At 43.8% G+C, this 144,179-nt stretch overlaps 1 protein-coding gene across 1 annotated transcript; it reads left to right on the top strand.

Moving 5' to 3' along the window:
• The first annotated feature begins 25,238 nt into the window (after positions 1-25,238).
• Positions 25,239-121,261, top strand: LOC147684827 (uncharacterized). Its single transcript, XM_086939733.1, has 6 exons — positions 25,239-25,695; positions 25,991-26,749; positions 117,158-117,318; positions 120,756-120,872; positions 121,019-121,134; positions 121,249-121,261. The coding sequence occupies exons 1-6, from the start codon at positions 25,239-25,241 to the stop codon at positions 121,259-121,261; spliced, it is 1,623 nt and encodes a 540-aa protein (XP_086795859.1).
• The last annotated feature ends 22,918 nt before the right edge of the window (positions 121,262-144,179 follow it).

Genomic DNA, 144,179 nt, shown 5'->3' with positions numbered 1-144,179 from the left:
GGTGGTGCAGATGCACCAGCTGCTGATGCTTCTGTAGCCATTATAAAGATCAAAAAGGTACAGAGAGGTACAAACAGGTCTTCCTAAGTCAATGGACAAAGTCAGAATAAGAAAAAAAGGTGGGGTCTTTCATCCTTTTGAAAAAAAAATGTATTGAACCAATGAAAAGTGTTATTTTCAGTTCACATGACCAGGGACTTCATCATTATGAAACCAAAACTGTTATGAACCAATGAAAAGTGTTACTTTCAGGTCACATGACCCGACGCGCTTACGCTACGTGCCCCGGGGCACGTCGCGTAAGCGCGTCGGACGCCTACGTTGCGCAATCGTATTCGCTCGAGTGCTTCCGGGTGCGTTAACGCCGTGCGTATCACGCAGTCGCGGCTACGCGATACGTCACGATCATGTTTTCGTTCGTGATATTGGCGCTTACGGGACGCTCCCCGGTGCGCGCCCAGGGGCGCTTCATAAAACTACGCTTTCCGGGGCGCCAACCGGGGCGCGCACCGGGAGCGCTCCAAGGAAAAAAAAAAAAAAAAACAATATAAAAAAAAAATTGCCAAAATTGTAGGGACTGGTAGCATCTTTGCTGTGTCTCAAGATATATGCTCAAGTGGTTTTTACGAAAATTAACTTTGAAAAAATATATATTGGGCTATATATATGTTAGAGCCCAAATGTAGCCCAATGTAGCCCAAAGATGGCCACCAAAGACAAAAAAAACAAATGTAGCCCAAATATCAGCCAGATGTAGCCCAAATATAGCCCAATGACAGAATGTCCCAGAGTGTTCTAATGAACTAGAGCGCTAACAGTCTTACTTATAAACTGAGACTTATAGTTAGGAATTAGCATTTAAAAAAACCTTTGAAATTCACTGAAAAAACCATAGGTTTCACACCAGTTATAGTTAGGAATTAGCATTTAAAAAACCTATTAAATTCACTGAAAAACCATAGGTTTCACACCAGTTATAGTTAGCTGGAAATTTTACTGACATAAAACCATTGAAATTCCCACGTTATAGTTAGTTGGACTCACTATAACTTGCCCGTGCAATGCACTGCTGATGACGTCACATATTACATCACTCATGACATGGTCAGTGACATCACTCATGACATCACTGATGACACCATCCTTGTGACAGAGTGACAGACCACCTTTCACTGTAATGTAACCCTTGAAACACATATTCAAAAATAGAAACTAACATTTATAAAAAAATGGAGATAACCATATCAGTTTCAACAACCAATTCAGTAATTCCACCATCTATATACACATCTACTCATTCACAAACAGTTCAATATACTCACTCATACATATACTCACTCATCATATGTAGTGATACACCTCTACATCCTGTTTCACACTGACAGTCATCCAAAAGTTACTCACACACATACTCACACATGCAAATTAACAATTGAACATACGTTGATTTGCATATAGAGCTATACACACACTACCACCTTACTTCTATTGAAATTTAAACATAATTATTCTCTTAAACAATCCCTTATAGAAACACATACTTATTTAAACAGGAACTCTTACTCTCACATATACTCACTTATATACATCAATATTCACATATTCTAGATTAAAACATATGTAGTTACTGATAAAGACACTAGTGAGACAGTCATTCACTCAGTAACACACACATATACACACTCATTCACTCATACAGCCCTGCACATATGCTGTCTTCAAAACACATACAAACAGAGAGTCAGTCAATCATGCATCTATGTGCTAAGTAATACCCCCACCATACCATGTAGACACTCATACTGATACTAAGAAAAACATCTAATATCCCATGTACATACACATGTAGCTACTCACCAACCCATGCAGCCACTTATACACAAAGTGAAACACTAATAATACATATATTTAAAAATTAAACATTACTCACTAATATTTATTTTTCAGAAAGACACACATTCACTGGATGGTGTCATCAGTGATGTCATGAGTGATGTCACTGACCATGTCATGAGTAATGTAATATGTGACGTTATCAGCAGTGCATTGCACGCGCAAGTTATAGTGAGTCCAACTAACTATAACGTGGGAATTTCAATGGTTTTATGTCAGTAAAATTTCCAGCTAACTATAACTGGTGTGAAACCTATGGTTTTTTCAGTGAATTTATTAGGTTTTTTAAATGCTAATTCCTAACTATAACTGGTGTGAAACCTATGGTTTTTTCAGTGAATATATATATATATATATATATTTATGTATAATATATATATATATATATATATATATATATATATATATATATATATATATATATATATATATATATATATATATATATATATAGTCTGTCTCCTGTCTTCTAGTATAGAGAGCATTAGTCACTGAGCAGTATTTTCAGACAGTCTTTCAAAAGAGATAGTTTCCCAAAAAAAACAGAAAGGACTGGGTAATACAAGTAGTAAACAAAAAGGGGTTCCTTTCTGTGTTCCTAAAATAAACTATGTTCAAGACCTTCTCAGACAGTTAGACTATGTTCAAGACCTAATCAGACAAAAAATTATGTATTATCTTACTTTTATTTTTCTTAAAAACAGGCTCATTTAGGGAATGAGCCTGTTTTTAAGAAAAATAAAAGTAAGATAATACATAAATTTCTATGCGTTACTTCTGAAATTATATGTGTAGTTTCTTAATAGAATTGTCATACAAGGTATTTTCAGACTATATATATATATATATATATATATATATATATATATCCAAATTCAATTCCCCTCGATAAAATCAGGAATGTCCAGGCCAGCTTAAAGTAATCCAAGAGCTTTTATTTAGCTTCTACTCAACGCGTTTCGAGGTACAACCTCTTGATCACGAGCGTGAGTGTGAGTGATTCTCATGTTTAAATATGGTCACATGACCTTCCAAAACAACATAGTAAACAGACTTATGGTATAGTCACTAGGCATTATATCGGTGTTAATGCTGGCAAATGCAAATTAAATAAAATACAATACACAGCATATAATATTTAAATGCTATGTTAAAAAGAAAAAAGTAATTCAAAGTAATTCAAATGTATGGAAAGACAGTATTTTCTTTTGACCAAAACATTATTTCATCATGTAAAGTCATTACGATTGGAATTATATAAATACATGGGTGCAATAAAAAGGATTCAAAGGCATACCAGGTCATTGAATTATAGAGACTTCCAAGCTCATATTGCTGCCCATACTGGTATGCCTTTGATGATCGGTGTTGCATGCCCACTGGGGCGGACTGATACTTTGAAATAGGCACTTTTGAATGAATGCCCACTTGGGCCTGAGATGCTCCTCTTATTTTCATTTTCTTTGTCATTTAAAAAATCCTGGCTACGTTTGATAATTAGACAGATAGGATGTCTAGTTTGCCAGGGTTCATATATAACCAAAACATGACTGTGCAGTGTATTACTATACATTAGACACCCAGCACAAAGACTGATCATCCCCAAGACAATGTGTAACCTTCCACAAAATATCTGAATTAACAGGCTGCCTTTTTATTGCACCCATGTATTTATATAATTCCAATCGTAATGACTTTACATGATGAAATAATGTTTTGGTCAAAAGAAAATACTGTCTTTCCATACATTTGAATTACTTTGAATTACTTTTTTCTTTTTAACATAGCATTTAAATATTATATGCTGTGTATTGTATTTTATTTAATTTGCATTTGCCAGCATTAACACCGATATAATGCCTAGTGACTATACCATAAGTCTGTTTACTATGTTGTTTTGGAAGGTCATGTGACCATATTTAAACATGAGAATCACTCACACTCACGCTCGTGATCAAGAGGTTGTACCTCGAAACGCGTTGAGTAGAAGCTAAATAAAAGCTCTTGGATTACTTTAAGCTGGCCTGGACATTCCTGATTTTATCGAGGGGAATTGAATTTGGATACCTGGGGAGTGGCTGCCCCGTCCAGGCCCTCCGCTGCAAGCGGCAGGGGTTCAGAGCCCGAAATTGCTTTTGGATATATATATATATATATATATATATATATATATATTCTATTCACTTCGCTCGACGCTGCTGCCGCATCCCAGTCCTACTCCTTCGACTGGATTCCCTGAATGAACAAGTCAGACCCAACTTCTTGTGCAAAACAGTGTTTTATTCCATCAGTATAACAGAATAACACCAAAGCAGTTCCGCATGACGCGTTTCGCCTCTAGCCAGAGGCTTGATCACGTGATACGTTACTAAAAATAGATGAGGGTACTTATAGAGCTCGTGAAATACAAAGGGGTGGCACAGAATATCGTTGGCCCGCCCCAATTAACTCTTTGATGTACAATTGTTCACATTAGCGTATGGTGTCTATTTTTGTTAAATAAATGGCGCAGTGCCCAATTAACTTCACAACATGTTCAGCTTTTGACTGTGCAATGAAAGTGCTGTGCAAATATGTGCAATAATAAGTTAACATCCTATATACAATAAAATTTACAGCATATAAGAATTAAACTCAAATTTTTAGGGGGAATGCATATAGAAAATTATATACTTATTTTGTTATAAATTTCATAAAATATACATTATTTACAATAAAAGACAAAGTGTCTACTATACAAATAAATAACCCTCTTTGGGTGTTAGCAGCAAATATATTGTGCAAACTACAGCAATTTAAATATGATTTCTTTCTAGAACAAACTTCATATGAAATTTATAATCCAATCTTATGAGAACAGTCATTCAAAGGAACTGTTGGTATGTATCTAATAAACACCATTCCTTACGAAAAGAGAACAACAGGATTGTATAAAACAATTTTAACCATCTTAATTCATCCAAGTTCTGAGTACCAAACCTCATCATGAACCCCAAAACATAAGTGCATAAAGTGCAAAATTTAACTTAATCATTCAAACAATCATATGTTTTTAAAAATTATTATTATTTTTTTTTTACGTTTTTCAATCTTTCATGGGAGTGGAAGATAATTGTTGATCATTTTTTATCATATTTAATTTAATTTAATTTAGCAGATTAACACTCCAACTTAGATGTAAAAGGTTGCTGATCACACATTGTTAGACATTATAATAGATATCAAAAACCAAGGATGAAATGTTGTTTAAAACGTATTGTCTAAAATCACTAATTCTATATCACATCAGGTATACTCATCAGCTCAAGAACTATAACATTTATATAAATCTTCACTTGCATTAAGGCATCGTGGGGCCTTACTGTCAAGTTCGATTATATATCTTGTTTCCAACAGTCGGAGCTTTGCATCTCTATCCCCCCTCTCTTTAGTGGCATTACACAGTCAATAGCAAAATACTGTAGGCCTGATGGATCACTTTTGTGCACACTCTCGAAGTGACGGGCCACAGGATAAGACTGGTCTTTACCCACAATTGCTCTGATGTGCTGCAGTACCCGCTTATGTACCGGCAAGCGAGTGCTGCCCACATATCGTAACTCGCACGGGCACTGCAGTACATAGACTGCAAAATCAGTCCTACATGACATGCGTTTCTTAATCAATGCGGGTTTGCTGTTGAAAGGCACCGTGTATTGGGTTTTATTACACCCATTTTTACAGGCTTTACATACAGCGCATTTTTTAAAACCACCTCCGAGGGCGCCCCAAGTGTCCGAAATAGGTTTTTCAAGAAAATTACTGACTAGTCTATCAGACATGGATATAGACTTTCTGAATGTGATATTGGGTTTGTTCACCACAAATTCACCAATAACAGGATCCCCTGTTATTAAGTTCCAATTTCTGTAGAAGATTCGCTGAATCTCCTTGTGTTGTTTACTGAAAGTTGTAATGACTCTAGGCTTAATGGTTGTCTCTTTGATTAACAAAACACTGGGTTTGTCTTTCACTGCTAGTGCCTCTTCTCTTGAAATTGCTAATGATCTGTTAATTGCTCGCTGTACAGTTTTAGCCACGGGACAAAAAACGAGCCTTACTTTCCCCCTGTATTTTGTGACACTCAATCTCAGAGCTACATATCCACCTAATTCGCAGCATTTCCCCAAAGGGGATACTGCTAATTAGGTGATGGGGAGGCTGACTAGAGGCATGCAGTACTGTATTCCCAGCTGTGGGTTTTCTATGCATTTTAGTGGCTAATCCAGTATCTGTAATGTAAACCTCACTATCGAGAAACACCACTGACTTATTATCTATATGTGAAGTGAACTGCAGATTTAAGTTGTTTTTGTTCAGTTCCCCAACAAAAGCTTGAGCTTCCATCATAGACCCTCGCCATATCATGAACAGATTGTCTATGTACCTTAAATATAATGGTACATGTTCCTGCATCTTTTCCAACAATGAGCCACCCAGGACCTGCTCCTCCTAGAGTCCCATGTGGAGACATGCTAGACTCGGGGAGAAGCACGACCCCATCGCGACCCCTCTAACCTGCTGGTACATTTGGTTATTGAATAAGAAAAAGTTCTGTTCAAGGCAAATTTGGATCATGGACAGAAGCATTCTGTTGTGTGCAGAAAAATTCATGGGTAGCTTATTTAAATAAAATTCTACAGCTCGCATCCCGTCAGAGTGTTTGATCGAGGTATACAAAGATGTTACATCGAGTGTTATCTCTATATATATATATATGCGAAACAGGAAGGGTCCTTCCGAGATCCTTACTCCCTTTGTCAGGTGGCGCGTCATTTCGGCGGACCTTACAGCCGAAAATTTAAATAAATCCACAAGTTGCTCGTAAGCAGGACGCACACTCAGGAATTTGCAGCAAACTTTATTTTATTCCTAGTTCACGCTACGCGTTTCGACACAAACTGTGCCTTGATCACACGTTTTTATATATATATATATATATATATATACAGCACGTGACTCCTCTGGATCTCTCGGTGTTTCAGCAATCACGCAGCACACCAGCAAACAGGAAGGAGACGGACCACCTCACATCAGCAGAGTTGTTTTTTATTGAACAACAGAAAGCAGCTACGCGTTTCTGGCAAGGTATGCCCTTGTTCACGCTGCAACAAGTACATCAAACTCAATGCTTTTATAAATGCTAATTACACAATGTGACCATCCCCTCACAGTGACATAGTGAGTCATGTGACTTCATAGAAATAAACAACATACTACCACAGTTCAATGTCAGTATACCTAATGGTGATTTACCAAAAGGACAGAAAAACATCACTGGTTAAATCCAGATATTGGTATACATAAATCATAGATTCTCACCGGTTAAATCCACCTATGACATTCATGTATCTAAACACAGCCTGTCCAGTAATTGTTAGAGATAGTATCCCATACTTAAAGAGCAGTTATGCATCTACTCCACAATAGTGAATAACCAGAAAGTTCTCATATCTACAATTCAGGCCTAAGAGTTTTTCCGTTTATGTATCAGTGGTCATATGATAAAGTGCTAAGTGAATAAGGTAAAGTGCAAAGTTTGTAAAAAGTGCATGAGAAGAGAAAGCTAAACCAGCAAAAGTGCAATACCAATCATTATATCTAGTACGATAAGCAAATATCTATTCACAGATGAATTAATAGTGGGTTTTGATTACCCTATCCTATCATGTGTATATTTCACGTACTTTAATAATAATAAATAGTATAAATAGTTAAAAGAGGATCCTAGAACAATAGAATACACCCGGGTTAGTGATAATCAATTATCGATGTATATAACCACCTTTCAATTTCATAGGCATATATATACAATTCTATATTTCATATTTACAACCCACACCAATTTACATATGCTTATTTACAAAGTTCATGTTCATTGTCTTATCAACTAGTCATATATGTACAAGAGTAGAAAAATAGAAAAATAGAAAAACAGTAGCAAAACAGTATCAAAAATCTCTCTAGAACTGGAAAAGTAGAAAATTACAAAAGTACAAAACACTTCATATATACACATATGTATAAATGTATGTACAATGAATCCATATATACACACATATATATACATATATAGACACAACTCATCAAAGGATTCTATATGTTTTCAGATTTTGTTGACCAATAGAAAAAGATATGCAACTATATTTACAAAATTGGCGACCAACATGTACAGACCCATGCTCGACCTCAAAATAGGGAACCTAACTAAGAGGGAGACAAATAGTGGAGTTGGGTCTGTGTATATCAGCAGGGAATATATAAGGACAGGAAATCAATCTGATTATAAGAAGTGGTGTAACTCATCTATGTTGTTCAACCCATATATATATATACACCAACCAATTCGTTCACAGTCCACAAGAACGACGTCCAGGCCACAAGTAGTATTCAAATCTGGATTTATTTCACAGCCCTACTCGACACGTTTCGGGAATATATATATATATAGTCTGTCTGATCTGATATGGGGTGGGGCCAGCTGAACTCCCACCAATGGGAGTGTTGCAGGTTATACAAAGGAGGGTGGGGTTGTATTCCCGATGTCAGCGGCATCTGAAGAAGGCACACTTCGCCGAAATGCATTATGCCAGAGCTGTCATGAAAGCGGACTTCCTGAAGCCCCCTCTGTGTCCTCTGATTACTTGAAATGAAGTGGTCTTTGTGCTATATATATATATATATATATAAAAATCCCAGACAGGGAAAGCATTTTATTGGCTATTATAATTGGGTACCACTGAAACATTCATGGACATCATGCAGTCATATTACAAAAGTGGAAGTGCGGATAGCCAACTTCCATTTCAGGGCACGTGCATCTGTTTCAAGGTCTTATCTAAACCTTCTCAAGGCCCAAAAGGGGGTAATATTTTCTATTTTTCCCTTTCTATGGACTTCATTTCCTCACAATAATGTGCCACTCGACGTGTCGCACATTTGGCAACAGAATGTCACTCACAGTCACGATGAAAGCGTAGAAATGTCACTCATACGCCATCTGAAAACCTGGCAGTGGCATCCATGGCATTTTTGACTGGTTGTGCGCTGCACCTCGTCTCTGCTGTGCGGGTGTCCCTTGTGTTGGTCTGGGAATGCTTAAAGGGGCGTTGTGCATATTTTAAGCAAATTGGAAAAGGTAAGTGTACAGAAAGAGAGAATATTTTTCATTAGCCTGCACCTTGGTTCGAAATTTTATGTCTGAAAGACGTGCTTCAAGAGCACGAATCTCTCGTGTAAGTTGGTGTTGTGCTTCAAACGCATTTTAAAAATGTCTCTTGAGGCCCTCATACCCAGGAATCGAGGACGCAGATACCATTGGTGCGACAGGTGCAGTGGCACCGGGGCCCAGTGCCGTCATTGACGCATTGAATCCAGACAATTGTTGTATTTTACCGCCCCTGCAGCACTGAAACGGGCTTTTCATCATTCTTACACAAGGACTCGCTACGGCCATGCATTGAACGTTAGTTCTACAAAGCACTTGTTCCTGTTGTGAACGTCCCTTTAATTTGGCCAGGGTGTCGGTGGGCGAAGACAAACGCCCATCCACTCACAAAGCAGCAAGAGGAAGTACAGGCGCCCCGGACCAGAAATCCTTGAACAAGAGGATAACAACTCCTTCAGGGCGTCTTTCTCACTTCTTGCAGCGAGAGCTGCTGTTTCACAGCCCTGGTTCACAGAGCTTTACCGCAGTTTCCTCTCGCCCCCTTCCTTTCCCGTCACCAAGCACAGTTTCTGTTCCGTGCAAGCACGCGCTGTAATCACAGCCAGCAAAGTCATGATTGGATTCAAAGCACCTGTTGTTCCACTTCCGCAGTCGTCTACTTGATGCATATAACAAGGGCAGCTACAAAGGATTCTGGGACCTGTGGTTTTTCTGCGCATTTGCAGAATGTGCGGCCACGGAAATGCGGGACTCCTCTGAGTAAAGTATCGTCTACTTTGGATGCTAGACTGTGAATTGAGAAGAATTACATAAGCAGTAGGTCTGTGAGGATTATTTGTTCCGATATTTTGTGGCCAAAACAATTCAAATTGTCAAAGCTGCAAACTGGAGGAGTTTTGAACCATGGTTAGATATTTGAGCCACTGGTTCATTTATTTTACGAAGCAAATCAAGGTACTTTTGTCACAATTACATTAATATTTCGGTGCAAAATTAGATATTGTAAATGTCAGCGTCTTTTTCGATTGCGGGTCGGAATTACGAGTTTGAAGGTGTTTAACTCATCTGATAATGATCGCATTTATTAAATACCTCAATTTTCATTACATTTCAGCAGGTCAAACCTGTAAAAATTTACAATGGGAAAAGCATATGTTATTTACAGTAACATACTGATTTTGGTGCATTAAACACCACAATCCGTAGTACCTCTATCGTTACGCCACCCCCCACAACACCCCACAGCATTCATACAATAACTACAGACACAGTGTTATTTGGAAAAAGTAGCTGCAGGTTTATTTGTTACACAAATAAAAGGTGGGTTATCTTACAGGCGATCCCATCCGCCCCGCAACCCCTCGTTGCAGGGCACCTGAAGTTTAGCCAAAGAGCCACCAGCGGCCATAGCCCGGTGTTATACCTGGGAGGACCTACTCCTCCCACCGGTGAACCTATCGTCCACCATAACTCCGCCCACTGAACAAGGGAGAGTGACTCACACCTTCCCCAGCCGGGCGGAGCGCTATATGGCAAGACCCCGTTTGCTCAGGTTTACAACCACCCTAAGGACTAACGGGGCGCCGTCGTACTCCAAGTTCCCAAGAAGGGCTCCTTGGAGCATGTATGACTTCTGCACGCGTGTGCTTTGCGCGATAGAGCTTCACCCATACCTTGCGCACGACGTTCCGACGATATCCCGGGAATTCGGTAAGGGGGTTAGGATCTAGGGGTCCTGAAGTGAGGAGGGGGAGCTACCTAAAGGCTGAGGTGGATAGAAGAGGCCTGGGAGCAGCCAGGAGCGCGACCCGGCAGGTGGGGAGTAGCAGCAAAAGAGGGCGCGGGGGAGGAGGGGCCACACCTATATACCTAGTGCCCGGCCCTCCCCAGTAGCTCGTTCACGCCGCCCCCAGGGTTGTGCTGCCTGGCTGCCCTCAGAGGCACTACGGGGGCTGCCCTCCCATGGGGTCCCTTGCAGGGACCACGGGCATCCTGCAAATGTTATTCACCATGACTCATAAAAGTTGTTATTTATCGCACCTGATAAATACCGTACCTCGTGGTATTGTTATTTATCAAGGGTGATAAATAAAGCCTTAGCTCGTAATCAGGCCTATAGTAGGGTAAAGAGGGTCACTCAAAGTCTTGTATCCTGGTGCCACTGCACTTGCTGCACCAGTGATATCCAAGCCTATGTTTAAGACAAAAAAATGCTTCAGTTATTCAGATGAAATATATGTTTGGTTAAACATAGTTCTATATTTCTACTTGGTGAAAATGCACAGTCATGCCAGCTGGTGGGTTTTCAAACTAGGGCTGTCCATAAATGACTGCTTCTCAGTTAGTCACACTGGCATCTGGAGTTTCACAGATGGGTGACACCTGAATGGTGAATGTGCACCCCAACTTCAAAAGCAGGACTTATGTCCGAGAACCCCCAAATGACACCCTCTATTTCTCGTCAAGTGTGCTGAGGGGTGTGACATGCAGGGAAAGCGTTGAATCTGCTCCACTACTTCTTCAGGGATGTCCCCTACAATGCATGTGTTTACCAATACCCCATTGACATCACTAAAGACAAAGTGAAAACAAACATTGGCAAAGCTAATAAGTCTCACCTTTGCAATAACTATTGTTTTATTTTACAGCACTGTGGTTGTATAGTATATGCAAAGTTGTATTCTAAATTGCTATGAAACAGCCAATATTCTTTCGTTATTTAGTGATGCGTGAGGGATGGTATGGCCTTGAATTAAAATGTGAAATGGAAGAGAAATAACAACACAAACAACGTCTGTCATAAACAAGTATTATTACATAGGGAGCGCTGCACTCTTTTATGAGGGTCAGCGGTGCTTAATCTAGAGAATGGGATGGGAAGTGGTAAGTAATAAGTAAGGTGGATAGTGTGATAATAAATATGCATCGTGTTTAGTGGAAAGGAATGTTTACTTTTAATATATGAAATTATTTATTTCAAACTAGCTTACCCATCATACGTTGCTGCGATCTCAGAAGAAAGGAAATTTAGGGAAACCTGTTATGATAACATTCAATTTACATTGTGTAATTTTTATTGAAACTTATTCATTTTAATATGGAAAACATTTTAAAGTGTTGTTTTAATTCTGTTTATTTATTCGAGTGCTTGTGGAAAAACAGTATTTTTTGTTTTTCCATCTGGTGCGTACACGAATAAATCAGAAGATTTTCCGACGCGTGAGCTGGCCACATACAGTTGTCCATGTGAGAAGCATGGATTCTCCAAAAATAGTCCACACACTTGCAGCGATTGTCCTTGTGCTTTGTTGATGGTCATTGCAAAAGAGAGTGGCACCGTAAACTGTAAACGTTCAGTATTGGAAAGATTATGATGGCCCTGGGGGGCCGGGGTTCCTATATTTAACAAATTAGTATTTTTCTTTTTGCCAGAAACCTTCGCGGGAGTGTACTCAACAACTTTTAACAATTTTTTTTTTTTTGCCAGAAACCTTCGCAGGAGTGTACTCAACAGCTTCCGAAAGTTTCATGGCGAACGGATAAATGGTGTAGTAATGCATAAAGGACAAACAGACATACTTTCGTTTTTATATATATAGATAGATTGATTGAAATAGTGCAAATAAGTTACTATACACTTGTAAAAAGATTAATGGAATTTCCACTATATCATTGCAAGTGAGGAGAGGTGGGAAGCACATTTTCTTATCTCAAAGGAAAGGGAATGCAACAGAGTGTGTGCATAACAAGTAAGCAAGCGGTTCCCCAACTGTGATAAGATGTGTCCTTGAGTTAAGAATGAATGCTATTTTTTTAAAAGCATGGAAAAAGTGGGTCCTCGAAGCTAGTTTTTTGGCACTGTAAAGTTTATAATAAAACTCAGGTTGTGGGTGAGGTGCAGTCGCAAATAATGTCTAAAGCTGTCTAACTTTACAAATGAAAGGAAGCATTGTCCAAGGCGGAATAAAGGTAAAGGTAAAGCTGAATTTGAAAGTGCCCTCTTGGTCGCTTTTTGGAAACCCATAAGCTAAAATAAGTGAAGGGTAACATTTTCTTGTGTTCCTCGCACACATCCTTTGTTTTTGCAGTCACAACTTTTGTTTAAAGCTTTCTAACAAAAGAATTGAAAGGTAGCATTGTTTAAGGGAAAGACAACTTAGTTTGGGGTTAAGGTGCACTCACAAATATTTTTCAAAGCTGTCTAACATAACAGCATTGTCTGAGAGGAAATAAAGACAAATAAAGAATCCCTCACATGCATGGTCCCTTTCGGTTTAGATAAGAAAATGTGCTTCCCATACTTCCTGCACTTGCAATGTTAAGGGGGGAGGGTGCAACTGGATTATTCTATTTTTTCCATGTCCGCCTAAGATCATTTGCACAACAATCACTGACAGTGGTGGGATTTAAATGGGGGTTCCCCAGCTTCAAAGGCCACAGCTCTGCACATAACAAAACATTCAGCAATACGGGGTCTCATTATCTGAAGATCAGTGGCCTTTGAAGCTGGAGAACCTGTAAAAGTCCTGTAAAAAAGACGAATGAGAAATTTACATGTAACATTGCAAGTGAAGAGAGCATTGGAAGCATATTTTCTTATCTCAAAGGAAATTAAATGTGACAGAGTGTGTGTATAAGAGGCAAGCAGCCCACTGTGATAACATGTGGGCTTGAGCTAAGAATAAGCAAACACCCATGTGTAAGGTCCCCCCACAGTCACACCGTAAACACATAAAGTCAGGGAAATTAAAATTGTTAAAAAAATCACAGGGTGGGAGTGGGCAGGCAAGGGTGGGGGTGTGGCCAGTCGAGGGTGGGGGCGTGGCCAGGCAAGATGGCCAGGTAGACATGAACCACAGCGGCTCGGGAGCCCCATAGCTGTCGCGATTAACTGCAGAACAACAAAATGGCCGGCCACCGACCGGGATAGTGAGCAGGGTAGTGTGATCCCACCGAGAGCCCGGGAAACCAACTCCAACACACACACACAACGCAGAAATTTGAGTGATCCTGAGGAGTAGTAGAACAAAGTGAGCACTCAAGGTGGTGCCGCCGGACCTGCCCGCCTTGGGGGTGCGACATGGGTGAATCTTGGCTACAGCGCACCCACACGGAACACTCTTAATAATTCCTTGCTGAGCACTCCAAATTCCACAGTTAATATACAATATCAATCCAAGTCACAAGTAAATGTCCAGGTAATCCAAATCAAGCAAATTGTATCTAAATCATGTCCATTTAGACAAAGAGTCACTCCAACTGAGACACCAAGAATCGTCGTTGATCACAGCGTAGATCCGATTTTATTATCCACTTCTCCCAATCAATAAAGGGTTGCAGCAGCCAACACGTGTTTCGTCAGGCATTCATATCATGCCATACCGACTTCTTCAGGGCAAAATAAGTTATCTTCTTGAAAAAAGGAATATAGTCTTCAGTAGGAAAAACAGGATTGAGACTCCACTAGCTCAGGGAAATTGTAATATGTATCCACTGTCATAATCCAAAAAAGTATAGGCTCCAAGTATGCGACAAACTCAGTTGCCGTTTTTGATGCCAGAGTGAGCCTACACGCTGACAGAGACAGCAGACAGACGTGTACCCGTGTTCGTCTGATTAACACTTTTGAATATGTTTATAACTGACTAGAAGACTTGGAATACAATATTGATACGTTTGACTGCTGATGTGGAGGAGATATACGATGTCTGTATTGTGATCGGGGCATACTTTGGAGCCTATACTTTTTTGGATTATGACAGTTGATACATATTACGATTTCCCAGAGCTAGTGGAGTCTCGATCCTGTTTTTCCTACTGAAGAATATATTCCTTTTTTCAAGAAGATAACTTATTTTGCCCTGAAGAAGTCAGTATGGCATGATATGAATGCCTGACGAAACACGTGTTGGCTGCTGCAACCCTTTATTGATTGGGAGAAGTGTATAATAAAATTGGATCTACACTGTGATCAACGACGATTCTTGGTGTCTCAGTTGGAGAGACTCTTTGTCTAAATGGACATGATTTAGATACAATTTGCTTGATTTAGATTATCTGGACATTTACTTGTGACTTGGATTGATATTGTATATTAACTGTGGAATTTGGAGTGCTCAGCAAGGAATTATTAAGAGTGTTGCACCTGGAACTTTTGGTTTTGTAGGGAAGAGGGGTGACCTTCCCTTCCTTGCTTTGAGAACCCTTTTTTATTGTATGCACCTTACTTTCTGCCATACCTATGCTGTGCACCTAAAATCATACCTGGTTACCCACACAGAATAGTCGGCCCTCAGGTGAGTATTGGCAGTTGAGGGGGCCACGCGATTGATCTACTGGGGAGAGAGGCCCCAGCACGGAGCAGGAGAGACACAGGCCCCAGAGGGTGCTCGCCAGATACGGCGGTGACTCACCTGGTAAGCTGGGAAGGTGAGTGGGGGCAGAGCCAAGGCAGGTGGGGGGCTTGCTGCTCGATCCAGGCGGTGGGGGGCCCCTGAAGACAACCACACAGAACTTTTGCACAGCGGAGACGGTGGAGCAGCGAAGCCCGAGGGACATGCCAGACTTTAAAATGGCGCCGTGTCGGAGGTGCGCTGGGCGATCAAAAAATTTGCCTGGATTGCTAATGCATCAGCCCTAGATGGGGAAAGATGCGAACTAGAACCAGCAGGAACATCTGTACAAGTATGGGAAGCTGAATAAGGCGCCAACGCCCCCGATACACACTAAGGGTCCATTACCATGTCGGGCGGATCGCCACCGCCATGGTGGTGGTGGCGATCCGCCCGACAGAAATGCCTACCCGCCACCCTTTTCCCCCGCCACATTAGAATGGCGGTGGGGACCGCAGCGGAGGCAAACACCGCCTGCCACTTTTCCGCCCCGGTCGCCTTGCGGCCGGGGCGGAAAAGGGTTCATATGTCTGATAGACACCGCCAGCCATATTTGGATGCGTGCAAATAGGTGCGATGCCGCCACGGAAAGGCAGGCGGTCTTTGCTTTGGGGTGCCCCTGCGGGCCCCCTGGCGAAGGCCGAGGTGGGGGTGCACAGGGGGGGTCCCTTCATTTGCATGTACAAAGCAGCAGGCACCGCGCGGTGCCTGCCGCTTTGTATATGCAAATGCAAAAATGCATTTTTAGCATTGTAGCGGACGGTGCAGAGTGCACCGCCCGCCACAATGTTAAAAATGAAGGATGTGCCCGCCACTGTGGCGAGCACATCCTAATTCCCCCAACGGGACCCCCGCCCTTGTGGCGGGCAGTCCAGAATACGGATAGGGTGGCGGGCGGACAAATTCCGCCCGTCATCCTAATGAGGCCCTCAGTGTCTGACTCTAAGATGGCTGCCGATTGTTAACCTGGGTTAGTCTTTGCTGGAGGTGAAGCACGCTGACAGGAAGACTCAGACAGGTTGACTACTACAGGCGGACTGAGACTCGGGAGGTCTGCTCCCTCTTGAAGAGAAGGTTTACAACTCTACACCTATACCACTGAAAAAGGCAGCAAATGAAGTCTCAAATTTGTTTATGCCCACAGAAAAGAGGCAAGCCCATGACGAAGGGGGACAAGCATCCACAATGTCACTCACACGGGCGTATCATGTGGCCTCGCTCAAGGAATTTAAATCTGAACTCCGCACGGAAATCAAACAGGACATACGGGCCTTTATGGGTCAGCTGAAAGCAGACCTCACAGAACGTATGACAGTGCTCCAGCAAGACGTGGCTTCCATAGGCACTAGGGTTCTAGAGTTCGAAGGCCAGACACAAGAGATGGACAAACGCACATTGTCCTCCCACAAAAGAGAATAGTATCTCCATACACAAATACAGCAGGTGCTCCTAATGGCAGAATATTAGGAAAATAGGTCCAGGAGAGAGAACATCAGAATACGGGACCTAGAAGAAGGAGCGGAGGGGTCGGACCTGGAAGCCTGTTTTGAGGGGCTCTTTGCAGAGAGTCTGGGGCCACGCCAGAAGATCAAAATCGACAGTACGCAATGCGTGGGAACCAACAGTCGGGCGAACAGCACTGTGCAATCTTACAAGCAGCAAAAAAAGAAGCAAGAGACTTCTTTCCAAGGTTTCAAGTGTCTGCAGTTCCAAGACCTGGCCTTCTGCACATTAGTCCACAGACAACAACTCAGTCCAATAACGTCCAAGGTTCGAGTGGACATTAGAGATACAGATGCACATTTGCCTTTGGGCTGACCTTCGAATTTAATAATAAAACACACCACATTTCTGATCTGGAGGAGAGCATGTGAATCCTGGGTCTTCCGAGCCCCTGTCGTTGAGGGCAGCCAGGAGACATCGAGAAGGATGGAAGTGACAAGGGGCAAGACTTCCCTATGGCATATGACTTCCAGAGGAAAACCCACCCAAAAATGAACAAAAAGCGACGATGTGGATTGTGAAGCCCCTCCGTAAGGAGCGTAATTATATTGGGCCGGTAGAATTAGGAGTGGAAAGATAGCGGAGCCCTGACAACGCCACCCGTAGACTGCGACTTACACTGGACCATAGACTAAAATCAACTCTTTTATGGCTATCTATACACAATGCGACCGACAGCCAGGGCTGCAGGCAATTACCAACACGATCTTAGCCTGCAAAACTGGGTCCGCTGGGGCACGGGGAGGTGCCCAACACAAGTTTGTTTTGGTTACTTGTTACCTATATTTAAGGAAGGGGTTGGATGGGGAGGGTGGTGGACAAATGGGAAAAGCAGACAAGCAGTACACGCTAGTGCTACAGGAAGACAGCCAGTTGCAGGCTTTGACTTACCTCTGTTGAAACGTGAGAGAGGAGGGGAAAGATTACTAGCTTTGAAAGATAAGCCTAAGAGGTGGAGGATAGGTATGATCACAGGATGATATTATAGCCTCCTGGAATGAGAAGGGTCTGACTCGCCCCTCAAATGACAGAAAATATGGAAATACTTGACAAACCCACCAGTTTGAGGTGGTAGCGCTTCAGGAAATGCACCTGAAATAAAATGGAGGACTTGCGACTCCACCATAAAAGCTACCCCCTAGTCTATAGGTCATCGGCAAACTCTAAGCAGAAAGGAGTTGTGCTGCTGTTTCACAGCTCAACAAATTTCCAGCCAGAAGCCATAAAAGCAGATAGAGAGGGTAGAGTGATCATGGTGAAGGGTAAAAATTGAGGGGTAGATAATGCACATTCATCTTGGCATATGCACCCAACAAGGGCAAACTGGCGTTCATGGACTCCTTATTAGAGTTTATAGGCGGGTTCGCAGAGGGCCCAAAGGTCCTTATGGGAGATTCTAACTTAACCTCATCAGCTGAAATAGATAGCACCCACCCCCACAGGTCGGCCACAGGTAGCTTTGCCAAAGGGATTAAACAGAAAATACAGGCATTAGGTCTTAAAGACGCTTGGCGAACGGTATATCCAACTACCAAAGACTATACTTTTTTCTCTCACGTACATCGGTCACATTCTCTGTTGGACCACGTATTTATAAGTCAATCCCTACTGGGCTCACTCCAAGCAGCAAAGATACTCCCAATTACTATCTCAGACCATAGCTTAGTTATAATCATCTTGCCTTGGGGATGCACAACGTCGGGCACACATAGATGGTACTTCCTGATCTCGATTACCAGGAACATGGTACTTAAGGATGAAATGAGATCATACATAAATAAATATTTCAAGCTCAACCAACCCCACACCGCTTCACCCTAAAACAACTGAGACGCTTACAAAGCAATTCTTGGGGTAAATGTATTGAACTAAACTCTATACTGAATAAGCGGAGGGCCAGGAAGCGAGTTGAGCTGGAGGCTGAACTAGAGCTGGTAGATAGAGAACGTAAGAAGATGCCCATACAGACTCTACAGCGCCAGCTCAGCGTGCTGAAAGGGAAAATCAAGGCGCTATATACTAATAGGGCAGAATACACTTTGCTATGGCTCCGTCAGATCTCTTAGGCTCAGGAAGGCAAGGTGGGAATGCATTCAGCTAGACAACTACGCGAAAAGAGGGAAAGAGAATCCATAGGGGGCATCTGCGATGGGGCAGGTAAAAACACACATAGATGATGAAAAGGCACACTTATTTGGAATGTTGCATAGAGAGTGTTATACTGGCTCACCACTGGACAAGGAAACGTAACACCAATATTACACTTGCTGGACCTGCCACAAGTTCCGATGTCGGAAAATTACCAATTAAATGCCCCGATCACCACTGAGGAAGTAGGAAAGGCAATTACAAAACTCAAACCACACAAATCTCCAGGGCTGAATGGACTGATGGCACACTTTTATAAAATATATGTGTCAGAGCTTATGCCACACCTCACCTCTTTATTTAAAGCAATAGAGGATGGAAACATGGTGTCGGATTCTATGGCAGAGGCAGTGATCACTGTAAACCCCAATGTCACCACCGTTTGCATTGAGTAGGGGAACCAGATAGGGCTGCCCACTTTCGCCTTTAAGGTTTGCCTTGAGTATCAAACCACTGGCGATGCAGATTAGGGCCACCACGAAACTCTGACACAATATCGACGGACATAATATCGACCTACAAAACATCGACGCTGGAATATCGAAGGCAAGCTTATCGACACCCTATCTACAACATGGTAAGTGCAAAAAAATCGAAACCTAAATATCGATGTTAAAAATATCATAATTAAAAATATCGTATAAGTAAAATAAAGTAAATAATACTTATAAATAAAATAAACATATTTAAACATAGTTATTAATGTTTAAAAGTAATAAAAAATACATATTTAATAATAAAACTTTAATTAAAAATAAACATAAAATATATAATATATACTTACTTAATAATAATTTGTATTAATTATTTCAATTACTTATAAATTATTAAAAAATACCATAAATTACAAATACATCTACACACATACAATAATAACATAAATAAAAATAAATAATTATATTTAATAAATGAAAAAAATTAAATATATTTTCAATGTTTTTAAAGTTAATTAAATACAACATTATCTAAAATATTACAAAAAATATTAAATACATAAATAAATAAAACTACTATTTAAAGTCCAAAAAAACTACAGTAATAAAAACATTGGCTAGCGTAGAACATAAAATTACTATTCCCACTCCAGAAAATTTAACAGTAGGGAAAGCGTTAAATAGCGTAGGGGTAAAAATTACTATTCCGACTCCAGAGAGTGCAACAGTAGGAAAAACGTTGGATAGCGTAGGGCTAAAAATTACTATTCCCACTCCAGAGAGTGCAACAGTAGGGAAAGCGTTGGATAGCGGGTGGGTAAAAATTACTATTCGAACTCCATAAAGTGAAACAGTAGGGAAAACGTTGGATAGCGTAGGGGTAAAAATTACTATTCCCACTCCAGAGAGTGCAACAGTAGGGAAAGCGTTGGATAGCGTAGGGGTAAAAATTACTATTTCCACTCCAGAGAGTGCAACAGTAGGGAAAACGTTGGATAGCGGGTGGGTAAAAATGACTATTCCCACTCCAGTGAGTGCAACAGTAGGGAAAGCTTTGGATAGCGTAGGGGTAAAAATTACTATTCCCACTCCAGTGAGTGCAACAGTAGGTAAAGCATTGGATAGCGTAGGGGTAAAAATTACTATTCCCACACCAGTGAGTGCAACAGTAGGGAAAGCGTTGGATAGCGGGTGGGTAAAAATTACTATTCCAAACCCAGAGAGTGAAACAGAAGGGAAAGCGTGGGATAGCTTAGGGGTAAAAATTACTATTCCCACTCCAGAGAGTGCAACAGTAGGAAAAACGTTGGATAGCGTAGGGCTAAAAATTACTATTCCCACTCCAGAGAGTGCAACAGTAGGGAAAGCGTTGGATAGCGGGTGGGTAAAAATTACTATTCGAACTCCATAAAGTGAAACAGTAGGGAAAACGTTGGATAGCGTAGGGGTAAAAATTACTATTCCCACTCCAGAGAGTGCAACAGTAGGGAAAGCGTTGGATAGCGTAGGGGTAAAAATTACTATTTCCACTCCAGAGAGTGCAACAGTAGGGAAAACGTTGGATAGCGGGTGGGTAAAAATGACTATTCCCACTCCAGTGAGTGCAACAGTAGGGAAAGCTTTGGATAGCGTAGGGGTAAAAATTACTATTCCCACTCCAGTGAGTGCAACAGTAGGTAAAGCATTGGATAGCGTAGGGGTAAAAATTACTATTCCCACACCAGTGAGTGCAACAGTAGGGAAAGCGTTGGATAGCGGGTGGGTAAAAATTACTATTCCAAACCCAGAGAGTGAAACAGAAGGGAAAGCGTGGGATAGCTTAGGGTTAAAAATTACTATTCCCACTCCAGAGAGTGCAACAGTAGGGAAAGCGTTGGATAGCGTAGGGGTAAAAAATTACTATTCCCACTCTAGAGAGTGCAACAGTAGGGAAAACATTGGGTAGTGGGTGGATAAAAATTACTAATCCCACTCCTGTGAGTGAAACAGTAGGGAAAACGTTGGATCGCGTAGGGATAAAAATTACTATTCCCACTCCAGAGAGTGCAACAGTAGGGAAAGCGTTGGATAGCGTAGGGGTAAAAATTACTATTCCCACTCCAGTGACTGCAACAGGAGGGAAAGCATTGGATAGCGTAGGGGTAAAAATTACAATTCCAACTCCAGAGGGTGCAACAGTAGGGAAAGCGTTGGATAGCGTAGAATTTAAATATAACATACTTATAAATAATTTTTATATTTAAAATAATATATAATTACATTTTTTAATAAATCTGCATCATTTACAAACAATTAGTAATTATTAAAAGAATTACGTTTGAATAAATAATTAACAATAAATTAACAGTAAATACCAATAAATATTAATTAATAAATATTACTCAATTAAACAATATTAAACAATACAATATTTTTCATGACAAAAAATATTATTTAAAATTAATGCACAATTAAAAATTATTAAACAATAAAATTATTTTATACCAAATAATACTTTTTATAAAACATTGATTACCAATTATTACAAATATTTTCCAATTAATAAGAAATAATTATCAATTAAAAAGAATAATTGCCAATTAACAAAATTATTTACCAATTAACAAATTAATTACCAATTTAAAAAATTATTTCCCAATTACAAACATGAATTACCAATTAAAAAAATTAGTTAACAATTAAAAACATGAATTACCAATTAAAAAAAGAAATTATTAATTAAAATAATTGATTGCCAATTAATAATTAATTATAAATAAAATAATTATTCATAACAAATAAATGTATAAATCATTAATTAATTGCAATTAAATTACTTCCAACCCAATTCCCCTATAAACCCACAATCCGCTACAGAAAAACAAATAAAAATTAATTAAAATTAATTTATAATTCTTAAAAATTAATAATTAATTTAGTATATTTAAATTACTTCCCACCCTATTCCCCTATAAACCCACAATCCGCTCCGGTACTAAAACATCAAATTTACTTAAAAATAACATTATTAATATATAAAAATAGTACACTTATAATTAAAAAAAATAAAAATACTTAACAAAAACATTTTACACAAACATAATAAAATGTATAAAAATAATACAAATATCGATATTAGTAACATTCAAATTAGTTACATCGATATATATGCTATTGATATTACTAACTTCGATATTACTTACATTGATATAAATAAATTCGATATTACTTACCTTAGGGTCGATTTTCTGTCCGATATTCTTGACATCGAAATTCTGTACCTTCGATATTTCCAACTCGATATTTGTGTAGGTCGACAATTAGGAATCAATATTTACACTGTGCACCGGCCACCACGGAGATTAGGGGGAATACAATTTGGTGGAGTGGAACATTATTCATGAACAATATCATTCTGGCACTCTCAGATCTGGACCCTCATTACAGGCGCTACAGGCGAAACTTCGAACAGGTAGCCGGCTTTAAAGTCAATCTGTCAAAGTCCTCCATTTTACATTTTACGGTCGCAGGTGTAGAGGCACAGCTGCTCTGGGGGCAGACCCCAATATTTGGGAATTTAGCTCACCAACGGATAGAGGACCTCTATAAGGCAAACTCAACTATCTCCACTTAATCTCCAGACCTCAGGCGTTGGAAACCTCTGTACATTTCTTGGCTCGGACGAATAAAGGCCAAAAAAAATTAGAGTGTTGCTGCTCTATTTGTTCCAAGCATGCCCAATCGACCTGGACTGAGATCTCCTTCCCAAAATCCGCTCTCTCATCACTAAGTTTATATGGCCGAATGGGAGAGCACGCCTCCTGTACATACTCTATGACACACAAATAGAGAAAAGGGGGGTTGCATTACCAGACTTTGGCCTATACTACAAGGCAGCCCAATTGAGGATAGTTGTGGAATGGTCCATGAGGGAGTCTGACATACATTGGCTTAACATGGACAGGGCGATAGTGGGAAGATCAATATAGGATGTGATTTGGAAACATAAGAAAGATAGACCAGCTAACGCATACATCAGTACCCCAACACGAACCACCCTCAAGGTATGAGACAATGTTACGAGGGAGGGGAGATGGACATCCTTCCCTTCACTCTACACTCCAATCCACTTTAATCCAGACTTCCCCCAGCACTGCAAGAGGGCCCTTTCAACGCGTGGAGGGCAGGGGGATGCTTGATGCTCTCAGACTTATTTAATAAATTCGACGTACTCACTTTTGAGAATTGCCAAAGGGATTTCAAGGTTCCACCCAGCGGACACTTCCATTACCTTCAGCTGAAACTCTGATTATCCCAGCCACAGATCAGGGAAGCAGCCACTAGAGAACAAACTCAGATAGTGAAGTTTGTACAAAGGGGGGGCACCATGAAAGGGGCGATCTCCTTCCTCTACGGTCTTTTACTTTCGACATTACACTCACCACAGGCACGCTATATGGGTTTTTGGGAACAAGTGGTCTGGAGAGACATCTCAGAAGAGGAATGGAAATATTTATGGTCTGATATCGCTGAGAGCAATCACTCCCTGGACTTAAGAGAAGCACATTATAAAACCCTCTTTGATTGGTACTTATATCCCACTAAATTAAAAAAGATATTCTTGGAGTCCTCTGATCTCTGCTGGTGGGGATGCTGCCTCCTCAGGGACTTCCACAACAACTGGTGGGATTTCCCTACGATTAGAACCTTCTGGGAGGACATCTTAATACACATTAAAGACATACTGGGATATCCTATTCCGACATCCATAGAGGGGGTACTTTTGGGCATTTGAGACCCAGGCTTAGAACATCAAATGAAAGCAGATAAGGCAATAATGTGGGCTTGCCTACGGGCGGCTAAAACGGCAATAGCGACAGCATGGAAAAAGAAAAACACGCCTGCCTTGTCGTTGGGCACTCACGTCTGTGGAGAATACTCACCATTTAAAGACTAGCAGACATATTTAGAGATGAATATAAACACTTTGAATATAAGTGGGGCCCTCTGGTCTCATTCCTCACTCAGGGTCTCCCTCTAGCTGTGTGCTCACCCTCGTTAAGAGCCGTGCACTTATTTCAGCTTTAGCATAGTTAGAGTCCAGGTCCGATCATGCCACTACATGCAAGAGATATATTTGTGAGAAATAGAGAACAGACGGGCCGCATAGGAGCATCTTCCTACCAGCTTGCAAGTTTCTGATGGACCAGCTTACAAACTATAAAACCACCACCACTACCAGTGAAGTGATGGGAGGGGGAGGGATGGGACAGTTGGGGTTAGTTTGCAAAGGTTACACGTTTCAAAAAGACTAAGGGCCATATGTATCAATGTATCCATTTGCGATTCTGAATTTGCGATATTTTGCAAATCGCAGATTCAGAATCGCAAATTGGTATGTATGTAACAAATCACAATTAAATAGCGATTCGGTAAAAATCGCTATTTAATTGCGAGATTCACAAATGCGATTCCTTAATCTTAAGAAATCGCAATTTTGCGATTTCTTAGCGTGAAGAATCACAATTTTGCTAATTTTGCAAATCAGACATCTTGGAAACTCAGGTGCAGCTTGATGACATCACAACCAGGAAGTGACTGTCTACCCATGCTGCACCTGAGTTGCTGAGTCAGAATCAGAGTGAAGGAGTGCTGGAGAGTGAACTGTGCTTTTCCATCAACATGGCTGAAACTGGAGACATGCCCAGCCAGGAAACCCAGCAGCAGCAGCAAGAGGGAGAATGTGCAAGGAAGAGGAAACAGAAATTCTCTGAGGCTGAACTGGAGGCCTTAATACAGGAAATGGTGCCAAATCATGAGCTACTGTTTGGCAAGAAATCTTTGAAGGTGCCAGAGACCCGCAAAAGGCGCATTTGGGCTGACATACAGCAGAAAGTGAACGCAGTGGGGGTGACACACCGGAGTGTAGATGAACTACGAAAACGCTGGTATGACCTGCGCCAGCGCTCCAAAGAGAAGTTAGCTGCCAGGCTGGAGCAGTCAAGGCACACTGGTGGAGGGACCTCAACAGTGTCGGACTCAACACCTCTGGAGGAACTGGTGGAGGGGTTCCTGCAACCAGAAAGCGTAATGGGCGTGGCTGATCTAGACAGCTCCAATCAACCAGCATCTGTATCAGGTAAGAATCATGCCATCACACCCCTAACATCACCCAAACACCCCCCAGCAGCGACCTAGGGGCAGGAAAAATGTTTTGTAGTCCAGAACAGGTACACAGGCAGACACAGCAATGAATTATGGGAGATGTGGTCACATGAAATTCAAAGTTGTGCATTTTCAGCCAGCCAGTCCCAAATAGCATGTGCAGGTCAGGAAAGGGAAATAATTAAGAAATGTAATCCCAAACGGTGAAATTTATTATTTTCAAAGTGCAAGTGAGTACAGTTAATAAATGTGTGCTATTCTGTCCACAGCACCATCTATAACACAGCCTACAGGAAGTGGATCATTGATTGATCATCCAAACTTAGGAGACGCAGGGCATGAGGAGCACACAGATGGGGAGGACAGCCCTGTCATCACTCAAAAGAAACAAAGGAGACACATAGTCAGACCACTACCATCAATGGAGGGCGAGGCAGAGGACAGCGATGAAAATGTGTCCTCCGAAACCACACGGCCACAGCAAGAAGTACATGCACGAGACCACCAAGTCCCACAAGCCACAGCCAGGCGCAGACGTCGCACAACCAGCAATAATGAAGATCGGGGTGAGGGTTCAGTGTTTGCCGGCATGGAACGGAATATGTTGCAGGCACAGCGTCTGCAAGCAAAAAACATTAAATCATTACAAAGAGAGGTGAGGGCAGGCTTCAGGGGAATAACGGGTGAACTGAGGGGTGCCATGCAGGCGCTTTGTGAAGAACTACGCACAGACTGTGCTGCTAGGCGCCGAGAGCTGCAGCGCCTGGATCGATATACAGCCATTAACCACCTGGCCTCTGCCACAAACATCCTGTCCAGGCGCAGCGTACACATGCAGCGGGATTTGGCACATGGTAGCCAGGATATAGCTAGTGCACTTGTGCAGGCAACATCTGCTGTAGACGAGCTGCAGGCAGTTCGTACTACAGGGCCTGGAGTACTTACTCCCAGTGAAGAGGACGCACGAACAGGGCGGAGCAGCAACACCCCACCACCCATCATGGAGAGGCGCCGTAGTGGCAGAAACAGTAGGCCTACAATGTCCAATGAGGATAACGCTGTGCAACAACCAACAGGGGCCTCAGCTAGGCTGCGCCGCATATGAGGTGTTTAGTCTGATACCACTGGGAGAGGGGAGCTACAGACTTGACTTTACACTCACTCCTGTATTCTATATTGCACTGTGAGGAAAACATGTGCATGACAAATGGAGTGTGACTAATTGGCATTAAGGATGTGTGGCATTATTTCTCCTGCATTTAAGGAATAAAAACACAGTCACACACATAAGATATGGCATTGTGTAATTTTTTCTTACCTAGAAATAGTTGCGCGTGATCTCATCACGCCTCTGGCGCCCAACTGCTGCACCCGCTAACCAGCTGCCATACGTCCTGGTCCAGGCCCCTCCTCGTCAGAGGATTCTGATTGACTCAGCTCCACTGGTGTGCCTTTCCTGGTGGCGATGTTGGGCAGCCTGGCACATGCTACCACTATCTTGCAACATGTTTTGGGCTGTATTGTAGTGCACCTGCACTTTTATGGAGGCAGCGGAATCTGCTCTGAAGTATCCCGAATCTGCGTTCAATGGTGCCTCTGGTTGCTATGTGTGCTCTGTTGTATCGCCGCTCCCCAGCATTGGCAGGATTCAGGTAGTGCGTCAAAATGAAATCCCGGACTGCATATGCACTGTCACCTGTGGGTTGAAATGTTAATGGTTAGTCACTGAACTGCACATGGTAGTAAGTACAAATGTGCCATATGTTTAAATGCATTTACCTACTAGATATCCCTCGCCAAACTCCCCTTTGGAGAGTCTACGGTATATCCCACTGTGACGGAAGATGAAAGCGTCATGTGTGCTGCCTGGATATTTTGCTACTATGTCAGTGATGATGTGTTTGGCATCACACACCACCTGTATGTTTAGTGAATGGTAGCATTTGCGGTTCCTGAACACGTACTCATTGGTTTAGGGGGGGGAGATTGCAACATGTGTCCCATCTATGCATCCTAGCACGTGGGGGAATTGGGCAATTTGGTAAAAGTCCTGCTTGGTCTGGTCTAGTGCATGTGGGGTGCTTGGGAAGTAAATGTGGTGTTTTATTCTCTGTACCATGGCATCAAGGAAGACATGGAAAAAGCACAAAAGTGCACTTTGTGACACCCCTCCTGCTGTGGCTATCACCCCCTGAAAACGACCTGAGGTCAACAGGTGTAGTGAACACAGGACCTGGATGTGAGTGGGGATAGCATGTGTCCTGCATGTGGGGTGTTCAAAGAAGGGTCTGAGTTCTTCAATTAAATCATGAATACTGTCTTCATCCAGTCTCTAGTGGTTGTAGATGTCCTCCTCAGTGCGCTGGTAGGTGGTAAAGCGCGCACGGAATATCCTCTCCTGGCGTCTCCTGCTCTGTGCAGCAGCTCTGAGTCGCATCCTCCTGGCTATCAAGTAAAGCCCCGCCATTGTGGAAAAAAGTCTGTTGCATTCTGGTACTCCTTAAATAGGTTGCACCTGGTTACCACCTGCTCCTACTTGGTGGTAATTGCGATTGCAACTTGTAGTTGGTGGTAAATATCGAAAACCCTACAAAAAGCAATTTTTTGTAAATTAAAACAGTGCCATGTGGCAGACATACATGCCCTTAGGGCATGTATGTGTGCCACATGTGCACCCATGCAGTATTCAGGGGTGCAACAGGGTGTCAAAGTGACACCCTGCCTCCCTTGAATGTGTTCCCCATTTTACTGAATCAGTATTTACTGATTCGGTAATTCCTATTCATTCCTATGGGCCTGGAGGCCCATAGGGATGAATGAGAAATACTGAATCTTACCGATTTGGTAAAAAATACCGAATGAATACCTACATCCCATTTATCGATTCTAAAATACAGAATCGGTAAAATTCGCAATTTTAGAATCGATAAATCTGGATTACCTACATGTATGTAAATGTAAATGTATAGGCATTTATATAGCGCACTACTTACCCGTAGGGTCCTAAGGCGCTTCGACCGCTGCGAAACCCTTCCTGGCTTCCCTGAGAGATGGTCCCTTAATGGGTATCTCCAGGGTGAGACCAGGCATCCCCGGCGGTCTGGTGGGGCCGTTAGTGAAGATGAGGCAAGCTAATGCCCAGAGTTGCAGAGTGTGATCGCTGATCAGAGTGGGCACCGAGGCGAGAGAATTATCGAGTCCGCTGACCCTGGTCCAGAAACCTGCCGCGCCGGGAATCGAACCCTGGTCCCGGGCCGTCCTCTGCTCTCGGGTCTGCCGCCTCTAACCAGTGAGCCACACTACTTCACTTCTGGCCCTGGGTATTAAAGCCGGTATATATCACATGTGGGGAGGGAGAATTTAGGACTTCCTGAAGTGAGAAGCTGCATTTTCACTAGACTGTATTGATTGCACGAGGTCCGTTCTACCTGTATGTTGTAATGCCACCTGTTTGTCATTTTTGATGAAAAGATCTTTCACAAAAACACAGTAAGGATGTGGCCAAGATGCAGTTGCAAACAGTGGTGAAAGCTACTTAAACAAGAGTGGGAGCACAGTAATGGGAGGGAGGGGGAAAAAGCCAACAGAAACAGACATCCGGATGGAGCAGATGACAGAGCCAGCTAGCATAGATGCTGTCTGATTGGCTCAACAAAAAGTAGAAAAATAGGTACCAAATGTTCAGGCCGTGGAAGGACACAAGTACTAGGCCCATTCTCTAGGAGAAGGTCACATGCAAGAAGAGGGAAGTACCGGCTGCAGAACTGACTAGCAGGAAGCAAGCAATTAAGAATGGCTTTCTGCTGCTAGTGGCTGAATGCATTGACAGAAACCAGAATGTGTGCACCTGCTCATGTGCGCAGGTGAGAGAGAACTATGACTGGGACCATGTAGGTCTGCTTCCAGCCAGGGGCTGGCTTTAGCAATTTTTTAACTCGATTGAGACAGTGGTAGGAGGTTATGGTGTCAAGGTGGGGCCCACCGGCTTTGTGCTGGTATTTGCTCTTAAGTGCCGCTCTCCAGTGCAGAAAGAGTTCCATGGTCCCAATATATATGGTGGCAAAAAAATGCAGTGGTATAAAAACTCATATTATGCAGTACATTTTAGGAAGTGCTAGAATTTAGTTTTGTAAAATCTGCAGATTATGCAAATTATGTGGCAAATGCTGTAAACCCATAATCATGCATGCACACTGTAGTCACAGAGTTCCATAATGCCATGGTCCATTTATCAACACTTTATCTGTGAAAACCAAAAACCTGTCAAATCTGTCAAAAACCAAACATTCTAATTACAGTCAGTGCGCTCTTTTTTGCTCTTTTTAAGAAAACAGAATTTTTAAGCGAACTACTAAAAAATAAACATTATATTAAAATACATAACTGGTAACATGTATAATATGTTCCTATATTGCAACAAACTAAGAGATTCAGAGAGAGAGGTTACCCACAATGTAACAAAGTCAGCAAAATCACTAGAGGCCAGATACTATTTGACCCCATCATCAGTAAGGGTGATGACAGTGAAGAGGGGACTAGGATTATCCTGACATACAACAACAATTCCAAAGACATCTAAAGAATTTTTGTCAAGAGCTGGGACATACTCACGAGTAAGCATGGGCGAATTTTGCGAATCTGGCGTTCGCGAATTTGCGTATTTGCGAACTTGCAATCCGCAAAATCCGCGAATTCTCGCGAATTTGCAGATTTTTTTGCTTTTATAGTGTTCGCAAGGGTTTCTGCCAGTTCGCGAGGATTTTGTACCAGTTCGCAATTGCGATCGTACTTGTCGGCACGCAACGGTCGCGACTATGTTGTTTTTACGTCTGGTTTATCATCACAGGTTCACAGCACCCTCTGTTTCAACACTGCCACCCTCTGTTTCACCCATGCCACCCTCTGGTACATCAATGCCACCCTCTGGTTCATCATAATCACTGTAGATTATGGGGGGAAAAAGCAAGCACACCTGCCCTGCTTCAACTGACATGAATGAATTTGGGGTTGATTTATTAATGTGTCACTGTTTTAAAATTCCAGCCTGGCACCTGCTTCCTTATCTGTAATTTGCTTTCTGTTGCAGTGCAATTTTTTTTCCAGGATTTTTGTGGCCTACTTGTAGCTATTCTATGATCCAGCTGTGAGGGTCAGAGCAGGGTCATACAATTGTTGCAACTAGCAACTGAACTCTGGAGGGGCCCCAGTCAGGAAGCACTACAGGGAATGGTTACTAATGATGAATTTGAACTTTTGCACCTGCTGAGTGCTTTCAGTTTAGCAAAACTCGTTTTTCTGCAGAACAGCAAATGTAATGCCCCAAACAAACTTACTTGTGAAAGTTGATTTCTAATCCAAAAGTGATCCAAAGAAAGTCAAAAGGCCTCAAATCCAAAAAAGGGCAGGCAAATGTCAACCTGAGGAGTTATTCTGATAAAAATCATCATTTTCAGAAGGTATATGCTGCTTGCTAGTGGATTTCTTGTGCAGAATTGCAAATTTTGTAATTTCGCGAGTGCGAGATTGTTTCTGCCCGCCGCACCTACATGTTCACAATTGTGAATTTACGCCGCATGCCACAAAATTGTATCACCAAGAAAAAAAAATCTGCTGCGTGCGAATTTGCGGTAAATTCGTGAGCGTTCGCGGATCGCGAATTTACCGAAAATCCGCAAAATCCGCGAGCGGAACGGATTTTACACCCATGCTTACTCACGAGTTATCCCACCATAGGTTACACAATACAGAATAGGCCTAGAATCACCTACAGGAGGGGACGCAGCCTTAGAGACACACTTGTCCACAGTGACATCACTATGCTGAGACCGCGGAAGGAACATAATCTCCAAAGTTTCTTCCTGTATGGTCACTGTAACGACTGTAGGAACAACTAAATGCATAAAATGTTCATGACAGACAGTCACAACACCACCAGGACAATTTCCCAATTCCTTCCTCGCAACTTTTCCCTTCAGGGCTAGGTTTGGGTTTTGGGGTACAGGGGTATTTTTAGGTTTCAGGGCTAGGTTTGGGTTTTGGAGTACAGGGGTATTTTAGGGTTCAGGGGTAGGTTTGGGTTTTGGGGTACAGGGTTATTTTTAGGGTTCAGGGCTAGGTTTGGGTTTTGAGGTACAGGGGTATTTATAGGGTTCAGGGCTAAGTTTGGGTTTTGGGGTACAGGGGTATTTTTAGGGTTTAGATGGGTTAGTGTTTAAGGGTGTTGGGGTATTTAAGGAGTAAGGGTGGGTTATGATTATGGGGTGCAGGGGTATTTAACCCCTTTACTGCTAAGGCAGTATTATTAATCTCATATAATTTCCATTGAAATCAATGGAAAGTCCATGACGAGTTACCCTTGTCATTAGCAGCCAAGAGGTTAAAGGGAGCAGGGTGGGATTAGCACACAATATGAGACATGGCATGAAGAGCAGACCGTGCCACATGCCCCCAGCATTTGTCACACCCCCAGCACACGCCCACAGCACAATGCAGACACGCCCACAAGGTACTACTTTGCTGGCACGGTTCTTTTACCTTTTAAATGTATATGGTGGGCGTCTGCATAGCCTATGTCCTTCTACTGCAACTGCCCTTTCCAACGCTGTATTGGGTGTTGTGATTGGTGCTGTGGTTCCTGGGATTACCAGCCTCAAAGGTTTGGGCTCACTCTTTAATATATATATATATATATATATATATATATATATATATATATATATAAAAACAATCTCAGCTTTCTCTCGCCTGGAGCCCAATCACGGATACCAACGGCGCAGAAGAAGAGAGGAGACCCAAGTGCAGGTGAGCAGTGGTTTATTCAGTCGTGATGAAGGCGCACCTCAGCATAACGTTTCGGCCTTCACAGAGGCCTTGGTCACACATATATATATAGGTCCGATTTTTTAAAACTGACATCTTTACCTAACTATAACGTGACTTTAACTTTTGTTTTTTCAGCGAATTTCTACTTTTTTTTAAAATGTAAAGTTAGATATTATTACCATACGGTATTACCCTTTGTTTTTTTCAATGAATATCTAGGATTTGTTTAACGTAAAGTAATATTTTATTGCCATACATAACTATGCACATCCCCAATGTGCAGAGCCAGTGGCTGTGGGTGGCGTGGGTTGGCTACAGGCAGCCCCTTCAAGACAGGCATTGCCTTCGACTGTACACAGCGTAGACTAACTACAGGGCCAACAGCCCGTTCGCGGCCAATCCATCACAGACACTCACACCCCATTTATTTTAATGGTTTTCTGATCCCCGTGATGTAGTGCCAAAAGATTCATAGTTAAGCTAGTTAGTTTAAAGAGCCACTTTCAGATCAATGCTGATAGACCAAGAATCCCTGAGTAAGAGCGTTCCAAGGATGTGCATAGCACGAACACAAGCATAGCATATGAAGACAAAAGTGCACATGCTAAGGTGAAGCAAAGCAAAACTTGACTAAAACAATTATATTACATTATTTATAAACAAAGCAGTAGCTTTGCTTTAAAAAATATTAATGTATTTTTTTTTAGTTACAATGTTGCCAACACGTCTGTTTGTTGGCATTTCATGTATCGCGTGCATTCTAAATATCGAAATCAGAATATTGAGGGCACTAAATATCAAGCACAAAATATTGACCAGTAAGTAAGTCTAGATTTTCTATACCTAGCTCCAAATATATGTGCCCACGCCGTACATATATCTTCAAGGTACGTATATGTGAAGTTAGAAATAGTAAATTCATACTTACCCACCTGCATTTACCTTTCCTTCGTCATCTGCAAATACCAATGTGCTTACTATTAACCCGTTAAGCGCGCCGCAAATTCCGCCCCAGTGCAGACGTTCGATTGCGCTAACGGGATCCGGACGTCCAACGGTCGGGCGCAGCACTAGCGAGGTAGTGCACGCGACGACCGTTGGACGTTCGCAGCACTGAACGGGTTAAAACCCAATTAACTGAGCATTTAATACCCCAAACAAAGCTTTAAAAATAATTAAAGAACTATCTAGCACAGATTACGGCGGCTATTCCAGGCTCAGTGTCCTTTTGTGGAGAAAAAGGGCATCATTTCTTCTGAAAAAGTGGTAACATTAGAGCTTCCTTCAACAGTGATAATGTCAATCATAATGTTTGAACCACTGCAGGAGTTCCTCCTTTAATGAACCCTCTTTCCTGCTTTCAGCCGGTATCTGAGGAGTGTTTTCTGAGCAAAATTTGATACCTATGATCCATCTGTCACCTGGATCCTTGCAATATGAAAATTATTAAATGAACCTGTGCATAATTAGGAAATGCAGCTACTCAAATTGGTAACAGCTCCATAGCTTCTGCTAGCATGTCTGACAAATAGAAAAAGTAATGATTTCGTCTTTCTTTAAAAAATAATGCTGGTACATCCAATTTAGTCAATGCTAGGCCGATTTAGCTTTTGGAAACTCTAAAATGTCAGAAACAGGAGCTAATATGAACATGATATTTTTTTATAGAATTCTTCCAGATGTTAGATTTTACTGAGGCACATTTCTGCCAACTGGACAGAACAGAATGAGTCTTCAATACCTCTTTAGATCATCTCCATATCTATCCTAGGACAGAAGGCTCAGCTAAATTAGTTCATCTGGATTTATCTGATTGATTTCTTAATCCTTGATTATGGGAGGCAGGTACCCAGGGTCCAAAACTGCCCGTATTGCGGACTGGATGAATATTAATCTACTCCCTATACAACACTGATCAGACAGAGGTAATTATCTTTGCTGGTAAAATTTCTAACTTGTCTCATATTTGGTGGCCTCATTGTCTGACGCCTTCACCCCTTGGTATGCCAGAAATATCGGGGGAGGGGGATAATGGCAAGAACTTTTGAGATTATTTTTTATTTGATCTTTCTTTCTTGTAAACCACACTTTTGTAGGCTTTCGTCTGCATGCTTCTAAGTGTTTAAGGGGCCGATGTATCTACTGGATTTTTAGTCGCAAACGCTGTGATTCGCAAAAAAACCAGCGTTTGCAACTAAAAATCAGGACAACAGGATTTATAAAGGAAATAGCATTGCAAAATGAAGGAATTGCAAAATTTCGATTCCTTAACTTTGCGCAAGCATTGAAGGAATCGCAAAAAGCGATTTCTTAAATGCTATGTAAGAAACATTTAAGTTTAGCGAATTCACCTTAAGAAATCGCAAATTACCACCAACTTCAAGTTGGTGTTAATTTGCGATTTCTTTCACAAATTCACTTTTTGGCATTTATGAAGGTGCCATGTGGCACTCAAACATGCCCTTAGGGCATGTATCTGCGGCATATGCGCACACATGTAAAATTCAGGGGTGCAGCAGGGTGTCCTCAAGACACCCTTGCACTCTTGAAATTATTCTCAATTTGCGATTCTCAAATTGCGAATCGCAAATTGAGAATAACTTCCCAATAATTCCTATGGGCCTCCTGGTCCATAGAAATGAATGGGAAATTATTCCTTAATTGCGATTTTGCAATTTGCAATTCGCAATTTAGGAATATTAAGAAATCGCAAAAAAATTGCTATTTTCTACATACATCCCAAATTGCAATTCTCAAATAGCGATTTCTAAAAAATAGGAAGTGGGGCTATTTATACTTAATGTTTTCAGTAAAAATAACGGCAAGAAATTCAAAGTGCGAATAATAGTCAATGGCAATGGTAGAAAAGGACACAGAGGAAATTTAACTCTGACCATGAGGGAGTGCAAGTCAGATGCATCACCCAGGTTTGTCCTGGTCAAAGATTTTACCTTTTGACTTTAATCCTTTAAGTCTCAATACACCACAGGAGTATACTCTTAAAGCCCCCTAGGCCCTTAGAGAAAGCAATTAAAGACTCACATTGTGGCAGGTAGAGCCCACAGCAGGGTTCAGTCTTTATCAACTGGGCAGATGCTGTAAAAAACCTCTTGTAGCTTGGTGTGTCCCTGTAGCTTTAACATGAGATCAGCCAACTAATCCTTGGAGATACGTTTGGGGTCATTGGGTTTACAGTAAGCAGGTCAAGTCGTCGGACAGCATGAATTTGTTCATCTGAATCTTCTCAGATCCAGGAGTGTTCTGATTTCAGATTCTGAGGGTGCCACTTTTATACCCAGTGCCAGCCTGTGGGTGGGGGACAATCCTTTGTCTACCCCCAAAACTAGTTCGGGTCAGTTCTCTCCTCCTCCCTGGGTGTCACTTCTGCCTGGCTAGGGAAACAAAAGGCAGAGTCAGGCCTGCTGTCCTTTCTATAGGCAGGTTCATTTGAGGTCTAATCAGGGCAGAGCACAACTCCTCCAAAGCCATCCTGTTAGGAAGACCCACTCACTCTACACCCAGGCCATTTGCCAACTGTCTGGCTTCAATACACATTTCCCAATCGAGGAGTCATAAAAAAGGCCATGGGTAGCGGGCCACTCACAGAAAGGCCCCAGAACCTTTAGGTAGGAAAATAGCAACCTTTTAAAGTGAATTTCCCCAAAAATAGTTTAAAACCCAACTTTACCATTAAAAAGGATTTTAAATTACATTAAAATGAGCGGGAAAAGTATTTCTCTAGCTGCTCCCAAACTGAATGTATCACTAATTAAATGTAATAGGGTGAACGAGTGTTAATCCATGGGAGGTTAGCCTTGCCACAGCGAAAAACCACTTTAGAGTGTTTTCACTACCAAGACATGCCAAACCTAAAAAATACATGTAACATCTTTTAAATACCATGCCCCCTGACCTATGAGCATTTAGGGCCTACATTAGGGGGGACTTGTAGGTATCAAAAAAGGAAGATTTAGGCTTAGCAAGAGGTTTATTTGCCAGGTCGAAATTGCAATTTAAAAATGCACCACAGGCTGCAATTGCAGGCCAGAGACTAATTTTACAGTGTTGCTTTCATGGGTGGCACAATGAGTGCTGCAGCCCACTAGTAGCATTTAATGTACAGTCCCTGGGTACTTTAGTTCCACTTACTAGGGAAACATGAGTAAATTACTTTAGCTGATTGGGTGTGCACCAATATTACCATGTTTGATGGAAATAGGACAACCACTTTACCACTGGTTAGCAGCAGCAAAGTGCATAGTCGAGAAACCAACAAACGCGATTGCAACAAAAATATTGGAGTGACATCACAAAGTCTGGGGGAACACACATCAAGAATGTCAGGTCTGATACAAGTACTTTCAGTTTTTCTGATGAAGCAGCGTAGCTTACGTTCCAGCATTTTAAATGCAAGTTCTCTTCCTTTTAGCATCCCCATGAGTACATTTTACACTCTTTCTGTTTTATAGCAAAAGTCAGTATCTTTTTCTTTATTCAACAGTCACCAAAAGCCACCAAAACAGTCCTGGGCCTGAACTGATTGGGTTTGGCAGGAAAACAGTACTCAATGTGCTCTGCTAATTTTATTGCAAGACTGGAGGCTCCTATTATGCCTCTCTGATATTGCTTAATTACTACAGCAGCAGTCAAGAACTACTTAAAAAAACATGAATCCCATGAAACCTGGGGACAACCAGCCAATGGGAACCTAACCCACAGTACAACCAGTGCGACAGTGGCCAATAGTATTACAGTATCATGTATAATACTTAGCTTGACTGCGAACAGTCCTCTTTCCTTGCTGCTCTCATTCAAGATAAGTATTATACTTTTACCTTTCACATTTGTTGTCATATGGTTATCATATTGCTTATTTTATTGTATTTGGGCATATATTGCAAATTTCATACTGGTTTTTCTAATTCCCCTATTGGCACGTTGTCGCATTGCTCCCGAGTGCTCCTTTTCTCGTGCTCTGTTCCTCACGCTCTAGCATATCTTGGACCACGGTCGCCATTTTGTTGCAGTCCAAAAACGTGCATTATTCTCCTCAGGCTTCTTTCTGGCTCCGCAGTTTTTTGGCCTTCTTTTACGAGCCCTTGCCTCCAAGCTTCACTCCTGTTGATGTTCTCCGACTCAGACGTTTGCCCCTCACAGAGGCCCAGCCTGAGCTCCCGCCCCTTGGCCTTCCTCTATCTCCTCTGGTTTCTTTCCCTTCAGTGTTGACACACCCTGAAGGAGTTCTTTGTCTTTTCCTTCCCTCAGTTTTAACTCCTTGCTTGCCTTTTTCTGCAAATAATACATTAATGAAGATAGGTAGCTCTCCTTTACTGTATGAATAAGATGATGGGAAGAATTCTCTTAAAGACAATCTGAATGATTTTATTCAAGCATCAGTAGAGCAGGCTGTCGCAGCCTCCATGGACAAAGTAACAGAGAATATTGAAAATTCTATGAGAAACCTTTTGCCTAAGACAATTTTGGCCGATATTGCGGGTGGAAGTAGAAAGCACAAGGCTACCGGTTTTCCTATAGCAGCTAATATTAAAGCTATATCTAAATCTAATGTTGCGCTACTGATTGATGAGATTTCCTCATGCAAGGCAGAAGGCACAGTTCCTCCAAAGCCTCCTTCCAAGGAGGGGAATAACACTTTGCTGTCTGTAAAGTGTAGGGCAAAGTCTAAACACAGCAATATTAAATTGTCTCCTATTTTAATTGCACATATTCCTCATACGATGATGATATGGTGATGATCTGGATTTAGGCAATGATAAAGATGGAGTTGCTGCCCCCCAAGAAAGCCAAGTTGTCTTCTCTCTCTCACAATCGTTTTGCACTCAAAATTGTGTTGGACTCTGATGGGGTTTCGATGTTTGATCCTAATTTGATTAATCATTCCAGTTTCAATGAGTAGTTCCCGACTGAAAACGTTGGAGAATACATTATCTCTTACCTACACTTACCTCTAGACAAGCAAACTAGAGCTAAATTAAAGTCAGAATGTCCTTCTTTACCTTTCAAAATTACCGTCACTTCTACTATCGACCCCTCTAAGCTCACCTTCTTCTCCGCAGAAGGTTGGACAAAGCTTGTTCCACCTGTCAATATTACCTTAACTGAAGTTACTTAACTTCAGACAATGCCCTTCCCTGAACTGTAATGTTGTTGTGTGTTTCCTGCAGGGCCCAGTGCTGTTTTCCCTGTGTTAGCCTAACTGTGCATGTTGTAGGCCTCGTATTCAATTGCACATGTTACTATATAAACACATTTTGGCTTTGTGCCACATTGTACAGTCACATGGAACTTGCATATATTTTTTTTCATTCTGTTCTTTTCCTGGGATTTAGTCTGAACCCCATAGACAAGGTCAAACAACAATGTGTCTTGTTATTCTTTCTGGGCAAGTACTAGCAACGAGACATAAAACAAGAATGTAGTTGTTGTTTATGTGCACACGTCTTATCATATAGATGAGTACATCAGTCACAGACATACATGGAACGACAGTTCTGACACAAGAGCACTGCGTCCGCCGAGAAATAGAGCATCCATCTGTGTATGCTAAGGTATGGAGGTCTGCCGGTAATCAAAGAGATCTTTCATATAATCATTTTGCTTTAGTAGCAGGGAAGGGGGTTTATGCCACTCTGTTCTATTCTATAAAATGACAGCACTTGCCATGGTATAGGGACTAATAATCATGCTAACAGTCTTTTTTATTATGCATCTATTTTCTAATTGTGGCACGTATACTGTATTTCAGAGCACGGTAGTTTGAATAAATATTCTAAACTTTCTTTGTATCTCCTGATTATCTCATTGTGGACAAGAACGAGTGAGAGAGCGAAAGGGTGTGTCCTGTTACAGATTTTCATAAGAGGGTTAAGAGTGTTGTGTTCTGGGGTGCCAATTCACTTGTTTCTCTGGTAAGGTTAGGAGGGGAAGTGAGGCACTAATGCTAGTTGGACCTGGACTCAGACTCATGGACACTGAGGTGGTATGGTGACTCACTTCCTGCATACTGATATTCTATGGTTCCAAGCATAGTTCTGTTCCAGAGCAGAATCCCTACAACAATGTGATACTGTAAAATAGAAGCCAAAGGGTTTGTGATGTAGGGGGTTGGACCTACTTGTCTCAAGGACAAAATACACTTGAAAACTTGTTGCCCTTGACCCCAAACAATATGTCCCGGGGGTCGGACTATAGGAATTCTACAACACTGTGCAAGGTTATGCTCCCGAAATTTCCAATGTCCTTTCTCTGAAGATACAGTGTCTTTTGCAAAAGCAGGCTATTCAAATGACCTTTGCTAATCCCTCAGGTTTCTTCAGCTCTATTTTTCTCATCCAAATAAAAAAGAAGTTGAGACCAGTCTTCAATATCTGACAGTTCAACCAGTTTCTTCAATAAACAAATGGGAGAGCTAGGACTGATTGTGTGCCGTCCTTGTCGCTTGGTAAATGGTAGAAAAATAACTAGAACGGACCTGTCTAGCAGATTGTCTGACACAGCAGTGTCCAGCACCGCAAGGGTTTGTTAGAAGACAAACCCTTGCGGTGCTGGGCACTGCAGTGTCGGACAATCTGCTAGACAGGTCCGTCCTAGTTGTTTTTCTATAGTTCAACTAGTTTTTTATTTATCGACATTCCAATATGGAGACTATTATCCATCTCAGAGACTCATTACTCCAGCAAATCTGTATGGTTCGTTTGTACCTTCAAGATGCTTATATAACAGTATAAATTCTTTCAGACCACAGGAAATTCCTCCAATTTCAGTGGCAAGATCAAACCTATCACTTTCCCTCTCTTCCATTTGGACTTTCCTCAGGACCATGGGGTTTTACCAAACAAATGAAACATGGTTGCTTTCCTTAGAGCCCAAGGTACGGCTCATCATTTACTTGGACGATGTCTTCATAATGAGTCAAAATCTGCTCACTCTCCAAAAAGAGGTGCATCTCACATGTTCTCTTCTTCTGTACTTGGGTTATTCTTATCGACACAGATACATCAATGTTAAACCCTTGATAACAGATGGAATTCCTAGGTTTTCTGATAAACTCTTTTAGCACAACTCTCCATCTTCCTTCAAAAAAAATCAAGACCATCAAGTCTGAAATTCTCCAAACCAATCGGAGTTCAGTAATCTCTCTCAGAACTCTAGTAAGAATTGTGGGTGTTCTCTCATCTTCTGTGCAGGCTATTTTTCCAGGGCCTCTTCACTAACTGACTCTTTAAAGACTAAAAATTGACCACCTTTACAGAGGCCTTGCCTACTCCGGCCTCATCCACTTAAATTCAGAATCCTGTGTACAGCTTCAGTGGTGGATAGACCATTTAGATATCTGGAACAGCAGAGCCATCTTTGCCTCAACCCCGATCTTGTGTTAGAATCCGATGCAAGTCGGTCTTGGTGGGGCACTCGATGTGGACCAATCTCGACTGGCGGTATTTGTTCACGCGAGGTGTCCAAATTGCACATCAACTGCTTAGAGATGCTGGCACCCTCCTTTGTGATAAAAAACCTAGCAAAAAACAGGGTACACTGCTCCATTCTTCTGCACATGAACAACATTTCTGCAGTCCATTACATAAATTACCTGGGCAGCACCAGATTAAAACCCTTGGTGGAACTAGCCAAACGTTTTTAGGAATTCTGCCTATTAAATAGCATTTCTGTATAAGCAACATTCTTGCCAGGAGATCGAAACTTTGTAGCAGACTGGCACACCCACAACTTTTGAGACTCAAGTGAATGGAAGCTTCATCCTTTGGTGTTTAAGTCCCTGCTTCACAAATATGGTACTTTTCAGATAGAACTTTTAGGGCCAGATGTAGGTCGCCAAATACCGGTCGGTAATGGCCGATTTCGGCTGTTACCGACCGGTATTTGGGATTTGACATGAAGGGGGCCTCTTATTTACAGGTTCAGTATATTTACCGATTCGGTAAATTTACAGAACCGCTAAAATACAGAATCAGTAAATATACTGATTCTGTAAATCCATATGTAGGTGGCACTGTAATCAGTGCCACAGGACCTTACTGAATCGTTATTTACCATGGAATACTATTCCATGGCAAATAACGAATTCCAGTGTACATGCACATCTGTGCATGTACACCTGTGCCATGTGGCACACAGACATGCCCTAAGGGCATGTATGTATGTCACATGGCACACAAGCAGGAAACAGGGGTGAAACAGGGTGTCAAAGTGACACCCTGTCCCCCTTGTAAAATCGGTAAATGTATCGATTCGGTAATTACCGAATCGGTATTTGCTATGGAATCCTATGGGCTTCAAGGCCCATAGGATTCAATGGCAAATACAGATTCGGTAATTACCGTATCGGTAATTACCGAATCTTACCGATTCTGTATTTTTACCGAATATTTTACCTACATAGCAATTACCGAATAGTAAATCCTGAATCGGTAAAATTCGGTATTTACCATTCGGTAATTTGCTATTACCTACATCTGGGCCTTTGTCTCCAGACTGAATTATCACCTTCCTCTCTTCTTCAGTTGGCACCCAGATCCCTCGTCTTTAGCATCAGATGCTTTTATTCAGGACTGGTCCCTATCAACCCATTATGCATTCCCTCCTTTTTTAATGATCTGAGGGTCGTGTCTTAGATCAGACACCAATAAGCAACTCTATATTGGTGGTTTCCTTCTAGCAATCACACGTTTGGTTTCCTTCTCTCCTGGAACTGGCGGTCAATTTCCCAGTTCTGATTCCTTTGTTCCCCAACCTTCGCCTAAATCCCTTTGGCCTTCCTCACAAGCTGGTATTAGACAATCCACTCATTCTCTCAGCTTGGAAGACAGCAGGAGATCCAATCTGCCCTTCTCGTTTTGCCAGAACCTTCAGCTTGCATCACTAGATCCTGGGCCCCAGATGCCACAAAAGCTTATTAGTCAGCTTGATCTCTATCGGCAGGCTGATGTATGGGAAAATGTGTCAATCCTTTTTCAGCGGATATAACCTACATTGTTAACTCGTTGGAAGGCAAAGCTAGTGGGGGGAAAACTTACCATACTATCAATCTTTACAGATCTGCCACATCTAGTAATCATCCTTCCATCAATGGAAAACCAACGGGAGAACCTCAGCTCGTCTGTCGACTGTTAAAGGGATTAACATTTTCCAATCCTTATGTTCCTAAGTACAGTATGTTGTGGGATGTTAATGGGATTTTAAATGTGTTTATTTCATGGCCTGATAATGCTATCTTTTTGTTGGAAAATGTTGTCAGCAAAGCTTACCATGCTCTTCTATCGGATTTCTATCAAACGTTTGTCTGGTGTTTGAGCTCTAGACATTTCCTCTCGACAGTTTACTCCAACAGGTGTGCTTTTTACAGTTTGTAGATGTACTAGAACAAATGTAACCGCTGTTTTTTATCCATACTTTCCTGATCAACCCAAGCTTTATGTTGGGCAATGTCTCAAAGTATAGGAACAAATTCACAGCTGATTTCTGGAGGCCCTCAGAGACCCAGGGTCTCATTTCATTCAGAAAACCCCACAAACCAGTAACCTCCCCATCCCTCGCTGCGTCAAGTGGGTCATTTCCCATACAGGTATTGAAACCACCATTTTGATGCCCATTCCTCTAGAGGAGCCAAGGCCTCCAAAGGTTTTTGGGCAGGCTCCCTTCTGGAGGGCATTTTGAGATCAGCTGATTGGTCTAATGACAATGTTTTCTGTACTTTCTACTGTAAACCTGTCCATACTGCATATTCTCTTGTAGTTAACATGCTTTGAAAAAGCATAATAGGAGCCTCCGGTCTTGCATTAAAATGTCGATTTTCCTAGTAAGTTATGAAGGAAACTCTTACATTTATTGAAGACACAGAGGTGAGTATTATTCCACCGCAACCTGGTTTAACTTCATGTTTCTTTCCCACGCTGAGAGTGACTCCAGCACCTACGCCTTCTTCCACCTAAGGAATGCTCAACCAGGACTGTTTCTTGTGGGAGATCTTTTCTCCTATGTATTCTTTTGATGTTCCTGTTTCTTTTTCTTTACTTGTGAGGTTGGGTCGACTTATGCCAGGAACTGTTCACTCTTATTATGGCTCATTTGAATGTGTAATATATTTTTCCTTTATTTCATGTTTATTCTTAACGTCTTGCACAAGAAAAGAGGGCAGTTCACAGTCAAGCTGAGTATTATACATGGCACTGTACTACTATTAGCCACAGTTGTACTGCATGGTGTGTACCCATTGTCTGGCTGTCCCCTAACCTCATGGGATTTGTAGTTTTTTGAAGTAGTTTTACTGCTGCTGTGGAATTAAAGCAAGATCAGAGAAGCATAATACTCGCCTCCGAGTATTTAATCAAATTAAGACCGTCCTTCATAACTCACCAGGAAAATCTACATTATTAGACCTTCTTCAGTCCCAGGTATCACATGAAACTGGATAAGGTGTTCAATGACTTCCAGTGCTGAGGATTTTGCTTCACTTCTGAGATACCAAAAAAAACGAGATTGCATCAACATTAATAGGGAATGTAAAAAAGCACAGAAAAATCATTATTTCACGAGGCACCCAACAGGGTTGCCCTCTTCCCTATTGTTCTTTGTGATAGCTATTGATCCGCTAACAACGGCAAAAAGATCCTGCCAATCAATTAACTCAACAGTTCGAGCACTGTAAAATGTAAACCATAAGCAGATGATATGGTTCTCTATCTAGACCTCAAACAACTGTTAACAGTTTCACTATCCTCAGTTAATGAGGATTTTACTAAATGAGGAGGATATACAGTTAGTTAAAAGTAAAACTTTAAAAAAGCAACATCCCAGGAAAGAAGAGAGGCTAGCATTACCTGATTTCAGGAATTACTGTCATGCAGCTCATATACTGTTGCCGGCTCATTTACATGACCAGTTGCATAACCAGACATTTCAGAATGTCTTACTCCAATTAACAAGAGGAGGGATTTTGGTCATAATCATCACCAAAAAACGTGGTGTATATGGAGTCCTGAACTGGTATGCATCCGACTTACATTAATTTGTATAAACATTCAAGAATAGCTAGTCCACTTTCTTTCCTTACCCTGCATACACGTAGAAACTATGCTAGCAAGTATGCTGGCGAAAACGACATCAAGCGAGCTTATTCAGAGGGAAGTAAGAGGATTAGTGACAGGGCGGGTTGCATTAGAGATAATCCACTCATCACTTGGAATGTTATTAGTGCAATACTAACAATAAATAGTGCATGGTGTAAATTTTACATCTTGTCGGGAAACCTCAGAGTATAATATGACTGCTGTACAAGGCACTGATTGTAAAAGGCTGCATCGGTGCGCCCAATGGTTCTTCCATTATACTCCGATCTTTCTTCATAGTGGAACCCAAATATCAATGAGCAATGCCCTACATATACTGGACCCGGGAACTTGGTGCATACAATTTGGCTTTGCCACTGTTTAGTAGAATTTTGGAGAGAGTTCCCCCAATTTGCGACACATTGTCTCGAATCCCAGATGAATTTAGACACAATAACAATATTGTATGGTAGTACAGATCCCTTGGGAATTTTATTCAGATCGGTTAGACGTTGGTGGTTTATCGCCACTGGAATCACACCAGCCCGGCTGATGAGGGGTGAAACCCCAAAACAGGTTCCAGGATGCTTGTTCCAGTCCAGGGAAGGCCTGGCCTGGCAGTTCGGGCTGGACTGTTCCCGTGGGGGAACAGAGTTAAGACTGATTTGCATATGGCTGGGTTCAAACTGGAATGGCATGGGGAGCAAAAAAAATATGGATTTAGGTCCAGATCTCTGTACAGGGGTGAATGTTTGACATTGTTCAGCATTCAGTCCATATAATGTTCTTTTTGCATTTATCGATACACCACCTTTTATGGCCTGGCTCCTCAAAAATGAAAAATGTATACACGAGGGAGAGAATCAATGCAATGAAAATAGTTGCTATTGATGAATCTCATGAGTTCTGGAAGTTTTTTGAGAACTGTGCGGAAATTATTCAGGCCCCTCTTCTAGAAGCATAAATAAAAAAAATATTACATAATGATGGAACAATCCACCGAAATAATGGTGCAGCTATTTTGATGGTCTACGGTTACAATGTTTTTTTTTTGTACTATGTAAAATGCTGCTACAATGTACAATCTATAAAAAGATTTAATGATGAGATCTCAAAATCAAATAATAATAATAATTAAAAAATATACTCACGGTTAACCGGTGTCTGCTATTCAGCATAAGCACAGAGAAACTTTAAATTGGGTCATCCGGGTCTCCTCGTAGAATATATCCTAGTTTTAACTATTCAAAATGTAGAAGTTTTTCTGCCCATTTCAAAACATCTAGAGGAGGCTTTCAATAGACTCTTTCTGACATTGTAAAGATTAATTAGAGGTGTTTTGTTCGTCATGGTTGCATTGTAAGTGTTGCTGTAATGTGTACTTATCCGATGTAATAGCGGTCGCTTTTTTCCCCGAGTTAATTAGGACATTGCTGTTACATTGTTTGTTGTGATAATTATATGCATTATGTCTTTTTCAGCTTTTGCGTGGTGAGATGCACTTGTGTGGAGCAAAGGTGAACTAATATCTTCCAGGCAATCAGAGAGACAGAACATCCTTTAAATGTATAGTTTGTTTGAACTCATTTCTCAGGGCATGCATTGTCTATCAGATAAACAGAAAATGATTGTCCAGGCCCTTGCAGGCTGGGAACCGTAAACGGCCCTGTTGATTAATAAAAAATAAAAAATCCGGGCGATTAATGAATCTTTGACGTAGATCTAGAAGAAGCAACATAAGGGTCACGTGATTGGAGGGGCTGAAGGCGAACTGCTGGGCTGCAAAATATTAAATCATCCATTTTAACTGGTGAGGAGTTGGGGCCAGATGTATGAAGCTGAAATGGGTACGCGAACTCATTTGAGCAAAATTGTATGTATGCAGCAAATTTCAGTGCAAAAGAAGGATTCACAAATTTGCGTTTCCTTATTTTGCGATTGCATTTAAGGAATCTCAAAATTTGCGATTCCTTAAATGCAATGTATGAAGCAAAAAAAAATTGCTAATTGTCCTTAAGAAATCACAAATTACCACCAACTTCAAGTTGGTGGTAATTAGCAAACTTCTTGAAAAATGCCCATTTTTGTATATTTCAAAGTGCCATGTGATGCACATACATGCCCTTAGGGCATGTATGTGCCCCACATGTGCACCCATGCTTATTTCAGGGGTGCAACAGGGTGTCCTTTGGACACACCTGCACCCTTGAAATTATTCTCAATTTGCAATTAGCAAATTGTGAATCGCAAATTGAGAATAATTTCCCATTCATTCCTATGGGCCTCCTGGCCCATAGAAATGTATGGGAAATTATTCCTTAATTGTGATTAGCAATTTGCTAATCGCAATTAAGGAATTTTAAGAAATCGCAAAAAAATAGCGAATTTCTACATACATACCATTTTGCAATTCTCAAATAGCGATTCCTTAAAAATCGCTATTTGAGAATCGCAAAAGTGTATCTTGTACATCTGGCCCTTGGTTTCTATAGTGTGTGCTGTATCTCTCTCCTTCCATCTATTCACCCCCTCTCTCTGTTCTCTCCTCTCTCTTCTTTTCTCTTACACACCCTCTCTCTATCCCTCCTCCCCTTCTTTCTCTCTCTTGAAGCCCCTTGTGCATGTTGCAGGTAATCTCTAGGCGCTGGGGAAAGTGACGGAGGCACCATCAGCAGCCCAGGCCTTACTAAAGCATGCCTCCAATTGCACCAGCCCACTGGGGAATTGCCCGATGGAATAAAAGGTCAGTCCGGCCCATATGTCTGTGTTGTCACCTGGAGTAAGAGGGTTTCCAATGCGTAGAATGTTATTGTCAATGTAGTCACTCGCAGAGCTTTTCTTCCTCTGAACTTCTTCCCCTGTGAAGACTGCCACTGGTCTCAAAGGCCACACCGCAGGAAGTGCACTGTCTTAACACAAATAACACCCCCTTTTTGCCATAAAATTGATAACCGATGCAGTACCCCCCCCCCCCACACCAGTCTATTCTGGCAAAAGAGACAGCAGAAGTAGGGAAAGCATCACCACTGGAGGTGCATCTGTCTACATCTTTTGAGGCAATAAAATCTAATTCTAGTGAAGTCGAAACATTTATCATAAATGAGGGACCCACAAACCATCCACTGACTTAACCTAGTGGGACGACACAGGATTTTGTGCCCAGAAAAATATTACCAGAAGAATGTGTTTTAAAACTTGGTCGTGAGGTATCTCCTATTCTGTAGAATACAACTGTTAAAAAAGGGTCTAGGGGACTATATTTACTGACCTATCAAGCTCATACCCCTCATGAACTATACTACCACAACAAGAAAACTTGAAGGTCTTGGAAGTTGAGAAAAAGAAGTGGCCACATAGAAACTTACACACCACTATCACGACTAACGGTGTAGGACCATCAGTTGTAAAGAAGTCCTATCATCCCACCCATATGGCGGAACATCGTCATCTAGGACTTTGTCAGCAGGTTCTTATATGGCCAAGCCCAATAGTCTTTGCTTGGTACCAGTAGATCCTTATGCTGAAAAGAGATGGATCCTCACTGAGAGTGGTACTGATAGGGTGCAGTGCTCATAAAGATAAGTGACGGTGATTAAAATGACGGTCTGGGTAGAAAAATATGTTTATTAGTATCTCCCGGACGTCAGGTAAAAGAAGGTGTGATGACAGTGTGAAAATATCACTGTACAGTAAGCATTTACAATCTAGGCCAACATGTTTCTGCCGTAGTGGTAACAGTTTACCGGCATTCTTCAGGTCCAGGCTGGAATATAAGCTACTGCAACAACCACCATTATTAGGGTGAGAAAGTGATCAAAAAGAATATATATAACATGGTTTATAAAAAGTGGAATTGTGTGGCTCAATGAACCACCCTACCGTATCCTGGTTAATAACCTTCGGTTCAGGCACACTCCTGGAGGTACCGACGGACAGAGCGGGGCCTCTTTTATCTGAGCCGTTGCCGGGTGAGGTGAGGCTTACTTCCCACATAAAGCTGGGAAAGGACTGCGCGTTACATGGTTATTAACCAGGATACGGTAGGGTGGTTCATTGAGCCACACAATTCCACTTTTTATAAACCATGTTATATATATTCTTTTTGATCACTTTCTCACCCTAATAATGGTGGTTGTTGCAGTAGCTTATATTCCAGCCTGGCCCTGAAGAATGCCGGTAAACTGTTACCACTACGGCAGAAACATGTTGGCCTAGATTGTAAATGCTTACTGTACAGTGATATTTTCACACTGTCATCACACCTTCTTTTACCTGACGTCCGGGAGATACTAATAAACATATTTTTCTACCCAGACCGTCATTTTAATCACCGTCACTTATCTTTATGAGCACTGCACCCTATCAGTACCACTCTCAGTGAGGATCCATCTCTTTTCAGCATAAGGATCTACTGGTACCAAGCAAAGACTATTGGGCTCGGCCATATAAGAACCTGCTGACAAAGTCCTAGATGACGATGTTCGCCATATGGGTGGGCTGATAGGACTTTTTTACAACTGATGGTCCTACACCGTTAGTCGTGATAGTGGTGTGTAAGTTTCTTTGTGGCCACTTCTTTTTATCTCCTATTCTGTAGCCTCGAATATAGAGCACATATTTTTATGGAAAAGTCTCAGGATTTTTACAGTTTAAAAAACGGGGCACAATCACACATGCATGAGAGCAATATAAGAGTTGTTCGATATGAAAAACATCTGATTACTGTAATTATTTAATGGATCCTACGGTAATTTAACATTCTGTATTTTTAAGGTTGTTGTAGTATTGTGTTTTGGATGAATTGTTAATACCTGGTATAAGGGGCATCGACAAAAATAAACTTATTTTTATACACTGAACTGAAACATGTGGGTATTATCCTGAGAACTCCAGGGAAGTCCAGAAGCCATTTTAATTAAACAAGGGATCAAATCCACGGAGATGATCAAAACTGTCATCATAGAGATTAATATTTTCAAACCTTGTGCCTGGATCCAAAAACAAGTCCAGTCAATGTAGCTGTGTTTACTCGAATGTGAATGCGGTTTTCTGATTTGTAAACATTTAGGCCTGCATTGCACAATGACCATTCTGCAGCAATTTTGTACTAATGGAAAACTCAGGTAATAAATTTGAAAAACATCCAATACAGATGTTAATTCAACAAGGAATTTTTGCGTCCAGATGTTCCATCAGTCTTCAAATTAAGAGTTGAGGATTGATCACAAGGGTCAATTGCCTTCTTGCCCCCATCGCCACAATTCACCAAGCATAGCAATGAGGAATATGAGCATTTACACGAGTAGTCTAAATGCAGTGGGAGCAGCGCTATCACTATAATCCATGTATCTCAGCACCAAACAGGAGAGTCCTCTAGAGCCATCCTCTCCAGGGATAGTGATCTCAGAAAAGATTGGACAATGGTGTGGTACACTGGTCTTATAAAGGACAAAAGAATCTTGGGGACACAGAGGTGAATATCCCATCCCTGGTGTGATGGTCAAGGTAAAGCATAATTATTGAAAAGTGGTGAAGGTTAGAGAAGGGCAACCTGCAAAAGGAGAAGGCCATTATGTCTTGCACCATGTTACACAATGTCAATTAAATAGAAGAACAAATTCCTATGCTGTAAAACAAAGTACAAAAACGTATTCGTATCACTAAAATTAGAAAACGGTGTAAGAATCTGAGCAATCTAAATCCACACAGATGTCTAGCAAGTATTCCAGTTTGGTGGAAGAGACTGGACACGTGAAATTCCAGATATTAGTAACCCTCGGGGAAGTGTGCTTCCAGTTGACTGAATGATACACTTCATTGGCATGCACTGATGGTGTAACGAAAAGGGTGTCCTTAATTGTAACAAGGCGCAGATAGTCAGTCAGTAACTTTTATTACAATCACAAGGATCCTGAAAAGTATACAGTATAACAGAGACTAGAGCGTACAGCAATGATAAAATAGACAATATAAAAAGTTACTAAAACCATTGCACAATTTACACAATTAAAAAAAAAAAACTCCATGGGAAGAAAGTGCAATATGCAATAGCAGCTAATAACAAGTCTGTTTGAACAGAATTAAAGTGCTGAATGTGCTGGGTTACAGAGCCAATAGATACAAGATCTTAAACAATTACAAAAGGGATCGGGACAAGCCCATTCGTTATGGGCAACAGAAAGCTTTAAGAACATAATTTCCTTAGCTTGATCCAGAGCGCATGCCAAAATGTAGAAAGGCCAAACACAATGGGTTGTCTAGTATCAGTGTACAGAGCTTTTAGCACCTCTAAGTAATGACCACGTTCTACTAGAGTACATAACGGAACAATCCATTTTTCCTCAGTAACCAGTAGGACGGACAAAAGAAAAGTAAATGGACAATAGATTCCGAACTTCCTCGGCATGTCGGACAGAGATTATCAAAGGTAATACTGCTCAACCATTTTGAACAAAACAGTTTGGTAGGAAGTGCTTTATAATGGAATTGCAAGAAAAGCTTCCGTGCAAAAGAAGGAACAATTTCATCAATCCTTGGTTCGAAGGATAAAAAGCATTTAAATGTAAAAAAGTCGTTAGTCAGGCTTGATTCCGAAACTAAAGCATCCTCTGCTAAGGTAGCTTCCCAGAACACTTCTACATTCTTGCACTTGAGATTCGGCTGAAACTTCCTGGGTTTGACCAAATAGCATCCATGCCCAGCTTCCCCAGGATTTTCCGTATGGCAATGAACCAGTTGATTTTTGATGCTTTGGGGAATCTCAGGAGATGTAACAGAGTCTCTCGATATGGTTCAAGCTCATCCACAGTCCATGGTCTAAACCAGAACATTAGCAATTTATAATTCGCCTTGTGTATTAACTCTCTATGTGCCAGATCCACATACAAAGGTTTCATTGGGAACTTTGGGGTAAATCCACTAATGATCTTAAAAAACAGATTTCAACAACAATTAGCGGAGCTATTTTTCCTGTCCCGGACAACTCTACACCATACTTTATGCTCCCCAATACCTTAGTGTTGTAAACTCAAGTGCTAGAGCAATTTGGCGTGAGACTAATTTTCTATGAATCTTGCTAATGTGGTTACACTGGACAATTTGGTTTAGTTTTACCTTTTCCATATGAGCATCCCAGTGTACTGATAGGAATACTCGAATACCCAAGTAGTCAAATACATCTACTTGTTCTAGTCTGGTATTGCCAGCACATGTCGGTCTACTTGATACTTTGCTTCCCATTTTATTAAAAATCATATACTTAGTTTTCCCCTTGTTTAAAAACAAACCACTATCGGTACAAAAACGTATATAATCATTTAACAGTTGCTGGAGACACTGGGGTGACTTTGAAATTAGAAGGGTGTCATCCGCGGTTAATAAGGCGGGAACTTTATTAGTGCCTATTTTTGGGGCGTCCCAGCCATCCCTGTCCAGGAAATTAATAACACCATTGATAAAAAGAGTAAAAAGGGTGGGCGCAAGCACACAACCCTGTCATACAGCACGCTGTACAGGAAAGGTATCTGTAACTTAATTTTTTAGGCCCCACCTAACCTGTGCTGAATAAGAAGAGTGGAGTCTAATTAAGATGTCTAAAAGGTTTATCGGCAAGCCCATCTCTTTTAGTACACCCCACAGCTTTGCCCGAGGCACTGAATCAAAAGCTGTGCGCAGATCAACAAATGCCACATATAATTTCCTACCTTGGACATCCACTTCTTTCCAATAAATACAAAAAAATGAAAAACCTGGTCCAAAGTGCTAACTTTACTGCGAAAACCAGCTTGGAAGTCACTTAGAATTTGGAACTCCGTCATCCATTCTTGGAGCCTCCCTAAGACCTGTTTGCAAAAACTTTTCTGAAGCGAGTCAATGAGGCTTATCGGCCTGTAACTTGAAGACTTGGTTTTGTCGCCTTTCTTAAAGATAGGTACAATTTCTGCAATCAGCCAGGATGGCGGTACAGGAGTTCCCGCCAAGACCAGATTTGATAGCATATTAATGTACGTGCCCCACAATGAATTATCTTCTTTGTACAAATCATTTGGAATTTTGTCAGGGCCTGGGGCACGGGCCATTGCGCATGATGAAATTGCCAGTTGGGTTTCCTTGAGTGAAAAGACCAGGGGTTCCTGTTCCCCGATCAACCCCTTACCCACAGCCTCATTTATCTTGCCACTTACATAGCTGTCAATAGCATAAAGGGACCCAAAGTATGTCATCCATTCTTCAGGCTGTATATTATATTCTAACATTGGTCTTTCTCCTTTTAGCCAGTGAGTGGTTTGGCCTCTCTCCAAAAGGTCTTAGAATCTTTATCTACAAGTGCTGCACGTAAAGTTGACCATAACAACCCCTCCCACTCTTTTTTAGCACTGGCAATAACCTGCCTGTACTTGGCTCTACAGAGCACAATCTCAGAGTGGACCTTTCGCTTTATGGCACTAAGGAGTTCCCCCTTAGACTTACTACACTCCTGGTTAAACCAGGAACTTTTAGGATTTTGCTGCAGACCAGCAGAATGACAGCCACTTCCCCGTGTCTTAAATGGCTGGCTGAGCAGTTCTCTGACTTCCCTATAGAGCTGCTCATGCCAAAGACGTAAACTCATTACTGCTTCAGAGCTAGGGATTTTGCCAAGGTGCCTATTTAGGTCCCTAATTTTGCTCTTAACTTTGTCTAGCATTTCCGGGTGATTTTCTACCCAACTCCATTTTACTGACCTCAAATTATTAGTAAAGGACAAGACTCCTGGATCAAGACATCCCCTGTTATGGAACTGAACTTTGCCGTGCATAAGAAGAGTAAGAGCAAGAGCATTGTTATCACTTTCAAATCTTTTCACCACAGCCATATCATCTACTAAAGGCCACAGATTGGGGGTAATTAGACAGTAGTCTATTCTGCTTGAATGGTTTGGTCTGTTAAAGGTGTGGTACCATTTGGGTCTAATCTTGTTCTTCCATTAGTTGCTCTCAAATCATGCTGCAGCATGAGGGCAAGCAACTGACCACCTCTCTTCGTCCATCTTACCTTCGGCAAATTAAGTGGTGGAATTGACCCCTCCCTATCCCAATCCTCAATCAGATATGGGGCAGTCAAAGCAAGAGGTTTGAACATACAATTAAAGTCGCCAGCTACTATGGCGGGGTGTTATCCATGTACTTAGACAATGCATCGTAGAAATTAAGATAAAACCACATATAAAGTTATGGTTATAGGGTGCAACTCTGGTGGACAGACAATGTGACATTTAGGTTTCAGCTTTCTTATACAGGCCTGATCCAAGCCCATTTGGACTACAAATCTTTAGTCACAACATGATATAATTATTAGGCCAATGCATGCCACCTTGCCTTACCACACCTACCCTCCAGACAATATTTTTTGTTTTTTAATAATCATTATTTATGATTTTTAAGATGCAACAGCTGAGTAATTGAAATAGGCATATTAAGCAGGCAAAAAGCTGTGTGATTGGCACAGTACAAGATTATTGGCATCATGGGCAGAACATCCAACATACGAGGATGCCTAGAGCAGCCCCCCTCCGATTCGAGCCCTCTCCCATCACCTCCCCGTCTCAACTCATCTCAGCATTAGGATGAGTTCTCTACCATGTGCTCATGAGCTGTGGCTGCTTCCCCATTCCCCTATCTGTGTTATTCCTTTTAGAATCTCAGCTCACACTTGGCAATCTTTTTCCACCTTGTTATCTGTCCACACTTTCTGCAAGTGCCCATTCTTCCATACCCCTCATCCATGGATATAACCATATAATAGCCACCCTACGCTTCGCAAGTACCTCTGAGCTATGATGCAGAGTGGCCAAGTATTTGCAGGTCGTGACATGAATCGCAGCCCAGATCACTGCCTGCTCCCCCCTCCTCATCATTCAACATTATGATTGTCCCTTGAGAGCATTCACAGCGCAAAGGCCGGCCATTAACAGGCTTATCCCACTCTCAGTGGAGCAGTTGCCTGTAGTGTCACCCCCTGGACTGTATGAGAGATTTCTCTGTCCTAGAGAAGTGATATGAGTCTTAACCTGGGATTGCATTGATGGTGTGGAGACTTCATATTTCCTGAGAATATAGGAATTTGTTTAAGGAGCAAAAAATCTGTGACACTAGGAAAAACATTTAACGAGGTTTGTCATCTGCTTCAAACTCTGAGGCGAAGCATCCAATAACAGTAAATCTCTATCAGAAGGACACGTTCAAAAGAAGAATGTCACCGCCTTCTAAAGGTATCCTCTGGGAAGCCTTGAAGCCCACTATTCATGATGCTGAAATCAGCAATCGGACCAAGGAGAAACGCGCACAGCAAGAGCACTTAGTAGACCTTAAGGCGCGCCATGCGTCTCTGGCGACACAACTCAACTAAGCCCCCAGCCCATCTATTTGGCGCAATTTGCTACACACACAATCAGAAATACAACAATATGTAATGGAGGAAGCCAAGGAGATCTGGGTGGCATCACAACACAGGATATACCAGTGGGGTGATAAGTCAAGTAAAATGCTCCACAGGTTATGCCGAGCCGACAAATCCCCCACAGTGGTCCCAAACATACATGATGTGGGAGAAGGCCTATGCTCTTCGCCAGACCAGATGGCTCGGGAGTTCGCTCAGCACTTCTCCTCATTGTATGACCGTCGGGAACAGCTTTCTGAGGCCCAAATAGCGGAATTTCTTACAGACATCACACCACGTAGACTCGCCAACCACATGCGAGACGACTTATGTGCCCCTACCACACTTGATGAGGTCTTAAACGCTCTGCGTCCAGGCCGGGCCCCTGGACCCAATGGGTTCCCTATGGAGTTCTTAAAACCAAATATGTATATACTAGGCCCACACCTACTGGCTGCTATACAAGATGCACACGAACAGAGTATCCTACCTCTGGATTGGAGACATGCGGATATAGTTTTATTTTACAAACCAGGGCACGCCCAGGAGGAACCATCATCGTATCACCAAATGTCTCTCATTAACTTCAAGCCCAAGTTACTAGGGAAGGTCCTAGCTGATCGTATTGGGATGTGTATGACATACCTAATTGACCAATCAGGCTTTATGCCTCATATGCCGCCATAATATACGGAGAGTACATCACGCCATAGAGATGGCACCCACATTGGGGGGCCCAGCAGCCCTATTGTTAGCAGACATAGATAAAGCGTGCAACTCACTCAGTTGGGTCTATCTGTTCCAGTTACTCGAGGTAGTAATCTTCGGTCCTCGCTTTCTAGCATATGTCTGGTTACTTTACACTAGCTTAACTGCTTCTGTTTGTACAGCAGGGCATCATTCCGATCCATTCCACATCCACAGAGGTACAAGACAAGTCTGTCCCCTATCCCTGCCTATCCCTGCCACTGTTTGCTCTAGCGGTGGAACCCTTGGCGGCCTGGGTTTGTGAGGACCCGGTGCTCCGTGGGTTTGAATGGTCCCAATCACAATCAGACTGCATCGCGTTATAAGCGGACGAGGTCCTCTTTTTTATGACAGGACCTGTGGTTCTCCGGACTACGTATCCTACAAATCCTTAGTGTTTGGGGAAACTACTGGCCGACGGATGTACGTTGTTACGACGCGTGGTATTACCACGCGTACCGTTACAACGCGTATTTTACAACGCAAGTCGTTACCACGACTTGCGCTGTAGGGGTGCGGACTTAGGAATAGTTTAATTTACTATTCCAACACCAGCCTACGTACAGTAGGGAAGGTGTTGGAATAGTAAATCTACTATTCCTTGTCCTTTAGCGCCCTCTAGCGCAAGTCGTTGTTACGACTTGCGTTCTAAAATTCGCGTTGTAACGGTACTGCGGGGTAACATCCGCGTCGTAAAGGATGTTCCCCCTGGCCGACATACCAACCCTGCTAAATCTGTGTTCTTCCCAGTATGCGGCAATCAGGGATGGGGCACTTGGGAGGCACCGCTGTCCCACGCAACAGATGATTTCAAATATTTGGGCATCTTCATATCACCAAGCCCTAAGATCTAATGGGCTGCTCACGAGTCTAGCTAATGAAACAACAATATGATCCTCCCTTCCACTATCATTATATGGTCAATCTGCCATCTTCAAGATGATCTCCTTACCCAGAATTCTTTATAGACTGCAAAATTTCCCTTACAAGATCCAGCGCTTCTGGTTCGCACAAGTAAATGCCATACTCAACAAATTTCTTTGGAACGGCGGTGCGATTAGAGTAGCGCTTCCCACATGCACACAGTCCACATATTGTGGGGGAATTGCAGAGGTAGATGTCTGTGCTTACTATGTTGCCTCTCATGTCTTGATAATAAATGAATGGTCGTACAACTCCCCACCAACCCGGCTTTCGCACTCGAGCATGCTTCAATGGGACAGACTCCCCTTCTCCAGCTCCTCTACAGTCCCGACTCCTTGGAGCCATTACCCTCGGCAAGTAAAGTGGCTATACAGCTCTGGTGGGACACGGTCAAGCAGATGGGGTGGAGTGGGACACAAACTCAAACAACTCACCTGTGGCACAGTACATACCTCAGTCTGGTGGCAGCCTTGCAGGGTTTCCGTGGGTGGGACCTGGTAAGGATCTCTACCCTGGGCGACGTGATGCGGGGTACTACACTGACATCCTTCAACCAACTCCAAGTCGATTTTCAACTACATAAGACCGAGTTCTATAAATACCTTCAACTCCGCCATGCTCTGACTCCCCTGATCCAGACCGTAGAGTCCTTACCGAAATTCAATCCTCTTGAAGGATGCTGATGACGGAACTGCTCCGTCATCAGCTGCGGGTGCGCTGTGCTGATGACGGAGCGGTTCCGTCATGGCCTGCTCGGCGTGCCTGCGTGGCGCGAATTCCGCGCCTGCGCTGAGCGTTCCATTGAGCGGGGCGGGCCATGACGGAACTGCTCCGTCGTAAGCTACGAGGCCTCCGGGTTTTATGCGCTCAACAAAACACTATTAATAATAATATTAATAATAATAACCCGCGACTCTTCCTCTTGCATAGTACAGATGAGATATGGGGCAATAAATATAAAGAACATTTACTCTTCTTGGCCCTTACTATCGCCAAACGCGATATCGCACCGCTATAGAAAGGGCATTCCCCCCCAACTTTAGACAAGTGGAAAGCAGAGATAGATAATGTATGGGTGCAGAGATTGCAGTGTTTCTGGCACGTGGTTGCCCCCATAAGCACCGGAAGATCTGGACTCACTGGGCAGAGTATCGTGGCATCCCGGACCCCTGACCGAAATTACCACATAGGTATCTTCCTCTGGATAGAATCACTCCACACTTCGCAATTGTTTGTCATTCTGTGACCATATCTTAGATATAGAAACGTGTGTCTGAAATTCTCTGCATATTGTTTTGGTTGTATTTCCCTGCATGTTCGCATGTATTGCAAAGGTTTTGAAATAATGGAATTCCTGTCCAATTGGCTTTCCTACAAGTATTTGTAGTGCTTTGCCTAAATCTCATCCGGAATAACCACATATAATTTGTTTTAATACAAAAAGAATGTCACTGGGAGGGCAACTTTAAGAAAATATGGGCCATATGTATAACCCACAAATTTGCACCTCGCAAATTATGTCGCAAATTGGGATGCACAACAGTGTCTCTGACACTGTTTGCAATTCCTAATGGGGTTGCAAATTGAATGCCTCATCAATAATAATGAGGCAGGCACAATTTGCGAGTCCATTAGGAATGGCTAAGAGTCACAGGGATGGTGCTCTGCTGGGGTCAGCAGACCCCCATGTCTGTGACTGCTCTTGCAACAAAGCAGTTTTGTTTTTAAATTCACCTCGTTTTCCTTAAAGGAAAATGGGATGCATTTAAAAAAGACAAATACAACTTTTCAGTTTCATTTTTTAAGGGTGGGCAGTGGTCCCTGGGACCACTGTTTGCTCTAAAAATAAAAAATGTATACTGTATAGCGCACTACTCACCCGCAAGAGTCTCAAGGCGCTTGTACGAATACCGCTGTGAAACCCATCCTGGCTTTCCCTGTGGGGCGTCCACTCCTGGGCACCCCCAAGGTGGAGGCCAGGCATCTTAAAAATATTTTCTCACATACTCACAAGGGGGAAGGGATCCCCTGGAGACCCCTTCCCGTTTGTGAGTGGTTTACCACCTACTTGAAGTAGGTGGTAAACTGTTAGTGTTTTGTGACCGCAATTGCGGTCGCAAAACAATAGTAGATGGCATTGTGACTTGCTATTAGGAAGGGACGCCCCTTCCTAACAGCGAGAGTCGCAATTGCTATTTTGCGAGTCAGTGACTCGCAAAATAGCATTTGTACATGCCATTACCCTTTTTGGGGGTCGCAAACAGGAGAATCCTCGATTTGCGGCTGAATTTTTTTTGAGCCTCACTATCAGAGTGCTGGCTAGATCACATTGGCATATTGTTACATACCATCAGGGGCAATATTTAATTTAAGGTATGTTACTACATTTCTTTGACTATCACCAGCAAATAGGCAGAATCCCCAACAACCTTTGGCGTGTCAGCAGTTAGCCTTGGCTCTAAACTGTAGTTCGAGAAGTGATGCCATGTATTTCCTAACTTCTTATACAGCACTTTTATTTAAAATGTTCTGCTTCTTACTGGGATGCTGGTATAGATGATTGCATGACGGAATCCGGCATGCGTTTAGCACGCATGCCTTTACAACACCAGCATTAAAATGAACGCGTTGTTACGAGACGTTTCTTTAGCACGCAAGTCATTACAACTACTTGCCTTGGGGGGTTCTGGACTTTGGAATAGTTTAATTTACTGGTTCAACTCCAGTCTGCACAAAAGTAATGGAAGGTGTTGGACTTAAAATCCAACACAACCCCACAAATGTGCAACCTAAAGAAAGTCATTGTAACGACTTGCGTGCTAAATTAATGCATGATAACGATGCGCTTATTCTACTGCTGGCATTGTGAAGGTTCAGAGGGATTTTTGGCTTCATAATAAAAGATTTTTCCCAGTATAGACATGGGCACCCATAACGCTTCGCATTTATTGCGTGCTTCATTGACAGATAGAGCACAGGTTGCAGGAGGCAGCTGTTCCAGTTAGCTATCTGCACAGACGTTGCCTGTGTGGTGTCAGTTCTTGGGCAGAATGAGATAGATCATGGCATTATCATACTGCAAGAGTATTGTACACTGTTCCAGTAATGGCTTGGTTCGTGCTTCTGGCACAGTTTGATGTGTTACTCTGGCACCCTCTGATATCTTTGTGCACACATAATGAGTATTTGTCATGAACCCTTATGTGTTTTTTGTGATTGGTGTTTCAGAGTTTGTTTAAAGCATTCTTTTTATTAATAATTTAGAATGTTGGAGCCATTACATCACCACATCTTTTTGTTGTTTGTAAAGAACATAGAAATAGATAAATGACAATGTTATAATAAGGAAAGAAACCTAGGAATATTAGGGACAGATCCCCGCAGAGAGGTCATTCAACCAAAGGGTGATATTTGGCCCAAACAATGTCAACATATACAATCGATAAATAGGAAAGTGCAAAGAGACAAAGTCTGTACTATCAAAGAGGAAACAAATACTTGCAGTTTTGTTAAATTCCATATAGGTACCTTAATATAGGCCTTGGTAATTTCATTACCTTTCACATATATTCTTCCCTATATTACACTTGTCACGGTTTACAGGGACTGGCCTTTTACCTAAATACGACACTGCATTCAGAACGCAGGTCTTCCCTAGTACGAAATCTCATAAATTATGCATGAGGATTCTTGGCAGCACAGCAGGTCTACCATCTTCTGTATAAAATCTATTTATAAAGTTCATGCCCAAAGTCATCCTTAGGCTGACACAGTAATACAGCAAGGTAGGACCCCCGGGGAGACCTATGGATATATACATATCACATCATGGAGGAGACCGAGACTTCCCGGCCAGCACACTGAACAGAGAGTCTGAGGTTCTTGCATGCAGATACTCCAGCTCGCAGTGGTCTAACATCCCTCGCGGGGTGTCCAACTCGAGACCAGGACGGGGTCCCATAGTCTCTCACTTCAGGTAATGGGGTTGACTAAATCCTAGAGGGATTCTTGGCTTAACACCTATACACATGCTAGGTACATTTAGGTACATCTAGTTAGGGAGACATCGTATGAGTACGCAGCTTTTATCATGTGTTTTATATACTCGTATGTATTCATGATTATTGTAAGATGATAGGACTATACCATGCATTTGCCTTTATAGTACTGCTAATCATTTATATCTTATACTGTATAATGGTTGTTGCAGTTCATATATTATAACCAGACTAACGACTGTTCAATTTATTATTATTGAAAAAGCTCAGCCCGTTTATTCTGTGTTTCTCTGAGACAGGCTAAGTAAGCACGAGTGACTTAGCGAAAGGTGGTATATTGTTTCCACAGTCCTGAGGGATCAGGGTTGTCATGCTATATGGTTGCCAAGAACTATTCCCCTCTTGGTAAGAGTAGGTTCTAGTGGCACTGTGAGCTATTTGGTACAAGAGTCCAACATACACAGTGGGGGGGTCTCCGGAATCAGTCTGACACCAGTCCTACAGTGTATGATGTCTAAACGCGCAGATCCTGTATACTTTCTATAGGAGCTACACAACAGTTTGAAATGAATTGAACAGAAATGTATAACACATACCCACGGATCTAGAGATAGGCAGTGGAAGGTAGACTCCCTTAGGTAAGTCATTGAATTAGTCGGTTGGCATTAGATGTGGATATACAAAAAACTGCACAATTAAAGTTGTGATTAGAGTTGTGATTGGTCATTGAACCTGTATATCAAGTGCTCATATGCTGCTTTCAGCACCATACTATCCATCCAGTCCTCAAGAGATGGATGCTCTAAGTTTAGACCAGTTATGAAGAATACACCTTTGCTGCCGCCAGACAATAAAAAGTCAATGCTTCTCATGTCTAGTGGCCGCAGGAACATTTCAAATGTCATGTAAGATTATGAGTGCTGCAGAAGGAGTGCAACTCATGGCGCAGGTGTCCGTGAGGACTTGGACACCTGGGTCTAATAGAGCTCAAGCATTGGGTATGACCAAAGTATCTGTAGAATATCACTTTGCGTGAAGGCACACACCTAGCATTTGGAGGAATTAATACATTTTGCCAGAAAAGGCTATTCTGAAGTCCAGTGCCAAAGATGGAGAATATAAAAGTTACAGAATTTCGCTCTCGCCTCCCAGAGTTCTCAATTGTGGTCAGTCGTGAGATGTCCTTGTTGTGTCGGAGAGTACAAAGCAGTGAGTAGAATGGTTCATCCTACAGCCGTGTCCTGTGATGCCCGTGGTGCGGGCCAGCTCCGTTGAGCTATAATCGTCACAACCAAGCGTCAGTTCCGCAGGTTGCCAGTGGCCGCAGTATTGAAATGTGTGCGTTCTCCTTGATAAGGGCCAAGATCCGTGGTTCTGAGAAAGCAGTACGCCTGGGTGTGTCTCTGACCGGATCGGATCGGCTGTAGGATGAACTATTCTCCTCGCAGTCCCATCGATCAAGGATCCCCCATAAGAAGTTCATTGCTAAATGAACGAAACGCGTTGGCTGGAAGTTTGTATTGTTGGATGACTTTGAAAATAAAGGATCGATTTTTGATACAACCCTACAAGTGAACATATTTATTGAGCTGACCACCTGGGTAGTGCACCACTCCAAATTCTGGTGTATAAATAACTGTAGTAGTTTCTCTATTCAGTAACACTTTGAATGCAAGAGAAGGTACCCTTGTCTTTCAAAACTTTCCTAAGACTGTGAAGAAGTCCTGAAAGCTGTGCCGTTTTACAACTCAACAAACTTGTTTGCACAAACTCAATTGCTCAAGAAACTACTAATAGAAGGAAGATTCCTCTGATTTAGATAGACTCGTAATCGGTGTTACTTATCTCAGCCGGTGAATAGCATACCCCATGGTATCAGTATTTATGAGAGGCAATAAATAACACCTTAACTCGTAATAGGGCCATAGCATTTGTGACACAGAGGTAATTCTGAGTTTCCATATTTCTGGGACATTCCAAATGATCCCCTATGGATCTCCATAGCATGGGAAATAACATGATGAAACGGTGTAACATGATGAAATGGTGTTACTGCACTGATTAAAGCATGCTGCCCCATATTTCAGGTGCTTGTATTCTAGAGCAAATTTCTTCAGGTTTGACTTGGCGGATGTGCCCTCAAAAACAAATGCAATAATACAGCTCCTAGTCATAATTGCGCAAGCAGTATTTCCATAGGTCGCATAATATTGATTTGGACAGAACTCCCAGTTTCATCCTAAGGCGGTGTGAATCCTCATCTTGTAATGTGGGTCTCAAGGGTCTTCTGTTTTTCAGCTTTTTGCATCTCAAAGTTTCTCCAATCAGCAGCTCAGTTGAAGAACTAGTGCAAGGAAATGGGAGGCGTCCTTCTATTTTTTTTCCTCCTTTTTTCTCTATTTTGTAGCTGAGTTGCACAAAATTGGAGAAAGCTGTCCCTCCTCTGGCTTCTGATCAGCACTCCAGATCTCCTTTAATGCCACTCCAAACAAACGCTATCTAAGGAACACCCTTAAAAAAAATCCCAGCAACAAAATATTAAACTAAATCCCCACAGAGGATTACTGGGTCATGCAATTATTACTGTGTTTCTATTTGCAATTGCCTCAGATTCTTATAAATTATCAAACTAATAATCCAGTTTTAGACATTTTCTGTCTAGGGAACAAATCGATCCTGTGAACTATAGGTAGGCATGACAGGAACAGTGCAAATATGTGACATCATGTAAAGAAAAATGCAAAATATTCCTTTTTATTAGTAAATTGCCATGGGTTGTCAGTACACCTCAGGGTATACGTGTGCTTTATAAATTTTATTAACATAACATATCGCAACTGGTGATTAAAGTTAGCCTGATGTATCTAAACTTGATATTTGCAGATCTTAGAAATTGCAATTCTTTACTTATTTTTCGCAAAAATCCGAAGACTTGGCTATTGTAAGTCTGTGTCCTGGGACACCCTACTTGCGTCTGTCCTGCACCTCATACCCTTCTGGGTAGTGTGCGCATTACAAATTTGCACCAAAAAAGAAATCTGGAGTACCTGGCCTCGGTTTTACCAGCGGGTGATTCACACCCAGTGAAGTTGCTGGAGCCGGGGCAGAAGACAGGAGCTCAGATAGCCTCCACATGACCTCTGTAACCTCACAGTGCCGTAGACAAGCTCTCGCTGGCCTACCCCAAATCCGTCCCAGCCTGCCTGATCCTCTGTCCTCCTCAAGATCCACCTCTAGACACTACCAGCCCTCCTGCACTTAGCAGGTGGAGAAGCCATTCAGTGAATGGCATGGTGGGAGCAGGCAGTGGTCCCCTAGACTATCGTCTGCTCCCCCAATTCACAAAGTGGGAGTCGTCCCTCATAGACCGTTTCAATTTTGAGAATGGATGTTATGTTATTTGTGGATTTGTAAAGGGCGGCTAATCACCTACGCGGGTATCCAGCCGCTGAGTAGAGCGAGGACCCGAGAAGGTGGAAAGAAGGAATCATGCCTGTTTTTTTGTGGATGAGTCAGGTCTTTTTTTAGTTCAAAAGAATTTATTAGAATTTGAGGCAGTAAAGAAATAGTTAAACATAATAACAAGGGATACAGTCGATGAATATCAATAAAGAATAATGTATCATGGAGGGTAAGTTACAAATAAGTCATTGGATAAATAGCATATAAATATTGAAGAAAACAAAGATTCAGTACTGGAATAATAAAAAGCATCAACAGTATCACTATGCAATAAATAGAGAAGAACTTTAGCAAGAGAAAGGAGAAAAGGAGAAAGAGAAAAGGTGGATGAGTCAGGTCTTGAGCTTCTTTCGAAGGTACATGATGGAGGGGGAGGAGCAAAGGTGTTGCGGCAGGTTGTCCAATCTTTGGCTGCGAATAAAGATACCGTCCCTCTTATAGTATCAGTGTCCAATCAATTGCGATTCTGAAAAGAAGGAACATGCCCCTTTCCCACATGCTCCTCCTTCCAAACCGCAGAGTCACAAAGTGCACATTCGATTCGCAATGTGATATGGCGTATTGAAACTTGTGCTTTTTGCGATCAGATGGTCTTTTTGTGAACCCCAGGTTTTACTACTGCAGTGCAAATCCAGTTGATCCATCAGGCCCATTGTCTACTCTTTAAGTGAGTGCTTTAAGTTAAGAGTATAAGCTTGGCTCACCTTCCTTCTTACATACAGTTTGATGTTGCTTCTCTGTGACTGGCCGTGGGAGGTTCCTCGGAGACAGAAGAAAAAATTAACATACAAGGAGAATGCAACATTGTTGCACTTAAAGTGTCAGTAAATGTACCAGTTTCCCATTATTTATATAAATTGATGCAATTATTTTAATGATAGTTACAATATGCCTTTCAATAAAAGATGTCTTTCCTGTTTGTCTTATAAAACTGCATTATTCTCACCGAATTTGGAGAGCTGTTTAAAACTGAGGCATCTGAGATTAGCAAGGTTGGCTAAAAAGGTGGTTTTTTTTTTGCAAAAGTTGCTATCTTTAAAAAGTTCACTACTTTTTAAAAATAAGAATGCGTGATAACTCTCACAGGAAAGCTTTCCTGGCGAAAATAATCCCTAAAAACGTAAATTTTTACAAGTTTGCAAAAGAAAAAACGTTCAGGACGAAGTATCCAGTCACAAAAACTTATGTATGAAAAATGTCATGCACACGTATACTTTGTTTTTTGGTGGTGTCTGACAAACATTTAACTTTATAAAGTTGCCAATCTAGTCACCCCCCCCCGCAAACTTTTGCTGACAAAATTATAATATTGTGCATCACTAGGTGAAAGTCACATTAGAATAAAACATATGTGTTTTCATTTAGTGGAAATATTGAAACATAAATGCTCTCTCTAGTCGTCCATCACATAACATTGGAATAATTCCCATTTCAGGGTGAATGAGCAGGCGGAGAGAGAGTGAGTCAGAGGGAAAGCTACACAATGGTGTGTGGTGTATTTTGGGTAAGATTTACCAAGATTCGCACAGTGAAACTTTGCATTGGAATCTGCAGTATTGAATTGTTTGAACAGTTAAAAAAAAACAGAACCCCATTGCACTATATATAGCAAGCGGCGCATGTTGATGATGTCATTGGTACTGCCAGTGCTAAAATCCCTTGGCCCTTATTTATGAGGCCTTGCGTCAGTTTTGCGCCGCCGCTGCGTCACTTTTTGTGATGCACCAGCGGCGTACAAAATGCGCCTTGTTGCGCCATATTTAAAAAGTGACGCATCTAGGTAGATGCGTCACTTTTTAAACCCCTGCGCCACATTATACCTGCGTCAGGTATAATGTATGCAGAGGGGGCGTCCCCCCCGCAAAAAGCCTTGTAATAGTGACGCAGTGAAATCTATGAGATTTCACTGCGTCACTTTTAGGATGCTGTTGCGTCAAAATCTTGTGCCTGCCTCACAGCAGGCGTAAGACTGACGCAAGCCCTTTCACATGGGGCTTTCCCCATGTGAAAGGACGCATTGCTGGAGTTGCGTCACTTTTGTGACACACTCCAGCAATGCATTACATTTGCGCTTACAGATGCGTCAGAAATACTGACGTATCTGTAAGTCCTTGCGACATGATGGTTCATACATTAAATATGACGCATCATTGGTGTCGCAAGGAGTGCGCAGTGAAAAGTGGCGCATCGCTGTTTTCACGCAGCGATGCGTCACTTTTCATAAATGAGGCCCCTTGTTTTTGCAATGTTAAACGCAATTTAGAGTTGCGATAAGGCAATGCGCGGAGTGCAGGTACACTGTTTCAATTTGCAGACACACAAGTGTAAATTGCATAATATTTGTAATTTTGAAGAAAGCGCCTATATTATGTGTAGGGACAGCACACAATTTTCTTTTTGACCATTTTTGCACATTTTGTATTTGGCACAAGAATTCCACGCAAAGCCCATAGTTTGCATGATTTTACGTAATTGGGCTTTGTGTGGATGCCTAGGGATGTTAGTTTGAGCTGTTTCTACCCTGTTGCATTCTTTTTATTATCAGCTGACTTGACAGCACAGCTCTCGCCGAACAATTATGTGGCAACACTAGTGAGGGGTTTAGCTCCACTTACATGTTGTCAGGAGTACATGTTTTGATTGTGCAAACATTGTGTGCTTCTCCAAAAGAATGTTCTTGCCCTCCACACATCTGGGATCATTTTGTTTATTTATCAAGCTACCTAAGCTTCAACTTTGAGGGGCATTCACATGAGATTGGAATACTACTAAAGTGTCTTAGATAACTAGATCTTTTATATTGTTTTTCTCTCCAGCAGCACAGATAGGAAGAGGGCAGTCATTAACCCACAAGGGTTTTTAGGTCTGGGTTGCTAGTGCAACTGTCACATGACCTTTTAACTTGCACCAAAAGCATTCTACTTTTCTTTGCTTCCACACAAATACAGCTTTTTTCTTGTAATGCTTCACATTACTATACATAATTTATTTAAAGCCAAACCTATTGGCATTGGCAATGCTTGTGTAATATTTTGAGGATTCAGTGCACTATAATGCAACTACATTTGACACCGCACTCACGTCAACTTTCGAAGCCATGTTAGGGTGCAAAGATTGACATTTCCTCCACTTTGACACACATAGCCATTGGCAGGGAAAACTTAAGGATTTTGGGGGCCCTGGCCCTAACGTATTTCGGGGCCCTTGTTCAGATCAGATTTTAATTTATGCTCGAATTTTTTCTTTTTCATGCCCTCTAGTCCAAATTCTAAAAGTGTTCAAAATCCAGAGCCTGATTCACAAAGGGCCTCTGCACTCGTGCCAGAGGGCCCACAGTCCTGAGAGAGTCTTCGTACTCTGGCAGAATCTCTGTAATGAGAATTCTCATAGCGGAGATTTCGCCCAGAGTGCCGACTCTCCCCCACGACTGCGGGACCTCTGCCACAAGTACGTAGACCCTTTGTGAATCAGGCCTACTGTGAGTTCTTAATATTGTAACACTGCAGCAGATCACTAATCTCATTGCAAATAATCTCTGTGATTCCCTCATATTTCTCATTTGTGAGTTACGGCTTTGATCTAAAAAAAAATTTTGTGGATGTAACATGGTGTCAAAAAACAAAAACGCTATGGGGCATATTAGCAAGGGCGATATCGCCGCTTTAGCAGGACTTTTTCCCGCTAAAGCGGCGATATTTTTATCGCCCTATCAGCAAGCTGTCGCTAACAGCAGTTAGCGACAGCTTTTAGGCGATAGCGACTGGTTTGGGACCCTCTTTGCATGTCAGCGATATTTATCTCTAATGACATGCAAAGTGGGCGTACCCAACCTGTTAGGGACTGAAAGCAGTCGCTAACACTGCTATTGCCTATTAGCAATACCCGTGACGCAATAAAAAAAAGCGCGCTAACCGCGATTAGCACCAGGATTTTACACCTGGTAAAAACCTGACTTAGCCATATTAGTCAATGGGAGGTGGATTCTACTGCTAAGTCCCCACCTGTCTATTAGCAAGATTTTCCTTAGCGATAGGATTTTTATCGCTGGAAATCTCACGTTAAACATGGGTTTCGCCGTTATCGCTGGAGTTTATATCGCATTGGAGATAAACGTTTGTAATACAGCGTTATCTCCACTATAAAATCCAGTGATAGGAGGCGATAAAAAAATTCACGCTAAGCGAGGTTTGCGATAATTATCGCACGTTGTTGCTAATAGGCCCCTACATTTCTCTGCAAAATAGCTGTAATAAACTCCTACACATCACCCATAATAAAAATAAATGAAAAAAAACAGTTTTTAAACAATCTGTTTAGGAGTTATTCAAGGTCATTAGGGCAGCTCTGTCTGCAGAACAGAGCTGTCTGTATAAGGGAACCCCCCTGAAAGGCGGGAGCCCTGGGCCAGCGCCCACTTTGCTCATGCCTTAAAATGTCTCTGGGTATTGGTTTACTCTTTGGTTATGCTATGCTCATGTTGTGCTTCAAAGAGTGCAGAGTTGTCCTACCAGCCATTTGCAGTGATGGAATAATGGAGCCAGATGTTTTCAGTGGTATTGTATTCAGGGCCGGACTGGGAATCCAAAGCAGCCAAGGCAATTTTGTCAGACCAGCCCCCCTCGGGTGTGTGTGGGAAGGTGATGCAAAAGTGAAGAACTGCTGCTTTTGTTACTGAGGGCCAATATTGCAACAGTGCTGCAAAACCAGCCCCCACTAACAAAACTGGCTCTTACCACTGCAAACACGGCTCCCATCCTTCCAGCCTCCCAGGGAAACGCCTGATGCCCGCTACTGCCAGTCCGGCCCTGATTATACTGCATGAACAAAGACACTCCTTGTGTGTGCACCAAAGGGCTCGAACTGCTGCTTTCCCTAAAGTTCTTGTTCTGGGTGTTGGGAAAACGTTCACTGTCGCTGCGTTTGGTGCTGTGTCTGCCTTTGTTGTGCAGTGTGTTGGAATAAATCTTTGCAGTGATTCTGTGCATACTTCATCTGTTGTGGGTATGAGGGAAGTGGTGTCTTCTGCAAATGTCCATGGGTGAGCGGAGACTGCACTGCTACTTTCTGCACTGTACCTGTGCTTTGAAATGGGGGGGGATATTGAACTCTGCTAACAGAACCGCATGTGTCTTTGTGTGTGTGTTTGTGAGAAACCACTGCCTGCCTGTAATTGTGCTGCTGCTATGCATGCTGTATTAGTGCTGTGGGTTTGTGAGTCGTTTGCCTTGTTATTGCCTGTGGGGTACCAGTGCTAGGTCTGTGAGGGAAGCTCACACTAGTACTGGTCTCCCTGAGCCTCTGCTACTTGAGTATGTGTGTGTGTCGGGATTGAGGGGGGGAGTGAGGGAAAGGGTATACCACTCTCAGTACTTAATTTGTAAAAATACAAAATAAAAAAAGTGCCAGAGCTCTCGCCAGGAGGCCACTGCAGCTCCCACCGCATTTTGCTCCTGCCATGCTGTCAATGATAGTAACAATACAACTACAAACCATCACACACCTACAAGTGTGGCACTTCAGACTATTCCAGGCCCCCAAAGCTATAAGACTGGCTTGGGTGGCAGGGAATAGTCATTTTTATTTTATTTTGAATTATTATTTAACTGTTGTTGTGATCATCTCTAAATTAGCCAGACAGCACCACATTGTGGTAGACTGTCAATAGCACTGTGTTGAAGTAATGAGCCGGTGCCGAGCAACGGAAACAACTGTCTCAAATTAAGCACTGCCACTGCAGGTGTCCATCCAGTGGCGGCTCGCATGGGGCGTGCTGCGGGGTGGTGGGGGGAGTAGTAAACTCAGACATATGACAGAACGGGGTAACGTAATAATTACTTTCCTCCATTCCGTCGGTTGTCCGAGTTTAATACCCCCTCACCCGGCCCCTCCCCCGCCTCACCGCCCCCCAGCACGCCCTATGCAAGCCGCCTCTGCGTCCATCCTTCACAAATTCTGTGTGTACACTGAAGCTTGACAAAACATTTCCACTATACACAACCGGAACTATTAGCATAATATATGTGTTTATTTATTATTTACATTAAAATGCATAACAGAGAATCGCCTAAAGGGCAAATAGAATGGGACAGCAGTATGTTATATCACTCAGATATGTGACAGTATAAGTTTTAAAATGTAGGCCCTGCACACATTAAAATGCCTATTCATCCACAGGTGAGAAATTGCAGGCTAGAAAAACTGCGTGGGTGGCGCTCGGGATCGATTGACTTTTATTTTAGAAATGCTTCTTGCTGCTACTGGTATATTAAAGTGTTTGAACGCAACATTATGTAACTCAGCATGTAGGGCCAGGCCACCGGTTCCCTGCTGGTTATCAGCAGCGACTGGTGAAGTGTTTTGAGGCCTGTCAACATGCATTTACAGTCCAAAGATAAAATACCAGGCTCACATTGTGGTTATTAGAAGAGCCAGGCAGGAGAGTTGACTCAAAAATTACTTGCAAACTTGGTGTCAAAAATATGTTGCCAGCTCTTCAATAGTGCCAGAATGTTTCTTGCAATAAGATAATACCTTTTGCGTTGCAAAGTTTGTCATCAGAAAGTTGTCAATTGACGTCACATCTGAATAAGGAAGGAGTTCAGAATAATCCTGTAACAATAAAATTAAACCTAATTGTAAGTAATTAATAGAGTTAATCATGCATTGAGACAAAAGTAAGTCTCTTTATTCACAAGATATTTTTAACACAATTATAAGTATTAATGTGATTGGATTGATTGTACTAGGAATTTGGACCCCATACTTACGAGTACAAATGTATCACTTCCTGGGAAGGACTTCCTGATTTTTTTCTACAGCTGATTACCATCTACGCTACATGTATGTTTTTCAATTTTTCTGTTGGTATTACAGACCTGCTGAAGGGGTTTGTTTTGGTTTTTGGTGGTCATGCTGGAATGCAGGGCATGCAAGAGCACAGCGGGAGTCTGTGGACTGCTGGGCGGCCTCGGAGGGCCTCAGGGATGTTTTTTTAATGTCTTTTATTTATTTTCTTTTTACATACTTCCCTTGGATATTTTTTAGCTCATTGAGGACTTCGGTGAGGGGCGTGCAGTACATCTTAGTCTACCTGGTCCAATTTTCTATGGGATCGACAGATGTGTGGCACCTGCTTGATCTCAAGATGGCATCTCAGCTTTGTATATGTGGCGTGTTTCGTTGCTTCCGCCTGTTCTTTGCTGCAGAGGGAGCATGAGGCGAGGAGAAGCGTTGTCATGGTTTCCAGACCGGCTTTGTCAGGATGTTGGCTCCAGTGCTGGTCTAGTTACCGCTTCGTGTCGCCCACATTGGGAGGTTGCTTGTTTGTGGTTGGTGTCCTCTCTATTTGCTGACTGCCTGGCTGGTGGATTAGTCTTTAGCAGCTATGAGTTACTAAGAGGTCGTCCCAGTGGTGGCAGAACTATCTCCAGGGGTCTCTTTATCCCACATCTCCAGACCATTATTGCAGCTACGGTGGATGCTGCATTGAAGGGGCTCCTCCTCCAGCCAAAATGGTTAGATTGGGTCCTTTCCTGGAGAGTGATGAGGATGACCAGAAGGGCTGTTTTGGCAGGGCACAGATTTTGCCGAAATTATGCAGCATGTTCGAGACAATTTAGACTTTGCTGTGTCAGATCAGGCACCGACTGAAGATGAATTTTTCTTCCAGTATCATTGGGCTGAGCCTGAATCTTTGTCCTTGCCTGCTTCCATTTGTTGTGTCCTCATGAATGAATGGAAGGATGTTAAGAAGCAGTAATTTCCTAATTTCTTGTTAAACGTTACCCTCTGGAGAATTTGGGGAGGAATTCCCAGCTTCTGTGAAGATCGATAACATCATGGCTGGGTTGTCCACCCAATGGAACTGTGTTGTCGGCAGATGCCTTTCCTTCTGACACTGTTGACAAGAAGGTGGAAGGGGCTGTGAAGCAGGCTTATGTGGCTTTGAACTTTGTGGTCCGTGCTAATGCCTTCTCCATATATGCCCTTCAGTCCCACCATAACCTCTTCCGTGCTCGTGACGGAGCCACACCGTCATGAGACACGGGAGGCGTGTGCTTGTCACGATGTATACAGATTGACTAACCTTGGAATCCGGTACAGCAGGAGCGATGTAGTAGCTAGATTCACTCTTCCCTAGGTACGGTACCACAAGCGAGTATAAGGCAAAACACTCGACTATGAGGACCTCACCCAGGGAAGAGGAAAAGGTGGATAAATAAAATATAAAGGAGTGGCAGCCATAAACCATCTACAGGGCTCGACAACAGGAGAACGCCCAATGATGGATCTGTAAGTAGGTACCTGCACAGAGACACAGGAACAGGAAAGTTACACTCTTTCCTAAGGTACACTACCACCTCTACGTATACAATCGAAGGACGTACACTTACATTATATGGCTTCCACAGTCATCCCAATAGAAGAAGGCAAAATAGAAAAAATAAAGTAAAAGAAAAAGAAAACAGGGATCTGCCCAAGAACCCTAAATCCAGATAGAGACAGAAGCTTCTCATAAGTAAACCACAGTCATTTCGAAAAGGCTTCAGCTCTATGAGTACTGTAGATGTTCCTCCTTGACTTGTTTGTCCAAGTATCCAAGATTTGACGGAACACTAAATCCGAGCCACTCAACGGCTCACAAGAAAACAAAATGTTCGGCAATTCCCAAATCCCAAAATATCCACAATGGCAAAGTCTTGAACATAAACAAGAAGAGTAACAACAAAAAACACTCTTCATACACTAGCAATACGCTAGCCACAAGTCCGATATGAGAAGTATAGTTCTGAAAAAGCACTAGTAATGATTGCTGGCCGCGAGCTCCGTGTACCTCTGTGTCTTTAAATCCAGCGCGGCTCTCTCCCCAGCTGCTAGCACGGCTCCCAGCACGGCTCTCACAATTGCTTTCAGCGCGGCTCCACTGCAGCTGCCAGAGCGGCTCCTCAGCTCGGATTCAGCTCGGTACACAGCACGGCTGTCACGCGGCGTTCAACAGAAGACAACGCCCAAAGAAAACGGCCAGGAATAAATTTCTCCCTAGCACCGTTCTCACCGACTCCGAAACGCTACAATGTGTACAATGTTCAAGATCGACAGAACTCCAAGACGCGGCTAACCCACAGGTGACAAGCACCGCGGAAGGCACACAGAGGAGTGATATAGGAAGTGCGATGAGGAAGGTAGTAGACATTGAAGACAGACTAAAAACAAGCATTCTGGGACCTGTAGTCACCCATTATGTGTCTAAATCGTGACAGTGCTCATGACGGCCTGGTTCCATCATACTGCGGCCGCTCCGCCCCCGCAGCACTGATTCCTCGCGTGTGCGGGCGATTTGATGAGCGGGCGTGGTCATGACGGAACCACGCCTTCATGAGCACACGCCGCCGGTGTCTCATAAAAACTCCTAAAAACATGACTATTCAAACAGGCATACTAATAACACCTTAGTCTAACACCTTCACAGCAGCGCCAAGAACCCACCTGGTGTACGTGCGCTCTACAAATAAAGCTTAACATAACATAACATGATGGCACAGTTCTGTCACGAGTACGGAAGCGCCATGCTCACCCCCCACGAGCACGGTGGAATTTGTGCCGCGGCGAAGGGGTTAAGCCAGAGAAAGTGCTGGTGGGTGTAGATTTTTCTGGCCCGTTGGCAATAATGAAGCAGCAGGTCCGGTTTCTTCAGACGTTACTGTTGATAATCTCTGAGCTTCTGCGGTACTTCCAGCGCTGCTATTAGAGCATGGTGCTATATATGGATGCTCCTTAGAAGGCATCCTTTTAAAATTGCCTTTTACAGGTTTCAAGGATTTTGGCAGTGATCTGGAGGAGCTGATTAAGAAGCAGCAGAGAATAGGATGTTGGTTACTCCCATTCGGCCTGTCTCCAGGGGTAGGGGGCTTGGTTGCAAATGGACTTTTCCATCCGGGGACAAAGCTCCTCAGCACCAGCCCTTTCGAGGCCAGGGTCATGACCGGGGCTCCCAGACTGCTGGAAAATCCTGGAGCACTGTAGCATCTGCAGTTGGCCCCAACCCTTCCAAGGCCTGATTGCTCAAGGTTTTGTCCAGTGGGGAGTCATCTGCAGTTCTTTCAGGGCTTTTGGGCCTGGACCATCCCTGATGCACGGGCCGTCTAAATGGTCTCAGACTGATACAGCACAAACTGCGCCTCACCATTTTTTTAGACTCTTGCTCCTAGCTCCCTGGCAAAGTTGGCAGCACTAATACAGTTGCTGCTCAAGAAGACTGCCATCTTTCCAGTCCCTCCAGGGGATATATACCATGGCCGTTATTCCCTTCTTTTTCTGGTGCAAAAGTTGTCAGAAGAGTTCCACCCGGTGCTGCACCTGAAAGGGGTCAATTAGTTTATCCCTCAAGTATCCTTTAAGATAGTGTCTCTCCTGCTGATTCTGCCACTCTTAACCTCTTATGAACAATGGTAAAACTCAAAGTCCAGCACACAGCGGGAAAACCCCTTAGCACCCAAGGTGTTAAGGAAGGGCAAGTTCCAGACTTCCATCGATCTCAAGGATGCCTACATACATGTCCTATGGCATCCATCTTAGCAGAAGTTCCTCCGGTTCACTGTCCTGGGCAACCACAACCAGTTCCGGGTCTATTTTCACCAAGAGAGTTCACCAAGCTGTTAGCTCTGCTAGTGGGTATTTTTCATTCTGACAGTGTCCAGCTTTCTCCATATCTGGATGACTGGATGATTGCCTCTTGTTCTTTTTCCAAGGCTCAGTCGGGAGTTCTCAGAGTGCCGGTGCTGTGCAAGACTGCGACTTCTAAATCAACTGAAAGAAGTCCCAGGTCCCGCCATCCCAAGATCTCCTCTTTGTTGGGGCATGCTTCTGGATGGACGTGGTTGAAATCTTTGTGTCATAGGAGCGCTGTGTTCATCTCCGCGCTCATTTGTCCTCTCTCCTTCTTTGCCCTTCAGCATCTGCAAGGACATGGCTTCACAGCCCGAGGAAGACGTCTTCCATGTTGCCATGGTTTCTTGGGGGAGGTTGCACCTGTATCCCCTTGTTCACCATCTCAGGAGGCATTGGAATCAGTTGTCTGGGATGTACAAAAGGCTGGTTCCGGTGTCTCTTCAGATCCGAGGAGATCTCCAGTGGTGGTTAGGCCTCGCTCATCTGCACAAGAGTTTTTCTTTGATTCCCCTTCCGGTTTTGGTCTCACTACTTATGTCAGTGGGATAGGTTGGGGTGCCACTCTTGAGGGGTCCATGGCACAGGGAAATGAAGTCAGTTGGAGGCTCTGCAGTCTCGAACTGAAAGATTCTGGCAGCAGTCTTTAAGGCTTTTTTGTTCTTCCATCTCCTGTTGTTGCGCACCGCGGTGTGTGTGCAGATGGACAATCAAAATGTCCGCTCTGTCTGAACAGGCAGGGCAGCATGTGTCCCTCTCTTTTTTCCCAGAGGATTTTCCTGTGGGGTGAGTACCATCTCATGTCTCTCTCTGCAGTCTATTTTCTGGGGAGGGAAAATGGGCCTGCCAATGCTCTGAGTCAGAGGTTTCCGTTCTCTGTGATGATGTTTCTCAGTCTAGTGATCTTTCAGTCTATTCTTGGTCAATTCTCTGCCCGTGGCTGGATTTGTTTGCCACCGAGGAGAATGTGCATCTTTCCCACTTTTGGGGTCTGGTCCAGTCCTTGAAAGCTTGGGCAGTGGATGATCTGGCAGTTCCCTGGCCCAAGGCTCTCCTTTACTATTTTCCTCCCATTCCTCTCCTCCCACTCGTGGTTCAGAAGGTAGTACAGGATCAGGTGGAGATTCTGTTGATTGCCCCGTCCTGGACGAGGCACCATTGGTTCCCCATTCTTCTTTGTTTGTCAATCCAGCCCCAATGGGTGTTGGTGATCCATCCGTGCTGGCTGCATCTTCCACTTTGTCCTCTGGACACTATTTGCAGGTTGAGACTTGCAGTCGGCACATGCGAGGCAGTCCCTTTTAGCCTGTGGGTGTTCTTTGGATGTTGCAGATCTGATCCAGCAGTCTCCGAGTTTGTCTCGGATTAAGGTTTATGGCCGCCATTGGCAGAATTTTACCGTTTGGTGTCAGGGCAAGGGCTTGTCTTCTTCTCTTGTGATCCTACGACTATTTTGGAGTTCCTTCGGGATGGGTTTCAGCTGGGCTTGGCTGCATCTGCCCTCTTTAGCCAGTGAGCTGCAGTTCAGGCTTTTCGTGGGGCTAGTGTGTTATCTGTTGCCCCTTGGTGGCTTGCTTGCTAAGCAGTTGTTTTCTGAGGAGTCCCATTAGTTATTCCCCTGTGCCATTAAGGGATTCTGTTGGGTTTGCAGGGTGCTCCCTAGGAGCCTTTGGAGTCCGCTGACTTTCAGTGTCTGTCAGCCAAGGTTGTTCTTCTGATGGCCATTTCTTCCAGGAGGCGAGTGGTGGAGATTGGGGCTATTTTGTCCTCCCCTCCATTTCTTTGTTTTTTTCCAGACAAGATGGTGTTTTAGACCTTCTTTCTCTCTAAGGTGGTGTCCTCATTTCATTTGGATTCTGATATTGCTTTGTCTACTATTTCTCTTCTCTTGTGTCTGCCGAGGGGGTACATCTACATTCTCTTGATGTACATTGTGCTCTTTCTGTGTATTTGCAATGCACAGCTAGGTTACACAAATCTAATGCCTTGTTTGTCTCCCATGCGCTGGCGAAGAAGGGTCACAAGCCTTTTCTCTCTATTTTTTCCTGATGGATTAAGCTGCCCATTTTTCATTCTTGTCCTTTGGCTGGCCAGCCTGCCCTGGTGTGGTTGCCTGGGAGATCTACTGGGGCGTCTCTAGTTCTTGGGTGGCATTGAATGGTTCTTCCATTTGAGACATTTGTTTTGCTGCCACTTGGGCTCCACCCCACACGTTCATGACTCAGTACCATTTGCAATTGGTGGCGATGTATCCTCTGATTTTGGTACAGCTGTCTTGAGTTCTGTGGGTTCTCCTGCATTGTAATGTTTTGTGTCAATTTTTATTTCGAAATCAGTGTTTGGCTTGGATATAATCTCAAGGACTGTGAGAGGAAGACGGACAAGGAGGTAATGCCCGGTTACTTACCGGTAATTTTCATTACTGAGAGTCCATGTCTTCCTCGTAGCAGTCCTGAGTTCCCACCGCTTCCCCCCGTTTGTTTCACTGATTTCTTTCTTACTTTATTATGTCAATAAGTAATTCCCAGGAAGTGATGTATTTGTACTCATAAGTATGGGGGCCATCTTGGATTGGGAAAGAAAAGTAAAGTTTGGTAATTAGGTTCTGCGTGAATGGATATAAACACAAACGTAAGGACTGTGACGAGGAAGACATTGACTTGGAGTAATGAAAATTTCTGGTAAATAACTGGGCTTTGATATGTATGATGGGAAGATCAGTGACGTTAACTAATGAAAAGATGGAGGGGTTATTTGATGTGACCAGGAATATTGCACGTCGTAGTGTACAAGTAGCATGATGTTTCTCTATGAGATCACTGTTTATATGTACTGTTCCATACAATGAAATGATCTTAACAATGATTTACAAAAAAAAGTATGATGGGAAGGGAATCGTCAAAAGGGCAAGTAGGATGGGCCAGCAGTGTGTTATGCCACCCAGATATGTGACAGTGGAAGTTTGTACAACTGAGATCCTGCACACATTAAAATGCCTATCCATCCACAGGTGAGCATTTGCACGCTAGAAAAGCTGTGCGGATGGTTCTCAGTATCGATTGTCTTTTCTTTTAGAAATGCTTCTGGCTGGTACTGGTAAGTGTTCAAATGTAAGATTATGCACCTCAGCATGCAGGGCCTGCTCCCTGGTTCCCTGCTGGTTATCAGCAACAACAGGTAAAGTGTTTCTGAGACCTGTCAGCATTTTTGTACAGTCTGAAGATTAAATGCCGGGCCAAATTTATGGAGTTATTTCAAGTGCTAGGCAGGAGAGTTGACTCAAACATTACTTATAAACTTAGTGTCAAAAAAATGTTGCAAGCTCTTCAAGACTGCCAGAATGTTTCATGCAATAAACCTGCAAGTGACAACAGGCAAGGTAAGGGTATTTTGCGTTGCAAAGTTTGTCATCAGAAAGTTGTCAGTGTACATCACATCTGAATAAGGAAGGAGATCAGAATAATTCTGTAGCAATAATGTAAATGAATCTCATGGCTTACTTAAAGTGCAGGAGTTAATCATGTTCCCACAAAAAAAGAGGCACTAAAACTCAAAATCCTAAGTGTAAGTAAATAATTGAGATTCCTTTAGGCAGCATAAATCTTTCAAGAGCTAACTAATCCAGAGAGGAACCCCGCTTGAACTAGTTGATTCCTTTGCATATCTAGGGGTTACTTTTGCTGAGGGTATGTCTTGGCAACCGCACATTAGTAAGGCCACAACCAGGTTAAAGCAGATCTCAGGTGCAATACTTAAGGAGTTTTCAACATCTTATTCTAAACCCATTAATCCTGCACTCAAAATTTATGGTGCTGGATGGGGCTGAGCTGTGGGGATTTGCCAACCACGATGACATCACAAAATTTGAGAACAAGTTTCCCAGGAATTTGATGTCCCTTTACACCCACTGTTCAGTGACCTAGGTGTTACAAGGGCCACATATAAAATTTGTTTACAGCCATTGTTGTACTGGATGCGCTTGTGGGCTACTCCCGAGCTTGCACAATACACTGATAGCCTAAATGATATCATGACGGCTGACAAATTTAACTTAATCCCATGGCTTTCAAATATTAAGTCAGCCTTGTATTCATTATGATTTAATGATTTGTGGAAATAACCTAATACATTTGCTTTTCCATCCAAAGATGAGTTCAAAATGAAATACTGGTCACTTGTAATTGACGTAGCCGCTAAGAAGTCCGCCACTGCTAACCTGACAAGCAACAGCATAAACATTTAGGGGTCGATTAGGATTGCGGTGAATCCGCCTCCTCCGGGCCGGCGGAAGCCACTGCCGGCCCGGAGAATGCGGATTCACCGCTACGGTAAATGAAAAGACCCCCCGCCACATTAGGATGGCAGGGGGGTCATCGGCGGACGGGAAGACCGTCCGCCGCTTTTCCGCCGTGGTCGCCTTCCGACCGTGGCGCAAAAGCTCTAATATGGTGGCGGTGTCTATCAGACACCACCAGCCATATTAGGATGAGCTTCAGGACATGCCCACGGAAAGGCATATGGTCTTTTTTTGGGGGCCCGATGCGGGCCCCCAGGGTGAAGGGGAGGGGGTGGGGGATGCACATGGGGAGGAGTGTGGCTCAATGGTTAGAGCGGCAGACCCTGATGCAGAGTTCTGGCCAGGGACCAGGGTTCGATTCCCGCCTTGGCGGGGTCTCTGGCTCAATTTCCTCGGACCTGTTAATTCTCGCCTCGGTGCCTATTCTAATCACGGGCCCCACGCTGCAACTCTGGGCAATAGCTTGCTTAGTCTCCACACCGGCCCCAACAGCACTAAGGATGCCTGGCTTCACCCTGGGGGTGCCCAGGAGTGGACACTTCACAGAGAAAGCCAGGAGGGGTTCCACAGCGGTATGAGTATCAGCGCCATGAAGCCGAATAGGCGACACCGCAAGGTGACCGTCTGGTGACAGTGCGCTCTATAAGTACCATGACATTTACACTTACATTTACCTATGGTACCCCCCTGCATTTGCATGCACAATGCGGCAGGCACCGCGCGGTGCCTGCCGCTTTGTGCATGCAAATGCACAGCATGCATATTTAACTTTGCGGCGGGTGCTGCTTAAAGCAGCACCCGCCGCAATGTTAAACATGCGGGAGGGACCGCCGCTGCCCCTGCGGACGGTCTCTCCACCTCGGGGTGGCGGACGGACGCAGGTCCGTCCGCCATCCTAATAGGCGAATAAGATAGGGTGTGGGGCGGGAATTATTCTGGGATGTAGTAACAGTCCCATTGCATAGGAAACTTTGGGCTAGATGTAGGTAATCACAAATTACCGATTCTTAAATACAGAATTTTACTGATTCAGTATTATAGAATCGGTAATTGTGATGTAGGAAATAATTCGGTAAAAAATACTGAATCGGTAAGATTCGGTATTTACCGATTTGGTATTTGCCATTGATTCCTATGGGCCTGGAGGCCCATAGGAATGAATGTCATTTACCGAATCGGTAATTACCGATTCAATAAAATTGGGAAAAAGTCAAGGGTGGCAGGGTGTCACTTTGACACCCTGTTGCACCCCTGATTAGTGCTGGTGTGCACATGTGGCATACATACATGCCCTAAGAGCATGTTTGTCTCACATGGCACAGGTGTAAATGCACATTTATGCATTTACATAGGAATTCCTTATTTACCACCAACTAATAGTTGGTGGTAAATAACGAATTCTTAAAGCCCAGAAGCACTGTTTACATACTTCCTACATCTCATTTTCCGATTCTGTAAATACCGAATCGGTAAATGATGATTCTACAGATTCGTTATTTACCGAATCGGTAAAATAGCCTCCTACATAGGAAAAGGCTTTTACCGGTCGGTAACGGCCGATTTCGGCCATTACCGACCGGTAAAAGCCTACCTACATCTGGCCCCTATTTTCCAGTTTCGTATAGGTACCCTACCCCTTAAGTCATTCACAGCAGGTTGGAAGGTGAAGAAGGTACCACTTGTCCTTCAAGTGACCATCAGAAGGAAAGTGTTTCACACATAATATTTGCTTGCCCAGGCTATTCATCCACCCGGCATAAACGGCTAGTGCCGATATGTAGGTCCCTAGTTGTACGGAATCACCAGGACACCCTCTGTATTCTTAGATCAGACTCTTCTATGCCTATGGTCATCTCTGTTGCAAAATCTTTGGGTGCAATGTGGGTGCTACGTCCGAAAGCCCTAGGCCGATCACCTGTCTAATGAATTAACTCCCAGCTTATTTTATTTGTGCCCTATTTGGGTTATTTTTTTTATTAACCCACTTTTAATTATATGTCTCATTTATAAAGATGCATTCATAAATATTTATAGACATATATCTTATATGATTTTAGGAAATTAGATGTATTTTGTAATTGTTGTACTGTGTATGTCGCTGTGTGATGAATTGTTCTTTTATGGACCTGGCGGCTTAAATAAAGAGCTTTTGACAATTGACAAAAGAGATAATCATGCATTGAGACAAAAAGTGAGTCTTTTTATTCATATAATATTTTTAACACAATTTTAACCCCTTAAGTGCTGCTGACGGCCAATGGTCGTCAGCAGCGCTACCTCCCCAGTGCTGCGCACGACCATTGAACGTCCATTCAGCACTAGTTCTAATGGACAGCGCAGCACTGGGGAGAAATGTTTACACGCAGCTAAGGTGTTAAGCATTTATACGATTGGATTTATTAAACTGGGAATATGTGATTTTTATTCAAATTATTGTTTGTGAATGAATGAATGAATGAATGAATGAAATATTATAACGCGCTACTAAGCCCAAAGGCATCAAGGCGCCTACCATAAAAACAATCAAAATGACCAAATAATCAGCACTACGGGTACGCCTTTGAGAATAGCCACGTTTTGAGAGCTTTCCGGAACTTCAGGACAGACAGTTGGGATTTAATTTCTAGGGGGAGGCTTTTATATTCACATTTCAAAAGTGCCATCAGAAACTTGATAGCCCTGAGCAAGAAATCATTTTAGTTCGCTAAACACGTGTCAGTATAGGCACTTCTATAAGTATGAACAGTCACGAAGAGAAATGATAATTTTAGGTTTCTACTTGTAGATGGTTCAAAACTCGTGCATTATTTTTTTACGTGATGTACAGAGTGTTTATGGTAAGTACCGACTAGATTAATTAGTGGTGCAAACAATGTTAAGATTACCTGTGGCCATTAAGTGATAAAGTTTATAAGATTTGCCTTTTAAAATGTATTAATAACACCATGTGTTTCTTTATTATAGACAATACTCCATGCATGAGTACAATTGGTGTGGAGGAGACAACAATATGCAGAGACACTAACCATGAAGTACCCAAGAAATATATAGAAGAGTTAACAGGAGGTATTTTTGTGCTTTGTTTGTATTTGTATTTATTTAAACATCTGTAGCCCTTCGAATACAAGTGGCTGACAAAATAAAATAGCATACAATAATATTTTCAGAGCAGTTTACACACATATATAGGTTGAAGGTGGATGATGGGAGAAAATGGGATCCATAAATGGACAGTACATTAGATGCAGAATGATACTACATAGAATCCACAAGGTCATTTACATATTTGCATTTATGATGCATATTAGGATTAGGAGGTCACCTGAAGGTTGCAATGGGAAGTGCAGTCTATCATTAGTGACAGACATAGTAAAAAGACTACCATGCCTATTGCAACAAGCAGTTCGATTGGCAAAGCAGTTTCCCCGTACTCATACCTAATGCTCCATCCTGCAGTCTACTGAGTTGAGAGTGGATGCAGTGCTGTAGCAATTGTGCAGGGGCGTCGGTCCAAACGCCCCCACCCCACGAAGTAAACAACATGTTAAGTGTGTAGCCTCCCGAGACCTGGTGCCACTGCTCTTGCTGCACTATTGACAGCTACGCCCTGTGGGATGGGGTGTGCAGCTCACAATTTCCCATTTCGACAGGGAGCGATGCGCGTGAAGTTCCTCCTAAACCAGGGGTCTCCAAACCGGTCCTGAAGGGCCGGATCCATGCCAGATTTTTTAAATTACTACATGTATTTCAATGGGGATATCCAAAAAATCTGGCATGGATCCGGCCCTCCAGGACCGGTTTGGAGACCCCTGTCCTAAACCCTTGAGCATGACCAGGCAGGAGAGACTTAAATCCATTTATTTTGGCATGAGAGCAGGTGGGCATGGATTTTAGTGCAGTTACACCATACGAGTGAATATCCCGTAAAATATTTTACTGATGCCCCAAACGTATCCTTTGGAAGACAAGCACTGTGAGGAAATAATATGGTTGTGAAAAAAAAATTCCATTCAATGAGGAATATTAAAATGAGTTCCATAATTTAAAGGCATCTAGAAAGGCCTACTCTGCCAGAGCAGAGCAGTTAAACTACAAAAGGAGGAAGTGGTGCAGGAGCACACAGGCCATCAAACACAGGCAGCTTTGTTCAGCCCACAAAAACCAGTCAATGAAGAAGTCAAGTAATAACTCCCCGAACAAAGGGCAGACTCAATACTGCAATCTAGGGAGGAGCTACGCGGGCATCCAAGATGGTCGCGTGAGCAGAGAGCTCCCGAGACCCGCGCCGTCCTCCTTTATCTATCCTTCACCTATCCTGGTCATTTTGACGGGCTTTTGCAGAGCTACCATCGCTGAGGCCGTTGATCCTTTTCCGGTCGAAATCGGACCCTGGGGACCGCTTTTCTACAACTTGCAACTTTCTGGCCTGCCCACGGGCGCGACCGGGGACTCGGCTGCCCACTGTAGCCGACCTGTAATTGAACAACAACGGCTGCCTGGCATCTGGCCCGCCGGAGGTGTACTGCTTTCACTTTCGGTTTCTTTTCCCTTTGTCCCTGTCTCCACCTGCCCTGCCTCGCCTGCTGCCTGTTCAGTCGTACGCTCCTCCGCTGGACTTGCAAGGAGGCTGCGACACCTCTGTGCCAGTGACACATCGGAGTTTCTAGACTTTTCAGCCTTTCCGTCACCTCTCCGGCTAATCGGCAGACTTGAATGCGCGATGGCGACGAAAGTGGAGGCCGAAAGACGTCGTAAGACTACGACCCGGGGGGGATCGATCCAGACGAACATGATCGAACGTTATACCTTACCGAAAGGCTCCCCCGGGGCCGTATGCATGAGTGCTGAAGGACTTCAGACCGACACATCGTCCACGTCGGAGGTGTCGCTTCAAGACCTTATGACTGCCATTGCTGGTCTCAAGGCTGATATGGGCCAACAATTCGAAGCCGTAGTGACCAAAATAGATACGGTGGCGGTGGATGTGACTTTGATTCGAGCCGACCTGGCCAAAACAAATGAGCGGGTGAAGGCGCTGGATCTTAAAACGTCGAGCCTGGTGAACGACATGGCCGAGGCGCAATCCGAAATTGGCAATCTGCGTGCATCGCACGACCTGCTGCTCAAGCGGATGGAGGACTATGATAACAGGGCCAGGCGGAACAACATACGCCTCGTCGGAGTGCCGGAAGGCGATGGTGCGGTAGCGACCGACCTTTTGGTCGAGGAATTAATAGTCGCCCAGCTGGCTCCGGCAGGACTTAGTAAGTTCTTTGCCGTAGAGCGTGCCTATCGTTTTCCCGGAGGCCAAGTGAAGCCTGGAAACCCACCGAGGCCTATCATCGCCAGGCTTTTCCACTACCGGGACAGAGATGCTATCCTCCAGGCCGCCCGTAAGCATGGTCCCCTAAAGTATGACAATAACTCTGTATCCATATATCCTGACTTCACTCCTCAAGTGCAGCGGCAAAGATCTGGCTTTCTCGGGGTGAAGCGTCGCCTGAGGGATCGGGGACTAAAATATGCCATGCTGTTTCCGGCCCGGCTCCGGATCGAATATCGGGAACGTGCCTACTTCTTCGATCAACCTGAACGTGCAGCCGACTGGCTAGACTCATTGCCGGCAGACGACTTTGGGGGCGGAAGCCCTGGTGGTGCGGAAGGTGGTGCAGCGGCCCAGGAGTAACAGATGCCCTGGAGGTTCCGATTGAGACTATGTAATATACTGTACAAATTGACTTATTCCCTACTGACTCTGCCCGTGGCGGTGCGGTAACGGGTGATTTCTCCCTTCCTCCTCGGGGGGTTCTTTGTGTAGAAGTACGGGGCGACAGGCACACTGCAGTTGGGGGTGGCTTCTTAGTCAGCAGGGGTGCAGGGAGGGGGGTGTTGTAACGGGTTTGGGTTCTGGGGTCTGTGTTTGGGGACTGAGTTGTGTTTCGTTCAATTGGTTTTGTTCTTTGTTTCATGGTATTCTATATTTTGCAATAACTGTTTATAGTGGGCTCTGCTGGGGGGTGGGTGTGAAGTGTCTTTGCTGTTATGGGGGGGGGTGAGATGCGGATTCTTTCTTGGAACGTAAATGGTCTGGGTGATAGGATTAAGCGGGGCATTGTATTGCAATTTTTGAGGCGCCACGCCCCTGATGTTGTTTTTCTTCAGGAGACTCATTTGATTGGCAATGCTTGCAAGGCCTTAGACCGCCGGGGTTATCGACTGATTGCACATGCGGGTTTCACCTCGGGTTCCCGGGGTGTGGGTATTATGGTAAAGTCTTCCCTTCCTCTTGCTGTCGACGATGTTATCCTTGATGGGCGTGGGCGGTATGCTGCTGTTTCGGGGAGGTGGGAGGGTAAACAGGTCGTGTTAGTTGCTGTCTATATCCCCCCGGGACTGCAAGCGACCACTTATGCTGATTTAGGCAGGGCTCTTCTTGGGCTGCCAGACGGCTTGTTGATCCTGGGTGGGGACTTCAATTCTGTCATGTCCGGTGACTGCGACCGACTACCCCCTAGGGTGTTGCCGCAGTCCCAGATGTGGCTAAGTGAAATGGCTGACACTTTTGGCTTGGTTGATGTCTGGCGCTCACTACATCCCTCACTCCAACAATACACCTTTCACTCTGGAGCACACGGCAGCCTCTCCCGTATCGATTATTTTCTTATGTTAGCCTCCACTCTGTCCATTGTACGTGAGATCCGGCATCTACCCCGGGGTATCTCGGATCACTCTCCCTTGCTGATTACGATTTCTGTGGGTGGCCCACCTGGTAATAGAATTCCCCCGATCCCTCCCTGGCATTTGAAAAACCCCCGGCTCCGCTCAGACTTGATTAAGGCAATAGACTGCTATTTTTCCGAGAATCTGGGCTCAGTCACTTCCCCCACTGTTCTTTGGGAGGCCTTCAAGACGGTTATTCGGGGTTCAGCCCTCTCACTCATTGCCACCGAGCGTAGGGTCAAAAGGGAGGCTGTTGTGGCTCTTGAAACCGAAATCACTGCGCTTGAAAGTGAGCTGGGTGGGAACGACACACCTGCACTGTTGCATGAATTGGAACTAAAACAAGCAGACTATAGAGCCTGTGTCACGGACGCTGCTAAATTGATGAGGTCCAATCAACTTGGTCGACTGTATGATGTGGGTGACAAGGCTAGCAAGCTTCTCGCATGGCTGGATAAGACTGAGCATGCTAGTCGGGTTGTTCCCTCCATTGTTTGTGATTCTGGCGTGACTGTCTCTGATCCGGGTAAAGTTGTTGAATGCTTTGTTGACCATTTCCGTATGGTTTATACGCCTGTTAGTGATCGTGATGAGGCCGACTCTAGGTTGCTCCTGCGTGACATTGCCCTGCCTACTGTGTCTGAAGCGGACCACCTCGCTCTGGAGGCCCCCTTTACTGTTGACGAGATTGCCCTCGCAACTCGTTCCCTTCGCTCGGGTAAGGCAATGGGCCCTAATGGACTCCCCATTGAACTCTACAAACTTTGTCCCGACAAGATGGCCGCCCACTTGCGTCACATGTTTCTCGAGGCGGTTGAGGCCGGGTGCCTCCCCCTTGAGCAGCGCCTAGCTACTATAGTGGTCATTTATAAGGATGGCAAACCTCGTGATCGTTGTGCCTCGTACCGCCCCATCTCCCTCCTTAATGCGGAACCCAAAATCCTCGCTAAGGTGTTGGCTAACCGTATGCTTACTGTGATTTGTGACCTGATCCACCCGGATCAATCCGGTTTCATCCCCCACAGGAACACTGCTCTTAATTTACGCAGGCTCCACAGTGTTCTCGCGAGAGCTTCTATTCTCGCCGAGCCGGCAGTAATCGCCTCCCTAGACGCCACAATGGCATTCGACACCATTTAATGGCCCTACCTGTGGGCAACCCTCGCCAAATTTGGCTTTGGCCCCAAGTTCATTGCATGGGTCAAACTTCTTTATGAACGGCCACTAGCTCAGGTCGCGGTGAATGGAAGATGTTCAGACCCCTTTCCCCTGGGCCGCGGCACACGTCAAGGATGTCCCCTTTCTCCGCTTCTGTTTGCTCTGGCACTCGAGCCACTTGCCGCATGGCTCCGGTGGGAACCCTCGATCAAAGGGATCCGATGGTCCCCTGACCTTGAGGATCGTGTCTCCTTATACGCGGACGATATCCTCCTTTATCTTACTTCCCCTCAGAAGTCACTAAATGTTCTTTTCGACGTCCTCACTTCCTTCGGCAAGAACTCGGGACTGGTCATTAATTGGACCAAGTCCTGTGTCTACGCCATAGCTGGTACCCTACCGCCTCTTCCCCGCAGATTTCCAATCCCGGTAGCGACCGACGGATTTAAGTATCTGGGGGTCCATGTATCCATGATCTCTTCGGTCCGCTACGAGCGGAACTTGTATGCTCCGCTCCGCAGACTGAAGCAGGATGTTCGGAGATGGCGCGATCTCCCCCTATCTCCACTGGGCCGGGCGGCGCTTTTTAAAATGATGTCGCTTCCTCGCTTTCTCTATGCCCTGCAAAATTTCTTCGACCCCGTTCCGGCCCGCTATTTCCGTGAAGTCGAGAGTTTACAGCGACAACTTATCTGGGATGGCCGTGCCCGTATTGCCTTATCCAAGCTCACGCTCTCCTGGTACGACGGAGGTATTGCGCTACCAGACATTAGACGTTACTACTGGGCCTCACACCTGAGCGCCATCAACCATGCGACTTACTCTCCGGAGCCTGCCCCTGCCTTTGCATTAGATAAACTGCAGCTGCCCGGTGGTAACTTTAATAGGGCGCTGTACTCTAAGGCCCCCTTTCGACTCCTCACGGGCCCGACGAAATGCGCAGTGCGTGCATGGCGGGACGCTACAGTGGCCACGGGTTGGGGTGGTAGACTGACACGTATGACGCCACTGTATGACTCTGAACGACTGGGCAATCTGTGGAAGACGAAAGGGTTTGAGAAATGGGACATGATTGGGATTAGTACTGTGGGGGACCTTTGGACACGTGGCGCGGTTAAGTCCTTTGAATCACTAAAGCTGGAATACCGGCTTGATGATAGGGAGCACTTCCGATATATGCAGGTGAGACATGCCTTGTCCTCTGTCTTCCCCTCTGGTACGGACGTTCCACAGTCCTCCCCGCTGGAGGATCGAGTTCTAGATGGCCACGTCCCAGACAGTACCATTTCTTTGATTTATAAGAAGCTTATAAATAACAGAGCTGACCAGCTCGAGAAGCTCCGGGCTGCCTGGACTGCTGACGGTCTCGAAATTGATGACGAGGACTGGCAGTCCGCTTTGTCCTCCCCTAAGGAGGTGGCTATTCCTGCTAGACTTCGCTTTGTTCAATTGAAAATCCTTCATCGTGTGTACCTCACTGGAATGCGACTGGTGCGAATGGGTCTGGCTACAGACGGACGCTGCAAGCGTGGCTGTGGAATGGATGGTACTTTTCTTCATGTTATGTGGGAATGTCCAATGATTGTAGCGTACTGGTCTAGGGTGCATGATGTTATGAGTCGTGTCACGGGGGTCCTATTGCTCCCTGAGGCGCGTCGCTGTCTGTTGAATGTGTGGGAACCGACTGATTGTACTGCTGCCCAGACACTTTGGGTCACCCTGGGCAATATGATCGCCAAGAGGGATATTGCGCAGCTCTGGGGCTCCCCTAGACCGCCAGTTCTGAGTGCCTGGAAAGAAAACATGGACTGGTCCATGTTCCGAGAGAAGACGGTATATGAGGCCCGGGGGCGTCCAGGGAAATGGTCCAGAGTTTGGGCTCCCTGGAATACCTACCGTGGAGACATCTGTTCACCTCCACTTGAGTACGAGATCCCCCTCCCCTCCTCTCCGTGATTTACGTTCCTCTCCTCTACTTACCACATGCCTTGCTGTCTTGCGCGCGTCACCCCCCCCTTGCCTTCGACATTTCTCCTGCATCAATTCCCCTCTCCCCCGCCTCCAGCAACCCTTGCCACTATGATACCATGTGTTTGTCTGTTTGTGTTCACTTCAACAAAAACATAAAATTAAACCTTTCGTATCCTATTGTATGATACTGTGCTCTCGCCGACAATGTTGATGTAATGGATCGCTCCAGCAACGGACTGCCTCATAATCCACTTTTCGCTTAGCCTGTCTTTGTCATAGCGGCCGGCCCTGCGGGGTTGTAGGCAGACGCTGTGTACTGTGCATTTGTAAATAAAGGTTTTAAAAAAAAAAAAAAAAAAAAAAAAAATACTGCAATCTAATGCAAATCAATAACACTTTTTTACGCAGACAATACTGGACGGCGGAGCCTAGAGGCTGCCACCAAGTACTATCTTCTCTTTGTTTTCTCATCTGATGCCCATAAAACACCGAAAAGCCTCCGTGTTCAAGCATGCTAAACTGCGCTGGTGTCTAAGCGGTTAATCTCTATATTGATTGATCCCTGGTTTAGAACTAACACCCGTAAATGTATTTATTTAAAGTTTTGTATAGCGCGAACATGACCCAGGTGGGTATCAGAGCGCTTTACATAGGTTTAGGTAGAGAGAGAGACAAGTAGAGCAATATACATCAAGAGCAAATCAGATAAAAAAAACAGTCATTTATAGGCAGTAGGAGCATAGCATCAAGATCAGCGCTTTGTTTGTTAGAGGAGTTTGTTCAGTAGTAGAGATTTGACTTTCTTTTTGAAGGCAAGGGTAGAAGGAATTTGTCTTCCACCGGAAGGGAGTTCCAGATTCTCAGTGCGATGCTAGAGAATGAGCGATTGTAGGTTTTAAGCTTATTAAATTTTATTTTATTAAATTATTAAGCTTAATATATGGTGATGGAATCCATCTTGGTCCAGGGTTCTGTCTAGACCTACATGGAGCGGTGCAGGTTTCCCAGAGAGAACAATTTCCTCAAAATCTGTAGAAGTGAAAGAAAGGACCAGGGAATGTTTTAAAATAAAACAATGTTCTCAACTGAGCTTAGAAAAGATTTCCAGGAACATATTGTGGGGGCATAATCGTGAGATAATTGCCCACCACTCATATTATGTGTCTCAAGGCAAGGACATCTAATGAAGGTGAAAGCCAATTAAGACATAGTAACCGCCTATATGTTAAGTATATTAAGCTTCTTGTAATTTTGCTGCCATTTGTAGTGCGCCAAATTCTTGCTTCGTGAAGTAGAATTCTTCCACTGGTAGGAGTTGCAATGGGCAGTTTCATGCTTTGAAGTACAGTGTCCTGCATTGAGTGAGTCTCACTTCCTGGAGCAGAGTTCCACTCATTCTTTGTATGTCTCACTTCTTGGAGGACAATCTCACTAATTTGGTGTGAGTCCCAAACAGTCTCACTGTCATGGAATCAGGCCTTGCTACACAACTTTTCCCACTGCATGCAAACCTCACGCCATGGAGCACAGTTTCGCTCAGTAGATACGAATTTCACTCAGGGACAGCCTGAGAACGCAAACCAGCCCTTAATGTTAAATCGGACCAGGCCCGCCGCAAGGGTTGGGAGGGGTGGTGGGAAAAACTGCTGCTGCTTTTGTTACAGGGGGCCGATATTGCAGTACTGATGAGAAACCTGGCCCCAGTACCAAAAACTGCCTCCATCGGTCCAAAACCGGTCCCTACCTTTCCAGCCCACCAGAAAAACACCCGGTGCCTGCTAGAGCCAGTCCGGCCATGGTTTCACTTCTTGTAGCACAGTATCACTCACTGAGTCAGACTCTTGCATCTTGGCGCAAAGTCTTCTCTCCCCCCGTGTGAGTATCACAAAACGCAAAGGAAGTGGAACTCCTTTGATGCAAGTCCCACACCTTGGGGCAGAGTCTTACTCATTGTGGCATGAGTTCTTGGCAACCTTTGCTCAAACTCTCTCTCACAGAGTTTTATACTACACTTCTTAAGAGTTTGTCAAAAAAAATAAAAAATTCTACTTAACTGATGCACAGCTTTTGTGTATTGGGAGACTAGCAGCTTTACTGCATCAAATATGGTTGGTAATACCACTCCTCTGCTCAGTATACCAATGGTGGTTTCACTAGCAAAAATCGGATGAAAATGTTACTCCATCAAATGTAAAAAAGTTTTAGAAACCATTACCACATGTTGTTCCCTATGTAATTGTATATTTGAAGCTATGTCACAACCCGTGGTAGGATATTTACTGGGATTGTTGTGTTACCACACATTACCCCGATGAACTCTTAAATGAGGGACAGGGTGGGGGAGAATCATTAACATCATGGAAAAATGGGTTACAAATCCACGAGGTGTTCTTTAAATGATAGTTACCAAACTATCATTAAACATGTAAATATTTTTAAAAAATCCCGAAGGGGGCACCTAAAAAAATCGAAAATGCAATTCCATATTCTCAAAATTCATTTTATTAGTTGCAATATATCAATCTCGTTTATAACAAATCAATGTTTGTGTAATCATCAACATGTAATAAATGTTTAAATCATATTATTCTTTGTGTACCATTACCAAACCAAATGTTTGTCTCACTATCAATATGTTATAGATATTTTAATCACATTTATCATTATCCTGGGGTACCATTGCATGTAATAATTTGATTAGGAAAGAAACTATATCGTACATAAATCCTGAAATGAATAAACATAATCTCAGCTAACATGTTTTCTGCCACATTCGTTGCTTTTTCAAGTCAATTACAAAAATAGCACTATTTAATTACAAGGTGGTCAGTCATATCATCCATGTAAGTGTTCAAAAGGTTTCCAGGTAACAGATTATCTCCACTCTCCTTAGTAATTATTGAGTTCCTATGTTCAAATCCAATACACTTTTTAGTTTCATTAAAAACGTTATGGTCTGTGGGCCCGATTCACAAAACTAATTTAAGACAAAATCCTAAACTTACTACTTTTGCTCTTTACAGAAGTTAAGATTTTGTCTTAAGTTTGTCTTAAGACAGACTTAAGACAAAATCCTAACTTAAGTCTGTCTTAAGTCTGTCTTAAAACAAACTTAAGACAAAATCCTAACTTCTGTGAATACCAAAAGTAGAAAGTTTAGGATTTTGTCTTAAGTTAGTTCTGTGAATCGGCCCCTTAATTCCCACATATGGGTAGTCATATATCTTAAGGAGCAGATGTTACTTTATACACAGAACAAACATCCAGTTCCTACCAAAACAATCAACTAACCAAAAATATGCTCTAAGCAACAATAGTTGAACAAGACTTTACACGCATTCCAATTACAGCTTCAAAAGATTTGCAAACCCATGATATGGTTGGTAGAATGAATGGCTAAACATCATGTGAAAAGCAATAATGGGAAATAATATTGGTAACGATCTGCAACTTTTAAAACCTCTTGCTATTTCATTTCCCAATCTATTGTTACTTTTGGTTTTAGATTGGGGATATTTGACCAGGTAAAACCCAGAACCATGCACAATTTACAAATAACTTAAAAATCTGAAATTGGGAGCAAGCACTGTTTTCTTCTGATTTATTGCAGCACTCACAAGGAGGTCGTTGGTATAGTGTGGCATTCACATGCGCCCTTCGTGTCCATCTTAGCAGTAGCAAAAACTGTGAAAGCCAGACATAAAACCACTTGGGGAAATACCTATACTGCAGTGGGAAGTCTTTCCCTGGTGCAACTTATCTCTTCATTTGGTGTTTTTCTGCAAGAGACACAGGGGCATATTCACAAGGAGCAATCGCCGAATTAGCTGCACTTTATCGCAGCCAAAATAATGATAAATGTACCCCACCATTCACAAGCAGGTACTAACAGCCCACAGCACCACTTTTCCCACGATAGCAGCCTCAAAAAACATTGCCACAGAGGACCCCCGCAACTATCGCTAATGAAATGCAGAGTAGGTGTTCCCGTGACAAAAGCCGCAACAACACCACACCTCAACATTCACATCGACCAGACAGAGCGGCGATAAGCACACAAAACACACGATAAGGCGGGTTAACAGCAGGAATTTTACAACTGCTGTGACCTGGTGTAAAGTCAGACGGCAGCCTGCACCACAATAGGGAGCCCTGCCCAGGGCGTCTTCGGAAGGGCAACAGATGCCATGGAGCCACTCATCATGCAGCACGGACACCCAAGAGGGCCACATCACCCACCCGGCACATCCCCCCCAGACCACCACAGAGGCAGGGCAAAGACAGCGGCCCCCCAGGAAATGCACCTGCCTCACAGGCCCAACATCTGACAATGTCACTGTCCACTACAGGCTGAAAGAGACGACCATCCTATGCATCCTGGCCATCATGGCTTAACAGGCCTATGTCACCAACACAGCGGACAACCAACATCCCATCCCACACCAAGCTGCTGGTTGTGCACCACCTGTTGGCCCCTGGCACACCCCAAACAACTCTCTTGGATCACCACATTCACCCAAACTATACTCAGCGATACACCCTATGGGATCACTCAACCTCACATATTCATCACCTACAGGCTATAGATTTGAACCCAAAAAACAACTGGGTATGTCACAAAGATAAAGAGCTCACAATTCAAAAGGCAAATTAAACATTTATTTGTAGTAATGTTTAATTTGCCTTTTGAATTGTGAGCTCTTTATCTTTGTGACGTACCAGGTTGTTTTTGTGGTCCAGATCTATATCCTGTAGGTGATGAATATGTGAGGTTAAGTGACCCCATAGTGTGTACTGCTGAGTATAGTTTGGGTGAATGTGGTGATCCAAGAGAGTCCTTTCTTTTCCTTTACCTGTGGGACTCTGTCCCTTGGCAAGTGGGTTTGCTCCCTATATTTTATATACACCCCAAACAACACCCTCCAGAGTCGGCGGAGTCTCACAGCCAGCCACATTCAAGACCCCCATGCCCGTCCTGGACATCACCATCACCCTGGCATCATAGTCCCCGTACGGCCAACAAAATGCGCAGGAACCGCTGGAGGCCAAGCAAGGACCATACGCCATAGCCGGATGCACGCATGTGTAGGGGGCAATCCACTGAGCATACTTCTCACCTGTGCCCCCTGGTGACACAGCACACAATCAGCGCAACAGGAAGCACACGTCACAGATCAATGTGCAGGCAACATCCGAACACCTCAGGACCTTCACCAATGTTGCCTCCAAATACACAGCCAGTGTGGATGATCCCTCATACCTACGACAGTCCAACAGCAACCAGCCATCCCAGATGGCACAAAGGGAAATGCACACTCCCCTTGGCAACTTCCCAATTACCACCCCACTCGCCTCAACTCCACAACCATGCAATTCACGACTCTGGCAATGCACATGTCACAAGTCCACAACCAAGATGCACAACAACATGCCCACCCACCAGACATGATAGAACAACTCACAATGATAATCTGGGCAAGCCGTGAACATGACCAATCTACGGCATGGCACCTCAGCCACACAATAGACGAATGTTGGGAGAGGAGGCAACCAGGCATATGTGAAGGATGCAGTAGAACCATGATTGGGAAAGTCCACAATGCCAAGAGTGGCGGAAAAGTGCTGAACAAACCGCAGTATGCAGAACACACCCATATCCACGGCGACATACAGCTCTGGTGAATGGAGTGTAGTGGACAGTCTATGCAACCATGTCACACCAGTCAATGGGGGTCCTTGCGGAAATGTTGCCTGCTACGCCCCACCCGTAAGCGTGAGCAGAGTGGGGTGGGCCGGAGTATGCCAGGCCAGCGTAAGGGTGTGAATAAAAAGCACGTAGCCCTGGGCGTTGTCCTCTTCTGGAAAGCCCAATGTTGCTGCCAGGGCAGCGCCTCCCACCCTTCTACGAGGCCAATGTTGTCCTCGTTAGCGGAGTTGGCTGAGATCCTGTGCGCCTGCCATATCCCGGCCAGCTGTACCCCGACCTTACGAAACCAGGCCACACTAATCAGCATCCGACACCGGCGTGCATCATGGAGGGCCCACCATGTGCCAGTGTAAGCTCCAAGCCCGAGGCCCGCGAACCGGCCATTCTTTCAAACCACCACTGTCCCCCCGATGCTGGCCCACATTATTCCTTTCTCGTTTACATATTCTACCAGCGAACTCTGCGGCCCAGTGGGTCCCATATATGAGACTGTGTCCTGGCTCCTGAATGGCAGTGACCCCAAATCTAAGACAGCGACCACAGCACCAGACTCCCTTCGATCAGTGAGGCATAGTTCCATATGCGCATCTTGCGACACATCCTGCCACAAACGTTGTCCAAGGCCATCCGGCGAGCTGTGCTGCCACAAACCCTGTCCAATGCCATCCAGAAAACCGTGGATGAGGGACTAGGACAACCTTGCGGATCAGTAGGTCTCACATCCAGCACCTAGTCATGAATCACTAATGGCTAAGTCCACCTCAGTGGACGCACAGGGAGGAGTAAGAGGAAGATGTGGCTCAGTCCGGATGAAAGCCGGTCACAGTCACAGAGGTGACCGAACATGTGGTGCTACTGAACCTGAACTACGTAGGCTGGTGAGGCCATCAACCTGTGCCGGCGACACTCAGTGAATGGCCCATGCTGTCCGCTGCCTCCGGCCTACACTGCTCTCAGCCTAGGCTGTGCTCGAGTAGGCCACAGATTTGGAACTGAACATTGAGTATGCAAAGGCAGATTACACATCATTGCACGCAAGGAGAGGCCTAAAAGGATGTTGCCCTGCAACTTAGCGGAGAGAAAAGGATCATCGTTACAGAGGTGTTCGTACACTACCAACAAGGATGTATGTCTTTACAACGCATACTTTTACAACGCATGCCATTACAACGAAACTTTTACAATGCAACATCCATTACAACGCATTCCATTACAATGCATGCCATTACAACGCATTTCATAAAACTACCTTCACAACTCATTCCATTACAACGCATACTACCTTTACAACACATACCAGTACAACGCATACCATTACATCGCATGTATGGTAAGTATTGGATAGTGTAGGGGTAAAATTTACTATTCTAACTCCAGTGGGGTGCAACAGTAGGGTAAGTGTTGGATAGTGTAGGGGTAAAAATTACTATTCTAACTCCAGGGGGTGCAACAGTAGGGTAAGTGTTGGATAGTGTAGGGGTACAAATTACTATTCTAACTCTAGGGGGAGCAACAGTAGGGTAAGTGTTGGATAGTGTAAGGGTACTATGCGTTGTATTGGTATGCATTGTAATGACTGCGTTGTAATGACATGCGTTGTAGTGGTATGCGTTGTAGTGTCATGCGTTGTAATGGTTGGGTTGTAATGGCATGCGTTGTAATGGATGTTGTGTTGTAAAAGTTTTGTTGTAATGGTGGTGCGTTGTAAAAGTTGCGTTGTAAATGTTGTTTCCCACCAACAACTACCCTGGTGTCACTAGTGCTGTGCATCTCAAGCCAAAGACACATGGCTGTGGGCCACTGCTGACCGCTGCCTATGGCCTACACTGTGGTCCAGTAGGTCACAGAGCCATAATTCAGCAATGGCAGAGTCCCTCTCAGTGTACCTGCATCAATGCAGTCTGCAACCCCACTCAGCCCCGGTGCCACTAAGTCTGTTCCCTGACATTCATGGGCACTCTCTGGTCGAACAGCGGTGGCGTCTGAGCCTATGGACCAGGTGGCAGTTTTCATCCCCATCATATAGCTGATATGGAATTGGTGGTGGCAATGGGCTATCGCATTCCACTCCTCCATTTGCTGTTTACTGACAAAATCAAACCTTTCGGCGTCTTGCCCTGAAGGACACCTTCCACTGTTGCACGCAAAACTCTGAAACATACACCTTGGACAATGATGGTTACCCGCTCAGGTTGCATCGCCCATCTGACTGCACTGCAAGTCACCATCCCGTGGCTGGGTGCCTGTGCCAGCCCCAGTGCATCCGGGGCCACTAACTCTGTCTGGTCAAGTCCGGCCACCCTTAGCCGAAGACATAGGCTGGCCCTGAGGCATGTGTCTTGGGCTTATCAACACCATGACTCTGTGGCCTTGCGCTATACACAGCCTCCGGGCCCAAATGCATCCCACCAGGGCTCACACACCAAAGCGAGTCCAGACCGGCTCCGATGAGCCATCACCGCAGGAGGCATACGCCACCACCGCAAGGATCACCTCCAAACACCATCTGCCAGAGTTGAAGCGGTGATCCAGACAGACTTTGTGGTTGCTTAGGCCTGTCGTGGATGCCATCATTGGCCTGTTACCCTGCTCAGCACACCAGGTGCCAGTGACTCAGTGCACCACATGTCATTGTCCGTAGCTGATTGTGTGTTGTGCTGTGGAGCGGTTGCACAGGTATGTCACCTCAAAAAGTGTTGGGGCCCTGAGACGTTGATGGTGAATATGATGCTGGTCTGACACACCCCACTGTAGCAGCATCAGGAATATATTGAAGGTACACAATCTGAGACTTTTTCTGCACGTGAGGGTGCTCATCTCTAGTATCCACAGCCCAGTGCACTGCGACTCAAGGACACATCTGTTTGCATGCTGGCTGTCCTCTGGACTTTATCCGGCTCACCCCATGTTCCTCATCAGTTGACTCTGTATTGCATGTGTTTTCTGTTTGCGTTGCACTGGTGTCCAATGTCCAAGTGGTTACCAACACCAGACATTCTGTGCGGGTTGGCTTACACACCCCCCACACACATCCAGCACAGGCGTCACTGTACATATGGCAATGCCAATAAAGGGGCTGGGTGCAGGTGCCCGTAGCCAGTTCAACATAATCTCTGAGTGTGTCCCTGTTGTCTTGAAGTATGCATGTGGTCCCTGGGCCCTACAACTTTACATTGTGTGGTGTACCACGGATGCAGACATGTCCCCGGAGGCTGAGGATTGGGGCTTGGACATGTAGCTTTGTCGTCACCACTCCATTTGTGAGGGGAGTGGCCAGGGCCATCGTACGCACAGCCAACATGGGTGTGTGACTGCTAATTGTGCGCCCCTGGGCGTGATTCTTTGCTGTGCATGTGCATCTGCATGTGTATCTATGGCAGCGTGGGTCTCCTTAGTGGGGTGTGAGTGGGCCCCTACGTTTGTATCCTGGTTCGCAATCCATGGGTTCGGCCCCCACCCACAAACATTGGGCCACCACTGTTGCCGTGCTGACACATGTCATTGGGGTGCCATGTGTGGGTGGGTTAAGTGCAGTGAGCCAGCTGTGCCTGCGGGGGCTTCCTGCTGTGTGGTCTGTTGCAGGCTCGGAGTTCTCCTCTGAGTAACTTGGCTGTCCAGGTCCTGGTGGGGGGTTGCATGGGATATCCATGGGATGTTGTAGGGCATCAGTGTCAACGGTGTGGTGGACCTCTCCGGCACCACTGATGCGTTGCATTATGTGCTCTGCTGCAGGTGTTGTGTGCCCCTCTGCGATGTGAAGGGGAGGAGCGTGTTGCCTTTTTGTTGGCATATATGTTGGCGCATTGTGCTAGTTTGCATACAGACTGTATGGCAGTGTACATTATGACTGTTTGAGGGATGCTGGATTCCTCTGCTAGTGGGTCAGTTGCTGGTAGTGTTCTGTCTCCTCTGTGACGCTGGTCTTATTTTCCTGTGGTCTGCATCCCGTCTTCCTCTCCCTCTCCCTCTTCTCCGTGGCCGTCCCCGACCCGTTGTTCCTTGCTGGTGGTCTGTGGGGGTTGTGGGGTTCGAGTAGGCCTCTGCGCTGGGTCAGGGTGCCTCCATGTTGCTACGAGCTTTGGCCTGTTTCTGGTGTATTTTCCACAGGTTTTTTATGGTGCATTGTCCCGCCAGACGCGTGGATTAGCAGGCCTGTGGCTGGTTTCCGCTACTTTTTGTGCCTCGGTTAGCCTCATTGCATGTTTTTTTGCGTTCGCATACCGCAATTTTGCGGTGTGGTGTTGCTTTTCACGCTGATATTTGCCACGTTAACTGTTGTCTATCGCATGCTACCACCTTGTTGTGAATTCCACGTCGACATGGGGTTATTTTCCCGCAATAGGCTGCAATGTTGAAAGTTGCATTACGCTACTCTTGCGGTAGTTATCACTCGTTCTTGTGAATATACCCCACAGTGCCTTCTTTTTTTTAACCTCATTATCTCCGGCTTATGTAAACGTGATAAATGTTGCAGGGCTTTTTTGTTTGCCCTAGGGCAGGGTTTTCCAAAGTCTGTCCTGGAGGGCCGAACCCATGCCAAATGTTAGCATATTCCCGTGTAGATCATTGTAGTTATCTTAAAAATCTGGCATCGATCCAGCCCTCCAAGTCCGACTTTGGAGAACCTTGACATAGGGGATGCCCTAGAGAAGTCACTGGGGCGGAATGAGTGGCAGGAGGGCAGAGTTTCCCTTACTTCAGTTGGGCGGAACGCATTCTGCTTCTACAATGCTGAAGTATGAGCCTCCAAGGCCAGTGTCTCCAGGCCCAAAATTATCGGATCCAGAGTTTTTAGGGCTCAAAATTCAGGGCCTCGTTTATGAAACGTGTTGCATCGCTGGACAAAAAAAGCGATACAACACTTTTCTGTCCACCTTCCTTGCATCACCATGGATGTGCTGTATTTAAACTACGGCACTCCATACCGCAGTGATTGAACAGATACGTCAGGAATCCTGATGCCACTGTTGGCGCAGTAATGACACATTCCCAGAGTGTGTCAATAAACAGACACAACTCCAGCAATGTGTCATTACACATGAGCGAGTCCCATGTAAAAGGGCATGTGTCAGTCCTTGCGCCTGCTGTGAAGTAGGTGTAAGGATTTGATGCAGTGAACTCGTAGAAGTAGAGCAGTGAAATCACATAGATTCCACTGCGCCACCTCTACAAGCTTTTTTTTTACAGGGGAGCGCCCACCCTGCATACATTACACCTGACGCAGGTATAATGTAGCACAGGGGTTTACAAACTGAAGCATCTGCCTAGATGTGTCACTTTGTAAATATGGCGCAGTATGGTGCACTGTTTACACCGCCACAGCGTCACATAGAAATTATGCAAGCGCGGTGTAAGGCCTCATAAATAAGGCCCTCTGAGTCTAGAGACACCTGAAAATGTCGAATTCCACAGATTGGTATTCTCTCTTAGAAGGCTGAATGGCAGCTGGGAATATACACTCGAATACATCAGAGCTCGAAAGCTGGAGACATGCCCTGGTTCCCAGGGTCTTAGTAAGGTTGCTAAGGGCTTCAGTACAAGCAAGGAAGATTGCCCATCAAGACCCCAGTTAGATAGTGAAACACAGTCCCATTGTGGGTGCTCAGGGCACCTCACATACCTGTTGCTCCCTGGATTGCTATGCCGAGGCCTCTTTGATTTTCAGACTTCTTGTAGTAAAAGCACTTCTTTTCTGAAGAGCAACCCTTAAAGCATAATAAAATGAAAAGGAGTGCGAACGAAGAGATAAAAGCTGAGGTTTACGGTGGCTCTTGCTGAAGCTGTTATCCTGCTGATAAATTCTTCCTCCAGAACATTTCATTGCTGTTATAAAAGCAAAGGTTGTCGACTTATTTATTTAATTTCAAAGTGAATCTTAAAGCTGCAGTCACGAATGTGGAATATTAAGTGTCGCTTACGATGAGCAATGACTTTGGCATCACATTTGTTTGATGTTTTTCCTTTAGTTCTTGGTACATTTTTCATGAGCTGTCAGCATTGCATCGTTTTTCCTGTGTTAAATAAAATAAAAACTACTAAAGTCATATTCATAAACCATAATTCTTTCAGTTTGACTACTTCATTTTCAACTCTTAGGGGCCGATTTGGATCCCGCGACCCCTGAGGTGGAGGGAACATCCGCAGGGGCTGCGGCGTTCCCTCCAGTGCAATTAGGATTTGACCGCCACCCTGGCGGTCACATCCTCAATATTTAACATTGCGGCGGATGCTGCTGAAGCAGCACCCGCCGCAAGGTTAAATATGCATGCTTCGCATTTGCATGCACAAAGCGGCAGGCACCGCGCAGTGCCTGCCGCTTTGTGCATGGAAATGCAGGGGAGTACCATAGGTCCCCCCCATGTGCACCCCCCACCCCCGTCACCCTGGGGGCCCGCAACGTAAACACTGTATGCCTTTCCACGGCGGAGAAGCCGCAGCGGAAAGGCATTTGTTTTGCCCCATCTAAATATGGCTGGCAGTGTCCATTAGACACCGTCTCCATATTAGAGCTTTTCCGCCGCGGTCGTAAGGCGACTACGGCGGAAAAGCGGCAACGGTCTTCCTGACCCCCCAGCGATCCTAATCTGGCGGGGGGTCTCTGAAGGTTCCGCAGCGGTTTTTCCGCATCCTCCGGGCCGGCGGGCGCTTCCGCCGGCCCGGAGGATGCGGAAAAACCGCAATCCTAATCAGCCCCTTAGTTTGTTTAAGTATAGTTTTTTCAAAGATAAAACACTATAATAACAATTTATGGTATTAAAATGGGGTAAAATGATTTATGTCACGTTAAAAATACTTTAATCTCATGTCTCGATTTTTTTCATGTCTGTACTTTGAATATTTACTATATTTATTCTTTTTCTTTAGAACTGAGAATGTTGGCGTATAGAAACTGCTATACTTTCATATGGAGGGGTGTGTTAAAAAGTGCATTTGTGTGATGCACATGAATCATGATGACTTTAGAGGTTTCACAGAAAAAAAATAATATGAAAGAGTATAATTAGTTGTGGAAGGCAATCAGTAGTGAGTGGGCACCCTGAGCAGCATGCAGTAAGAATCAGGCCATTTCGTGGACGCCCATTTAATGTTGATCAGGTTCCCAGGTCAATTGAAAGACAACTAGAATCGTTTATTAATGGGCTGGTTTTTGTAAAGGTGGTAGGAAGGCCACCTGGGTTGAGAGTGATGTGCTAGTCGTGGTCCAGAGTGTGAGTCCCCATGGTGCTCTTTCTTTTCTGGTTGTATTTTATTTAGCATATCATCCGTGAATTTAATAGTGGTCTGCAAAATGGGCATATTAAGCTTTTGCACAATCGTGAAAATCTGCAAAAATTATGCAAAATTATGCGAGAAGTAAAACTGAAACTTAACTCTATATTTTAGTGTGATATGCTTACTTGCATCCACTTTGGATGCGGTGACACATTTCAAGTCAAAATAATTGCAAAAAACTCAAGTACTGCAAACAAAAGCTGCTTTCTTGTTGGACGTTTGCTCTTCCCTGTGCTCCAATGCTATAATTTTGCTGCAAACGTAATTTGATTAAGCTAAGTGGCATAGTGATGGAATTTTGCATAATAAGCATAACACAAAATTACCCAGATTACGCAAGCTTACACCACCGTAGCAGCAATTTCACCCAGTCTAGCATTGTAGCTAGTGAACTGTAAAGCCTGTGCACAATAGCAAACTCCTGCAAGTATTATTTTCTATCATTTGGTAGGTGCATTTATATTGAGCTTATTGTCCATGACTGGGCACCCAAGGGCATGCTACCCATTGGCAATACTATGGGCCTTATTTAAGAGGTTTTGCCATAGGACAGCACTGCAAGCCTCCCTTCTGTGATTCCCTATGGCAAAAAAGGGCAGGAATGCACAGTATCTATCAGACGCGGCACATTCCTGTCCTTTTTCCATGGTGCAAGGGTGCCTGCATTGAGGGGATGACCTTCCTGCACAAAAACATTCACAAGGAGCGTTTTCCTCTTTCTATGTGTGCTGCCGCATAAATATGTTTCTCCTCATTGTGCCTCCCTTACGCCTCCCCTGGACAGGCATAGGTTTTTTACGGTGCCTCAGATTTCCGACTTCTCGTAAATCTGGGGCAGCGTCAAAAAGCCATGGATGTTGCTGGGAACGCGCCCAGCAACACCCATTGCATGTCTCTTTAGCACAGAAAACTGTGTTAGAGGTAACAATATTTACAAGGCAGCATTATGCCGAAAATGTGGCTTAGTGCTGCCTCATAAATATGGAGCAGAGAAAAGTGACGTTCCTGCGACCCAAGGCCCTATGAATGGATGAATCTGTTGCTGTCATGTGATCTATCTGAGTAGTGTAAGATATTATGTATGAGGATCAGGGTTGTGTACTAGTTGTGCTTTGTCGTCGTGCATATGTATATATGTGTGTAGTTGAAGTGAAAAGGAGTGAGGGATAAGAGGTTTAAGCATTAGACACTTGTTATGGCTGGCCTAGAAAATGTGTGAGTGTATTATGGCTAGTGTTTCGTGTCCTCCATACATGATAGAGACTGATCTCTTAGACTCCTATCAACCTCGATGGGTTCTACTCATCATTTCAAGCATCTGATCACTTCTTGGGTTTGCTTGATTTTCTTTGGTCACATAATTTGGCTACTTGGTGGTAGACTTCACAGATCTATGCATGTATTGTGACTGATTGTTCCTTAGTGCTAATATCTCGATGGGCTGCACTATAACTCTTCTCGGGTGGACCCATTGACCCATGCGCATGCAGTATTCAATAGTACCATGACGTTTTACTCCACAAATCCTGCACTCAGTACTTTACAACATATTCCATACTCATTATATTAGGCCTACTCCTATTAGTTTGTCTATATAGCACCCCATTACCATGGCCCAACCTCTGCCGCACTTGGATGAGATATTAATATATTTTCTAAGAGTTGATGGAACTTACGAAGCTTCACTCCTTAGAGTTACATAAAAACTCATCGATATTCCTCCCAGTTCCACCAACAGGCAGAAATGTGCATGTTCGGCTGCTCATGCTGCAATTTTGCACCAGTAGCGAGATCAGTTAAAAAAAACAACACAAATGGCACCATGTGGTGCTCAACTGGAGAAGTGTGGCTCAATGATTAGAGTGGCAGACCCTGATGCAGAGGTCTGGCCCGGGACCAGGGTTCAATTCCCTGCCTTGGCAGGTCTTGGGCTCAAAAATTCCACGGACCTGATAATTCTCGCCTCGGTGCCTATTCTGATCATGGGTCCCACTCTGCAACTCTGGGCAATAGCTTGCTTAATCTCCACAACGGCCCCAACAACGCTAAGGATGACTGGCCTCCAACTTGGGGGTGCCCAGGAGTGGACGCCTCACAGGGAAAGCCAGGATGGGTTCCACAGCGGTATTCGTACAAGCGCCTTGAGACCCTTGCGGGTGAGTAGTGCGCTATACAAGTATCAATTTACTTTACATTACGTTTACATTTACAACTGCAAGCGTCCATTCGAGTTGATTTTGCTGCTGCTTGAGTAGTAAGTATACTTGAGAAGCAGCCCTTACTGCAACCACCTGCGACTGTCTGTGCTAGAAAATCGCATTGGGGTGCCAATTCTCCTCGTACTCACATTTTTGGAGCCTCTCGGGAAAACTTTGACATGTGGCTATTCATGAAATTTGGCCAGAATTTCGCATTACAAGAGTAATGCAGAGTCGGCAAAATTCTGCCAATTCCACCCACCCATAGCATTTTCTACACTAACTGTGAATTGTCTTTTACATTAGGTTGATCTCTGACACACTGGGTGATACCACCCACACTTATCACGAAATCTATCATTCTTCCTGCTGCTGGTAGTCAGTAGATTGCCCTTAGAGGAATCTGATCTGGTTATGCTGTCCAATTCTGCATCTGTAGCAGTCAGACAATAATCACTATTGGATTTTTTGGTGTATTAAATTAGCTCATAATACCATTATATTGGCTTGTGGTGTGAAGGAGAGTTTGCAGTACTGGACAATAGTGTTTTCAATGCAGCTCTATAATGGGCCCTAGAGAAACTGAAATTACACCGGCATATGTTGAATAATTCCAGGAATTTTACATTATAATTGTTACATGAAATTATGGAAATTACTCCATTATGCCACTCCGTGTATTATGCCTCTATTTGCTGTAGAATGATAGCCCTGGAACATGGGAGCAATGCAAATAAAGGGAACAGGAGCGGCTGCACGAAATATTAGCGACTGTTGTTTGCAATAGTACGTCTGTTACAGTGTTTTTTAGCCTAAAATGCATCCTCTCATCCACAAATGACACGAGGAGGCATTTAAGGCAAAAATATATCGCGAAATCTCATATTTAGATTTCGTGTAGTTATGTGCAATTTCATTGTGCATGGAAGACCGTCACGCCATAGATGTGGTCTACACTCTTACGTACAAGGGGCACACACTCTAAGGATTTGGCGACTAAACACCCTCTCATGCTCCCCAAACAAAGATATTTTGTGTAATTAACACAAAGGAAGCTCTCTTGGTAGATGTAATTCAGGCAACATCTCATGTTTGATTCTCTTCCAGGCATGTTCCCCCAACCAAAAATGAATTTGGGTATCATCTGTATTCGCTAAACGTTCTTTGGTATTGCTTTATGAGTGCAGTGAGTTGGCACATGTAAGTATTAAAAAGCAGGGTTGATAAGAAAGAATGTTCTGAGATACCAAGTATGGCATTTGAACTGGACAATCCATGAAACCAATCCTGATTGAATGGCTGCAAAAATCCCTGAAATCCTCTTCAGTTCTCACCCTCAACCTTTGTGTTATTATAACATGATATACTGTAAGACATTTTATGAAAAGTTTGATTAAAGTCAGGGATAGCTCATGGCCATCATTCCGAATGATGAGGTGGTTCATTTATATATTTGCTATTGCATTGTTTCATTAGCTATCACAAGGCTGAAACTCAGCTGGTAGTTGTGCAATAAGTTGTATTGTTTCACATAGTTCTAAAGTTGTAGTGTTATCTACATTTCTAGAATTTTGTTGGGGTAATGGAGGTTTGAAGTAGAACTGGTGTCAGTGTTGGGTTTCTTTAGGAGAGATACATATAGTGTGTGCTTCATAAGATGTTTGTCAATCCCTTTGAGTAAGGGTACATTCTAGTAAATATAGTGAAATAGTGGTATCTGCTGCAACTATTGGGAGAAGGGACTTGAGAAATAATGTGTGGCATGCATGTACATGTATCTATGTCTAAGATTTGAAAAGTTCCAGCAAAGTTATAAAATAATGAATCTCTGTCCAGTCACAGTGGAACAAAGCTGACATTATGGGCAGTGGGGAAAAAGGACCCATTGATAGTCATTAAAGGGGTGGCATATGGGATTTGGAGTAGGTTTATAGGATTATTCAAAGGTTATGTCAAGTGAGTTGAATTAGACATATGGGAGGGATCTGTGGTATAGAGGTTGCAGTAGTCATACCAAGGAAAAGCAGAGGGCCATGGTTAGATGAAGCCTTCCAAAGGCGTTGAGTTACCAGATAGGCTACATATTGATGAGCGATGGCTTTAAGATCAAGGTCTTTAGTAATTTTAGGAATAGATGTGAAGGTTCTTCTAAAATGTCCCCCAAAAACATAATATGTACCTTAAGGGCAAAGCAGTAGCAGTTCTGCAGTCTTTCAATCTCCTTTCTGCATCTTTGTGTGGTGATGATACTACTTCAAGTCTTGAATCATAAGTTGTGATGTTGGATGTTAGTCATGGTAGTGCATGCTCACTGGCTGAACTTTAGGAGATGCAGCACAGAGTGGGGGTTGTGTGCAAGCACATAGGAAGTAAGGGAAGTTCTCTGAGTGTAGGAGGTAGCCTGTCAAACTTCCCTAGAAATTCGATGAAGCTTGCTGGCACTTAATTAATCATGCCTGGAATGCCAGCCAACATCAATTTGAACTAGGGCTTTGGCTTGGATGGCCTTTCAGAAGCAACCGATTGATTGAAATAGATTGACGTTTCATGGACAATTGATGGCAGGCAAGCTTTTTCTTGTGTGTGATATGTCCCTGAAAGTTGATGTTGGTATTGATGTGACATCCCAGTGATTTGCCACTGTTGACGAACCATAATGAAAGTCTGTAGAGATTCATCTCATCAAGCCAATCTTAGACTGTTTTTCTCGTGTTAGGGAAGAGAACAAATTAATTCTTGATTGAGTTCAGCTTGCATTAGGTCTCAGACATAAAGGCTTCAGCTTAGTAATCTCACAGCTTGTCATAACTTTCTGGAAGAAGTGAATGAGAATTGGTCGATGCTGGGTATTCCATAAATAACTCAGTGCTACAGGAGAACACAAGCTAAAATATCACAAGAGCCATGATGTAACTTTTGGGTAATGCTACAGTTGACTGAAATAAGCTCAGGTCCAGATGAGTACACTGTCAAAGTCTACAGAAAGGCCGAGCAGAACAAGAAAGTAGAGATCATCAAATGACAGCAATCCCTGTTCAGTCACCTACACAGATACCCAACTCACATTTAGATTGAGGGGTTGCCCCTCAGATGCCCTCTCTCTTCAATGCTGTCTCTAAAAAGTAGGAACATGGACCCTGACGCACTGGGTCAAACTAAACAATAACAAAAAAGAGACTTAGGTAATGATGGAATACCAACCTCTGGCAACCATTGTCTGCCTTGGGTGTATGGACCGACAATAGTCAAATCCTATGATCACTCTCAAAAGCTTTAAAGTACAACGTACCAACTGGGGTTATCTGGTCGTGCTCTCCAATTATGAAAAATCGTTCATCCTGTACTGTCATGATTGAAATGGATTTGCACTAGGAGTGTTGGTACAAAGTCAAAGTAGATTTGCACTTGGGTTGTTGTGACAGAAAAAAGCCCATAGCCTATTACTTCTCAACTTTGGAGTCAGTAGCATCTGGACTCCTACCTTGTTTACAGTCTGTAGTGGCTACTGCAGATGTGAGTCCACTGCTCACTGTGCCAAAGGACTCAAGCTACATTTTACTGACAAGTCTCAAGTAGGGTGAAACCAGTCAGGCATTGCTTGTAGTCCCTTTGGATGGGGGTTCACTTGGCAGTTGGGTACAGACTGTTGCCTTGAGGAGCTGGGTTGGTACTGATCTGAATAAGGCAGGCCTTTGACTAGAATAGCATAGTGGGTGAAAAGCAATGGGCAGGAAAGCAGCTCAGAGCAATTGCACCTGGCTGAGATTAATTCAGTAATTCATCCATCACCTTGTTGCAGCAAATCTTTTTGAAACAGCTGACAATATTGCACTAATCTCTCCATTAAATGTTGCTGTGCCCCAATCCTGTGGTTGCACTCCTCCTCATTACAATAACTCAGTATTTCTCGACAGTTGATGTGATTTGAAATATTGTTAATCTCCTCCCTCATCTTATTTTGGTCCATTGTCCAACCTTGAATCACTGCTTACCACTGAAGATGGAGACCCATATGACTGTATTTTTGAACAACGACCAAGTTAACAAGCCACATATCACTTTGAGCGATGTGCCCATCAATGAATGTAAGGTGATTTATTTTGTGGATGGGTCCTGTTTCAGAAATGACGAAGGCATTCTAGTTGCTGGACACGCTATTTGGATTGTAGTGGTGGGGAATTGTAACTTTCCTACAGTGTAACCAGCCCACTTTGCTGAGCTTATCACTCTCACTGGGGCTTGCACTCTAAGCAAAGAAAAGACTGTTACTGTGTACCTCGATTCAGATTATGAGATATGAGTGACACACAACTTTGGCTCCCTGTTCAGATATTTTTCAATGCTCTGCAATTAGTATATGTCCTTCTGTTCCTCTAACACTAAAAGCTATTGCCCATCTTGTACCACATGACTGTCATTCTATGCTGGTAAAGGGGTTATGACCTCTCCAGCTGCACACTGATCCTTAGGATCCCTTTATTCACACTCAGTTTGACTTTATCCAACTACCTAATGTGCAAATTATTCCGATGTCCTCAGAGCCTGTTTTTTTTTAGAATGGATGAAAGAAAACCCCTAATATCTGTGCAGATGCCATTACTGTAGTGAAGCGGTTGCTCAGAGACTTTGGGGCATATTACCAAGCAATAGCGATAATTATCACTATTGCTTGGTTAGAGACAAAAATGTATCGCCGACCTGCGGCGATTTTTATCGCAGATAAACCTTGGTATTACCAAGGTTTATCGCAAATGCAATAAAAATCGGCCGCAATGCATGAATATCGCTGAAAAGTCTGCGATATTCAGGCATTACCGAGCTAATGCTCTTAGCCATGTTATCCACCTACCATTGGATAACATGGCTAAGAACTGCTCAGGGGCAGGTGTTAGCTTTTGGAGATATTCGTGCTTAGCGCGAATATCTCCAAAAGGTGGTAATAGGAGATAGCGATGTTAGCGACTGTTTCCAGTCGCTAACATCTTGGCACGCCCACTTTGCATGTCATTAGTGATAAATATCACTGACATGCAAAGCGGGACCCGAGATGGTCGCTATCTCCTACTAGCTGTCGCTAACTGGTGTTAGCGACAGCTAGGTAATAGGGAGATAATTTTATCTTCGCTTTCTTGGCTTTTAAAGCCAAAAAAGTGTAGATAAACCCCCTTGATAATATGCCCCTGTATCCCTAGCTTCGGAGTACCTATCTGAATCAGCAGTGATTGAGGAACACACTTTATTTCTATGATTGTACAGGAAGTCCGTAAGGCTCTATGAATAGATTAGCATTGCCTTGTGCCTATCACCCAGAGTCAGCGGGTAAGGTAGAACAGTATAAGGGGACCCTAAAGAATAAGCTAGCCAATATATGGTCAGAGACAGTTAAAATTGACTAATGCTTTACCAGTAGCCTTGTGGTCCTTGAGAAAGATCCCTTCCCAAATGACCATACTAAGCCCGCATTAGATAGTCATGGGCTGAGCATTATGTTGCACTCAAATGCCCCTATCTCCCCTGCTGAACCGGATATGCATTTAAATGGTGATACTGTTTTATAATATTTCAGAAAGCAAATGCAATGTTTCTGCAGTTACTGTTCTCAGGTGTGACACCCCTTACCTGAGCATCCAACTGAGGTCTGCCATTAACTGCAGCCTGGAAACTGGTATCTCTCCACATACGAGAGGAAGACTGCTCTATAGACTCACTGGTGTGGACCCTATCAGATCCTGTTTATCACAAACACAGCGGTTAAATGCAGAAACCTGGTCACTTAGAACCACTCTTCTCATTGCACATGAGTAGGTGCTCCTAGAAAAACAGGGCTCTTCCTGTTGCATCAAGGCCTGGGACTGTCCCAGATGTATCTGCTGAAACTGTTTCTGCTGCGGCATTGTCACATGTCGGTGGGTCCGAGTCTCATATCCCAGGTTCTTTGCCTACTCCGTAGCCACATAATGGCACCCTGACAGCCTCTGATCATTACTTCCATAGTTGGCTGTAAGCAGCCTCCTCCTTCTGGATATCAGATTCGACCTATGGGTCTGGCCAGCTCTCTTCTTTGTTGCCTTCAGCATCCGGCTAATGGTGGGGTATTTTTTGACTGCAGACTGGGCAATTACCCCAAGACTGAGCTGTGCATAACCTTCTCTTGTATGAACCAGTGCTAAGTGTAGTGTTGAAGTACAGTAGCTGAGATGTACTTTAGGTAGATTTATTAAGTTCAGTTAAAGGTAGTTGAGTTGAAGGGATGCAGCCCCACCAGGAGCAGTCTGCCTGCTGATCATCCCATACTCGAGTTGTCATACTCAAGCATCCAGGCTGGTTGGGGTGCCTGGATGCTTGGGTGTGACAGCTGGAGTATGGACTGAGCAGCAGGCAGACAGCTCCTGGTTGGGCTGCATCCCTACAACTCAACTACCTGTAGCTGAACTTAATAAATCTACCTAAAGTACATCTTGGCTACTGGACTTCATCAGTACATATTTTTGGCGACGAGGATGGGATAAAGTAACCAGTGAGATATAATACAAGTTACAACATTAAGCTGTCATGGGGGACTCCTACGTGGTGGTGTTGGAAACATACAGACAGACCATTTTCTCTTCCTCCTACTGGATTTGCATGCACATGCATGTGAAGTAGGGGATAGCATTCCTTTGATTGGAGTGGCCATCATTTTTAATGACATTTACCTTCAGCTTTTATGTCTCAGACAGAGACTGCCTGAGTGTTCTGGCATCTGGCATCTCATGTTTTTTCCCCTCACCTTGAAATTTTCATTAATATTTTTAACCTCAGCTTGTCAGATGTGACTCACCTCAAAATGACTGAACAAGGATTTATTTCTGTGCACTAAGGCTGAAACATCTCAAGTATCTTTGTTGGACACAGTAAATGTGACTTAAGAGTTTCCTCCCTTTGAGTTCTACCTTTCCCATGGATTGTTGCGTCTCAAGTGTCACTCCCAGGGAGATCATGCATATTTTACTTGTGGATCACAAGCCTACCCTTCATGGCTGCTAAATTGGACTGGGACGTGTTTTCCAAATTATCTTTTTCCAGCTATAAGAAACTTAATTATCATACCTTAGAATTAAAGAAGGATAGGTGGGCTGTTTCAACTATCTCCAGGGTTTTCTCTAACCTGATTCCCATGTACAGAATGATTGTCACTTTAAATGAACTAAGAAGGAGATTTGTGAAGAAATAGCTAACTCTACTGCAATAGCTTTGGGATTAGTAACAAACAGCTTGATGCCCACACCAAGATGCTCATTTAGAATAGAGTAGCTTTAGATTACCTTTGGCGGCTAAAGAGGGGGACTGTGCCATTGAACAGAATTTTTCCCTCTTCCCAACATTTTCCTTAGCAGACACTTGCAGATAGATAGCATTAAGTTGAGTGTAAAGAAATTACACAAGGTACAGAGCGGCTCTAACCTGAGTCTCAGTAGAATTTGGTAGTGGGTAGGTGAAATTGTAGGCCTTCAGACTAAAAAGATAGTCGAATCCATTATTGGTATGGTCCTGATTGTGGATTTATCTATATTGCTATTAGACTGATCGTGTGCATCATCCAGCGCACTTGCAAATATAATGGCATTGCCAATACTTGCCTCTTCTCAGGATGGTGAGCGACATGATTACAATTAGATTAATTGAGAAATGGCATGAATTCATTCTAATGAACTATTGTAAAGAAAGGTTTTCCTTTTGCAGAAAAGGGGGGGGGGTTGAAAAAAACATGTAGAGAAATTGCTGGGCAGAAGTAAGTCAATCAATCAATCAATCAAGCATTTGTATAGCGCACTAATCACCCGGACGGTCTCAAGGCGCTTGGGGAGGGGGGTCCGCTACTGCTCGAACAGCCAGGTCTTGAGCTGCTTCCTGAAGGCGAGATGGTCTTGGGTCAGGCGAAGGTGGGTCGGGAGGGAGTTCCAGGTCTTGGCGGCCAGGTAGGAGAAGGACCTTCCTCCTGTGGTGGCTCTTCGGATGCGGGGGACGGCGGCGAGGGCGTGGTTGGTCGATCGAAGCTGGCGTGTGGGAGTGTAGAAGTTGAAGCGGCTGTTGAGGTATCTTGGGCCTTGGTTATGTAGGGCTTTGTGTGCGTGGGTGAGGAGACGGAAGGTGATTCTTTTGTTGACCGGGAGCCAGTGCAGGTCTCTCAGGTGTCTGGAGATGTGGCTGTGTCGGGGGATGTTGAGGATGAGTCTTGCTGAGGCGTTCTGGATCCGCTGGAGTCTCCTTTGGAGTTTGGCGGTGGTTCCGGCGTAGAGGGAGTTGCCGTAGTCCAGTCGTCTGGTGACGAGGGCCTGGGTGACCGTCTTCCTGGTCTCGGTGGGGATCCACCAGAAGATCTTACGTAGCATGCGCAGGATGTTGAAGCATGACGAGGAGACGGCGTTGACTTGTCTGGTCATGGAGAGGGAGGAGTCCAGGATGAAGCCCAGGTTGCGTGCGTGGACTGTGGGTTTGGGTGCGCTGCCCAGGGCGGTGGGCCACCAGGAGTCGTCCCAGGCAGAGGGTGAAGAGCCCAGGATGAGGACTTCCGTCTTGTCTGAGTTCAGTTTCAGGCGGCTGTTCATCATCCACTCGGCTACGCCTGTCATCCCTTCGTGTAGGTTGGCTCTGGCGGTGGTGGGTTCGTTGGTGAGGGAGAGGATCAGCTTGGTGTCGTCAGCGTAAGAGATGATGTTGAGGTTGTGTTGGCGTGCGATGGCCGCGAGGGGGCTCATGTAGACGTTGAAGAGGGTGGGGCTGAGCGAGGAGCCTTGAGGAACGCCGCAGATGACTTCGGTGGCTTCTGATCTGAACGGGGGGAGGCGGACTCTCTGTGTCCTTCCAGCGAGGAAGGAGGTGATCCATTCTAGTGCCTTTTCTTGGATTCCGACGTTGCTGAGGCGCTGCACTAGGGTGCAGTGGCAGACAGTGTCGAAAGCCGCGGAGAGGTCCAGGAGGATGAGGGCCGCAGTTTCCCCGTTGTCGAGCAGGGCTCGGATGTCATCGGTGGCTGCGATAAGGGCGGTCTCGGTGCTGTGGTTGGCCCGGAAGCCGGACTGCGAGAGGTCGAGGGATCCGTTTGTCTCGGGGAAGGCGGCAAGCTGCTTGTTGACGGTCTTCTCGATGACTTTGGCCGGAAACGGGAGGAGCGAGATGGGGCGGTAGTTTTTGAGTTCGGTGGGGTTCGCTGATGGTTTCTTCAGTAGAGCGATGAGTTCGGTGTGCTTCCAGCTCTCTGGGAAGGTAGCGGTGTCGAAGGAGGTGTTGATGATGTCCCGCAGGTGGGGTGCGATGACAGGGTCGGCCTTGTTAAAGACGTGGTGATGGCAGGGGTCGGTTGGGGATCCGGAATGGATGGAGTTCATCGTGCGGATGGTGTCTTCGGTGGTGGTCGGGGTCCAGGCGCGGAGGGTGGTGGTGGAGGTCGTTGGTGCGGTCATAGGGTGCGTCGGTTGTGTGCTGAAGCTGTTGTGTATGTCTGCGATCTTGTTGTGGAAGTAGGAGGCGAGGGAGTTTCAGAGGTCTTGTGATGTGGTGATGTTGTTGTTTCCGGCGTTGGGACTGGAGAGCTCTTTGACGATGTTGAAGAGTTCCTTGCTGTTGTGTGCGTTGTTGTCCAGTCGTTCCTTGAATGCGGTTTTCTTGGTGGTTATGGATCAGTTGGTGGTGTTTTCGAGTTGCGAGCTTGAGGGTGGTCATGTTGTCTGGAGTAGGGTCTCTGCACCAGGCTCGCTTCTGGGCACGGCAGTTTTTCTTGGAGCTCTTGAGTTCGTCCGTGAACCAAGGTGCTTTCTTACTGCCGGGTCTGCTGGGCGGGGTCCTCAGTGGGGCGAGGTTGTCTGCGCGGTTGCTGATCCACTTCGTGAGGTTGTTGGCGGCCTGGCTGGGGTTCGCAGAGCTGGTAGGGAGGTCTTGGCTCAGGGCTGCGGTGAGCTAGTTGGCTGTGATCTTGTTCCAGTTTTGGCGTGCGATCTGCTGCTGGTGGTGGTGGATCGTGTTCTTTTTGAAGCTGAAGTGGACGCAGCTGTGGTCCGTCCAGTGGAGTCCGGTGGCGTGGCTGAAGGCGATGTGTTTGCTGGATGAGAAGATGGGGTCGAGTGTGTGTCCGGCGTAGTGGGTGGCGGAGGTAACCAGCTGCTTGAGACCGAGGTTGTCGAGGTTGTCCAGCAGGGTGGTGGTGTTGCGGTCGTTGTTGTTCTCCAGGTGAAAGTTGAGGTCCCCGAGGAGGATGTAGTCAGTGGTTGCTGCTGGTGCTCGGTTTGGCGGGTGCTGGTGCAGTGCAGGTCCTGATGCAGGTGAACTTGCAGGAGTGGCAGCTGAAGGGTCCGTGAGTGCGTCTTGGGGTGGCTCTGTAGCATCCGGGGATCCGGCCGGTGTTGAGTGCGTTGAGGTCGGATGCGTCGTACGTCCGGCGGGTGGGGTGGCCTTTGCGGGGGCCAGGGGGTCTGGCGCTGGACGTGGTCCAGGCGCGGACGGGCACAGACGGGCTTACCTTTGGCGCACCTTTGGCGCTCAATCGGTGCTCCCGCAGCGCGTGTCTGCTGCGCGGTCGCTCCGGTGCGTCATTAGTGAGGAGCCGGAAGGGCGGGTCAGCTGGGTGGCGGGAGCGGGGCGGCCAATGGGCAGGAGGGGGGCGGAGTCGCGGAGGTCTGTGGCGGGAAGGAGGTCCGAGGGCGGCTCAGTGGCGGCTGGGTCGTCGGACTGAAGAAGGACCAACACACAGGTAGGGGGAGGGCAGCAGCTGGGGGGAAGGAAGAACACAGCAGGCAAAACGAGGCAGCAGATGGGGGGAGAAAGGAGCAAAACGAGGCAGCAGATGGGGGAGAAAGGAGAAAACGAGGCAGCAGATGGGGGGAGAAAGGAGAAAAACGAGGCAGCAGATGGGGGAGAAAGGAGAACACAGAAGGCAAAATCGAGGTCAGCAGAGCAGAGTCCAGGCAGTCAGCGGGCAGGAGCAGCGGTGTGTGGGGGCGACCTCGCCTGGAGCAGGCTCAGCGGTCGCTGAGCCTGCTCCAAGTGGGCGATAAAGATGAATTGGAGTATCTACCAAACTGGGGGAAACAATTGCATGCTCATTTATATTTAACAAATGACACTACCGAGGGCCCAAAGCTACTAGAATTATTATTGTACTAAATACATAAGTTGTGCAGTTGTTTTAATGTGTCAAAATAGAATACATATATTGGAAGAAGGGCTACTACACAACAAAGGAGATTAACTGCGAGCTGGAAACCAATAATGAGACCTCATACACTAGAATCTGTAACATACCTAGGGGACTATCAACAAGCTGCATTTTTTGTAGTTTTGAGGAAATGGGGTGTATTGTGTGGTTGTGTGACCTCACCGTAGTACACTCGCCAACCCCTTTAGGACTAGTAGACTTTATTTGTTAAACCTTCTTTCTCAACACTGGGTAGCTGTGGCTCTGAGTACCAAGGCTTACACACAGGAACAAGTGCTAAGCATTTAAACAGCACCAAACCAATTGAAGAACAAACATAAGAGACACTCAAGAAATCCGACACCAATTTATAAAAGTACTGTACTTTTATGTATTTGTAGACCCCATAACTAAACCGATCCACAGAAGGTTCCGGAGATATAGAATTTACAAGGTATAGTAAATCAGAACATTTCACTCAACCACTAACAAGCAGTGGCAAATTAGACGAATTTGGCACCTGGAAACTTTTTGAGCAAAATATTCGGCTACTTGTATCGCTCTCTGTGAGAGTTACTTAGTGCAACCAATTCTGACAGGGAGCCAGTCAGGGGTACCAGCTGAATCCTCAGTAACAGTTACCTTAACAGGTGATGCAGTCTTTAGTCAGTTCCAGGCACTTTTATCCTTTGTTGTTATTCCCTATAGAAGTGGTCCTGATGCAAGGATTACAGGATGCTGAAGATGCTCAAGGATGCTGTGGAAGCAATGCAGTTGAAGGGTTTCTTCCAGTTGCTACTCCTCAGCCCATGAAGGGGGTGAGAGGTCCTGGTCACAGAGTCGACGGCCCTTGAAGTCCTGTCAGTCCTGGTTGGAGTCCAGTCACCAATAGGGGATCAGTCGCCCTGGTATCGTGTCACAGCCAGCTCCTTCCTTGAGTGATAACTCATTTTCTGGGTGACCAAGCTGCATTCCGACGCCCACTCCCCGGCTCAGCAAACTCAAGTGCAACTTTGAGTATTGGTCTGGTGCTGATGAAGGTGATGTGAATACTTTGGGCTACCAACTTTCCCCAGCAGACTTATTCAGCTGTTGTGGGTCTAAGCAGCAAACGGAGGTCAGCCAACTGACCTCGTAGTCTCTTGCCTCAGCTGGACTCTGGAGATAACACCTCTATGAGTAGGACACAGCAGGGACAGTTCCTTCGTTGGAAGCCACCAGGTTCAGCAGGTGCATCCATTCTGGTGTAGTCTCTGTCTGTCGGTTCCATGGTGCAGCAGGCTAATCCTTCCAGTCCTCATAGTCTCTTACTTCAGCTGGACTCTGCAGATAACATCTCTATGAGTAGGACACAGCAGGTACAGTTCCTTCTTTGGAAGCCACCAGGCTCAGCAGGTGCTTCCATGCTGGTGTAGTCTCAGTTTGTCGATTCCATGGTGCAGCAGGCCAGTCCTTCCAGACCAGTTAAGATCTGAGTTTTTGGTGCCAAGGGTGGCATTTATATGATCAGAAAATGCCCTCAGGGTGTGATGGGGTTGATGGAAAATAGGCTACCAGGTGTGCTCCCTCCTGAACACTTCTTGTAAAGTGTAGCACCTGGCTACCCCAGGATGCACCATTCTGCCAACTTACAACATGGAAGAACTCCTCACTCAGTGTCCAGCACTCCCTAGCACAACCCAGAGGTGTGGTTCCCAAGGGGGCTACACATCCCTGAAAAAAACTGTTTGGCAACTGCTTTCCCCTTCCTTGTCCCTAGTGCTAACCTGTCTACCTAGCCAATCAAGCAGCTCTTCTCTCAAGTGTTACCCATTTGCTCTTCACAGGCGTCCTGTCCTTTGAAGCTCTCCTTTTGGGCCAACACCCATGTGGCTTCCTGCAGGTGGGCAGTAACATTTTTCTCCACTGCAAGCTCACATTGTCTCCATTCCTGGAAGTCATTAACACGTCTCACCAGGAGGGCAGAAAGCTGTTTCAGGGACAGACTGTGAGTACAACTGTAGACAGGCACTGGAAACCTTGGGCAACTGAAGTAGCAACTTCTTAGGTTGTACTTTTCCCACCAGTGGCATTGACATCTATTTAACCATACATTGGGCTTAATGCACTGATTCTTTTGATAACGTACAGTACCAACTTTAGTAGTCCCATTCACAAGTTAGCTGTGTTGAGACATCAGCATGTAACTCTGCAGTTGCCAATTGGGCTACTAGCCTCTCCACAGTAAAAATGACAATTTAAGGTTTTTACTGCTGGAACATGTAAAAGTACATGTTCCAGTTTTTAACATACAGCACCCTGCCTTATGGCTCATTAAGCCTACCGTAGGGATGACTTACATATATTGAAAAGCGAGGTTCGGGCTTTGCTATTACTTTAAATGACAAAGTCGAGTCAGCAGTTTTAAACCGTCCTTTCAGTCTGCAGTGGCAGACTAGGAGTCATGCTTTACCTTGTCGTACTTGTGGTGGCACACTAGAGATGCAGTCCATGAGAGACACCTCATCTTACAGGCCTTAAGTAGCCCTGGCACTATATACATGGGGGCAGATTTAAAAGCCCCTTGCGACACTTTTACGCCGCCGTTGCATCACTTTTGTGACGGAGCAGCGGCGTAAACAATGCACCACGTTGCAACTTATTTACAACGTGACGCATCTAGGCAGATACGGCACGTTGTAAAGCCCTGTGCCCCATGAAACCTGCGACAGGTTTCATGTGGGTGTTCTGTCACAGGGTGGGCATTCCCTCGCAGGAAAGCCCTGTAAAACTGATGCAGTGAAATCTACAAGATTTCTCTGAGTCAGTTTTACGACGCTGCTGCGTCAAATCCTTACGCCTGCCTAAAGCAGGCGTGAGGAGTGACGCACCACTTTGAGTATGGGTGGCCCTGTGCATTGCAGGAGTTGCGTCGTGCTTGTGACGTGACTCCTGCAATGCGCCGCCCATACGCCACAAGATGCGTCACGTATCTTCCCTTCCTTGCACCATGGTGCGCCACATTGTAAATGCGGCGCATCTGTGATGGAGGAAGGAGAGGATTGCATGGCGCATCTGTTCTGGCGCATCCCTGCTGATTTGCAGAGATGCGTCAGAACATGTAAATATGCCCCTAGGGACTTACAAGTAAGCTGGGCTATGCCAATTGGGGACAAGCCAAACAAACATACACTGTTTCAAGGTTCAAAGCACATTCACTGAGTGCTGTTTTTTCAGTGCTTAGGGAATTTCAGAGTAATTATACCCGTACCTAGCAGTCAAATGGGGCAAAAAGTGAAAGTGAACCTGCAAAAAGCCAGTTTCCTTATAAATAGTATGTTTAGCCGTACTACAGTAGAACTACTAACATACTAAAAAATGCAAGTCAACAAACATACATGCGAAGGTTCTGCCTCTCCTATCATCTCCTGTGCGGAGATCTCTGCCGCGACTGTGGAGCCTCCACATATATAAAAGAGAGGAGTAGTTGGAAAATGGGAAATACTTACTACAAAATGGGAGGGATTAAGGGAGGAGGAAAGAGGGGATTAGGAAGGGATTTGTACCTACCCACAAAAAAGTAAGCCTATTCTTATTCGTAAGCTGAACCTTTAAAGTTACTACAGCCAATAAGCACTAAGCACTCAAAACTATTTAAATGTCATAATGGTGGCAAGTCCAATACTACACATGGCCAACCACTGATACAAAGGGGATACCCAAAACACCTCATTAGGACAGCCTACAAAAGAGCACAGTATTACAACCGCGATGCACTTTTAGCAGGGAACACATGTCTTAAAAATGATAATTTGGTTTGTGTCATTAATCATTCGCCTATGAACTATAAAATCAAAAAGATGCAAGATAGACACTGGCATATCCTCAACATGAATGCTGATCAGGACCTCATATAGAAACCTATAGTAGCATACCGTAGGAATAAAAATCTAAAGGACAACTTGGTTCATACAAGGGAAAAAATGATCCCACAGGACAAACAAACCACTATCACAGGCCCCTGCATCTTAGGCAACCATAGATGCGTAGTGTGTGACACTGCGATAGTTACCCAATTTTGGGAATATCAAGGAAAGAAGGGTAAACTTAAAGACTTTACAAACTGCAGAAGCCAAAATGTAGTTTACCTCATCCTATGCTCATGCGACAAAGATTATGTGGGAGAGACGGGTTGTGAGTTCAGGACCAGATATAGTGAACATAGATCAGCAATCAAACCTCGCAAAACCCTGTGCCCAATGGTCCAACATTGCATTGAATACAAGCACAATGAAAAGAAGTTGCATTGGCTAATTCTTGAAAAGATTAAAGGAATACCAGGCAAAAATATTAATGTAGTAAGAAAGTATCGAGAAACGTACTGGATTTACACTCTGAACTCAGTCAATAAAGGTCTGAATGAAGAGATAAATTGGCAGGTAATGTGAAACACCTACACCGATTTGTATCTCACCTTTTAGGGCAAGAGCAGACAAGGATTGTGGATGAGACAACCCAAACAACCATACCACCAATTGGGTGTCTTTTTCACTAATACTGAAATTACTCTGTAAGTAATATAGATCACCCAGGAGTAGGCAGTCTGCAGGCATATGCACTAGAACTATGTCTCATGAATCCATATTGTTACATAGCAAAAAAAAAGGAATCATAAGACGTTTTTTCTCTTCCCTTTCTGCTGGGTGTTAGGGATAAATATATTTAATTTTTGGTTTTGCAAGGTTATTGACACTAAGCAACATAAATGTTGGACGCGTCTGACGGACGGGCTTCAGATTATGAGAAACTTAAGATCATAACCATTTGTATCCATTGGATGACTCAACTAAAATAATGCGCATACACCTGCTTAAAATGGCACCTTATTTTCTATAACTCAGTATGACCCTCTTCACTTTCATTTTGACCTGCATGTCACGTGCAGAACAGCAGCCCGTTGTGACCGAGCTTAGCGTAAGGACGCAGCGTAGGGTTTAAAACGAACGTAAAAGGAGTACAGACTGTTCTCAAAACGGATGGCGAAATGAAACGTGATGCGAACATGGACTTTATGAGAGGTAAGACAATCGGGATAGACAGCCGGACTCCCAGTACTGTTAGATCCTACCTTGTTTAAAGATTACCACTCTGGAGGCAGCATATGGAGAGGCCCTGCGCCAAAAAAAAGGGATACGCAGTTCGCGCAATGACCACTCCACGCTGTAGTTTAGCGTAAAAGGCCATTTATTAGGAAAGGGTTGACAACCAATTCAGCACAGTAAAGATATTTCCCCTCTGTCTCTCTTTGTTATGTCAAAGAGTTATGTCGGCCCATGTAATTCCGCCCACAGTATGACCAGGGATGTAAAACCAACATTACGCTAATGCTCTTTTAGTCTGGGAGATTAGTGTTTGAAAATTACTTCCTATCTTTACCCTCAACAGACTATATGGACTGACAATGTACTAGCGCTTATAACAAAAAAGAAGGTGAAAGTGCAAGCACAGAGGATTACCTTTTTTACTTCGATAGTAAAGATAGACACCACAACCTATAACCAGGTATGTAAAGTGTGTGAGACTAGTTATAAATAACTTTTCCTTCCCCCTTTAAATTATTTTAATTTTGGAGTACTGTAAGCAAGTCGAGTGTTTAGGTCTGGTAGAGTGTTAGATCTGATAGTCTGTTTTGTTGTGTCTTCTTGTAGGCTGGCAAGAGAGGATCCCTTAAGCCACATGCCGATAGGTCTCGCTATATTGCATCAATATTAGAGAAAGCAAAGGGCAGCTACCCTTACAAAACCAACCACTGTGATAATACAAGGTAAGTAACTAACAGGGTGAAATGTGTACCTACCATAAATAAGGATTGTATGATATCAGTAGCTAGTTACTAATTACAGTATTATTATAAACTTTTCTAATTACCCTTTACCAGGCATCAAAAATAAGGCTTCGCTTTTAGTAGGATATGGTGTGGGTCTGAGCAGACCTCAATGCTAGCAGAACATATTAGCATACTTCCAGAGCACGCCAAAGATATCATATATAGGTAATTAAAATCGGAATCATCCACTCCAGCCGTGTATCTCTGACCCTTAGGCAATGACTGTAATTCATTGACCTATAGTCATGTTATATGACTTACATGCTCTATATAAACTTAGTAGAGGTTTTGAAATATATGTATCTCTATGAGTTTAGATGATATCATCCAATATACTCTGATAATAGAAACTTTCCTGTTTTATGAATTTCACTCCTCTTTCTTTTTATGAATTGATTGATTCCACCGCTCTCTTTCTTTACATTTATTTGTTAAGTCATGTATTTGATCCTAGAAAATTGTTTTGCAAGGGCATATTTGCTATGTATGTAGTATATTATGGAGAAATGTAAAATATCTCCTAGGGTGTCCAAGTAAATTAGAGAACATTGATTTCCTATTTCTCTTTCAGATCATACTTCCCCTCCTTCCACCCATTTTAAAGCAATTACAAAATACAGGTCCTGAATAAGATGGATGGCCAAGAGATAGAGTGTGACACCCCAGCGTTCAGCACAGCTACTCAGGGTTGATTGTATCACCCGTTTTCTATCTGTGCATGTAAATTGATACTTGTATAGCGCACTACTCACCCGCAAGGGTCTCAAGGCGCTTGTACGAATACCGCTGTGGAACTCATCCTGGCTTTCCCTGTGAGGCTTCCACTCCTGGGCACCCCCAAGGTGGAGGCTAGGCATCCTTAGCGTTGTGGGGGCCGTTGTGGAGATTAAGCAAGCTATTGCCCAGAGTTGCAGAGTGGGACTCCATGATTGGAATAGGCACCGAGGCGAGAATGATCAGGTCCGTGGAATTTTTGAGCCCAAGACCCGCTGAGGCGGGGAATTGAACCCTGGTCCCGGGCTAGACCTCTGCATCAGGGTCTGCCGCTCTAACCATTGAGCCACACTTCTCCACAGTGTAGTGTTGTTATGGTGGTGTAGAGTATGAATGTAGTGAGTGCAAGAGATATGATTGGTAGGTGAAAGAGGTGTGATTGAGTGTAGGGGACTTGCTGAATTAATTTGTTATAATTGTACTGTATATTGTGGAATTCGTTTTAAATAAGAAGCTATATATTTTTGTATCTGAGAAGACTTCTTGCTATACACAAAATGTAAAGTTTAACAAATATTAAAAACAAAAAATGAAATAAAATATGTAATGAGAAATTACTTTCTCTCTGTGTAATTCAATGTTCATGAGGCCCAATCTCTGAGCTATATAAAGCCAGTATTTAAAGAAATTTAGGTCTAGAGGGAATTCTTTTGTTGTAGTTCATAGTTTGGTGAACAAAGGATAGCCAAGAACCACATTTGGTGGATCAGTCAATACAAATGAGGAGAGACAGCAGCAACTTTGGTTAGCTGACTACATTCTTAACATAAAATGCGACTGATGCACCTAACTATGTTATTCAACCATGGGACCACAGTACCAAGTGATTGCAGCCTACATTCAATGAGGCAGTATTAGACGTCAGGACCATGACAGCCTGGATTTAGGGAGTTTCATGAAAGCCAAAATGCTATTTTCTATTTGAATGTAGGCGATCAATCTTGCCCCAGTGCATCTTTTTTCTAATGCCACTAATAGCCTGCTGAAGACCCCATGAACTTGCATGCTTAGCTTTGACTGTGCCTTTGCCACACTCCCTGCCCTTCACAGCCACTGGCAATCTCCCTTCCATTCTAACTAGCATCAGGCTTTTGCCAGCTGTCTCCTCTCTTCCTGCATACCTTTGAAAAGCCTTCATTGATTCCTTTCCTTCTTGCTATCCGACTTTGTGTATATGTATTAATATATTGCACGCCTACACATACGTAATCCTATTTTCATGCTTTAAATTAATTTGTTATGCCTCCTTGCCTCTATACACAGAGAGAGGGGCCCAACAACCAAAGGGGTAGGGTACCAAAAAGACAACATTCTAAGTAAAATTCCCCTTTGGGTAAATGTTACACACCAAGCATCAATTGGCCACAAACACTCTCTACACTCCAGTAGGATGAACAAAGAGGAAATGTATGAATACAAAGAGTATAGAAAAGTATACAACGTATTCAGAAGATCATTAAAAACAAATTAGACAGTGTCCAATATAATCATTAGATCCTAGTGATCTTTCCCTATCACAAATACAATACTAATTGTTTAAAAAGAGTTACAATATCAGGCAAAGCATTTAATCATTATTGCAGCATACATAAAAACATCATAAAAAACAACACAATTGGGAATACACCTAGGAAAAAATGATTCCTATTTCACGAGAGAAGCTACATTAGCCAAACAGAGATCGATTCTGATTTGTATTCCAATCTTCATTCAGACTTATTGTCTCCTCAGACTTGTAGTAGTTTCAACTCTTAAAAGCATCAACGCGTTTCGGTGGGCAAATGCTAAACAGCCAACACCTTCTTCAGGAAAACATAATACATTCCCAATTATCACAATATAATATGTCACTCCTAGAGCTGAAAAGGCCTTGAGAAAACTAAATTATTTGAAGCAAAATGTCTATATCTCTCGCATGCTGGGAATTCTCACACCATTTCTCTCATAGGAAGTTGCACAAAATGCTATGTGCTAGCAATTTTTGTATTCAGTTAAAATCTGAAACTCTAAGTGCAAAGATGTGTGGCAGAGCGCGTGGTCCACCTCGCATCCGCGTCTGTCAAATTGTACAAAAATTCCCTCAGTACGTTCTGCATAAACAGAGCTGTACCACCCGCGGTCTGTATCTTCCGTAATGCTAATTCATGGGGCATACGCCTCCGGTAGGTATTTAAAAAAAAAGCTCCTTGCCTTACACATCTTTACGTCCCTGCATCCTGATATAGCATTTTTATATAAAATGTAAAATGGCCTGTGCAGTATTAATGTGCAATTTATAATGAACCAGGAAATGTGATTAAAAATGTGCAATTGTAGTAGGCAGATATACTTATTCGACTAGGTCTCAAAATGCTCAGAGCAACATTGCTTCACAATAATTGGACTAGATGTCCTGAAACATACAGAAAATGTTCACATCTTGACCTTTCAATGACTGTGTCGTTAATGAATGCTTCACATAACTCTGTGCAAATCATTTCTGATTACAACCATCATTTTTTTAAATTTTGTTAAAAGCTTTATTTTTAATGGAAATATAAAAAGTTATCACACAAAATGCAATGCTTGAACTGAAAAGTTGCCATTTTAACATATTTGTCTTATATTCTAATGGGAGGTGCTGTGCTAATATTTTTCATAGTTACAACAGATTTTTTGATTTTACATAGTTCTTTGTTAAACTAACATACAATCTGTCTTTTTAGAAGGTTAGAGATGTAGTCATGTTCGTGGGCAAGGAGGTTTTACATCCAAAGACCTGATATGTATCTAGAGTAACAATAAAACTGAACACTCAATGATAACTATCTATAGTCCATTGTACTTCACGTGGGAAAGGAAGGAATGAGCTTGTTCTCAGAAGAATATGGAAAGCTGATTAGATGAGAGGTGGAGAAGTTGCAACATGGACTGCAACATTTCTTGTTGACCGTTTATAATAGTACATGTTCCTAGAATAAATGTTCTCAATTTCGAAAAGGCTTAATACTGGACCCTGAACCCTGACTTTCCCCATTTCACCTGCCATATCCCATTTGTCTTTATGACATACCCATTTCCAAACTCTATTGCTGATTTCAGTTGTTACTGCTACTGCACATTTATAAGCTTTCTTAAGCTACGGTCCCCTTATCGTGCCGCTCTTATAAAAGCACAATTTAGAAATTTTGGAGCTAATCACGAGCCAAGAGCTGGATATTCTGTTTATTACGGAAACCTGGGGGGATGCGGCTTCGGGACCAGACTTCTGCTCAGCCATCCCTGAGGGTTTCTCTATGTCCAGACTAGACAGGCCCTCAGGTAAGGGCGGGGGACTTGCTATCATTCATAAAGCTATATATCCTTCAAAAACTGGACCGATTTCTAGTCTGGACTGTGAGGCCCTTAAGTTTTCCATCTCACTAAATAACACTCAAGAAGTCAAAGGTACTCTCCTTTACCGACCCCCAGGTTCACGTAAACGTTTTCTCCCGACTCTCGATGACATAATAGAACCTCTGTCAGGACTATCGGACTACACAATCCTGGGAGATTTCAATTTCTATCTAGAATACCCCACGGACAAAGATACGTTCCAACTCACCACCGACCTGGCTGCGGTAGGACTATATCAGTCAGTCTCAATCCCGACTCATCAAGCGGGTCATACCCTCGATGGGTTGTTCACTAATAGTTCGGCTATATCCTTGATTAAGGTGTTCCCCCTGACCTAGTCAGACCATGAAGTAGTCATTTTCAGCATAAAAGCTCATAACCCCAATCCATCACAGTTTAAATCGCAATTGGCGCAAAGTATTTGAGACTGGAAAAATTTAGATCTTACTCTTCTCACTCAGATCCTTACCACCTCCTCTTAATAGGCTTCCTCAAATCCCACTCAGGCCTCCAACAGTTACCAGGACTGGCTCATGAATGCCCTCAGCACGGCAGTCCCTACTAAATTGGTCTTTCCAAATCGATCCACTCCGTCTGCGAGATGGTTTTTGGAGGACCTTAGACTGCAGAGGCAGTACTGCAGGAACCTCAAGAGACATTGGCGCAAACATTATAGCCCCCAGGACAAACAATGCTATAAAACTGCCTTAGCCATATATAAACGTTCCATAATCTCTCATAAAAGTGCCTTTTTCCTATCTCAAATCGAGCTTGCACAAAATTCGTCCAAAAAACTGTTTCAAATAGTTAACACCCTATCTATTCCTCCATCAGTTCCTGCTATTGAGCCATCCCAAGACCTATGTAACTCCTTAGCCGATTACTTCGCTACCAAGGTCATCAATATATACTCAGCATTTTTCTCATTAACCCACCCTCAAGGTTCGGACTCTCGACCTGTGCCTATATCGGTTGGCCCGACCTTTTCACTCTTTCACCCTGTTTCGGCTGACACAATTAGCAAATACGCAGCCACCATCAGCTCAGGCTCCCCTTTAGACCCCTGTCCACCTATGGTATTCAATCTGCTCTCTGAAACCATTACCCCTCCACTTATGGACATCTGCAATTCCATGTTTCTCTCTGGTGACTATCTTGAGATATGGAAAAAAGCAGTAATCAAGCCTCTGCTAAAAAAAACATCCTCAGACCCCTTAGAACTAGCCAGCTACAGACCCATAGCCTGCTTCCCTTTCCCAGCAAAGATATTTGAATCCCTTATGAACCATCAGCTTTCGGATTACATCAATCAATACCACCTGCTGGAAGATACCCAGTTTGGGTTTAGGCAAGGCCATGGGACAGAAACTGCATTGATAAAGGCGAAATCAGGACAATCTTAGATCATGGCGGGGCGGCGGCCCTCATATTGTTAGATCTTTCTGCCGCCTTCGACACGGTCGATCATTCCATCTTGATCGACCGTGTCTCAATATTGGGGGTCAACCATCTAGCCAGAAATCTTGTAGCCTCCTTCCTGGCTAACCGCACTCAATCTGTGAAATTGGGCACATTCTACTCGCCCACTTCCACCTTGCCGTGCGGAGTGCCCCAGGGATCATCGCTAAGTCCAACACTATTTAATATCTATGTGTCGGACTTGGCGAGGGTCATAAAATCGCATGGGCTGAGTTTAACCACCTACGCAGATGACACCCAATTGGTCTTGGCTGTCCACAAGGATGGTGTGGCAGTTGCATCGAGATTCCAGGAGGGTATGCTAGCCATAGGCTCCTGGATGTCGATGAACTGCTTAAAATTAAACTCAGACAAGACTGAGGTAATGACTTTTGGCAACCTGTCTCCGGTATGGTCGGACAATTGGTGGCTAATCGAAATGGGCCCCCCGCCAGTACCGGTTGCCAAGGTCAGAAACCTTGGGGTAATGTTTGACACCAAACTAACATTTCACCATCATGTTAATACAGTGATCTCGTCCTCCTTTTTTATTCTCAGAAAAATCAAAAAACTACTTCCCTACCTACCTCCTGCGGCAGGAAAAACTCTCATAACCACCTTAATATTCTCCAAATTGGATTACTGCAACGCCCTTTTGCTGAATGCTCAGTAGCAGGTTCTGGACAAACTGCAGTCTGTCCAAAATGCGGCGGCAAGAGTATTACTCTCCATTCCCAAGCACCACTCTGTCTCTGCTGCTATACGTCAACTTCATTGGCTGCGAGTCAGAAGCCTCATAAAATTTAAAGCCCTCTGCATTGCCTATAAGGCTATCTACAAATCCGGACCACGATTTCTTAGAAAGGCTTTTAAGATCTACACCCCGATCAGGCCTCTTCATTCAGCATCGACTTATCTTCTGCCTGTCCCCCGCACCAGAACAGTCGCCTGGGGAGATAGACGCTTCCTAGTAGCCACTGCGCGGCTCTGGAACACCCTCCCTTTTACCATCAAGACTAGTCCCATGCTTTTAACTTTCCGGAAACAATTGAAAACCTGGCTCTTTGACCAATGACCTTCTTCAGCATGCTGTATGTCATCTTGATAATCCTACGCGCCGAGACACCTCTGGGTATTTGTGCGCAATACAATTCCAATAAAGATGAACATAAACATAAACATAACTGCTTTATTCCCTAGTGCTTTGAGACTCTAATGGGTTTCTTGAGCCACTCTTCGTGGGAGGTGCTGCTGTTATCACCTATTGATTTTTAAATTGAATTTTGAGCTTTAATTGTTAATTTCACTCTTTTCTATCGAACTTGATGTTTTCATGGGTTTGTACTGACACCTTTTTGCCCCATTCTTAGAATAGAGATTATTTCCTTTGTAAGACATGCTTAATACATATTGTTATGATTTGTTCTAAGCGTATTTTGTATTATTAATTCTGTTAGGTGATTGAAATATTGAACTAATCGAATAAAGCTGGTTTACTAATCCTTGATTACTGAAACCCTTAAAACTTTCTTTAACTCTCATTATTGACTGATCTTAGAATACAAAATCATGATTATATTTTATGTGATGATTTGCTACTGATCTCAAAATTTGACATCCAAACTCCATTGCATTATTGACTAGAGACAAAAAATAAACGAGAGCAGGGATCAGACCTGTGTGAGATGGTAAACTGCTTTAATTTAAAATGATTCCCCTCCAGCAAATCTCCTTTTTCCTCACTTCTTAAGTTTGCTTTCACCCTTCTTTTATCTCTAAACCTTCCTTTGATAGTGCATTTGATTGCCTCTCACTCTCTGGTCTTTGACGATGCTACTGTTCTCCTATACCCCTGGTCACTCCCTGCTCTGTTTCACTTAATATCCCCGAAAAGAATCTGCACTTATGGGCTGGTGGCAGTTCTGGTGTAACACCTGATGGACAACTGAAACCACATCATCTGAACAGTACTGCAGCAACAGTGTACCTTTCAACTCACCAAGGTTGGTAGTTATTTGACTGACTTATCTGGTAAGCACTGACCACACCCACACTGCACTTTTCATCCAGGTTTCTGAAACACACAAGTTCCAAAAACATATATATATAGATTGCACTAGCCTAATTGATGTAGGCCTCTCTGCGGCAATATTAGATAGGCACTTGAAACACTGTAGCCCCTGGCCTGTCTAGCAGACCAGTCCACAATATACGAGAGTAGTTGCTTTAACCACAGTTTACTTTTAATATTTTAATCAAAAAGCTTAGTTCTGATTTTCTACAGCCAAATACAAATCTGTAGATCATGAATCCCAGACAAATCTCTAGCTACATTTGAGGTCCTCTGATTTGTATATAATTAATTCTCCTTTGTATTGGTTCATAATGTTGGACACACCCGTCAACCTCTGTTTCCATAACAACTTTTGCAAAGTCACATTTGAAGCAATGGAACACATCAGATCCCCTTTCAAGCGTTCTTGCAGAATATTGAGGACAACAATATCTTGGGACCAAAATATTGAGGACTAAATATAGAGGACCAACATAATTTGAGGGTGTTAGACCTGTCGGCCACAGCGTGGTCTTTCCCCAAACTTTCTGCCATACTCCTTTATATTTTTCTGATCTTGTTTTGTTGGACTCTGTGCACTTTAGCACTGCTAACCAGTGCTAAAATGAATGTGCTTACTCCCTAAAAAGCACAGTAACATTGCCTTGTACTAAATTGGCATATTTAATTTACTTGTAAGTTCTAGTAACGTTGCACTCCATGTACCCAGGCCCTGTAAATTAAACTGACTGGTCATCCCTTCATCTCCTTTCCATAATGTGAACAGGTCATCTATGTAGTGAACCTATAGTACGATTCTCTCTGCCCACTGACTTAGTCCAGGACTGTTGAGCACCTGCTCCTTTCAATAGCACATTTGCGAGGAGATGAAGGGATGGTCAGGCAGTTTGTAGAAGACATAAACAAAAATAGTCTCAATCTCAACTTTACCAATGAGCTGAGCTGTACACAAATTGATTTCCTTGATGTACGAGTTTTTGTCAAGGATTTGAGACTTACAACTACAGGGTTTAGGAAGCCCAAAGCATTAAACAGCATACTGAACGCAAGTAGCTTACACCTTCAAATTCTGAAAAGCAACATTTCTTTTGGGGCATTGTTGAGGTCACGGCGCATTTGCAGTTGTGAGGACCACTTTAAGGATACGTAGGACAGCATAGTATCACAATTTAAAAAGAGAGGGTACACGGAAGCCATGTTAAAGGAAGCTAAGAAGAGAGTATCTAAATATAAAAGGGAATACATATTGTTTAATGAGAAAAAAACAAAAAAGCAAAGAGACACTAACCAAGATGTCAGATTTATCAGCATAATCCGTGACAAACATCAGATGATGGGGAGAGCATTGGTTAAACATTGGCATTTGATTAAAAATGATCTGATCATTGCTAGCAGTGTCACCAAAATACCACAGATTGCTTTGAGGAAGGGATGAGGGACCTTCTGGTAAAGAGAGAAGTATCCGCACTCGTCGCACCTGGCTGAAACCTAGAACAAATTTTTAAAAAATGCTCTGAATGCAAGGCCTGTGCCAATGGTAAGAACATAATTAAACTTGATGCACCTTTTCACAAGAAAAAAAGGGGTAGAAATAGTTTTACTTGTAAAACTGATTACAGAGTGTATGCATTCTACTGTACGTGACCCAAATGGTGCATAGGAAATGCAATCCTACCTGTTCATAAATTTACTATCCAACGCTCACAAGCAATAACGAATGCAGTCAACACTTATCCTGTAGCCCGGCACTTTAAGAAAATGCATGGAGGTGATCATGTTACCCTTGTTGAATGTGATTGACTGCTTGCTGAAAAGCCGGGGGGCAGAGAGAAAGAGCCAAGAAGACTTGTATCAAGATACATTCTAGAAATGGATTGCATATAATCACATAATCACTAGGGTTAAATGTTGATGAAGAGCTCTATGTCCATCTGTAACCCCCATTTTTATTCCAAGCTGCTAGCTCTTGAGACCATTAGATCAACTTTCAATTTTAATGTTTTGAGGATATATGTGTTTCTTACAGGAACTGAAGCTTGAATACATTGCAGCCTATGAAGTCATGTAGCAGCAGCCAAAAAGACAACTCAGCTTATCCTTATTCAGTCCAGAGACTAAAGAGTTGCAGCAACTTTACTGATTTGATGTATGGTTTATCTTAATTTAATTATAGAATACGTTTATGGGAAAATTCAATGTATTGAATTTATTTTTGCTTGCTATGATTGTTACTTGTGTGCCATTCCTTGACTATTGGAGACTGTATTGTAGAATATAGGAGCCTACATAGACAGAATATGCATAGAAAACAGAGATAGGCTAATGGTCGAGCTGATTAATGAACTGTCTACTTGGGCTTTATACAGTGGTCATCAGGCAACACGTCGTGACTAAATGTCGAGTGAAACTTGTAGGTCAGATTCTCTGGTGGCACAAAATGAAATGAATGTGAAATAAACATTTGTTTAAATGTAATAGTCTGAAAACATTGAAACACACATATTATGTGATTTGAACATGGTAAATAATAATTCGTCACTTGAAAATAATGAAAAGTTAGCCGTTACAAAATGGCATTGCTGGTAATCGTGATGAGCGTGTCCTTCCTTGGTGTTTATGTCATGTATCTCGTAAGGTTTAAAATGGTGATTAGTGGAAACGGTCAGCATCGTGACCAAGGTGCATTGGGGCACTGATACTCGTTGATGCTATTCTTTTGTGTGTGGATGAATTAAAAACTATCATATCAATTGCACCGAAGTGTTCTTGAGTGAGAGTAAGCCGTCTTTTGAATTACAATATCATCGTGTGGGGTAGCACTGAGTATGAGCACCACCGGAAATCTGGAAGCCCGAGGGTAACACACCAATATATATATATCCTTCACCAGTTGCCATTTCAGTCTCTTTGCGCCAAACCTCAGAGAAAAATTAGCAAAGATGAAGACCGCTCACTCCGCATTAAATATTTCTGTAGACTGTTGTCAGAAAACAGGAACTGAAACTTGAGCTGTTCACAATTCCTCTCTTTTATTGATGAGAGACAGCTGACACGTTTTGGCAATGCATGGCGGCCTTGCTCACATCAATGAGACACCATTTTCTTTCTGGTTTTAAGTTCTCACATGATCTCTTCTCGAATTATAAACATAGAAGTTGTACAAATGTATCACAATGCTTTTCAAAAAAGTGCAAACAAAAATATAAACACATATAACTTCTGTTTACAAGTAAAGTACAATATTCCATATACTTCTTTTCCGAATTTGTCCATTCCGACATGCAAGAAAGTTACCTCACATTCATCAACGTGTTCATATGCTGCAAATAGCCCCTGTAAATTCATAGAAATAGAAGTGAATCACACTTTTCTAAAAACATTACATCATGCTAAATAAAACTTAAGTTCCATAAATCACTAAGTTATAGTACATCGTATGAAAACCCTTTTGTACATTTAAGTAATATTCTTCACCAATTATTATTTATGGTATCTTTTTGTTAGAACTTAAACATTAATAATAAAGTGCTTGGCACTAAGGGCCATATGTATCAACATTCCGTTTTGCGATTTCTAAATAGCGATTTTTAAGGAATCGCTATTTAGAAATCACAAAATGGTATGTATGTAGAAATTAGCTTCTTTGAAGCAATTCCTTAAAATTCCTTAATTGCGATTAGCAAATTGCTAATCGCAATTAAGGAATAATTTCCCATTTGTTTCTATGGGCCAGAGGCCGATAGGACTGAAGGGGAAATTCGCGATTCGCAATTTGCTAATCGCAAATTGAGAATATTTTCAAGGGTGCAGAGGTGTCCAAAGGACACCCTGTTGCACTCCTGAAATCTGCATGGGTGCACATGTGGCGCACATACATGCCCTAAGGGCATGTATGTACGTCACATGGCACTTTGAAAAAAGAAAAAATATGCATTTTGAAAGGAATTCGAAACTTACCACCAACTAGAAGTTGGTGGTAATTTGCGATTCCTTAAGGCCAATTTGCAGATGTTTTTGGCTTCTTACATTGCATTTAAGGAATCGCAAAATTTGCGATTCCTTAAATGCAATCGCAAAATAAGGAATCGCACATTTTGTGATTCCTTATTTTTAAAGCACATTTCCTTCATACATACCATTTGTCCAAATTGCATTCGCAAACGCTGAAATTCTGCGAATTTTGGCGTTTGCGAACTTAATTTGGCTTGATACATATGGCCCTTAATAGCTAACGCTACCCATTGCTTTAATTCAAGTGTGCTATGGTGCATAGACCTTCTTGTTGGTTGGACACTAAAATCAATCACAAAGTGTACTGTGCTAAATAGCCAATCTCACATCTGATACCTAAGTAGAATACACACTAATGTATCATAATGCTCAGAATTGATCTGTAAGTAAGGTTGTAGCCTCTACATCTATACACATTGTACTATATTTTCACAATCGCATGTCACATTCTATGTTTTATTTTTTTTAAACTCTTTTTATTAACATTTGTATCCTACAACATATATGGCATGTTTAGATAGAATTAGCATTCAGCAGAAAGAATCTGTTACAAATATTCAGTATATTACATTTTAGAGATATTTCACGTTATCTGCGCTTTTACGGCCCATTCACAAATTTAGTAAACTAGCCCTGTACTAATGAAGGAGGGAAGGGAGGTAAAGGACGAAGCCAGGGGAGGGCTTCCCAGCTGCATTCTCATCCCCTATGCCCTCTCGCCACCCCTCTCTCAAAAACCCTGATACGCCCTCCAACCCCCTACACCTTCTCTCACTTCCTGGGGCACCCCCTACTTTTATACAACACCCGTTCTGCCCTTTGACACCAGTCCATGTCTGATTCCCATACACTCTTGTTTGGGGGTCGCTCTACCCCATGCCCATGCTATATTTCTGTTGCCCACCACAGCCACTAGTACGAGCCAAATGTTTTGAAATTTAGGCCACAGTTCCTCACCACTAATACGCAGGAGGAGCTTTTTGCCATCTTTGGGACTGAGCGTGCGTTACCTGGGTCATTACCCTACAATTTCTTTACAATTTCTGCCCAGTACTCTTGAATATTTGGGCATTTTCAAAGAACGTGGAAAAAGGTACCCTCCTTGCTGCACCCATGCAGGAACTGTGATGTCTCCTCCCTTCCCATCTTACACAGGACTGTCCTGGAGTAGTAGGATCTAAGAAGAATACGCAGTTGCACCAGGCGGAAATGGGATTTAATGGTGACTTCTCTCTGGCTTTGTATTGCATCTACCCATTTGTCGTCCTCCATCCCCCTAGGTCATCTCCCCCACACCTCTCTTAGCCTCACCAACAGTTCCTGGGAGTTATTGAGCAGTTTCTTGTAGATAAGGGAAATACACTTTTCAGGCATAGGGTCCGCTAGCAACCGGTCTTCTAACGGGGACTCCTCAGGCAGTTCTCTCCTTCTATCATGTGTTTCCGAAGGGCATGTCCCAATTGCATATATTAAAATGTTCTGTATCTGCTGGGTCAAATTCTTGACGAAGATCTGCAAAGGACATCAAGGCCTGTCCTCACTATATGTTACCCAAGTGTTCTATCCCGAATCGTTCCCAACCAGCAAATCCTTCTAGACCACCCATCTCACTCAGCATATCACTATGACATAGTGGAGTTCGATCTGTTAACCTGCCGGTCCACCCAAGGAAATGTGTTACCTTCCTCCAGGCCTTTACCACTGTCCAATTGTAAGTCGGCAGGCTTTGTGCTGTTGCTTTTCGGTACATGATTTCCTCATATCTAACCTGGCTCATCGCAAATCTGTCCATATGGTAGGCCGGTTCCTTCTGATCAGAGAAGGCCCTATCCTTCACCACCTGTTGCTGTCTCACAAAGTGATATAATTTAACATCTGGAGCCCCCAGTCCTCCCTCATAGACCCCCTTTGAAGCTTATGCAGTGCCATTCTTGAGGTCGAGTCCTGCCATAGTAATGCAGAGACTTTCGGTGTATTCTCTGGAAGGTGTCTGGGGGGGATCTTAAATGGAGTGTTCTGGAAGACATATAGCAGTTGTGGAAGTGTCATCATTTTAAAAATACCTGCCCTCCCCATTAATGAGATAGGTATGGGGAACTCCAATGACCTACATCACCCCTCAACCTACCCAGCTGAGAGGCCACATTTAGTAACACAAACATTCTTGTGGGTCCCTGGTGATATGGATAGTGTACCCAAATATTTAAAGCTATTGTGTACCACCTCAGTCGCACAATAAGACAGGACTGAAGTTCCCCTCACACGAGTGGGAGAACTACTGATTTAGACCAGTTTATACTATGGCCAGAGAAGGATCCAAACGTTTCAAAGACTTGTAGTATTCTGCTGGTGGAACTATAGTGCCCTGAAACCTAAAGCAGGATATCATCCACGTAGAGTGATATGTGCTCCACCCAGCTGCCTGTATGCCTTTTATTAGCGGGTCCTTTTGCACCCATTTCGCTAGTGGCTCCAACACCAATGCAAATATCATAGGCAAAAGGAGACAGCCTTGTCTCATCCACTTGCTTAACCCCTTCGATGCTGGTCACTGAACCATTCCGTCATCAGTCACGGTTGAGCTGTGCTGATGACGGAATGGTTCCATCATGACCACACCAAGTTAAGGGAAGTCCAGCACCGGGGGGGGGAATCGGGGCAGCAGCCATGTGGTTAATCCAAATTCCTTGGATTCTACTCCACTAACCCGGACCCACACCAGTGAAGATCGATAAAGGAGGTGAACCCACCTGCAGAATTTTGGGCCAGAACCCATCTTGGCCAGCACCGCAAACATGTAGTTCCATTCTATACTATTGAACACCATTTTAATGCCTAAGGCCAACAAGTCTGCTGTCCTTGTATCTTCAGAGTCCGTCATGTGGAGCACCCCGTATGGTGCATATCTAGCATTGGTCTGGCCACTCTGGTTGCTCAGAGTTCATAGAGTTCTACTGGCAGCCAATTTGGGTCTGCTGCATGTTGCAGATGGCCGCTATCACTTCTTCTTCTGTTAAATCGAGGGTCAGCCTCTCACTGCCCTCTCCCTTGAGTGTACCTAGGCCTATTCCTTGGAGAAAGGCCCGCACTCCTCCGTCTTTGCTGTGCTTGAGGTATATACTTCCTCGTAGTACCTGGCAAACTTCTCTGCTATTCTGGTGTTGGATGTCTGGACCTCCCCATCCTTGTCAATTACCTCCAGCACCGAGGACCACGCTGATCTAACCTTTCTAGCTAGGCCAGTAATTTATTAGCCTTGTCTCCCATGTCACAAAGACAACATTGCATTGCCAAAGAATGGCTCATTCCCTTTCTCTGCCAGGGCACTGAGTTTATGCTGTTTAAGTCTCGGTAAGTGGGTCAGGGCCGGTGTGCCCTCCACTGTTGCCCTTTCTTCCAGGGCCAAACTTCTCTTTCAGCTGATTCGCACTCTCACCTTTGCTCCTCTGTTTTCCCCTATCAAGGACTGTACCTGGCCTCGCAAAACGTTCTTAAACTCTTACCAGAGGTCAGTAGCTGATTCTACTGAGCCCTGGTTTTCTGCAAAATATGGCTTGGTTCCTTTCCGTATTTTGTCACTCATACCCTTATCTCGGAGGAACAAGGTGTCTATTCGGGGAATCCGAGGAAATTCCCTAGAACATGTCACATTCTAAAGCGCCAAATGGGAATTAACATATCATGCCCTATCAATAATTGTTTACATCAATGATCAGTAGCATTCAAACATAAATCAAAGGGATTTCAGTTTCTATACATCCCAAATGGTGTTTCATCCCTTAGAAGAGTTACAGGAAAGTGTGCAAATCCTCTTCCAAATTTAACCCATTCAGGTTGTTATTATAAAATTCAAGTATATATCTCGATTTCAGCTTATGTAACAATTTCTTCCTATTGTCAACTCTCAGACTTTTAGGAACAATATCAACAACAAAGAACAACAGACTCTCTACTTCTCTTTTTTGCCATCAGGTCGAAATAACGTGCAACTGGATATGATTTATCTACATTCTTTATAGCTCATGTATGTTGTCAAATACATTTATGCGCTTGATGCACTGTGCTTCCCACATATACAAGATCAAATGTACAGGTTAGTAAGTAGACTGCATAGTCAGTCTTACAATAGAAGGTTATTTTAATCTTTACTGGATGCCTGTGCAATGGTGTGCCATAGTCAGTTTAATTTATACCATACTGTCACGCTCTGTATTTTGTTTAATTGGAAAGCTGGGGACCCCTATATTGTAACTGGACTAGCTGGACCTTTTTTCTCTATACAGGATCTATACATGTGTGACGACCTATAGTAGATTCAGCTACATACGGAAAGCTTCGTCTTGTGCTAGATTACAGCAAAATCTCCAGTTAATTTAGTTTATATGTACTCGAACTCTTGGATATCAAAACAACATAGTTCACAGCTTCAATCTATATCCTTTTTCTTGGGTGTTACAGTACCTTGTTTTGACATTATTCTCCTGACCTGTTGCCATTCTGTACTAAAGTTTGTTACAAATCTCTTTTCATTAGGAGATTTTTCAATCAATTCTTTTGACTGCTTCCAAAAACCATATTTTAAGCGGCTAGAAAGTGGGCACTCAATCAGTTAAGAGGGAAGAGTTGATTCCATCTTTACTGATTGAGATATACACATTTGGTTTTCGTTTAATAACTCTAAAACTACTGAATGGATTTACACTAAATAACAGAAAGCATGCTTTGTGGACCAAGAGCTACCTTTCTGCCAAATTTGGTGTCATTTCACCCAGCGGTTTGGGCTGTTAATATTTAACTTTAACGAATATAGATATCTGGGAGCCTAAAATCATACTGAAATTTGGTTGGCTGCCAACACGTCAACAAGGAAGTGTTGGTAGCCATCTTGGGACTCGGCGTGGAGCCTAGTCCTCAAACAAATTTCAAAGAAAAAGAAAAGGGGACAGGATAGAAATACCCTGACCCCCTAGGCCTCTTGGGTGAAAAGTTTTTTTTTTAAGGAAGTGTGGACTCCCACACTTCATTATTAATTGGCCCCCGGGTTGGCCAGGTCTTGAGGGCATTGTGTAAAAAAAGGAGTAGAGGCACACAAGCCCCCCTCCTGGGGCTTATTATGCCCTGGGGACCACCACCTCCCTGGACCTTCTTTACTCATTAATGCGGGGAAGGCAGGTATGACCGCCACCTCCCTGGGGCTTGTTCAATTTTAGTAAAGGGGCGTCCTCTCAGGCCCCGTCAGCCCTGGGGACTGCCACCTCCCTGGGGCTTCTCTTAAAAGAATGCGGGAGGACGGGTGAACCTCCTGCAGCCCAGCAACAAATTTGAATGTGAAGGGCTGCATGGCTACCCGCGCAGCCCTAGGACCACCACATCCTGAGACAAGTAACAAAAAGGAAGGGGCCCTCACAGTCCCCCTACTATGGCCAATAATGGCCCAGGGGACTACCGGCCCCCAGGACTGGCACCTGCAATGTTCCAGGGTGTCCACCCCCGGGACATTGCAGTTTGCTATAGCTTGTTGTGAGCTTTACCACTCCTGCCAAGCCATAGCATACACTGCTCTGCTTTCAGCCAATGAGAGCATTGAAAATGCTCTTGCTGGCTTTTGGACAGAGGGAGCTGCATGTTCAGTAGCTCTCCTGTCCAAAACCAGTGCTGGCTCCAGCAGGATGCGGGGAGCTGACAGGGATCACGGTGGCCTTCAAGCTCCCCCGCGGTACCCAAGAAACTGTCTGGGTTTCCTGGGTGAGACCAGGGAACCCAGACAAGAGGCCCTGCCTTGAGGTCCCCAGGCCAAAATCATCCTGGGAGGGGGACCCTGCCTGGCCCCCTCCAAGGGATTGGTCCCCGGGGCCAAAATTACCCCAGGAGGTGGGCCATGCAGCCTCCTCCCTTTATTTACAGAGAAAGCAAATAAGAAAGGCTGGGCCCCAGGGTATGGGTGCCCCCGGACCAAAATTGGCCCTCGGATGGGGCCATTAGAACCCCCGCCCCATTCCAAAAATGCCTCCCCAAGGGACATGTGTTCGCAAAGGCCAAAATCAGCCCAGAGAAGAGGGGCTACACAACCCCCTTCCCTAAAAATTAAATTTAAATAAATGCCTAGCAACCTGCCAGAGGCTCGCCCCCTTTCTTCACCACTCTGCAAACGCACCCTCTGGTGCGCTGCTGGCTGGGGGATGAAGTCCCCTCCGCTCCAGATGGCCCTTGGGGGATAACTATCCCTACTGTTAACCCCAGTAAGTCCCACACAGCGGGCCTGCTGAAAGGTTATTGGAGGACATGGACGCATTCCCCACAACTCTTCAAACGCACCTCCTGGTGCATTGCTGGTTGAGGGATGAAGTACCCTTGGATGCTGAGTGTCCTTGGGAGCCATCAAGGCCTCATGTTACCTCCAGTAAGTCCCAAGGAGCGGGATTGCTGAGAATACTTCTGAGGTTTTGCCCCCTTTGTCCACCACTCTGCAAACGCACCTCCTGGCGCAATACTGGTTGGGGGATGAAGTCCTTTTGGATGCTGAGGAACCTTGGAGACCTCTAAGCCATCCTGTTACCTCCAGTAAGTCCCTTACCGCAGGATTCCTGAGAGTTGGTCGGAGGCCCTGCCCAGTTTCTCCAGCACTCTGCAAATGTGACTACCAGTTCAAAAAACCTAGAAATCCACTTAAAAAACAAAAGATTACATGGATGTTTTAGTTAGGAAATAGTTTTTGAAAAACCTTAGAAATTCACTGAAAAAAGACAAAGAGTATAGGGATGCTATAGTTAGGAAATAGAATTTAAAAAACCTTAGAAATTCACTGAGAAAAACAAAGGTTACAGGGGTGTCATAGTTAGGATCAGATTTACATCATTCAAAACCAGTGAAATTCAGCAATTATAGTTACCTGAGCTAACCATAACTTATACCCCCGCAATGCACTGCTTGTGACCTCACATATTATATCACTCATGACATGGTCAATGACATCACTGATGACATCTCAAATGACTTCACTGATGATGAGTGTAAGTATTTCCTAAGAGTTTATGATTGTTAAACATATATACTAACCTATTATAAAAGTTAAATTACTATACTAGGTCCACTACTACTGATTATAACGTATATTATGTGAGTGGCTGAGTGAATGTATGTATCCTTGTGTATATGGGTGTATAAGTGGCTGTATGGGTGTATAAGTGGGTGTGTGAGTAGATGTGTGGTCGAGTGAGATGCTGTGTGAGTGGCTGTCTGTATTTTTGAGTGAGTGGGTGTTTCAGTGGATTTATGGGTGAGTGAGTGGCAGTATGAGTAGCTCTATGGGTGGGTGGGTAGTGACTGTATTGGTGAGGGGGTGGGTGTCTAAATGGCTGTATGGTTAAGTGACTGGGTGTGTAAGTGGTTGTATGGGTAAGTGCGTGGCTATTTCAGTGGGTGTTTGGTTAAGGTAGTTGGTGTGTGAGTGAATGTGTGAATGGAAGTATGGGTGAGTGAGCAGATGCGTGAGTGCTTGTGTGGATGTGTGAATGGGTGTGTAAGTGGTTGCATGGGTGTGTGAATGAGTGTTTGAGTGCTTGTATGGGGGAGCGAGTGGCTGTGTTGAAAGGCTGTATGGGTGAGTGAGTGAGTGGGTGTGTGAGTGACTGTGTAGGTAAATAAGTGGGTGTGAGAGTATCTGTATGGGTGAGTGTGTGGCTACATGAGTGGCTGTACGGGTGAGAGACAGATTGTATGAGTGGCTGTATGGGTGAGTGAATGGTTTTGTGAGTGGCTGTACAAGTGGGTATGCAAGTGCCTCTGTGGAAGAGTGAGTGGGTATGTGAGTACTGGTATGGGTCTGTGAATGGGCATGTGAGTGCATGTATGGGTGTGTGAGTAGGTGTATGAGAGGTTGTATGGGAGTCCGAGTGGTTGTGTGAGTGGTTCTGTGGATAATGACACACACACATATACATGTATATATGTATAGGTGTGTATATCTGTCTATATAGATCTAAATATCTACATCTGTAGATATATATATTACCTTATCAACCCCAACACTAAAACTCAACCACCACTTATAGACCCTTACCACCCACCAATGCCCCTACCCACCCCTAAAACCTAAAAAAACCCTCACTTACAAACACCCTTACCAACCCCTAAAATCACCCTTACCACCCTATACCCTTACCCACCCCTAAACCCTAGAACCGCCCTTACCCTAATTCCTGCGTGGTGACACTTGGTTCTCATTACAAGTAGCACATCTCAAAACAGATGTCCAAGGCTTGCAACAGTGCATGTCTGAAAATGTTTGTGCAAACGTTTGTGGTCCCAAACCACCAGGTAGAGTAAACAGATTGAAAATAATCCATTCTCATTGTTTGTCTTTAGGGGGAGGCAGAGCAGCTATAAGGAATGGCCTAGCATAGATGAAAGTCCTCTGTTCACCTCTGTTGATGCATTAGTAAAGGAATTTTTCACTTTTCAAGCGCTCCCTGTAAGAAGTACCCCACATTATAGCTTGACTTTACCACTGTCTGCGCCTACAAAGACTATGGCAAAATATCCCAGCTGAGAAGTGATGAAAGATGATTGGCATTTGGCTTTTTTGTACCAACATGAGGCTCTAAACAGATTGTGCTCACCATGGGTCCCACGTGGATATCCTGAAGACCTGGAGTGGATCAGGCTTTCATGGACCAACATTCAATAACCCTGGTCAAAAACATACACATGCTGGCTACCAGAGTACCCATAAAGTCAGCTGCAGGAATATGTAACCTGGATGATTGTAGGTTTCAAAATAAGCAGGACACACAGACTTTCATCCTTTCTAGGTCAATCAAATAAGTACCACTACATTTTTTGTCACAGTTGGCATTCACAGTACCATCAAAGCCTTGGCTTTAAGTGCTCTATAAATAATTTTAAAGTCTTTAAATGAGCTAAAATTGGACAGACAGGGTAGTATTGCATAAAATGTGCTCAAGGTTTGGCCATAAGGCTCTCTGAATTGTTTTAAGGCCTTGCACAACCAAGATCCTGAATTTTTTAAGAATAGTTTTATTTGGTACTCACCTCCCAGATCATTGCGATCAGCCTCTACTAAATTGGTATTAGTACCTAGGTATAAGCGTGCCTCCTGTGGTGGCAGAGGCTTTCTAGTGGGAGCCACAAAAGCTTGCAACAATCTTCCCCTTTCACATATGCCACATTTTCTGGCTTTCAGGAAATCGCTAACAACCTGGCTTTTTTGTCCTGCTAAAAATGTCCTCGGGGTAATTTCTTTTGCGGTCTATCAGCTAGCGCCAAGACCCCCATAGGCATTCGAACGCTTAACAAAACTATCAAACATAACATAAGCAGTTGAGCACAAGTTGCAGTTGGAGGCACGTGCACATTGTACCTATTTTTATGCCTGCTCTGGAAAACATTGCAGCCACCCAGTGCAAATGCTATTTGTTCCGAGTTTTCTTTATCGCCTATTTTGACACATGGGGCCTTATTTATGAGCCCTTGCTCCACTTTTGCGCTGCTGGTGTGTCGCTTTTTGTGACGCACCAGCAGCGTAAAAAATGCACCATGTTGCGTCATATTTACAAAGTGACGCATCTAGGTAGATGCGTCACTTTGTAAACCCCTGCGCCACATTATACCTGCGCCAGGTATGATGTATGCAGGGTGGGCGTTCTGCCGCAAGTAAGCCTCCTAGAAGTCACGCAGTGAAATCTATGAGATTTTATTGCGTCACTTCTAGGATGCAAATGCTTCAATATCTTACGCCTGCCTCACAGCAGGCGTTAAGACTGATGCAGGCACATTTGAAATGGGACTTGCCCATGTGAAATGACTCATTGATGGAGTTGCTACACTTTTGTGACACACTCCAGCAATGCGTCATTTTTGCGCCTACAGATACGTCAGAAATACTGACGTATCTGTAACTCCCTGCGACATGATGCGGCCTACTGTAAATATGACGCATCCAGCATGTCACAAGGAGGGAACAATGAAAAGTGACGCATCACTGTTTTCACGGGGCGATGCGTCACTTTTCATACATGAGGCCCAGAGTCTGTACGGCCTTCACAATCACATTTCAAATGCCAAAAAATGAGTTATGCAAATTACAGTATCCTCCATCACAAAACGACTAGGCTCGAGGTGGGGTTACCCATGTGTTCATTAGTTAACTCACCTTGCCAAATATAGATTCACATCTGCCCTTTTTCTGAAAGTTGTTGTTTGCCTTGAATTTGTAAGTCTAATTTACTTTTTATTCAAACACTTCTAAGATAATGTTTAAATGAAAGTCCAAAGACGCAATTAATTAACTAATAACGACTTCCCCAGACAGCATCTGATCTCTGGTCGCTGCATTAATCAAGTCAATACTGTTGTTAGTCTAAATATTTGTGTGCAACTCCAATTAAAGTGAGTAAAAGAAATTGAAATGTCCCATTAAAAACTCATAAACGAATACGCCGTAGATATATTTCTCTCCTATTATCAAAGGTTAGGGACTATTTGCGAGGAGGACTGCCTTGGAAGATTCTTTAGAACATTTGTTGATCAAGAGTGGACATTGTTTTATTTAAGTTTACAAAATGTCTGCTTTGTCAGTCTTGGCAATTGCAACTATAAAACGTTGCTCTTCTAGTGGCTGTTTCGTGCTCTTTCTGGTCCTTTCCTTCTGTTAGTGCCGGGATATTTTCGAGTAACTGTGTGCTTTATAAATTTAATATAACATAACATAACAGAATATATAATGATTTTAGGGCCTGATATAGAGTTTGGTGGACAGGTTACTCTGTCTCAAACGTGACAGATATCCAGTGGAGGCTGGCAGGGACCGGGGGTGGCAGGGCGGGGGAGGGGGCGGAAAAAATTATATACATATATACATATATATATATATATATATATATATATATATATATATATATATATATATATATGCGGTATGTGTCGTCCTCAGCTTGACTCAGCTCAGCACGTGCTGCCAAAGGATGATGCGAGACCCAATTCTTGGTGTTTAAATATTTATTGTGAACCCAAACACCAGTTTGCCAAGACGCGTTTCGGCCAAAGCCTTGATCACATGACGCAGTCATGGGGGCTGGCCACCCATTTAAAGTGAAAGGTGCGTGACGCTCAAATAGACATAAAAGAAATACTTTTCCAACATATTACTGCATAAGTGCCTGTAAATTGTAAGCTTGCACTAGAACTTAAAAGAATAGGGGCAATTGCCATCTCATAATCTCTGTAAAAATACAATGGCTTCGCAACAATCATAAAATCCATAGGTTATGTG

This window comes from Lissotriton vulgaris, chromosome 10 (assembly GCF_964263255.1).
Source record: "Lissotriton vulgaris chromosome 10, aLisVul1.2, whole genome shotgun sequence".
NCBI classification, from domain to species: Eukaryota; Metazoa; Chordata; class Amphibia; order Caudata; family Salamandridae; genus Lissotriton; species Lissotriton vulgaris.
This window is presented reverse-complemented; position numbering and strand designations above follow the sequence as displayed.

Bases quoted from the DNA above. Each gene is read 5' to 3' on its own strand.
- LOC147684827 (XM_086939733.1), top strand. From the start codon at position 25,239: ATGGCTGAAACTGGAGACATGCCCAGCCAGGAAACCCAGCAGCAGCAG. The intron at 25,696-25,990 runs GTAAGAATCATG...TTCTGTCCACAG, and splicing joins TCAACCAGCATCTGTATCAG to CACCATCTATAACACAGCCT. The intron at 26,750-117,157 runs GTAGGCCTACAA...TGCTCTTCACAG, and splicing joins GCGCCGTAGTGGCAGAAACA to GCGTCCTGTCCTTTGAAGCT.